The sequence below is a fragment of the Coregonus clupeaformis genome, chromosome 27 (genome assembly GCF_020615455.1).
Source record: "Coregonus clupeaformis isolate EN_2021a chromosome 27, ASM2061545v1, whole genome shotgun sequence".
Taxonomy (NCBI): domain Eukaryota; kingdom Metazoa; phylum Chordata; class Actinopteri; order Salmoniformes; family Salmonidae; genus Coregonus; species Coregonus clupeaformis.
In genome coordinates, this window is record NC_059218.1 from 15036962 (window position 1) to 15181140 (window position 144179).

At 43.9% G+C, this 144179-nt stretch overlaps 4 protein-coding genes and 1 pseudogene across 7 annotated transcripts; 3 read left to right on the plus strand and 2 right to left on the minus strand.

Annotated features, from left to right (window-relative positions):
* Positions 1–31417: 31417 nt before the first annotated feature.
* On the minus strand, positions 31418–40261 carry LOC121541128 (cytochrome c oxidase subunit 5B, mitochondrial). Its single transcript, XM_041850106.2, has 4 exons — positions 40126–40261; positions 39602–39672; positions 31707–31806; positions 31418–31534 (listed from the first exon to the last, which is right to left on the minus strand). Exons 1-4 carry the CDS (start codon positions 40220–40222, stop codon positions 31422–31424), a joined length of 381 nt encoding a protein of 126 aa, XP_041706040.1. The 5' UTR covers positions 40223–40261; the 3' UTR covers positions 31418–31421.
* Positions 40262–57507: 17246 nt separating this feature from the next.
* On the plus strand, positions 57508–73484 carry LOC121541546 (transcription factor 7-like 1-B). Of its 3 annotated transcripts, none has more exons than XM_041850620.2 (12): positions 57508–58452; positions 58594–58675; positions 59043–59206; positions 67323–67406; positions 69771–69888; positions 69991–70084; positions 70231–70317; positions 71079–71195; positions 71295–71460; positions 71600–71707; positions 71818–71905; positions 72033–73484. In XM_041850620.2, exons 1-12 carry the CDS (start codon positions 58267–58269, stop codon positions 72626–72628), a joined length of 1890 nt encoding a protein of 629 aa, XP_041706554.2. In that variant the 5' UTR covers positions 57508–58266; the 3' UTR covers positions 72629–73484. The 3 variants fall into 3 exon arrangements, with proteins under 3 accessions (XP_041706554.2, XP_041706555.2, XP_041706556.2); XM_041850621.2 differs by having other exon boundaries at positions 58597–58675; XM_041850622.2 differs by lacking the exon at positions 67323–67406.
* Positions 73485–74581: 1097 nt separating this feature from the next.
* Positions 74582–79781, minus strand: LOC121542190 (annotated as a pseudogene).
* Positions 79782–82288: 2507 nt separating this feature from the next.
* LOC121541547 (RNA/RNP complex-1-interacting phosphatase) lies at positions 82289–87883 on the plus strand. 2 transcript variants are annotated; one of them, XM_041850624.2, is made up of 10 exons: positions 82289–82446; positions 83390–83440; positions 83567–83642; positions 84219–84350; positions 84430–84553; positions 84650–84710; positions 84816–84862; positions 84942–85017; positions 85128–85262; positions 86710–87883. In XM_041850624.2, the coding sequence occupies exons 2-10, from the start codon at positions 83406–83408 to the stop codon at positions 87116–87118; spliced, it is 1095 nt and encodes a 364-aa protein (XP_041706558.1). In that variant the 5' UTR covers positions 82289–82446; positions 83390–83405; the 3' UTR covers positions 87119–87883. The 2 variants fall into 2 exon arrangements, with proteins under 2 accessions (XP_041706558.1, XP_041706557.1); XM_041850623.2 differs by lacking the exon at positions 82289–82446 and adding an exon at positions 82758–83136.
* Positions 87884–96023: 8140 nt separating this feature from the next.
* On the plus strand, positions 96024–114552 carry atp6v1b2 (ATPase H+ transporting V1 subunit B2). The gene is made up of 14 exons (XM_041850626.2): positions 96024–96209; positions 96535–96590; positions 96741–96839; positions 96964–97057; positions 101768–101845; positions 102008–102147; positions 102488–102589; positions 108294–108391; positions 110334–110457; positions 110677–110827; positions 112875–112957; positions 113149–113253; positions 113394–113523; positions 113636–114552. The coding sequence occupies exons 1-14, from the start codon at positions 96071–96073 to the stop codon at positions 113764–113766; spliced, it is 1530 nt and encodes a 509-aa protein (XP_041706560.1). The 5' UTR covers positions 96024–96070; the 3' UTR covers positions 113767–114552.
* The last annotated feature ends 29627 nt before the right edge of the window (positions 114553–144179 follow it).

Below are 144179 nucleotides of genomic sequence, written 5' to 3' on the forward strand. Positions count from 1 at the left end.
TTCTTCAATGGTGGGGAAGTCACTCTCCCCTCCATTGCCTGGGTGATCGCTTGTGCTTGGGGCATCTGCCATAATGGGTATCCTATCAAAAGCATTCCCCACCTCATCAGGCCCCATCTCCTGACACTCCGGATTCTCAGGAGGGAGTGCCTGCTGGCCTTCGATGTTGGTGCTAAGGCTCGTGCTTGCTTCTTCTTCTTCTTGGACTCCGCCTGGTGCCTCGACATCCTCAGCTTCCTCATGGCTCGCCGGTGGCAGGCCTGTTCCCTTCGAGACCCTGGTGCAGTGATTCAGATGGTACCACGTTGTACTTCCTTCCACCTGTATCGCCGTGGGCGTCGCTCGGATCACCGTGTATGGTCCTTCTCTCCTGGTCTCGTTCCACTTTCTGCGAAACACTCAGATGTAAACTTGGTCTCCTGGAATCACCGGTCCTGGCTCCTCTGATCCGGGTTCCGGTTCTCGCCTTTTTTCCTGGAGATAGATCACTTTATGTATAGCAGTTAGTTGTCTTACATATGCTTTAAGCTCCATCTCTAATTGCTCCAATGAGGGTCCTTTGTAGGGCCCTCTCAGAACTGGCACTGGCATGGGTCGACCCGTAAGCATTTCATGCAGGGTTAGGTGCGTATTTCTGTTAGTTTGCATGCGATAGCTCATTAAAGCTAGTGGCAGTGCATCCACTCAATTGAGCTTTGCACTGGTACAGATTTTATTCAGTTTAGCCTTGAGGGTTCCATTTATTCTCTCAACCATTCCTTGCGACTGCGGGTGATATACACACCCCAGTCTTTGCTTAATCTTTAACTGCTGTAGTACTTGTTTCACCGTTTTCTGAATAAATGCTGATCCATTGTCTGAACTGATTTCTGTCGGTATTCCAAATCTAGGTATTACTTCTCTGGTTAGAATGTGATTACTGTCCCTGATCCTAGGTCTACTGGTGGTACCGCCTCTACCCATCTGCTAAATATGTCTATGATCACTAGCATGTATCTTTTGCCATTCACTTTTTTTATCATATCTACATAGTCCATGACTAGGTGTCGAAATGGTCCCTCTGGGACTGGTATGTGACCTATGGGCGTAGTTATTCCTTTTCGTACATTGTTTTGTGCACACACCTCACATTTTGTTAATACCTCATCTACCATTGCCTGCAGATATGGTGACCAATATCCCTGTTTTTTTTATTTTCCTTTTCACTTCCCCCCTTGCGCAATGGTCAAAACCATGCACATCAGTTATCAGTAGATTGAGCAACATAGTGGGTGCTACTATGGTTCCTTCATGAGACCTCCATAATCCTGTCGCATCTTTGGTGGCCCCTCTTTGGTGCCACATTGTTTGTTCATAAGGTCCTGCCCTTTCCTGCATCCTAATTATGTCATCTGGTTGCGGTATAGATTCAATAATGACCATTGGTGCCGTTAACACTGGGATGGTGCATTTAGATTAGCATTTAGCTTCATCAGCCGCATTGTTTCCTTTGATTACAAGTCCATTTCCTTTCTTATGCGCCTGACACTTTATTATCTGCAATTTTGTGGGGTACATTAACGCCGTCATTAATTTTACAATCTGCTTGTGGTGTTGTATGGGTGTACCATCACTTTTCCTAAACCCTCGTTGTTTTCAGTCTGCCCCAAAGAAATGACATACCCCATGAGCATATGCTGAATCAGTTTAGATGTTAACTGTCTTTCTTTTTCCTAGGATACAGGGCGCGGTGAGTGCTTTTAGTTCGGCTAACTGGGCTGAGCATGGCTGTGGACAGTATTCTGCTATCACTTCTTTAAACTCCTTTCCTTGTTTGTGTACTACTGCATAGCCTGCATGATTTCCCATATGATCTTTATAACAGGACCCATCCACAAAATATTATTCTATGTACCCTTCCCCCACATTAAGCAACGGGGTTGACTCTAGGTCTGGTCTAAGTCTGGTAAACGTCAAGGAGTCTGCTACACAATCATGTGCCTGTCCCTCAAATACCAAAGTAATTCTCTCAGCCGGATTTACTGTACTGCATCGTTTAATGGAAACATCTGGAGTCATGTATTCTAAAGTTCTGGCATTGGTAAGAACAAACTTTCCTTTCTCTATCAGTTCCACTATTTTATGGTGTGTGTGTATTGTTACTGGATATCCCATGGTAATGGTGGATGCCTTGTCATATGCATATTGTAATGCAGCTAAGCCTTGATAGCAGGGTGGGATCCCTGGGCAACAGAGTCCAATTTAGTACTATAATACGCAATGGGCTGTTTTCATCTTCCACTGCATGTTTCTTGCATAAGTACCGCCGTTGCATACCTTTCACATCTGTTTGCCACATACAACAAGAATGGTTTTGTATAATCTGGGGCTGCTAGAGCCGGAGCAGATTGTATCTCTTTTTTCATTGTTTCAAATGCAATTAGGGCATCACTGTTCCATTCAAGTCTTGCTCTAAGGTCTAGCTGTCCTGCTTCTTTCATGATTTCTCGCAGAGGAGCTGTTTTAACCGTATACTCCTCTATCCAGTCTGAGCTGAATCCAGTCATCCCTAAGAACGTCATCATCTGAGCAACTGTTTGAGGAAGCAGCGCTTTGCTAATTCCTTCTAGTTGTCCTGGCGCTATTGCCTTTGTTCCATGCGCAATTGCTCGTCCTAGGTATTCAACTTGGGATTTGCAGTACTGAAGTTTTGTTTTTGACACCTTGTGTCCTCCTTCTGCCAATCGCTTTAAAACCTTCATAGAATCAGCATGGCATTGTTCCAAGGAGGGGGCACAGATCAACAGATCATCCACATACTGAATCAATGTTCCTTCAAGTATCAGATCTTCTAGGTCTGCTCTTAGCACCTGATTGAACACATGAGGAGAGTGCTTAAATCCCTGTGGAGTGCGGGTATATGTGTACTGTTTACCTTTGTATGTAAATGCAAACAAATGTCTACATTTTTCCGCCAGGGGCACACTAAAAAATGCTCCACATAGATCAATTACTGTAAAATACTTGGCTTCTGGGGGAACGTTGGTCAGTAGCGTGTGAGGGTTTGGAACTTCAGCAGGCCAGTCTTGTACTATGTCATTTATGGCCCTTAAATCATGGACTAGCCTCCACTTCTTCCCATCTGCTTTAAGAACCGGCAACAAAGGTGTGTTACAACAACTTTGTGTTTCTATCAGCACTCCTGCTTTTATCAGTCCCTCGATTGTCATGCTGATACCCTCCTCTGCTTCAGGTTTCATATGGTATTGAGCCTTCCAAGGGGGTTTGGCATCTGGTTTTCTCTTGACGCATACAGGACTTGCTGATTTTACCAATCCAACATCCGTATCATGTTGTGACCATACCTCATGTGGTATGTTTCTCTCCATTTCCTGTTTTTGCTGGTTCTCTGGTTCTGTTGCTTCCCCTAGCTGTATTAGCTGTTGGGCTGTAACTTCCACCTCCCTTGGGTCTCCAGTCATTACTGTGGTAGTTAATATCTTAATGAGAGCTTTATCATTTGAGAGATAAATCAGTGGGTTTTCTGTTTTGTTCCATTGACTTGTTTTTGCTCGCTTCATCATGGGGCCCAAATCCTTGGCCTCCATTCCCTTGTTTACTAGTAAAGGAATGTGTGGGGCAGCACCAGAAACATTATACCATTTTGCCACAAAGTCTGAGCCGTCCCTCTCTGTTACTGCTCCCTGTTTTCCTATGACTATGTACTGAGACATAATTGGTACTGATTTCCATTTTGTGTTTAACAACCATAGCTGTTCTAAAAGAACATCACGATAGGGATCGTATTGCATTGTGCAATGATATTCAGATTTTCCCCTATCTGCTTCTGGTATCTGAGCCTGAATAAACCTACCCCACTTCTTGACTGTCTTATCTACTTCTGTCTCAATGCCCCCTAACCAATATACATTTGCTGTACCCTGTGTCATTACCATTTGTAAGTTTAACCCTGCTTTATCTATAATTACCCCTTCAGAGGAACACCGAATTTGTATACCCATTTTGCATAGGGCATCTCTTCCTAATAAGTTGACAGGGGTGTGTTCTGATACGAGTATAGGGACGGTTGCGGATTTGTCATCCGCTGTCAGGCGAACTGGAGCTGTCATTGGAATTAACTGCATTTGTCCCGAGTATCCTACAGTTTTGGCGTATTTGCCAGAGATGGGGAGGTGAGAGGCATAATTTGAACTTATACAAGTGTAAGTGGCTCCAGTATCTATCATCATGGGTGTGCCTCTGTTTTCTATTTGAACCTGCAGCATAGGTTCTTGATCAGCTCGCGTAGTTAACACTGGAAACTGACCCTCCCCTGTAGGATTATCTGGGCACCCCTAGTACCCCTGATTAGGCCCTGCCCATGGGTTCACAGGACCTTGGAATTGTTTCTGATTTTGTTGCCAGCCGCCAGTTTGTTTCCAATTACTTTGGTTTCTGTTCCCCTGTTGTTGCCAGGGTTTGTGGGGCAGTTTTGTCTGGTATGCCCTGGCTGTTGGCATCCCCAGCAGATTCCAGGTGGCCCTTGTGGGCCCCGGTTTCCTCCTTTTTGATTGTTTTGCAGAGGTTTTTGTTGTCTATTGTTCCATTGCTGGGGTTGTTGTGCATACACATTCACTACTGGTGGTGTGGGTTGCACTTGAGCCTGTGGCGCGGGAAGCAGATGTGGCCCTCTGGAGGAGACTGCAGCCACCATTCCTCTCTCAGTCATAGGTGCTGTTACTGGAGCCTGGATTTTCTTCTTCCCTCTGTTTGTCAGTTCTTCCAGTTGGAGTTGAGTCAGCTTTCTCTGAATGTCTCTCCCCTGTTCTGTGAGTCTCTGTTCATCCTTTCTGTGTTTTTCTACTGCACGTATCACATGGTCACAGAATTATTTGTGTGACTTTGAGGTTAGTCCTACCACATCCTCCAGCCTGCTTTTCACTGGCTGGGGCATGACCTCTATCACTGATTTTCAGAACAGAGTTGTCATTAGTGGGTGCCCTTCTGGGTCTCGTTCTGTTTCCAGTCTTCATTGTTTCATCTGTTTGTGTAGATAGGCAGCTGGATTCTCCGTTTCCCCCAGTGTCCCCCCTTTTAGTGACTTGGGGTCAATTCTCGCCGGATATTCCAGTCTCAGTGCTCTCCAGACTTCAGGGCGATGTGAGTCAAAGTCCATCCCATCTCCTTGCGGGTCTGTCACTTCTCTCCTCAGGTCACTGTTCCCCAGTATATCCTCCATTTTTGCCTTTCCTACCACCCTTGCCAAAAGTGCCTTCAGATCCCCCACAGCCAGCAGTTTCCCCATGGTTTGTTCCTCAAAGGTCCTTATCCATTTTCCTGCCCCATCATGCAAATCTGGCAGACGGGCAACCAATCCTTCCAGGTCCAGTCCACTTTCTTTCTGTTTGTTTTCTCATCATCCTTTCTCAATATGTTTCTGGCTTCTTGTCTGTTCTTTAGCAGTCCTTCTCCCTCTATTTTAAACATGTTGAGTACTTCTTTTTCTCTTTCCCTTTTGGCCATCCTCTTCTTTCCTGTGTCTTTTGTTTTTATAGTTTTTATTAGTGTTTCCATTTCCCCACACACTGTGACGTCAAACGTTCCTCCTTCTGGCCATTTCGTGCCCATCTTCCTTGTGCGTTGTTCCCATTTTTTAGATGTTTCTATTATTTCTCCCTTGTGGAGAGGATACCTAGCACTCAGGATTTCTACTGTCGTTTTATTCATGTTTATGGCCTGTATTTTTGAACTCCCCAATGTCCGTCCCAAGTTCAACCCCTTTTTTATCTTATTATAATTTTAAATATTATATTTCTTTATTTATTTTTGATCTATTTTAATATTCGTCCTATTTTTGTTTCCTAAATCTGTTTTATATCGGTACTTGCTTTTCTCTTATTGTTGATCTGTTCGTGCCTTTGATTATTTTAACCAGAACTTATTTATCATAAAAGTGTGTTTGGTTATTTCTTATATCTCCTGATGTCCACTTTTCTCTCGTGTGGACCACCTCATGAATCACCCCCTTGCATATTTCTCCTATTCCCCATCCACTGAATATCTAGTTATCATAAATATATTTTCGGTTTTTCTCTTATCTTTCTTGATGTCCACTTTTCTTTTGTGTGGAACACCTCATGAATCTTTCCTGTGCTCGTGTTTTTCTTAACTTCAAACCACTTAACTGTATGTGTGTTTCTACCCCTAGTACTTGAATGGGCTTTCACACACCGTTCACTCTTCTATTTCTAGATCTACTTAAACTATTTTATATGTATTGCAACCCAAGGCTTTTTATCCCTTTGTCATGTAGCATGCATTTCGATTTTTCAAAAGCTCCCAGTTTCTGGTTTTCTAGTTCTTAAATTTGGAGAGACCTACTTGGTGTACTGCAGCTGAGGCCGGGCCCCGGAGCGAACCACACAAACTTTATACTATTAAATAAGAACTTTAGCTTACCTTTATTTAGTGGCCACTTTGTTTGTGTAGATCGTCCAAACCGTTCACAGCTGCAGGTGTCCACCGTCTCTGGTCCCTGTTTGTCACTCCTGGCCTAGCTCGCCATTTATGTGGTAGAAATATTTAACTCAAAAGTATCTCTAAAAAACTGGAGCTTGTGAATTCAGAATATACTTTATTTAAAGCGAAACAAAGCCGAGCTGGTCCATGGAGCAACTGCTTGCCCTGACCCGGAGCTCTCCTTTTATACAGACACAAATGCATAGTCATGCTTATACAACATACATAGTTACTCCATTATATGTACATGATTAACATCCTTCGGTGTCACATGTTGTTTTACTCACGAGGGCTATGTGCGCTTCTCTAAATGGGGCCTCTGTCACTTATCTCATTATATTGGTGGCGTGACTCAAGAAATTATATACATACGTACGTTAAAGAACAATCACACTGTATTGATTATACTATCCAGGCATGCATCTGGAGTACAAAGTATCAATCATGTTCATTCTGTTTTACCTTTATCCTTTCATAACACATTATAAAACATATCAATGAATACTTAAACATGGTTTAAACATGTCATGGCCATAACCCATTCTCTACCACATACATTTATGCCAATCTCAAAAAGCATCCTCCCAGGACCCTGAGCCGCTATGGTTTTTCCTTGTGACTATGTGCATGTGGCTATGTGTGTCAGGTCATAAGCACAAACAATCCAATCTCCAATCTCCACACAGCCACAACGAGAAGTTGTATCTCCATCACATGTCATTGACATACCCAGACCAGCTGCGGGGAGTTATTAGAAGCACAGCATTTGCACTAAAGAAATGTATCTGCTCTGTTTTAACCCTTTAATTGGTTCTTAATCCATAAGCATTTAAGGCATATAGGCGTTTCATTCTACAACATATGTACTGGAAAATCATCCATAGGTTCAAGTCTGGGCTTTGATTGGGCCACTCAAGGAAATTCAGAGACTTGTCCCGAAGCCACTCCTGCGTTGTCTTTGCTGTGTGCTTAGGGTCGTTGTCCTGTTGGAAGGTGAACCTTCGCCCCAGTCTGAGGTCCTGAGCGCTCTAGAGCAGGTTTTCATCAAGGATCTCTCTGTACATTGTTCATCTTTGCGTCGATCCTGACTAGTATCCCAGTTCCTGCCACTGAAAAACATCCCTACAGCATGATGCTGCCACCACCATGCTTCACCGTAGGGATGGTGCCAGGTTTCCTCCAGATGTAACGCTTGGCATCCAGGCCAAAGAGTAAAATCTTGGTTTCATCAGACCAGAGAATCTTGTTTCTCATGGTCTGAGAGTCTTTAGGCGCATTTTGGCAAACTCCAAGCGGGCTGTCGTGTCTTTTACTGAGGAGTGGCTTCCGTCTGGCCAATTTACCATAAAGGCCTGATTGGTCGAGTGCTGCAGAGATGGTTGTCCTTCTGGAAGGTTCTCCCATCTCCACAGAGGAACTCTGGAGCTCTGTCAGAGTGACCATCGCGTTCTCCACCGATTGCTCCGTTTGGCCGGGAGGCCAGCTCTAGGAAGAGTCTTGGTGGTACCAAACTTCTTCCATTAGATAATGATGGAGGCCAATGTGTTCCTGTGGACCTTCAATGCAGAATACATTTTTTGGTACCCTTCTCCAGATCTGTGCCTCGACACAATCCTGTCTCGGAGCTCTACCAACAATTCCTTCGACTTCAGGCTTGGTTTTTGCTCTGACATGCACTGTCAACTGTGGGACCTTATATAGACAGGTGTGTGCCTTTCCAAATCATGTCCAATCAATTGAATTTACCACAGGTGGACCAATCAAGTTGTAGAAATCTCAAGGATGTTCAATGGAAACAGGATGCACCTGAGCTCAATTTCGAGTCTTAAAGCAAAGGGTCTGAATACTTATGTAAATAAGGTATTTCAGTTGTATTTCATTTTTATAAATTTGCAAATATTTTAAAAAATACTGTTTTCGCTTTGTCATTATGGGGTATTGTGTGTAGATTGCTGAGGAAAATGTTTTATTTAATGCATTTTAGAATAAGGTAACCTGTAACTTAACAAGATGTGGAAAAAGTCAAAGGGTCTGAATACTTTCCGAAGGCACTGTATATATATATATATATATCACTACCAGTCAAAAGTTTGGACACACATACTCATTCAAAGGTTTTCTTTATTTTTACTATTTTTTACATTGTAGAATAATAGTGAAGATATCCAAACTATGAAAAAACACATATGGAAACCATTTAGTAACAAAAAAAGTGTTAAACTAATCAAAATATATTTTAAATAAATAGCCACCCTTTACCTTGATGACAACTTTGCACACTCTTGGCATTCTCTCATCCAGCTTCATGAGGTAGTCACCTGGAATGCATTTAAATTAACAGGTGTATTTCCTTCTTAATGCGATTGAGCAAATCAGTTGTGTTGTGACAAGGTAGGGGAGGTATACAGAAGATAGCCCTATTTGGTAAAATACCATGTCCATATTATGGCAAGAAAAGCTCAAATAAGCAAAGAGTAACGACAGTCCATCATTACTTTAAGAAATTAAGGTCAGTCAATCCGGAAAATTTCAAAAACGTTGAAAGTTTCTTCAAATGTAGTCGCAACAACCATCAAGCGCTATGATGAAACTGGCTCTCATGAGGACTGCAACAGGAAAGGAAGACCCAGAGTTACCTCTGCTGCAGAGGATAAGTTCATTAGATTTACAAGCCTCAGAAATTGCAGCCCAAATAAATGCTTCACAGAGTTCAAGTAACAGACACATCTCAACATCAACTTTTCAGAGGGGACTGTGTGAATCAGGGCTTCATGGTCGAATTGCTGCAAAGAAACCACTACTAAAGGACACCAATAAGAAGAAGAGACCTGCTTGGGCCAAGAAACACGAGCAATGGACATTAGACCGGTGTGATCACGCTCTCCATAGACCTTTAAACAGGTCAACATTCACAAGGCCGCAGGGCCAGACGGATTACCAGGACGTGTACTCCGAGCATGCGCTGACCAACTGGCAAGTGTCTTCACTGACATTTTCAACCTCTCCCTGTCTGAGTCTGTAATACCAACATGTTTCAAGCAGACCACCATAGTCCCTGTACCCAAGAACACTAAGTTTACCTGCCTAAATGACTACCGACCCGTCTGTTACTCTCACGTCTGTAGCCATGAAGTGCTTTGAAAGGCTGGTCATGGCTCACATCAACACCATCATCCAAGAAACCCTAGACCCACTCCAATTTGCATACCGCCCCAACAGATCCACAGATGATGCAATCTCTATTGCGCTCCACACTGCCCTTCACACCTTGACAAATGGAACACCTATGTGAGAATGCTATTCATCGACTACAGCTCAGTGTTCAACACCATAGTGCCCTCAAAGCTCATCACTAAGCTAAGGACCCTGGGACTAAACACCTCCCTCTGCAACTGGATCCTGGACTTCCTGACGGGCCGCCCCCAGGTTGTAAGGGTAGGTAACAACACATCCGCCATGCTGATCGTCAACACGGGGGCCCCTCAGGGGTGCGTGCTCAGTCCCCTCCTGTACTCCCTGTTCACTCATGACTGCATGGCCAGGCATGACTCCAACACCATCATTAAGTTTGCCGATGACACAAAAGTGGTACGCCTGATCACCAACAATGACGAGACAGCCTATAGAGAGGACGTCAGAGAACTGGCCGTGTGGTGCCAGGACAACAACCTCTCCCTCAACGTGATCAAGACAAAGGATATGATTGTGGACTACAGGAAAAAGAAGAGGACCGAGCACGCCCCCATTCTCATTGACGGGGCTGTAGGGGAGCAAGTCGAGTGCTTCAAGTTCCTTGGTGTCCATATTACCAACAAATTAACATGGTCCAAGCACACCAAGACAGTCGTGAAGAGGGCACAACAAAACCTATTCCCCCTTAGGAGACTGGAAAGATTTGGCATGGGTCCTCAGATCCTCAAAAGGTTCTACAGCTGCACCATGGAAAGCATCCTGACTGGTTGCATCACTGCCTGGTATGGCAACTGCTCGGCCTCCGACCACAAGGCACTCCAGAGGGTAGAGCGTACGGCCCAGTACATCACTGGGGCCAAGCTTCCTGCCATCCAGAACCTCTATACCAGGCAATGTCAGAGGAAGGCCCTAAAATGTGTCAAAGACTCCAGCCACCCTAGTCATAGACTGTTCTCTCTGCTACCACACGGCAAGCGGTACTGGAGCACCAAGTCTTGGTCCAAGAGACTTCTAAACAGCTTCTACCCCCAAGTCATAAGACTCCTGAATATCTAATCAAATGGCTACCCAGACTATTTGCATTGCCCCCCCTCCCCTTTTACGCTGCTGCTACTCTCTGTTTATAATCTATACATAGTCACTTTAATAACTCTACCTACATGTACATCTTACCTCAATTACCTCGACAACGTCCCTTGTGTAAGGGCTATTTTACCAAGAAGGAGAGTGATGGAGTGCTGCATCAGATGACCTGGCCTCCACAGTCCCCCTACCCAATTGAGATGGTTTGGTATGAGTCCGATGGCAGAGTGAAGAAAAAGCACCCAACAAGTGCTCAGCATATGTGGGAACTCCTTCAAGACTGTTAGAAAAGCATTCCAGGTGAAGCTGGTTCAGAGAATGCCAAGAGTATGCAAAGCTGTCATCAATGCAAAGGGTGGCTATTTGAAGAATCTCAAATATAAAATATATTTTGATTTGTTTAACGCTTTTTTGGTTACTACATGATTCCATATGTGTTATTTTCAGAGTTTTGATGCCTTCCCTATTATTCTACAATGTAAAAAATAGTAAAAATAAAGAAAAACCCTTGAATGAGTAGATGTGTCCAAACTTTTGACTTTTACTGTATATATATAAAAACGTTATTTCCATGAATGTAGGCTATCCGAATCCTACTTGCAGGCTATCCGATTCCTGCTATAAAGTAGTCTAAATGATCTATATTCAATGTAGGCTATCTGATTCCTACTGGCAGGGTATCAGATTCTTGCTTGTATACTGATCCAACATTATTTTTCACGTGATTGTAGGTAAACCGATCCCTACTATTGGAGACATCACTGTGTTCCCATTGACCAATATTAACCGGCCAGATTCATTATTAAAGGGAAATGGTTCTGCCTAATTGAACCCCAAAATGTTATGGATGAGGACGACGAGATAAAGCTTCATAATAAATAAATAAATCTAGAGCAAGTCTTTACATCTAGCTAAGGAGTTTTGTGCTTGAAGGATTTTTGTTCGGTTCAGTTTGATAACATTAGCTTGCTAACTGAGCCAGGCAGGCACGGTTGTGACTTTTCGTAGCAGGTTAGGAGAGTATTTTAGCTAACCCTTACCCTTTTCCTAACCTTAACCTGAGTATCCTAACCTGCCACGTTAATTATCCTAACCTGCCATCCAAGTCGTTCAAGATTGGCGTCGAAATTGGACGTCTATCCATGTCCTGGGGACGTTGGGAAATGCCTTCAAAACTGGCCACTAGGGGCAACAGTGAGAGCTATTACCATCAAGTAGGCTTGAGTTTTGCTAGGGCATTTTGGACAGGGGTGGTGAATGGGTGTTACCCATGACTCTGGATAAGAAGGTTGTGTGTTCGATTCCACCATTTTAATGTAGTCAACTGGGTGGGACTTCCAACTTTATTGGCTGATCCCTCCTGGAGACCCTGTTGGAGTCATGTCGAGTCAGGTCATCAGGAGGGATAAGCCAATCATGAAGAAAATGTACTACTTTCAAATGGAGATAGCCTCAATGGCGCTGCCCATGCTGTCACAGACACTATAATGGCACAGATACAAAGATGAGTCCTCTATATCTATGATCACCATTTAGCACAACATAGCTAGCTACTCCACCGACTCTTGACAGCTAACAGGCAGCTGCTTCATTCAAAAACGAATCCATTGTGATTTAATTAAAATGTTGCTACCTACACCAGTTATCTAGTTGTGGCCATCTGGTTAGTATCAACATGGGCTTACTACAATTTCTAGCTAGCTAGAAACATTAGCACAGCTTGCTTGTTAGCTTACATTAGCTAAAGCAGGCACAAAGTTTTTAAATGAAGCAAATCGGAGGTAAAACTGTACTATGTTCTACCGACGAAGGGGCGTAGACTTCGGATCCGAACTTCGGCTTGCCTCCAGAAAAAATTGTGTGTGCCCGAACAGCCGAAGTCCAAAACGAACAAAAACGTCACAAAATGTCTTCATAATTTATGTACAAACTCTACCGGACTGTTTCGGCTGGGAAGCATGCGGTGATTGGTCAACAGTAGGGATTCTTCATGAAAGTCTTTGTTGTCATTCAATGAGAGACTAATTGTTTTATTGCACATTGTTTTATTTAGAAATACTGTGCGACTAAGATCTCTTCGGCAAAAACATCAAAATAAATGATAGATTTCTTGAGTTATCTTAAATTAATTCTAACTATTGTGAGGAAGTCTATACTGGTTACAGTGTCTCAAAATGAACAAACAGCACTATTGTGATTAGGAGCAGGGACCTCTTCACCCAGGCAGGCTGTGTGTCTGCCATTGATCCATCAAGAGTGATCCTGGACCATTAGTGTCTCACATGCTCCATGGCTCTCCCAGTTCCAACACTCACTCCCCCCCATCCCACAGTGGGATGTGGAGGGTGCAACCATCACCAAATTCAACCTGTCCAGTATTCATGAAAATATTATCACAAGCAGCATTGAATGACTATTGCCCAGCTGGAGGTCACAGTTGCTAATAAGCACACTGGACTCTGCCTATACTCAATTCTGTGACACAGTAAAGCAGGAGATGCAGGACCAGATCACCCACAGGGACATTGTGATTAAGTCTGGCAGGTCTAATAAGAGAAGGTTAAAAATAATCCTGGTGGTCAGATGAGCTCACCTTACTCTGGATCAGCCTGTGCTCTGCAGAGGATGAATAGATAGCCTGCCCACCTGGCCCACTGAAGGTGCCAACTAAGGTCTCAATGAGGGATGTCAAGCGGCAGTTTGACCACTCAGCCGAGACTGCTAAACGGCACCACTGGCGGCAACAACGGGATAACCTTCAAGAGGTAGAGACATCTGGACCAAAGGCATTCTGGCAACATGTTAACCAACTTGGTGTGGCTAGTAAACGCCGCCAGTTAATCCCCTGGGAAGTCCTAGCCCAATGGAACCAATGATGTGTATAAACCCCGAATGACTGACAGGGGCCACTGTATTGAAGCCACCACACAGCCATCGTGTTACTCCTCAATTGTAAAACAAATATTTTGGAAGCTATAGAAAAGCATTTATTAATGTCTACACTTGTGTTTTACACATTTATTATATTAGACATCTTTTAAATTATATTATGTGAGCTAAACATAAAAATCCAAATGAAAAAATTTATAAACTTGCTAGCCAGCTAAAGACATGTAGTAAATCATTTTCCCATTTGTTTTCAGGTACTAAAGTGGGCACCTGATAGCGTTTCACTCCATTGCATTATATTGGCATGGCAGCAGAAAACAGTCCTTTCCGACTCGTTTGGAGGTAAGACATGTTAAATCTTTTACAACATCTGATGAAAAATGTAGGAAAATCAGCCAGCTGTGTTCTGTTCATTCTAGGCTTGCTTCCCAGCCAAGTTATTTGTGCATTCTGTTGATGAGTCTGTTTAGAAAGCTTACTTACTAACTACCAGTGTCTGTTTACCTAACGTTAGCTAACATTTTCTTGTCACATTCCCGTCCCCTATTGTGTCACACAATTGGGTTGTTCCCACCTTGATGAATAAAACCTATCCAAACCAAAAAAACTTGGATAGATGGCAGCATTTGCGCAAAACTGAAAGTGCAAACCACTGCATTTAACCACAGCAAGGTGACTGGGAATATGTTTGAGTACAAACAGTCTATTTATGCCCTCTGTAAGGCAATCAAACAGGCAAAACATCAGTACAGAGGCAAAGTGGAGTCGCAATTCAACGGCTCAGACACGAGACTCCAGACAATCACAAATTCTAAAGGGAAAACCAGCCACATCGTGGACACCGACGTTTTGCTCCCGAACAAGCTAAACCCATCCTTCGCCCGCTTCGAGGAAAACACAGTGCCGCCAACACGGGCCACCGCCACACCTGAGGATTGTGAGCTCTCGTTCTCCGTGGCCGACGTAAGACATTTAAGCGTGTTAACTTTGCAAGGTTGCCCGGCCGAGACGGCATCCCTAGCCGCGTCCTCAGAGCATGCGCAGACTGGCTGGCTGGAGTGTTTACGGACATATTACATTTCTCCCTATCCCAATCGGCTGTCCCCACTTGCTTCAAGATGTCCACCATTGTTCCTGTCCCCAAGAAAGTGAAGGTAACTGAACTAAATGACTATCGCCCCGTAGCACTCACTTCTGTCATCATGAAGTGCTTTGAGAGGCTAGTTAAGGATCATATCAACGTCACCTTACCCGACACCCTAGATCCACTGCAATTTGCATACCGCTCCAATAGATCCATGGATGACGCAATCGCCATCGCATTGCACACTGCCCTATCCCATCTGGACAAGAGGAATACCTATGTAAGAATGCTGTTCATTGAGTACAGCTCAGCCTTCAACACCATAGTAACCTCCAAGTTCATCATTAAGCTCGGGTCCCTGGGTCTGAATCCCGCCCTGTGCAACTGGGTCCTGGACTTTCTGACCTGCCGCCCACAGGTGGTGAAGGTAGGCAACAACACCTCCTCTACGCTGATCCTCAACACAGGGGCCCAACAAGTGTGTGTGCTCAGCCCCCTCCTGTACTCCCTGTTGACTGCATGGCCACGCATGTCTCCAACTCAATCATCAAGTTTGCAGACGACTCAACAGCGGTAGGCCTGATTACCAAAAAACGACAAGACAGCCTACAGGGAGGAGGTAAGGGCCCTAAGTGCCAGGAAAATAACCTCTCCCTCAACGTCAACAAAATGAAGGTGCTGATCGTGGACATCAGGAGACAGCAGAGGGAGCACGCCCCCATCGAGGGGGCTGCAGTGGAGAATGTGAAAAGCTTCTAGTTCCACAGCATACACATCACTGACAATCTGAAATGGTCCACCCACACAGACACTGGTGAAGAAGGCGCAACAGCGCCTCTTCAACCTCAGTAGGCTGAATAAATTCTTCTTGGCCCCTACGACCCTCACAAACTTTTACAGATGCACCATTGAGAGCATCCTGTTGGATTGTATCACCCCCTGATATGGCAACGGCACAGTCCGCAACCGCAGGGCTCTCCAGAGGGTTGTGTAGTCTACCCAACGCATCACCGGGGGCACACTGCCTGCCCTCCAGGACATCTACAACACCTGGTGTCACAGGACGGCCAAGAAGTTCATCAAGGACCTTTATCTGATCTTCCCTGTTTTCATTTTGCTCCACTTTTTGGTTTGCTCCCTGTTTATAAGTTTGGTGTGGGTTTTTCTTTTGTTTGCCTCTTCATGGGCGAATTTAGTGAGCACTCATGGTGGATGTCTTTTAGGTCCCAGTTGTTGTTGCTAGTCAACTTTCAGTGGACACCCCCATGAGTGTCTTTCAGAACCCTGCCCTGAACTTTAGTCACTGTCACTAGCCGTCTACCACCTGGTTACTCAACCCTGCACCTTAGAGGCTGCTGCCCTACAGTATGTACAGAGACATGGAACACTGGTCACTTTAATAATGGAACACTGGTCACTTTAATAATGGAACACTGGTCACTTTAATAATGGAACACTGGTCACTTTAATAATGGAACACTGGTCACTTTAATAATGGAACACTGGTCACTTTAATAATGTTTACATACTGTTTTACCCACTTCATACGTACACTATATATACAAAAGTATGTGGACACCCTTCAAATTAGTGGATTCGGCCATTTCAGCCACACCCGTTGCTGACAGGTGTATAAAATTGAGCACACAGCCATGCAATCGCCATAGACAAACATTGGCAGTAGAATGGCCTTACTGAAGAGCTCAGTGACTTTCAACGTGGCACCGACATAGGATGCCACCTTTCCAACAAGTCAGTTTGTCAAATTTCTGCCCCGCTAGAGCTGCCCCGGTCAACTGTAAGTGCTGTTATTGTCAAGTGTAAACGTCTAGGAGCAACAACAGCTTAGCAACAAAGTGGTAGGCTCACAGAACAGGACTGCCGAGTCCTGAAGCGCGTAGCCCGTAAAAATGGACTGTCCTCGGTTGCAACACACACTACCGAGTACAAAACTGCCTCTTGAAACGCCGACTGCGAACCAGGCCTAATCGCACAACATCAGTGCCAACCCTCACTAATGCTCTTGTGGCTGAATGGAAGCAAGTCCCCGCAGCAATGTTTCAACATCTAGTGGAAAGCCTGATATAGCAGCAAAGGTGGGACCAACTCCATATTAATGCCCATGATTTTGTAATGAGATGTTCGACGAGCATGTCTCCACATACATTTGGTCATGTAGTGTATATACTGTATTCTAGTCAAGGGCTATCCTATTTAACTATTGCTGTACATATACTATTCTATCCTACGTATTCTACAGATATACAGAGCATTCGGAAAGTTTTCAGGCCCCTTGACTTTTTCCACATTTTGTTACGTTACAGCCTTGTTCTAAAATTGATTTAAAAAAAATATATATCCCTCATCAATCTACACACAATACCCCATAATGACAAAGCAAAAACTGATTTTTAGAAATTTTAGCAAATGTATTAAAAATAAAAAACTGAAATATCATATTTACATAGGTATTCAGACCCTTTACTCAGTACTTTGTTGAAGCACCTTTGGCAGTGACTACAGCCTCAAGTCTTCTTGGGTATGACGCTACAAGCTTGGCACACCTGTATTTGGGGAATTTCTTCCATTCTTCTCTGCAGATCCTCTCAAGCTCTGTCAGGGTTGATGGGGAGCGTCACTGCACAGCTATTATCAGGTTTGTCCAGACATGTACGATCGGGTTCAAATCCGGCCTCTGGCTGGGCCACTCAAGGACATTCAGAGACTTGTCCCGAAGCCACTCCTGCGTTGTCTTGGCTGTGTGCTTAGGGTCATTGTCCTGTTTCGAAGGTGAACCTTCGCCCCCAGTCTGAGGTCCTGAGCGCTCTGTAGCAGGTTTTCATCAAGGATCTCTCTGTACTTTGCTCCGTTCATCTTTCCCTTAATCCTGACTAGTCTCCCAGTCCCTGCCGCTGAAAAACATCCCCACAGCATGATGCTGCCACCACCATTCTTCACCGTAGTGATGGTGCCAGGTTTCCTCCTGATGTGACGCTTGGCATTCAGGCCAAAGAGTTCAATCTTGGTTTCATCAGAGCAGAGAATCTTGTTTCTCATGGTCTGAAAGTACTTTAAGTGCCTTTTGCAAACTCCAAGCGGGCTATCATTTGCCTTTTACTGAGGAGTGGCTTCCGTCTGGCCACTCTACCATAAATGCCTGATTGGTGCAGTGCTGCAGAGATGGTTGTCCTTCTGGAAGTTTCTCCCATCTCCACAGAGGAACTCTGGAGCTCTGTCAGATTGACCATCGGGTTCTTGGTCACCTCCCTTACCAAGGCCCTTCTCCCCCGATTGCTCAGTTTGGCCAGCTCTAGGAAGAGTCTTGGTGGTTCCAAACTTCTTCCATTTAAGAATGATGGAGGCCACTGTGTTATTGGGGACCTTCAATGCTGCAGACATTTTTTGGTACCCTTCCCCAGATCTGTGCCTCGACACAATCCTGTGTCGGAGCTCTACAGACAATTCCTTTGACCTCATAGCTTGGTTTTTGCTCTGACATGCACTGTCCACTGTGGGACCTTATATAGACAGGTGTGTGCCTTTCCAAATCATGTCCAATCAATTATATTTACCAGGTGGACTCCAATCAAGTTGTAGAAACATCTCAAGGATGATCAATGGAAACAGGATGCACCTGAGTCTCATAGCAAAGGGTCTGAATACTTATGTAAATAAAATATGTTTTTTATTTTTAATAAATGTGCAAAAATGACAAAAAAACGTTTTTTGCTTTGTCATGATGGGGTATTGTGTAGCTTGATGATGATTTTATTTTATTTAATCCATTATAGAATAAGGCTGTAACGTAACAAAATATGGAAAAAGGGAAGAGGTCTGAATACTTTCCGAATGCACTGTGCTACATATTCTATCCATATACTGTCCATAATGTCTATTCATCCCATCATATCGATCTATATACACACACACATACACACACACACACACACACACACACACACACACACACACACACACACACACACTCCGGACTCCGACATTGCTCGTCCTAAAATGTCTATACTTCTTAATATACTATTGTTAGATTTTTACTGCACAGATGGAGCTAGGAACACAAATATTTCGCTGCACTCGCAATAACATCTGCTAAGTATGTGTATGCGACCAATACAATTTGATTTGATCTTAAATATAAATAGATTCACCCATGTTATTGATTATCATGCATTGTAATTTATGAAGACGTGAACAGACGTCTTCAATTTAGACCACAATTAGTTGAAATTAGGTGTTAGTAAAGGGCTGGAACAAAAACTTGTATGCTCCTGTCCTGTGTATAAAAACCTTGTGGCAGTGATGACAAAATTTGCACACATATACTGAACAAGCTTATGAATGTTGGTGTTCATCTCCTTGATATCCTTCACTTTATTCAAAATGACAAGTGTTGATGTCTCCACATGTTTCTGGTTTTGATGCTTGGCTATCTGCTGCCTGTTGTTCATCTGTCTAATCCCCTGCAATGAGAAAGAAAGGCATCAATATTACAACGCTGTGTTCATTTAATTGAATATATATTCCTGTTTGATTTGCATTTATATTGGACATGTTATCCTTTATCTCATGCCAGTATTTGTATCCAATGCATTTAGCTTACATTAGGATGAAGTATCCTAGTTAGACTGCATCATATCAACTTTCAATATTAGTTATCAACGAATGTAAAATCATGTTATCCTGAACATCAGTGTCATTTAATAATATGCACGGGTGTGATAGTCAAATCAAATCAAAATTGTATGTCACATGCGCTGAATACATTTCAATACCGTGAAATGCTTACTTACTCAACCAACAATGCAGTTCAAGAATTGTACTTAAGAAAATATTTACTAAATAAAAATAAAATAAAATAATTTAACACAATAAAATAATAATGAGGCTATATACAGGGGGTACCGGTACCGAGTCAATGTGCGGTGGTACAGGTTAGTAGAGGTAATTTGTACATGTAGGTAGGGGTAAAGTGACTATGCATAGATAATAAACAGCAGAGAGAACAGTCTATGACTAGGGTGACTGGAGACTTTGATAATTTTTTAGGCCTTCCGCCTAGTATATAGGTCCTGGATGGTGATGCAACCAGTCAGGATGCTCTCGATGGTGCAGCTGTATAACTTTTTGAGTATCTGGGGACCCATGCCAAATCTTTTCAGTCTCCTGAGGGGGAAAAGGTGTTGTTGTGCCCTCTTCACGACTGTCTTGGTGTGTTTGGACCATGATAGTTTGTTGGCTCCACTACAGCCCCGTCGATGTGAATGGGGGCGTGCTCGGCCCTCCTTTTCCTGTAGTCCACGATCAGCTCCTTTGTCTTGCTCACATTGAGGGAGAGGTTGTTGTCCTGGCACCACACTGCTAGGTCTCTGACCTCCTCCCTATAGGCTGTCTCATCGTTGTCAGTGATCAGGCCTACCACTGTTGTGTCATCAGCAAACTTAATGATGGTGTTGGAGTCGTGCTTGGCCACGCAGTCATGGGTGAACAGGGAGTACAGGAGGGGACTAAGCACGCACCCATGAGGGGCCCCCGTGTTGAGGATCAGCGTGGCAGATGTGTTGTTGCCTACCCTTACCACCTGGAGGTGGCCCGTCAGGAAGTCCAGGATCCAGTTGCAGAGGGAGGTGTTTAGTCCCTTAGCTTAGTTGTATGAATTAATCACAATCTAAGCCTACTCATAGAAAAAACATTAGCAGCTCTAATGCAATATTAGCTTCACAGTGAAACACCCCTATTCTGGCTATTAATCATTATTAAACAGTCAGTGAAATAGCTTATATAGCTATCTAAAAAAATTGTATCCTGTATCATGCATGCAAGCTTACCTGTCATGTCCACAACGGAGCTGCAGACCAAGCAAGATGCGAGAGGAGGACCCAATACCATAGGAATATTCGTATTATTTAATCACCTATTCTGTTCTCAATGTATATTAATGATCTAACTCTGGCCATCAAAGCTCTTGGAAAAGGTGTCTGTCTAAACAACAAACGAGTGTCTGTGCTTTTATATGCAGATTACATGTATTGACTTCCTGGTGGAGCTGCTCTGCTTGCAGCCCGACACCTGTGGTGCTGTATTATTGTTAGGTTGTTTTTGTGAGCTGTCAATGTCAAGAAGGAATAGCAAACTTTGCAAGACTTTTGTATTTGTTTGCAGATCTTCTTGCTTTTCACCTCATCATACCAAACTACGCCGGCTCGCGTGGGGAAACCAGGCATCTCTCACAAACAACCAGGCACCACTCACATACACCAGAGATGCGCTTCTGTCACTATGAGACTCTGGAGTGGCTGGATCATGCCTCCTCGTTGACCTGCCTGAGGAAGTTAAACGACTATGGCGACTGCGGAAGAGAGAGAAACGAGGGGGAATCAGACAGCGGCTCCGGCGAAGGAGCATCCCACCTCTACCATCTATGATCCTGTGCAACGCACATTCTCTGGATGAGGTCCAACTCAACACCAGAGCATGCTACGAGTACCGCGAGTTATGACATTTACTTAGACTTGGTTACATCAAGACATCCCTGACTCTCATTGAAATAGAGGGGTTTACTCATTTCCGCTTGGAAAGGAGTGATACGTCAGGGAAGAGCAGAGGGGGTGGTATCTGTGTGTACATCAACGGCAAGTGGTGTAGACAACATACAATTCGAGAGAGAATCTGCGATCCTGATGTTGAACTGCTACATTCGAGTCTCAGGCCGTTTTACCTACCCTGACTGTGACTGAATCTAACTGTGTCCACTAAGAACTACAACGCACCCAGAAGCCCCTATTTTCATTTTTGGAGACTTCAATCATTGCAAACTGGAAATGTCACTACCTGGGTATAAACAATGTGTTAAATGTGACACTAGAAATAACAGAATCCTTGACAAATGTTATAGAAATGTAAAAAACACATACAGAGTTAGATCCAAACCACCCCTGTCTAACTCTGATCACAACACTGTTCAGCTCATTCCAACCTACTGTACAGCAGTAAACCCCTTGTGAAATCTGTGAATGTGTGGACTGAGGACAACATAGAAGGGATATTTTTTGTGTACAAATTGGGACATTTGTCATGAGTTAGATATGCACATGTCAACACAGATTGTCACAGACAACATACATTTCTGTGTTGACTCTGTGATACTCAAAAAGCAAACAAAGGCATCCCCAAACAACAAACAGCACATCACAAAAGAGGTAAAGGACTGTATCAACCGCAAGAGGCAAGCATTAAAAAACAAATCAAATCTAATTTTATTGGCCACATGCGCCGAATACAACAGGTGCAGACATTACAGTGAAATGCTTACTTACAGCCCTTAACCAACAGTGCATTTATTTTTAAAAAGTAAAAATAAAACAACAACAAAAAGTGTTGAGAAAAAAAAGAGCAGAAGTAAAATAAAATAACAGTAGGGAGGCTATATATACAGGGGGGTACCGGTGCAGAGTCAATGTGCGGGGGCACCGGCTAGTTGAGGTAGTTGAAGTAATATGTACATGTGGGTAGAGTTAAAGTGACTATGCATAAATAATTAACAGAGTAGCAGCAGCGTAAAAGGATGGGGTGGGGGGGCAGTGCAAATAGTCCGGGTAGCCATTATTAGCTGTTCAGGAGTCTTATGGCTTGGGGGTAGAAGCTGTTGAGAAGTCTATGACTAGGGTGGCTGGAGTCTTTGACAATTTTGAGGGCCTTCCTCAGACAAGGACCAACAACTGTGCAAAAGGAGCTCAACCAAAATCTCAGCGAGACAAGGAAACAACACAAGGAATCAATTGAAAAACTGTTCCTTATTCCAAACTCCAAGAAAATCCTTGCACACACCAGATGAGCTGACCAAAGCCAATTAATTACATGTTTTTGTTATGCAAGATTTGATATGGCTTCTCTGTTGAGTGTGATAATGTGAGACTCCATTGTTATAAATGATTGTGTTCGTAGGTTGGAAATCAACCCTATAGTTGTCACTAGAGTCTTCAAGCACACCTGTATGAATAAGGCAGGAGGTGCTGATGGCATCTCTGCTTTTCTTCTAAAAACATGTGGAGATGAACTGACTCTGGCTTGGTGCCCCATCTTTCAGAGGTCTGTAGACTCCCACACTCCCCCTTCTCTGTGGGAAAAGGCCATTATCACGCCAGTCCCCAAAATAGACCTGTTGCCCTGACCCCCAGTGTTTTGAAAAGATCATGGTGTGCGAGCTCCATTCAGATGTGAACAGTGTTAGAGCCTTATCAATTTGCCTATAAGCAAAGTTGTGGGACTCATGATGCAATCAACACCATAGTGCATCTCATTGTTAAGCATCTGGAAAACCCCAATGTCTATGCTAGACTTATTTATTGATTTCAGTTCAGCATTCAATACAGCCACGTCCTACTCAGCCTGTTAAAGCAGATGGGTGTTAACCCTTATGCATAAGGTGGTACCACTCATTTCTGACTAGCCATACTCAGCAGGTTAGAGTTAACAGTACCCTCTCTGAGGTTAGAGACATTAGCACAGGGGCCCCACAGGGTTGTGTGAGTTCACCCATCTTATTCACACTGTACACAAATGAATGCACTATCAGTAATCCTGATAATTATATTGTCAAGTTTTCTGATACCACCATTTTTGGTCTGATGTATAAAGATGCTGAAACTACTGTGTACAGGTCAGAGATTCAAAGGCTTGTCAAGTGGTGTGATGAGCACCATCTCATCCTTAATGTAAAGAAAACGAAGGAGATGGTGTTTGACCCCAAGTACCTGGGTACTGAGCTGGAAGGTCCAAGTAGAGAGCGTGTGTTGCAGAGTCCAACAACGTCTCTATTTCCTACGCAGACTCAGGGTTTTTGGAGTTGACCAGAAAATAATGCTCCTGTTCTACAACGCAGCCATAGAGAGTATCCTGAGATATGGCATCAAAGTCTGGTTTGGTATTTGATCAGTCCAACTGAAATCCCAAATTACCCACCTGTTACAAACTGCCATGAAGGCAGACTATTTTTTAACAGACCGTTATCAGACAAGCACAGCAAATTATTTTAGATCCCTCCCAGTGTTGTAGTGACCACATATTGAGTGTTGATCTCGGACAGTGAGGACTCCTAATTTCTTCCCCAGACCAGCCAAGATAAAAACCTCATAATTTTCAGCTTCCTGTCAGCGCATAAAACCGCTTCACCAGGACAAATATATACACTCCTTTCTTGAAACAACATCTTAACATACGTATCTATTATAGACATGTTTGCGCAGTGGCGAACCAATAGGCCTTCAGTGTGTGAAAGGTACGTGATTCTGAAAGGACAGCAACCTTAATACCAGCGCACTCATGTAGGAGTGCACTTTTTGTAAAACACAAAAGGGCCAGTGGTGTAGTGGAGGGTATACGCAGGTATAAACTGCATATCCACTATTCTTTCAGTGGGCATTGCGTATACTCACTTCTTAATCCCTATTGATGCGTATCAAAATAGTGCAGTGGAGGTATACCATTTATCATTTATGTAGTACAATAGAGAAGTCATGCACAAAGTAGCCTACACAATCGCAAAGCACGTGAAATATATTCCCACATAGCCTAGTTTCAGCTGAACATCATCTGCAAGCAGAAAGAGTGTGCGGTGCTCAAACAGATTGATGTGGTTTAAGCATTGTTGTGGACTCCATATAAAAAGTTTAAAGTGGAACTGACAGCGTTTTAACTACTTTGCAGAAATGAAACAAACATAATATCAGTAAAAATAATCAAATTCCCAATTTATGCTACAAAACCAACTTCAGAGGTTTTAAAAATAGGTTATATGTGACTCAACATTCCATGACCTACACTAAGGCATTTTTGGCAGAATAGATGGATGCAGTTAATGATTAATATAATTCACAAATACATTTCTTGGTAGTCCAAAAAATATTGCTATCAGGTTGTAAATCACAGCTGGCCTAGTACATTGTTTGCTGCCTAATAGTTAGTCAAGTACACTCTAGATAACATGTAAACAGCCTAACCAGCTCTGCTACAGCGAATAAAATGGTCAGAGTGAGGTGTTCTCTCATTTGTGTCTTGAAGTAGCTAGCTAGCAAGCTAGCCAACTTTAGCCAGTTAGCTTGGGTGCTTGGTTAGGACAAGCAGGCATTGGCAGGCAAGCTGCAGAAGGACGAGGAGGCTACAATTCCCCATCGTTTATCAATGCAATTTTGACAGCCAACTAGCTGAAAAAGTTTGAGTGGGTGTTCCTACCTTCTTTCAATTTTAGCTGCTCTGGCTAGCATTAGTTGTTGATCTTGTTGACGTGCATAACTGTGGGAACGAGAGCCTACATTTTCATGGTTTTTTGATCAATAGGACTGTAAAGTTCCCAAATGTAAGAGGACTCCCATGGTGTTTACATATTTGCAGAAATCCATTCAGGTATTTTTTGTAGCTTTTGGCGAACGTGATCTAATGATCTAAAGTCACGCTGTTGCAACTGCCTGTAAACACACAGTCCAGTTCAAGGTGAATGATGGCAGGCCTGTGTGGCAAATGGCTTGTTTGTATAAAGGCCTACTGTAGCTCTGATTGGCTACAGCACACAGGTCTGTGTAGACTCCGGTCCTGGAAAAGACAGATGTTTTTATTCAGTTTTATTTACTGCAATGTCTATTAATTGCCCAGACGCACGGCCGCTTTCCCACTCTATATTATGATAGAATTTTCACAAATGCCTTCTTCTACAGTTCATTTGGAAAGTATTCAGACCACTTCCCTTTTCCCACATTGTTACATTACAGCCTTATTCTAAAATGGATTAAATTATTTTTTCACATCAATCTACACACAATACCCCATATTGACAAATTGAAAATAGGTTTTTAGAAATGTTTGCAAAATTATTAAAAATAAACTGAAATACCTTATTTACATAAGTATTCAGACCCTTTGCTATGAGACTCGAAATTGAGCTCAGGTGCATCCTGTTTCCATTGATCATCCTTGAGATGTTTCTACAACTTGATTGGAGTCCACCTGTGGTAAATTCAATTGATTGGACATGATTTGGAAAGACACACGAGGTCGAAGGAATTGTCCGTAGAGCTCCGAGACAGGATTGTGTCGAGGCACAGATCTGGGGAAGGGTACCAACACATTTCTGCAGCATTGAAGGTCCCCAAGAGTACAGTGGCCTCCATCATTCTTAAATGGAAGAAGTTTGGAACCACTAAGACTCTTCCTAGAGCTGGCATCCCGGCCAAACTGAGCAATCGGGGGAGAAGGGCCTTGGTCAGGGAGGTGACCAAGAACCTGATGGTCACTCTGACAGAGCTCCAGAGTTCCTCTGTGGAGATAGGAGAACCTTCCAGAAGGACATCCATCTCTGCAGCATTCCACAAATCAGGCCTTTATGGTAGGGTGGCCAGCTAGAAGCCACTCCTCAGTTAAAGGCACGACAGCCTGCTTGGAGTTTGCCAAAAGGCACCTCAGACCATGAAAAACAAGATTATCTGGTCTGATGAAACAAAGATTGAAATCTTCAGCCTCAATGCCAAGCGTCACGTCTGGAGGAAACATGGCACCATTCCTTTGTTGAAGCATGGTGATGGCAGCATCATCTTTTAGGGATGTTGTTTTTTGCGGCAGGGACTGGGAGACTAGTAAGGCTTGAGGAAAAGATGAACGAAGCAAAGTACAAAGAGATCCTTGATGAAAACCTGCACCAGAGCGCTCAGGACCTCAGACTGGGGCGAACGTTCACTATCCAACAGGACAATGAACCTACGCACATAGCCAAGACAACGCAGGAGTGGCTTCGGGACAAGTCTCAATGCCCTTGAGTTGCCAAGCCAGAGCCCGGACTTGAACCCAATCAAACATCTCTGGAGAGACCTGAAAATAGCTGTGCAGCGACGCTCCCCATCAAACCTGACAGAGCTTGAGAGGATCTGCAGAGAAGATTGGGAGAAACTCCCCAAATACAGGTGTGCCAAGCTTGTAGCGTCAAACCCAAGACTCGAGGCTGTAATCGCTGCCCAAGTGCTTCAACAAAGTACTGCGTAAAAGGAATAATTATGTAAATGTGATTTCTAAACCAGTTTTTGCTTTATCATTATGGAGTATTGTGTGTAGATTGAGGAATACAATTTTTTTTAGAATAAGGCTGTAAGGTAACAAAATGTGGAAAAAGGGGTCTGAATACTTTGAGAGGAACTATTGAAGGCGATATGGGCTGGAAAACTATATTGTATCACCAGTGGCGATGTATTTTATTTTAATTGGCAGAGACTTTCCAGCATGCCAAATGAACGTCTATGTAAACATGTATTTTAAATGGGCTTGCGATGTTTCTACTGCAAATAATTTTTATATACCACGTCAAACCCTTTAACTCCAACCATATGACTCAGCTCACTGATAGAGTATATCCTAGAAATGACAGTAATGTTTTTGAATGAGCACTTTTAGAGCGCAATGAACTAAAGTGGTAACTGATAAATTAACCTGAAAGTAACAAACTGCGCACCTACTGCCTATTTAAATGCACTTTGGGGATATAACCTTATGTACGTACTGTTTTATACCAGCAATATCGAAGCTCTTTTGCAAAATGCAGATGTGGAGTGGCCCATCTCGCTATAGAGTCTGGTTGATACACAAACACTCCCCTAGATTAACGTGTATGTACTTTTTGTAATGATGATTCCATTGAAACTGAAGCTCATGCCTTACTGTAAATGCCTGCGCCAAAGCCTGCCATCTTATCCTCCAATGGAGATGTTTATTTATAAGTGCCTAAATGTCCTTTTATCACTTTACTTTGTTAATTTTTTTGTTCATGCATTCATGTGTATAGATGTGTTCCTTCTGTATAAATCATTTCCCAGGTCACCCTGCTCAAGTCTGGCATTTCTCAGGCCTGTAGGACGTGACTGTCTTCTCTTCCTCCCCTCCCCACTCTTCCTCTCAACCTCTAAGTGAAAGAGTAAGAGCGGTAATGGGTAGAGGAGACTGCAATATAGGAGGACAAGGAATGATTCACAAATTCACAGGAAAAACACACAATGGGTAATTGGGCATCACCGTCCTTTACTTCCAGTAGCCATGGAAACACAACTTCATTGGCTACAAGGGATAATAGCCCTGGGCAAATCTCCACTGACAACCTAAACCTAGGCTATTCCCCCTCCACTTAGTAGTGCACTATATGGTTAACAGGGTGTCATTTAATGTAGTGCACACTGCGGGGGATATGGTGTCATTTTAGAGTTGTGCACTATAGGGAATAAGGAGTGGTCTGTAGCTCAGCTGGTAGAGCACGGCGCTTGCAACGCCAAGGTAGTGGGTTCGATCCCCGGGACCACCCATACACAAAAATGTATGCACGCATGACTGTAAGTCGCTTTGGATAAAAGCGTCTGCTAAATGGCATATTATATTATTATTATTATATTAAGGAGTAATTTGAGACAAGCGGTGTCTGTCAAAGAATCCTCATATTTCCCTGTCCCTCCATCTTGTGGGAAGACACGTCCGCATAAACATACTGCAGGCCTACTGTGAGAATGGAATAACACTAGTGTGACTAACTTAAAACTAAGGAACTCAGGCATTCTGATGTTCTGTCTGACACAGGATAAGTTGTGGAGTCACCTTGTGAGAGCATAACAGATTGAGATGTAGATGTGCTTCAAACAGCTGTTCCCCTCTTTCCAAACCAACCAGCTGAATGACTCACTCAAGATACTCAGAGGAATAACTAGGCGGAAGTAAAAAATAAAATTTTAAAAATGACGGCAATCTGCCAGTGCCTGTAGGAGTCAGTACGTTTCATAGAGTACGTTTCACTAATAAATATTAAACTGATTACGTCAGTAGGCCGAGTATGGCATTAGTCATGTAAACGCCTTACACTGCTTACCTTAAAATCACCACGTGGTCATAATCGAAGTAAGTATATGCCGATTAAAACCTGGTTTTCGGAGCAATCTTTTCAATTATTAGGACATGTAAACACCTTAAAATCGGCGTTTCAGCAGTGTATTTGATCTGCGCATGGAATAGCAGCGAGCCTCCCTCTTTAGCGCGAGTGAAGTGAGTTCAGAACCACATAAAGTATGCATCTTAGTACTTCACACATACAAACTGTATATGTCCGAACTCCGAATCAAATAGGCTTCCCAAAAATAACATGGTCGGTCTGGTACAACCTATATTTTGATTCAGGTAGCCTGATATCATGTGTCCATGTAAACATTAGGGAAATTGTTATTCTTGCAAAGCATGTGAACGTTTTTAAATCAAACTATTATATTAATCTGACTACCCACAATAATTGTATTGTGTGCATGTAACCGTACTCATTATATAGGATGAGTATGGAACATCTGCAGCGAAACACAGAACTGGGATAATCTGATGGTAAATGGCACCCTCTGCTGGTGACTGGCCACCAGTAGCAGAAGCAAGTCATATTGCGAAATCTGTGATACATATCCAGTACATAACACAAGCCACCATAAGGAAGACTGTCAGAAAAGGGGCCGGTTTCCCAGATCAAAGACGTCCAACATCACCACCACAATCTACACATCACCACTGAAAAAGCAAGATGAGTTAAAGAGTTTATTGGTTTGATAAGAGGGGTAACTGGACCAAGTGTAACATTGTACCGTACATACATCAACGTAAACTGCTGTTTGAATAGAATTGCTTGAAAAATAACATTGTGTCCCACACCGTAAAGCCTAGGCCTTTGGTAAGTTGAAAACAATAACTGGTACTGTCAGCACAGACTGACATTGAGGTTAGCAGGTTAGATAATTAAGTAGACGCTAGTATGAGATAAAGAATTGGACAGCAAAGAAATCGTAAAAGGAAACCAGAAAGTGCAGATGAGCAAAACATTCTAATTTAGAAACCCCAACAAGAGCATTGTGATTCCTGACATGTCTAAACCCACTTCATCCCATTCTAAAGAAGCTGGAATCTTTCAGAGTGAATGTAAAGTAATAGGTGTGTTTTGGTGGTGTGTGTATGTGTGTATGTATGTATGTATGTATGTATGTATGTATGTATGTATGTATGTATGTATGTATGTATGTATGTATGTATGTATGTATATGATAGATAGAGGGTGTGTGTTTGTGTGTATATTTATATATACACCGCACCAGTCAAAAGTTGACACCTACTCATTCCAGGGTTTCTTTATTTTTACTATTTTCTACATTGCAGAATAATAGTGAAGACATCAAAACTATGAAATAACACATATGGAATCATGTAGTAACCAAAAGTGTTAAACAAAGCAAAATATATTTTATATTTGAGATACTTCAAAGTAGCCACCCTTTGCCATGATGACAGTTTTGCACACTCTTGGCATTCTCTCAACCAGCTTCATGAGGTAGTCACCTGGAATGCATTTAAACTAACAGGTGTGCCTTGTTAAAAGTTAATTTACGTTTGAGCCAATCAGTTGTGTTATGACAAGGTAGGGGTGGTATAGAGAAGATAGCCCTATTTGGTAAAAGACCAAGTCCATATTATGGCAAGAATAGCTCAAATAAGCAAAGAGAAACGACAGTCCATCACTTTAAGAGATGAAGGTCATTCAAGCCGGAAAATTAAAGAACTTTGAAAGTTTCTTCAAGTGCAGTCGCAAAAACCATCAAGCGCTATGATGAAACTGGCTCTCATGAGGACCGCCACAGGAAAGGAAGACCCAGAGTTACCTCTGCTGCAGAGGATAAGTTCATTATAGAGTTAACTGCACCTCAGATTGCAGCCTACATAAATGCTTCACAGAGTTCAAGTAACATACACATCAACATCAACTGTTCAGAGACTGGTGAAAATCAGGCCTTCATGGTCGAATTGCTGCAAAGAAACCACTACTAAAAGGACACCAATAAGAAGAGACTTGCTTGGGCCAAGAAACACAAGCAACGGACATTAGACCGGTGGAAATCTGTCATTTGGTCTGTCTTTGTGAGACGCAGAGTAGGTGAACGGATTATCTCTGCATGCGTGGTTTACACCGTGAAGCATGTAGGAGGTGGTGTGATGTGTGGGGGTGCTTTGCTGGTGACACTGTCAGTGATTTATTTAGAATCAGCATGGCTACCACCACATTCTGCAGCAATACGCCATGCCATTTGGTTTACGCATAATGGGACTATGATTTGTTTTTCAACAGGACAATGACCCAAAACACACCTCCAGGCAGTGTAAGGGCTATTTGACCAAGAAGGAAAGTGATGGAGTGCTGCATCAGATGACCTGGCCTCCACGATCACCCGACCTCAACCCAATTGACATGGTTTAAGATGAGTTGGACAGTGGAGTGAAGGAAAAGCAGCCAAATGCTCAGCATATGTGGGAACTCCTTCAAGACTGTTGGAAAAGCATTCCTCATGAAGCTGGTTGAGAGAATGCCAAGAGTGTGCAAAGCAGTCATCAAGGCAAAGGGTGGCTACTTTGAAGAATCTAAAATATATTGATTTGTTTAACACTTTTGGTTACGACATGTTATTTCATAGTTTTGATGTCTTCACTATTATTCTACAATAAGAAAAGCCCTTGAATGAGTAGGTGTCCAAACTTTTGACTGGTACGGTACGGTGTGTATGTATGTATATATATATATATATATATATATATATATATATATATATATATATATATATATATTTTAGTGTGGCAGCTCATGGGGCACCAGTTTGTAGTGGGAGCCACAGGAGGGACAGCGCTGAGCCTCGCCCTGATGGAGCCAGAACCACACCACTGCTGTGTTATCCTCCTCACCTAGAGATGGAGAGAGAGAAGAGAGCGGGAGAGAGTGTTTGAAGGAGAGAGTTTAGATATGAGCAGAGATCACAACAATCAGACAGCCAAGACAAATCAGAGAAATATGGCTTCTGGCAACAGACAGCTCCCAGACAGCTGTTGCAAGACTAATATGAAGCAAGTCACGTACAGACACAGCCCACAATCCTCTTGGTGGTGATGGAGGGCACCAGATGAGGGTCGGCCTTGGAGCCAGCATACTCCTTGGGTTTCAGCATGCTGTAGGGGTCCTGGAAGGAATTCAAACAAGGCAGGTTCAATAATATACTTATATGGTATGAGAGTGAACTACAATACGGGCAAAGCCCTCTAAGAAACCTTGTAAGGATCCTAGCTAAGTTAGCCAAGTACCAGCAAATCACATGTTATTTGTCACATGCTTCGTAAACAAATCAAATAAATAAAAAATTGCCACATGCGCCGAATATAACAGGTGTAGACATTACAGTGAAATGCTTACTTACAAGCCCTTAACCAACAATGCAAAGTAAAAAAATAAAATAATAATTCAGCAAATAACTAAAGAGCAGCAGTAAAATAAAATAATATTAGGGAGGCTATATACAGGGGGGTACCGGTGCAGAGTCAATGTGCGGGGGCACCAGCTAGTCGAGGTAATATGTACATGTGGGTAGAGTTAAAGTGACTATGCATAAATAATAAACAGAGTAGCAGCAGAGTAAAAGAGGGGGGGGGCAGTGCAAATTGTCCGGGTAGCCATGATTAGCTGTTCAGGAGTCGTATGTCTTGGGGGTTGAAGCTGTTGAGAAGCCTTTTGGACCTAGACTTGGCACTCCGGTACCGCTTGCCGTAGAACAGTCTATGACTAGGGTGGCTGGAGTCTGACAATTTTGAGGGCCTTCCTCTGACACCGCCTGGTATTGAGGTCCTGGATGGCAGGAAGCTTGGCCCCAGTGATATACTGGGCCATACGCACTACCCTCTGTAGTGCCTTGCGGTCAGAGGCCGAGCAGTTGCCATACCATGCGGTGATGCAACCAGTCAGGATGCTCTCGATGGTGCAGCTGTATAACTTTTTGAGGATCTGAGGACCCATTCCAAATGTTTTCAGTCTCCTGAGGGGGAATAGGCTTTGTCGTGCCCTCTTCACGACTGTCTTGGTGTGTTTGGACCATGATAGTTCGTTGGTGATGTGGACACCAAGGAACTTGAAGCTCTCAACCTGTTCCACTACAGCCCCGTTGATGACATTGATCACATTGAGGGAGAGGTTGTTATCCTGGCACTACACCTATAGGCTGTCTCATCGTTGTCGGTGATCAGGCCTACCACTGTTGTGTCGTCGGCAAACGTAATGATGGTGTTGGAGTCGTGCCTGGCCATGCAGTCATGGGTGACCAGGGAGTACAGGAGGGGACTGAGCACGCACCCCTGAGGGGCCCCCGTGTTGAATATCAGAGTGGCGGATGTGTTGTTACCTACCCTTACCACCTGGGGGCGGTCCGTCAGGAAGTCCAGGATCCAGTTGCAGAGGGAGGTGTTTAGTCCCAGGATTCTTAGCTTAGTGATGAGCTTTGAGGGCACTAGGGTGTTGAACGCTGAGCTGTAGTCAATGAATAGCATTCTCACGTAGGTGTTCCTCTTGTCCAGGTGGGAAAGGGCCCTGTGAATGCTTAAAAGTCTTACTCACATCAGCTACGGAGAGCGTGATCACATAGTCATCCGGAACAGCTGGTGCTCTCATGCATGCTTTAGTGTTGCTTGCCTCGAAGCGAGCATAGAAGTGATTTAGCTCGTCTGGTAAGCTTGTGTCACTAGGCAGCTCGCGACTGTGCTTCCCTTTGTAGTCTGTAATAGTTTTCAAGCCCTGCCACATCCGACGAGCGTCAGAGCCGGTGTAGTACGAAACAGGTGTAGACTAACAGTGAAATGCTTAATTACAGGCTCTTGTCAATGCAGAGAGAAGAATAAGAGGAATGAATACACAATGAGTAACGATAACTTGGCTATATACACACAGGGTACCTGTACAGAGTCAATGTGCAGGGGTATGAGGTAATTGAGATAGATACACACTATATTTCACAAAAGTATGTGGACAGCCCTTCAAATTAGTGGATTTGGCCATTTCAGCCACATGTATAAAATAGAGCACACAGCCATGCAATCTCCATTGACAAACTTTGGCAGTAGAATGGCCTTACTGAAGAGCTCAGTGACTTTCAATATGGCACTGTCATAGTATGCCACTATTCAAACAGGTCAGTCGTCAAATTTCTGACCTGCTAGAGCTGTCCCGGTCAACTGTAAGTGCTGTTATTGTGGAAACGTCAAGGAGCAGTGGTAGCCCACACAAGCTTACAGAACGGGACTGCAGAGCGCTGAAGCGCGTAAAATTAGTCTGTCCTTGCTTGCGACACTCACTACAGAGTTCCAAAATACCTCTGGAAGCAACATCAGCACAAGAACTGTTTGTCGGGAGCCTCATGAAATGGCTTTCTATCACGCGTCACCATCTGGCAGTGATGTGTACACCGAGGAACTTGACGCTCTCAACCCGCTCCACTACAGCCCCGTCGATGTGAATGGGGGCGTGCTCAGTCCTCTTTTTTTTCCTGTAGTCCACGATCAGCTCCTTTGTCTTGTCTCTGACCACCTCCCTATAGGCCATCTCATCAGTGATTAGGCCTACCACCGGTGTGTCGGTGCAAACTTAGTGTTGAAGTCGTGCGCGGCCACGCAGTCATGGGTGAACAGGGAGTACAGGAGGGGACTAAGCACACACCTCTGAGGGGGCCCTGTGTTTAGGGTCAGCGTAGCAGATGTGCTGCCTACCCTCACCACCTGGGGGGTGGTCCGTCAGGATGTCCATGATCCAGTTGCAGAGGGAGGTGTTTAGTCCCAGGGTCCTTCGCTTAGTGATGAGTTTGGAGGGTGCTATGGTGTTGAACGGGGGGGTTTAAAAGGGCAATGTGCAATTGCTACATCCATTTTCTTACTTGTGTGTGATATATACTCATCGATTCTTGAATATAACAAATGCCTCATGAGCTTAGTTCAGCTGTCGTACCCCATCAGAACTCAAAATATAAGCTTTTACTCCAATGTTTGTTAACATTGTAAATGTAAACCAACACTAGGCCTATATAGCCTCAAAACGAATGTACACTGCTCAAAAAAATAAAGGGAACACTTAAACAACACAATGTCACTCCAAGTCAATCACACTTTTGTGAAATCAAACTGTCCACTTAGGAAGCAACACTGATTGACAATAAATGTCACATGCTGTTGTGCAAATGGAATAGACAACAGGTGGAAATTATAGGCAATTAGCAAGACACCCCCAATAAAGAAGTGGTTCTGCTGGTGGTGACCACAGACCACTTCTCATTTCCTATGCTTCCTGGCTGATGTTTTGGTCACTTTTGAATGCTGGCGGTGCTTTCACTCTAGTGGTAGCATGAGACGGAGTCTACAACCCACACAAGTGGCTCAGGTAGTGCAGCTCATCCAGGATGGCACATCAATGCGAGCTGTGGCAAGAAGGTTTGCTGTGTCTGTCAGCGTAGTGTCCAGAGCATGGAGGCGCTACCAGGAGACAGGCCAGTACATCAGGAGACGTGGAGGAGGCCAACAACCCAGCAGCAGGACCGCTACCTCCACCTTTGTGCAAGGAGGAGCAGGAGGAGCACTGCCAGAGCCCTGCAAAATGACCTCCAGCAGGCCACAAATGTGCATGCGTCTGCTCAAACGGTCAGAAACAGACTCCATGAGGATGGTATGAGGGCCCGACGTCCACAGGTGGGGGTTGTGCTTACAGCCCAACACCGTGCAGGACGTTTGGCATTTGCCAGAGAACACCAAGATTGGCAAATTCGCCACTGGCGCCCTGTGCTCTTCACAGATGAAAGCAGGTTCACACTGAGCACATGTGACAGACGTGACAGAGTCTGGAGACGCCGTGGAGAACGTTCTGCTGCCTGCAACATCCTCCAGCATGACCGGTTTGGCGGTGGGTCAGTCATGGTGTGGGGTGGCATTTCTTTGGGGGGCCGCACAGCCCTCCATGTGCTCGCCAGAGGTAGCCTGACTGCCATTAGGTACCGAGATGAGATCCTCAGACCCCTTGTGAGACCATATGCTGGTGCGGTTGGCCCTGGGTTCCTCCTAATGCAAGACAATGCTACACCTCATGTGGCTGGAGTGTGTCAGCAGTTCCTGCAAGAGGAAGGCATTGATGCTATGGACTGGCCCGCCCGTTCCCCAGACCTGAATCCAATTGAGCACATCTGGGACATCATGTCTCGCTCCATCCACCAACGCCACGTTGCACCACAGACTGTCCAGGAGTTGGCGGATGCTTTAGTCCAGGTCTGGGAGGAGATCCCTCAGGAGACCATCCACCACCTCATCAGGAGCATGCCCAGGCGTTGTAGGGAGGTCATACAGGCACATGGAGGCCACATACACTACTGAGCCTCATTTTGACTTGTTTTAAGGACATTACATCAAAGTTGGATAAGCCTGTAGTGTGGTTTTCCACTTTAATTTTGAGTGGGACTCCAAATCCAGAACTCCATGGGTTGATACATTTGATTTCCATTGATAACTTGTGTGATTTTGTTGTCAGCACATTCAACTATGTAAAGAAAAAAGTATTTAATAAGATTATTTCATTCATTCAGATCTAGGATGTGTTGTTATTTTAGTGTTCCCTTTATTTTTTTGAGCAGTGTATATATCTTGGATGGTCAGTCCTTGCATCCATTGCTCTATGAATTTGAGAGTGGTTTTATTTCTCCAGGCCCATCACTCAGCTTTTAACCAAAACAGAGGCAAGGAAACCGCTTTATTATTTCAACTGCTGATTGCTGCTTTAAGGTCTACGTCCCGTTTAAAAATGTGTGATGGCAGTGCAGCAATGGTAGCTTCCTCTGTGTTATCACTCTTTCATCCCTCCATCCCATTCATTTTTTCCCATAGAGATTTTACCCTGACAAACAACGTCAGTATACAACAAGTTATTGCTCACGTATACCCTTTAAATCAGATATCATTGGAAAGATTAGTCAGTTATCCATCAGACACATTTTCAGAATGGTCAGATCAACAGAACTTTGACCTCTAGAGTACATACCAGAATTACCTGTATAATTGTCTTTAAAAATGGAAACTCAAACATTTTAAACTTTGTTAGACAAGTGGTTCTGAAAAGTCATGAAATTACCATCCAAATAATAGTATTCATACCCCTGAACTTAATCCACATTGTTTTAAAGTGAAAACGTTAGAAATATTTGCAAATTTACTGAAAATGAAATACCGAAATCTCAGTGTTCACACCCGAGTCAATACTTTGTAGAAACACCTTTGACAGCGATAACAGCTGAGTCTTTCTGGCTAAGTCTCCAAGAGCTTCCACACTTCGATTGTGCAATATTTGCCCATTATTATTTTCAAAATTCTTCAATCTCTGCCAAATTAGTTGTTGATCATTGCTAGAAAAACAAATTCAGGTCTTGCCCCAGATTTTCAAGTAGATTTAAGGCAACTGGTAACTCGGACACTCAGGAACATTCACTGTCTTTGTAAACAACTCAAGTGTAGAGTTCGCCTTGTGTTTTAGGTTATTGTCCTGCTGAAAGATGAATTCATCTCCAAGTGTCTGGTGGAAAGCAGACAGCCAGGTTTCCCTCTAAGATTTTGCCTGTGCTTAGATCCATTCCATTAATTTTTTATCCTTAAAAACTCCCCAGTCCTTAACAATTACACGCACACCCATAACATGATGCAGCCACCACTATGCTTGAAAATATGGAGTGGTACTCAGTAATGTGTTGTATTGGATTTTCCCCAAACATAGCACTTTGTATTCAGGACAAAAGGTTTTGCTTTGCCACATTTCTTGCAGTATTACTTTAGTGACTTGTTGCAAAGAGGATGCATGTTTTGGAATAGTTGTATTCTATACAGGCTTCCTTCTATTCACTATCAATTGGATTAGTATTGTGGAGTAACTACAATGTTGTTGATCCATCCTCAGTTCTCCCATCACAGCCATTAAACTAACTGTTTTAAAGTCACCATTGGCCTCATGGCGAAATCCCTGAGCAGTTTCCTTCCTGTCCATCAACTGAGTTCGGAAGGACGCCTGTCTCTTTGTATTGACGGTGTATTGATACACCATCCAAAAGTGTAAAATATATATTTAATGTCTGCACATTTTTTATTTTATCTACCAATAGGTGCCCTTCTTTGCGAGGCATTGGAAAAACTCCCTTGTCTTTGTTGTTGAATCTGTGAATTCACTGCTCGACTGAGGGACCACATTGTATGTGTGGGGTACAGAGATGGGGTAGTCATTCAAAAATCAGGTTAAAACACCATTATTGCACAGTTAGTCCACGCAATTTGCACACACAAAAAACCATACAATTTTTACTTCTGAAGTTATTTAGGCTTACCATAACAAAAGGGTTTGAATACTTGACATTACAGCTTAATTCTTTTAATTAATTTCTAAAAAAAATATTTCAAATTCCATATTGAGGTATGTTGTGTGTGGATCAGTGACATTTACATTTTACATTTTTGTCATTTAGCAGACGCTCTTATCCAGAGCGACTTACAGGAGCAATTAGTGTTAAGTGCCTTGCTCAAGGGCACATCGACAGATTTTTCACCTAGTCGGCTCGGGGATTAGAACCAGCGACCTTTCGGTTACTGGCACAACGCTCTTAACCACTAAGCTACCTGCCGCCCCAAATTGTATCCATTTTAAAATTATGGCTGTAACAAAATGTGGAAAAGTCAAGGTGTGAATACTTTCTGAAGGCACTTGTATATCGGTAACTTTTGCCTCCCTAAAATCAGTATCAGTCGCAAAAATCACATCGGTCGGGTTTTACTAGTGTCACTGGGCAGCTCGCGGCTGGATTTCCCTTTGTAAATCGCTGATCGTTTGCAAGCCCTGCCTAGGGCTTTTACTGCAACCGTATTACCGCCACACCGGCGGTCATGAGTCATGATGGCAGTCATATTCCACGTGACCGTTTAGTCATGGTAATTAGGTTCTCCAAGCTCTAATGCTGCCGATGGTCATTAGCAGCCTACTAAACTTGCTAACTGTCTGGTGCTCAGCACTCTATTGTCCCTCTAGGCTGTGTTACAGCCGGGTGCAACTTTATTAAACAGCGTACAGTAAGTGTATCTTTTGTACTTTAGAGATTCTCTCACTGGAATGAAAATTAAGTCCAACGGTTTCCAAACCCGTATCGCGAGTGGGGATTATTAACGTTTCTAACCAGTGATATGATTCCATGTTTTTTTTTGTAGTTAGTTTGTGCAGGACATACAACCTGACTCCCCCACTCTCGTTCTATTGATTTCAACGCGATAGAGTGATTGATAAGTGTTGCGTTTCTCTTTCCGTTTTGGCGACACCCATATCAATATGCATCACTCCAAAATGTAGCTGGTTGTCTTCAGCAGGTTGTCCTCTAACAAATGCTGTAAACAATATTTCCAGTTTCTGTGTGGTTTTTGAGTTGTTAGTTTCAACAGCAAACACTAATTAATATGAGTGATTGTCAAAACATGTGTTTTGGTGCAAATGCAGTTTATAAGGTGCTCGTTAAAAAATTAAAATACAAGTAATATGATGACCAATGTAGCACATGTACGTTTAGGTTTTGAATATATCATGAACTGATTCTGCATATTAATTGATTTAAACTGAACTTTGTTTTTTGCATTGGTCTATTTATCAAAAGGTTGTTGTCAACGGGATGCAGCGACAGCGTCATTTTCAACATATTATGTTTTAGGAATGTACTTTTAAAGCTTAACATTAAGTAGAAAACTATTGGAAATTAATTAGGAAAAAACTGCTAATGAGTGTGTTTTTTGGGGGGGATGATCTACCAGAAATAAAATAAAAACGTGTTTGACTTACCCTGGCCTTGGGTTCTCGAGAGCTACATCAACGCTAGCGTTCTAACGTTAGCTAGGGCAAAACATCTGACGTTAAAGTATTATTTAAGAATATATATGTTGACGTACCGCGCCCTGTTGGGCAGCCTTCATAACGATCTTCTCCAGACCAGTGGCCTGCTCCTCGTCGGTGGGGATGCCTGAAAACATTTCATCATCAGTGTTTGCTAGCAAGTTTGGCTAACTAGCTAGTCAGGTAGCTAAGTGATTGGAATTAGCTAGCTAGCAAAATTAGCACTGGGCTACTTCCGCGCTAACCACACTCAATAATAAAGTCGACACTAAGCTAGAAGGCTAACGCACCATCTTTGGCTGAGGTCGCTATAAAGACATAATAGCTCAATATGGAAGAAAAAAAAAAGTATATCTACTCAGCTAGCTACTTCATGTGAACAAAAAACGGACGATATATTTAAAAACTATTTTTCTACAACGAATATTCTATGATAACCATCTAATGCTATACTGTTAGCTAGCTATGATAAATTGGATAGCTAGCCTTGCGCCATTGCCTGGCATTGTCTGTCCTTGGCAAGACATCAAATCTGTCTAATATGATGCTTCTGCCCAAAACCTCTACATTACCGACTCACCTCCAGTAGCCATGCCGCGGGTGAGAGTAGGGACCGGGGCGGCTCGGCACGTTGTAGCGGCCCTGAAGGACGAGCGGAGCAGTAACCTTCCAGCCATTTCTCCTTCTGGTCGAAAATACAACTGGCAGCACGTTGATGACGTTAAATATTTGACGTCTTCTTCTTCTTTGGGATTTGGTTGGCGGGTCGCATCCAACTTTTAGGTGCATACACCGCCACCTACTCTACTGGTGTGTGAGGCCATTCTCGGCCTACCTACATTATATTCTTAGGTACAACAATACAACATTGGGAAAAAGGAAAATTACCCTATTAGTCCCATTCCACAATTGAACTCTACCAAGTCCTACTCCAGACCAATGGTCTGAGGGGACATATCACTACCACTCAACATCCCCTGCAGCTGTTCTGTAGTAGATCTTCGCAATCCCAAGTACTTCTTTGCCGCTGCCACTACAACCTCTATTTTCTGTGACTTTCGATTAATCTCTGCAGTACAATTAACAACCATGGCTATAAATGCTAAAAAGCCCACCTTACTGAAGCACATATTATTCCCATTACTCTCTCTTGATCTCTGCCTACTCACAAGAATCCTCTCAGGATCTCTCACCCTATACTCACCTTCCACTAACACTTCACTGCTTCGGCATACAACACTTTCTGTACTACTCCAAACACTGGCAACCTTAATCTGCCTTTCTCTCACCGGACACCTCAGATCTCCAGCCCCATGGTCACCCCCACAACTTCCTCCACTGATACCGAACATTCCTTCGTCTCATGCCCTCCTGCACACATCTAGGCATCTCCCTCCTACACACTGCTGCAATATGCCTATAACCTTGACACCTAAAACACCATAATATTTTCGGAACATTAACTCTCACAGAATAACTGACACTTCCTACATTGACCTTATCTGGTAACAACTCTGCATCAAAGCTAAGCATGACATGTCTTCTCCTTTTCCCCACAGAATCTACGTCTCATTTACATTTTAGTCATTTAGCAGACGCTCTTATCCAGAGCGACTTACAGTTAGTGAGTGCATACATTTTTCATACTGGCCCCGTGGGAATCGAACCCACAACCCTGGCGTTGCAAACGCCATGCTCTACCAACTGAGCTACACGGGGCCCAAAGTTGTATTTTTTAGTGATCCAATTTACATTTTAGTCATTTAGCAGACGCACTTATCCAGAACGCCTTACAATTAGTGAGTGCATAAATTTTTCATACTGGTCTCATTAGGCGGCGGGCATCACAGACACAGAGAATCTTCCATTTCAACTGCACCTCAACACTTAATGCCACCCCCGTTATCACTCCTTTCAACAGTGCCCTTCTCCGGAGAGCAAAGCACGTCACAATTCTTGTCACTAATCTCGTAATCCGGAGTGCCCTCTCCCTCTGGGCAGGGGAAACACAATAAATCATCAGAAGTCCACTGAGTTACCTTCAACTCAACAGTCCCCAACCTCTCCTCCACTCAACCTGACACCAGATATGGATCAACCAAAGAGCAAGGATCCATTCTCTCTACAAATCTCACTCCCACTGGGCCAAAATCCTTATCATATCCTTGGGACGATGCCCGAACTCGACGATCCTCGCCGCAGGTACTTCACCCTAATTCTCAACAAGTTCCATCTCTGAACTACTGGTACACGCATCCCTGTTTTTGCACTTGACGCCCACCTTCCTCACCTCACTACTTCCCTCTGCACTCAATTTCTTCTCAGCAGTCATCACTGCACCTGCCACCACATTGAATTCATCCTCCTGTCCCATTTCCTCCTCAAGCTCTTCCAAAGGGTCTGTGCGATCCTCCAGTCCATATTCGCTAAAAAAATTTTTATTGTCCATCATATTCTCCTTCACCAGCTCTTTCAGGTCTGTGTAATCCCCCACTCCATGTTTATTCATAATATGCTCCACTTCCTTCCTCATTTCCTTTTCCGCCATCTTCCCCACCGTGGCCTTCGCCCAACACCCTGACCGCCTCTCCTCCATCTTTCCTGCTACCGGTGTCCAAGCCTCTGTTGTGGTGGGTCAGGGTCTGGGTTGACCTAGGTGACCGTTGCAGAGTGCTGACGCTTTCTTATTCTGTTTTAGGGTGGTCCGCAAAGACATTTTATAGGTGCACGCCGCCACCTAATGTATTGGCTGTGTATCAGCCTACTATTCTATAGTATAAATCTACTCCACTTTGTGAAAAAATTGCCCTACCATCTAACCCTACACCCATTAAAACCTCTGCATCAAAACTCAGTAGTACAGACAGTGCCTTCTCTGTTTCACCACGCTCTCCACCGGGTTTGCATCGCACCAAATGGCGGGCGTCACAGACACCGGGAATCTTCAACTTCTGTTGGCCCGCAACACTTAATACCACTCCAGTTATCACTCCTTTCAACGGCACCCTAATCTGGGGAGGAAAGCAAGTCACAGTTCTTGTCCCCAGTCGCATGGTGCGGAGCGCACACTCCCTCTGGACGGCAGAAACCCAAAGAAAATCTCACTCCCACTGGGCAAAAAAATATACAGTGCTCAAAAAAATAAAGGGAACACTTAAACAACACAATGTAACTCCAAGTCAATCACACTTCTGTGAAATCAAACTGTCCACTTAGGAAGCAACGCTGATTGACAATAAATGTCACATGCTGTTGTGCAAATGGAATAGACAATAGGTGGAATTATAGGCAATTAGCAAGACACCCCCAATAAAGAAGTGGTTCTGCAGGTGGTGACCACAGACCACTTCTCAGTTCCTATGCTTCCTGGCTGATGTTTTGGTCACTTTTGAATGCTGGCGGTGCTTTCACTCTAGTGGTAGCATGAGACGGAGTCTACAACCCACACAAGTGGCTCAGGTAGTGCAGCTCATCCAGGATGGCACATCAATGCGAGCTGTGGCAAGAAGGTTTGCTGTGTCTGTCAGCGTAGTGTCCAGAGCATGGAGGCGCTACCAGGAGACAGGCCAGTACATCAGGAGACGTGGAGGAGGCCGTAGGAGGGCAACAACCCAGCAGCAGGACCGCTACCTCCGCCTTTGTGCAAGGAGGAGCAGGAGGAGCACTGCCAGAGCCCTGCAAAATGACCTCCAGCAGGCCACAAATGTGCATGTGTCTGCTCAAACGGTCAGAAACAGACTCCATGAGGGTGGTATGAGGGCCCGACGTTCACAGGTGGGGGTTTATGCTTACAGCCCAACACCGTGCAGGACGTTTGGCATTTGCCAGAGAACACCAAGATTGGCAAATTCGCCACTGGCGCCCTGTGCTCTTCACAGATGAAAGCAGGTTCACATTGAGCACATGTGACAAACGTGACAGAGTCTGGAGATGCCGTGGAGAACGTTCTGCTGCCTGCAACATCCTCCAGCATGACCGGTTTGGTGGTGGGTCAGTCATGTTGTGGGGTGGCATTTCTTTGGGGGGCCGCACAGCCCTCCATGTGCTCGCCAGAGGTAGCCTGACTGCCATTAGGTACCGAGATGAGATCCTCAGACCCCTTGTGAGACCATATGCTGGTGCGGTTGGCCCTGGGTTCCTCCTAATGCAAGACAATGCTACACCTCATGTGGCTGGAGTGTGTCAGCAGTTCCTGCAAGAGGAAGGCATTGATGCTATGGACTGGCCCGCCCGTTCCCCAGACCTGAATCCAATTGAGCATATCTGGGACATCATGTCTCGCTCCATCCACCAACGCCAAGTTGCACCACAGACTGTCCAGGAGTAGGCGGATGCTTTAGTCCAGGTCTGGGAGGAGATCCCTCAGGAGACCATCCGCCACCTCATCAGGAGGATGCCCAGGCATAGTAGGGAGGTCATACAGGCACGTGGAGGCCACACACACTACTGAGCCTCATTTTGACTTGTTTTAAGGACATTACATCAAAGTTGGATCAGCCTGTAGTGTGGTTTTCCACTTTAATTTTGAGGGTGACTCCAAATCCAGACCTCCATGGGTTGATAAATTTGATTTCCATTGATCATTTTTGTGTGATTTTGTTGTCAGCACATTCAACTATGTAAAGAAAAAAGTATTTAATAAGATTATTTCATTCATTCAGATCTAGGATGTGTTGTTTAAGTGTTCCCTTTATTTTTTTGAGCAGTGTATTTATCACCATCGGGACAAGGCTCAAAGTCAGCGGTCTTTACCGCACCTGCCACCGCAGTTAATTCATCCTCACTCTCATGTTCAATTTCCTTCTATAGCACCACATACTCTTAACATGTTCCACTTTCTTCAATTTTTCCTGCCCGCCTTCTTACCGACCTATATGAGTTCCTTCGACTCCATCTCCAAATCCGACTACCATTAGGGCATAGGCCTACCCGCCATTTTGATCACCCGCCCGCTTTTGACGCTCGTCAAAGACAGTCTGTGCTCTTGTATAAAAAAATAGATGTGGTGCGTTCAAGGGGCCAGGGTTCCGGTTCCTTAATCCACACAAACTAAAACAAAATTTACTTAACAAGCTCCAACTCCCTCCCCAAGCTCCGGGGCCTGAGTGGGTGGTACTGCTCGTGCCAGTACCTCATGTAAATCCTTTGCCGAAAAATCCTTCAGTCCCAGGAACCACTCTGCCACATCCACAATAACGTCCATCCTTCTGGACCTCTTCTCCACCTTAGCTGTGCCATTGACCACCATTGCCATAAATAACTACTCAATATGATTTGCAGATGTCAGTCAGTCACAATTTACCCATGATGCATCATGGTTTTAATGCTCTCGAACAATGCCATGGATTCAAGACTCCGGCAAAGATTTGAATAACTGTTCCATCTGTGGCTCTGGTGTTTGACTGTACCTGAAAAGGTAGGCTATACATATACAGTACTTAATCATGCCAACTAATTAACTACTTCTGTTTACGCAAAACTACCAAGAAAACATTGCAGTGCATTCAGTATCCTACATAATGTCTAATGACAAAGATTGTGGTAGGCTACTTGGTGGTGCTTCCTCTGCTAATAATCATAACCTGTGTAGCTCAGTTGGTAGAGCATGGCGTTTGCAACGCCAGGGTTGTGGGTTCGATTCCCACGGGGGGCCAGTATGAAAATGTATGCACTCACTAACTGTAAGTCGCTCTGGATAAGAGCGTCTGCTAAATGACTAAAATGTAAATCAGATGAGCCCAAATAGACTTCCCCAAAATAATATAGGCTTCAAATGCTAGAAAAGATTAAGCAAATGTAAACAATTGGACATGCAACCATCTTTAATTGATTTAAAAGTTAATCAAAAGTCTGACAAGACAGATAGTAAAACAAAAAACATCCCCCTGATCGCATAGAAGACCATGAGTTAGAGCCTACTAGTCTGAGACCTGACTAAAACCAGACAAAGACTAATACACTGACATTAGCCCTGGTGTAATTAAGATACAGTAATCAAGTGAGTTACTTTCCCTGAAATAAGCCCTGCACGTACACTACCTGTCAAAAGTTTTAAAACACCTACTCATTCAAGGGTTTTTCTTTATTTTTACTATTTTCTACATTGTAGAATAATAGTGAAGACATCAAAACTATGAAATAACACATGGAATCATGTAGTAACCCAAAAAGTGTTAAACAAATCCAAATATATTTTATAATTGAGATTCTTCGAATATCCACCCTTTGCCTTGATGACAGCTTTGCACACTGTTGGCATTCTCTCAACAAGGCTTCACCTGGAATGCTTTTCCAACAGTCTTGAAGGAGTTCCCACATATGCTGGCTGCTTTTCCTTCACTCTGCGGTCCAACTCATCCCAAACCCAGTGGGCTGCCACCCGCTCACTCTCATTGTCTCCTTGCTGTTGGTGAGCAGTTCCCCCTCTGACTGTGTCCGATATCTGTCTTGCCTTCTTATTAAAACTGTGTACTAATCATACTACACTGAACAAAAATATAAAATGCAACATGTAAAGTATTGGTCCCATGTTTCATGAGCTGGAATAAAATATCCTAGGAAGGTTCCATACACACAAAAAGCTTATTTCTCTCAAATTGTGTTCACAAATTTGTTTGCATCCCTGTTAGTGAGCTTTTCTCCTTTGCCAAGATAATCCATCCACCTGACAGGTGTGGCATATCAAGAAGCTGATTAAACAGCATGATCATTACATAGGTGCCCCTTGAGCTGTGGACAGTAAAAGGCCACTAAAATGTACAGTTTTGTCACACAACGCCACAGATGTCTCAAGTTGAGGGAGCGTGCAGTTGGCATGCTGACTGCAGGAATGTCCACCAGAGCTGTTGCCAGAGAATGTAATGTTCATTTCTCGACCAAAAGCCACCTCCGTTGTTTTAGAGAATTTGGCAGTATGTCCAACGGCCGCACAACCGCAGACCAAATGTATGGCGTATTGTGGGCAAGCGGTTTGCTGAGGTCAACAATGTGAACAGAGTGCCCCATGGTGGTGATGGGGTTATGGTATTGGCAGGCATTAGATACGGACATATTGCATTTTATCGATGGCAATTTGAATGCACAGAGATACCGTGACGAGATCCTTAGGCCCATTGTTGTGCTATTCATCCACCACCATCACCTCATGATAATGCACGGCCACATGTCGCAAGGATCTGTACACAATTCCTGGAAGCTGAAAATGTCCCAGTTCTTTCATGGCCTGCATACTCAGACATGTCACTCATTGAGCATGTTTGAGAGGCTCTGGATCTACGTGTATGACAGCGTGTTCCAGTCCCGCCAATATCCAGCAACTTCGCACAGCCATTGAAGAGTGGGACAATATTCCACAGGCCACAATCAACAGCCTTATCAACTCTATGCGAAGGAGATGTGTCACACTGCATGAGGCAAATGGTGGTCACAGCAGATACTGACTGGTTTTCTGATCCACACCCCCACCTTATACAGTGAGGGAAAAAAGTATTTGATCCCCTGCTGATTTTGTACGTTTGCCCACTGACAAAGAAAGGTCAGTCTATAATTTTAATGGTAGGTTTATTTGAACAGTGAGAGAGAGAACAACAAAAAAAAATCAGAAAAACGCATGTCAAAAATGTTATAAATTGATTTGCATTTTAATGAGGGAAATAAGTATTTGACCCCTCTGCAAAACATGACTTAGTACTTGGTGGCAAAACCCTTGTTGGCAGTGGGCCAGTTCAGACGTTTCTTGTAGTTGGCCACCAGGTTTGCACACATCTCAGGAGGGATTTTGTCCCACTCCTCTTTGCAGATCTTCTCCAAGTCATTAAGGTTTCGAGGCTGACGTTTGGCAACTCGAACCTTCAGCTCCCTCCACAGATTTTCTATGGGATTAAGGTCTGGAGACTGGCTAGGCCACTCCAGGACCTTAATGTGCTTCTTCTTGAGCCACTCCTTTGTTGCCTTGGCCGTGTGTTTTGGGTCATTGTCATGCTGGAATACCCATCCATGACCCAATTTCAATGCCCTGGCTGAGGGAAGGAGGTTCTCACCCAATATTTGATGGTACGTGGCCCCGTCCATCGTCCCTTTGATGCGGTGAAGTTGTCCTGTCCCCAAAGCATAATGTTTCCACCTCCATGTTTGACGGTGGGGATGGTGTTCTTGGGGTCATAGGCAGCATTCCTCTTCCTCCAAACACGGCGAGTTGAGTTGATGCCAAAGAGCTCCATTTTGGTCTCATCTAACCACAACACTTTCACACAGTTCTCCTCTGAATCATTCAGATGTTCATTGGCAAACTTCAGACGGCCCTGTATATGTGCTTTCTTGAGCAGGGGGACCTTGCGGGCGCTGTAGGATTTCTGTCCTTCACGGCGTAGTGTGTTACCAATTGTTTTCTTGGTGACTATGGTCCCAGCTGCCTTGAGATCATTGACAAGATCCTCCTGTGTAGTTCTGGGCTGATTCCTCACCATTCTCATGATCATTGCAACTCCACGAGGTGAGATCTTGCATGGAGCCCCAGGCCGAGGGAGATTGACAGTTCTTTTGTGTTTCTTCCATTTGCGAATAATCGCACCAACTGTTGTCACCTTCTCACCAAGCTGCTTGGCGATGGTCTTGTAGCCCATTCCAGCCTTGTGTAGGTCTACAATCTTGTCCCTGACATCCTTGAAGAGCTCTTTGGTCTTGGCCATGGTGGAGAGTTTGGAATCTGATTGATTGATTGCTTCTGTGGACAGGTGTCTTTTATACAGGTAACAAACTGAGATTAGGAGCATTCCCTTTAAGAGTGTGCTCCTAATCTCAGCTCGTTACCTGTATAAAAGACACCTGGGAGCCAGAAATCTTTCTGATTGAGAGGGGGTCAAATACTTATTTCCCTCATTAAAATGCAAATCAATTTATAACATTTTGGACGTGTTTTTCTGGATTTTTTTGTTGTTATTCTGTCTCTCACTGTTCAAATAAACCTACCATTAAAATTATAGACTGATCATTTCTTTGTCAGTGGGCAAACGTACAAAATCAGCAGGGGATCAAATACTTTTTTCCCCTCACTGTACCTTGCATATCTGTATTCCCAGTCGTGAAATCCATAGATTAGGGCCTAATGAATTTAATTCAATTGACAGATTTCCTTATATGAACTTTAACTCAGTAAAATATTAGAAATTGTTGCGTTTAAATTTTTGTTCAGTATATTTAGAACGTACTGTTTTACTGAAATCAAATGCAGGAAGCAAACAAACAAACATACTTAGAATGCGTCATTAATGCACAATTGCCTTAATTCCCACCATTCGCTCATTTTGGTATAGCGCATCACCATATCTGATTCAGCTGTTGTCAAACAAACGGGTCTCGAAAAACAATTATCTTCCTCAATAGTATGTAGCGAATTCTACTAGATGAAAAGCTGAAAACATGGCATTTAAAGGGGCAATCAGCAGTTGCTACATAAATTAAGGATATGTACCTATTGATTCTTGAAGAATATAACTTATAAATGCCTCATGAGCTTAGTTCAGCCGTCGTACCCCATCAGATCCCAAAATATATGCTTGTTTTAAGCCAATGTTTGCAAACAAAGTAAATGTAAACAAATGCTTTAACCTCAAAACATGGTTAAAACTATAATTTTGATATCATGGATGGTCAGTCCTTGCATCTATTGCACAGCCCCATCCCTCAGCTTTTTACCGAAACAGGAGTGGAGAGAACACATTCTAAAAAATGTTTGTCCTACTATAAAACGTTCAATTTTCGCATATAAAAATGCCTACTATTTTTAAATTGTATTTGTCACATGCGCCGAATACAAAGGGTGTAGATTTTACCATGAAATGCTTGCTTACTTGTCCTTCCCAACAATGCAGTAAAAAAAAATTTGTAACACGAGGAATAAATACACAATGAAGCTATACATAGAGCACCAGATCAAGTGCAGGGGTACAAGGTATTTGAGGTAGATACTGTATGTACATAAAGGCAGGGTAAAGTGACAAGGCATCAGGATAGATAAGAGTAACATAAAGAACAGAGTAGCAGCAGCATATGAGTGTGAAAGTGTGTGTGTAATGTGTGTGTGTGCATATGTAGTGTATGGGAATGTGTGGGTTGTGTGTCAGTGTGTAAGTGATATAGTGTATATATAGTCTTGTGAGTGTGCATAGAGTCAGTGCAAGATAGGGAACAGTATATGGCTTGGGTGGCTGAAGTCTGGCAATTTTTCACCCCTTTCTCTGACACCACCTGATATAGAGGTCCTAGATGGCAGGGAGCTCTTCCCCAGTGATGTACTGGGCTGTCCGCACCACCCTCTGTAGCACTTTGTGGTCAATGCCGGTGTATTTGCCAAGTGGCGATACAGCCAGTAAAGATGCTCTCGATGGTGCAGCTGTAGAACTTTGAGGATCCGAGCACCCATGTCAAATCTTTTCAGCCTCCTGAGGGGGAAAAGGCGCTGTCGTGCCCTCATCACAACTGTGCGCACCATGTTAAGTCCTTAGTGATGTGGACGCCAAGGAACTTGAAGCTCTCGACCCGTTGATGTGAAAGTGCTTTCCCCTCTTCCCCTGTAATACATGATCAGCTCCTTGGTCTTACTGACATTGAGGGAGAGGCTGTTGTCCTGGCACCGCACTGCCAAGTCTGGCCTCCTCCCTAGAGGCCGTCTCATCGTCGATCAGGCCTACCACTGTCGTCAGGAAACTTAATGAGTAGGCCTAAGGGTATTTGGACATGGCTGCTCGCTTTCCTAAAACATTTTTGTCACTGGGGAAAACCAAGCCCCCCCCCCAAAAAAAATTATGCCATATTACAACCGGTGTTGTGATAATTGCATCGTTTGCTCTATAACCAAAAAATTGTTTCACCTTTATTTAACCAGGTAAACCAGTTGAGAACAAGTTCTCATTTACAACTGCGACCTGGCCAAGATAAAGCAAAGCAGTGCGATAAAAACAACAACACAGAGTTACATATGGGGTAAACAAAACAAAGTCAAAAATACAACAGAAAATATATATACAGTGTGTGGCATAGTAAATTATGGAGGTAAGGCAATAAATAGGCCATAGTGCAAAATAGTTACAATTTCGTATTAACACTGGAATGATAGATGTGCAAAAGATGATGTGCAAATAGAGATACTGGGGTGCAAATTAGCAAAATAAATAACAATATGGGGATGAGGTAGTTGGGTGGGCTAATTTCAGATGGGCTGTGTACAGGTGCAGTGATCGGTAAGCTGCTCTGACAACTGACGCCTAAAGTTAGCGAGGGAGATAAGAGTCTCCAGCTTCAGAAATTTTTGCAGTTCGTTCCAGTCATTGGCAGCAGAGAACTGGAAGCAATGGCGGCCAAAGGAGGTGTTGGCTTTGGGGATGACCAGTGAGATATACCTGCTGGAGCGCAGACTACGGGTGGGTGTTGCTATGGTGACCAGTGAGCTAAGATAAGACAGGGATTTGCCTAGCAGTGATTTATAGATGACCTGGAGCCAGTGGGTTTGGCGACGAATATGTAGTGAGGGCCAGCCAACAAGAGCGTACAGGTCACAATGGTGGGTAGTATATGGGGCTTTGGTGACAACACGGATGGCACTGTGATAGACTACATCCAATTTGCTGAGTAGAGTGTTGGAGGCTATTTTGTAAATGACATCGCCGAAGTCAAGGATCGGTAGGATAGTCAGTTTTACGAGGGCATGTTTGGCAGCATGAGGGAAGGAGGCTTTGTTACGAAATAGGAAGCCGATTCTAGATGTAACTTTGGATTGGAGATGCTTAATGTGAGTCTGGAAGGAGAGTTTACAGTCTAACCAGACACCTAGGTATTTGTAGTTGTCCACATACTCTAGGTCAGACCCTCCGAGAGTAGTGACTGTAGTCGGGTGGGCAGGTGCAAGCAGCGTTCGGTTGAAGAGCATGCATTTAGTTTTACAAGTGTTTAAGAGCAGTTGGAGGCTACGGAAGGAGTGTTGTATGGCGTTGAAGCTCGTTTGGAGGTTTGTTAACACAGTGTCCAATGAAGGGCCAGATGTATACAAAATGGTGTCGTCCGCATAGAGGTGGATCCGAGCGCCACCAGCAGCAAGAGCAACATCATTGGTATACACAGAGAATAGAGTCGGCCCGAGAATTGAACCCTTTGACACCCCCACAGAGACTGCCAGAGGTCCAGACAACAGGCCCTCCGATTTGACACATTGAACTCTATCTGAGAAGTTGTTGGTGAACCAAGCGAGGCAGTCATTTGAGAAACCAAGGCTATTTAGTCTGCCAATAAGAATGCGGTGGTTGACAGAGTCGAAAGCCTTGGCCAGGTCGATGAAGACGGCTGCGCAGTACTGTCTTTTATCGATCACGGTTATAATATCGTTTAGGACCTTGAGCGTGGCTGAGGTGCACACATGACCAGCTCGGAAACCGGATTGCATAGCGGAGAAGGTACGGTGGGATTCGAAATGGTTGGTGATCTGTTTGTTAACTTGGCTTTCAAATACTTTTGAAGGGCAGGGCAGGATGGATATAGGTCTGTAACAGTTTGAATCTAGAGTGTCACCCCCTTTGAAGAGGGGGATGACCGCGGCAGCTTTCCAATCTCTGGGGATCTCAGACGTTATGAAAGAGAGGTTGAACAGGCTAGTAATAGGGGTTGCGACAATTCCGGTGGCTAATTTTAGAAAGGTTCCAGATTGTCTAGCCCAGCTGATTTGTAGGGGTCCAGATTTTTCAGCTCTTTCAGAACATCAGCTGTCTGAATTTGTGTAAAGGAGAAGCGGGGGGGCATGGGCAAGTTGCAGCGGAGGGTGCAGAGCTGGTGGCCGGAGTAGTGGTAGCCAGGTGGAAAGCATGGCCAGCCGTAGCAAACTGCTTGTTGAAATTCTCGATTATTGTAGATTTATCGGTGGTGACAGTGTTTCCTAGCCTCAGTGCAGTGGGCAATTGGGAGGAGGTGCTCTTATTTTCCATGGACTTTATAGTGTCCCAAAACCTTTTGGAGTTAGTGCTACAGGATGCAAATTTCTGTTTGAAAAAACTAGCCTTTGCTTTCCTAACTGATTGTGTATATTGGTTCCTGACTTCCCTGAAAAGTTGCATATCGCGGGGGCTGTTCGATGCTAATGCAGTACGCCACAGGATGTTTTTGTGCTGGTCAAGGGCAGTCAAGTCTGAGGAGAACCAGGGGCTATATCTGTTCTTAGTTCTGAATTTTTTGAATGGGGCATGCTTATTTAAGATTGAGAGGAATGCACTTTTAAAGAACAACCAGGCATCCTCTACTGAACCTGTTAGTTCATAAGCCTTGAGACCGTGATATATAGGTCTAAGGCCGAGACAATAAGACAGCTGCAGAATAAATTCAACCTTTGTTTCATCACAAAACCAGAGAGCAACATCTGTCCGGTGGAGTCCACAAAGCATATTGCATGTAAAAAAAGTTACAGGACCTGAAGTTAACGTTTCCTACATTTTCGGACTACTAAACACTGGATAGTTACCGCAAGTCATTAAGAAAACAGGAGCTGCCTCCACTATTCCAGCCCCATTTGAACATAATCAATTCACCTATGATTAGTCTAATAGTGACAACTTAAAGATTCAAAAAACAATTTAGTTCAATCAACGTAAGCTAAATATCATGTGACTGTCCATGGTACAGATTTCTGTCTGTGTGTGTGTGGAACAAACAGGTTGACTCACCCTATGTAGTGTATTAGGATTATGTCTTTGTTAAATGTTTTTCATGAAGAAATGGAATGTTGTTTATGTTAGGTCAAAAGTAGCCAGTTGTGGGGTGACGCCCCAGGGGAGACTGGTGATTGGCCAGAAGAGGGAGCAACCCATCTGTTTGCATTGTTTATAAGTATATGCAGGACGAAGTAGAAGTCAGAGCAGCCATTAGAATTCGAGGACACTGCTCTCCAGACCCTGCAAGTCTGTAACTCATGCTGAAAGCTTGTGATATGAATAAATCTTATGATCCAGGTTCAGTATGAGCGGACTCCTTTGTTCATCAGCAATAATTGCCAGCATTTACTCGATACGACACCTACTTGTAAAGAAACGCCAATGCCATCCTCCTCTCATGTTGCCGAAACGGTCTATGACTGTCATACAGTACACGCTTTAAGTTGTCATCGTCCTAGGCTACCTGGCTAAAATCCTTTCTCACTCACCGAACTTCCTTTCATAGCAAACGGTTAGCCAGCTAGTTAACATTCGCTTACTACATATTGAACTTGCATCCTCTCAGGCCAGATGCACAATGTATGAATTTATGGTTGGATCAGAATTGCTGTTATAATCATTGGCCAGTGCAGCGAATTAAGTAAGTCCAAATTATAAATAAGGCCAATTTTAGCTAGCCAGCCACCAGAAAACACAACAATTCAAGTTCTTTCAATGACGTTTGGCTTTTGATGTGAAGCCAAATCGGCTTCTGTTGACACTTTTTTTGGTGAGCCAGGACATTTCACAGTTGAGCACACTCAGTTTAACTCAATGTTGATTGGCTATTATTGTATAAATGTTTTATTCAAGGGAGGCCAAATGCTCCCTGGCTTCCCTTGCATTCAATGCTATTGGCAGCAATAATGTCATACTCTGTTTGGCCAGACAGCATCAGATAGATGAACTACACACAGAAACAGAGGGGCACTGTTTTGCTTGCTCGGATGCTTTCTCCAGTGAGATACATTCAGCCTCTTCGAATTAATGGAAAATGATTAAAGTGTTTTGGCAGGTTGCCTATTTTGAATGCACTGGGTGAGGTAGGAGCTGATGCAGGTGTCCCAGTTAGAGGATAAGGAGAGAGACTTGAGGTTGCATTTTAGAGAGTCTATGCGCGGTTTATTTTCTTCTTTCAATCATAATCCATTCCATTTTATTTCAATACATATGCAAACATTCCTATACATATCCCCTGGTGGCAACAACTCAACATTCTACCGCTAATTATACAACATCGCTTCTTGAAATGTTCATCTATACACATGAAAAACTAAGTAAAATGTAGATAATATTTCGGGTTACTCACATTGTATACTGTGAAATACAGACAACAGAAATAATATGATAAATACAGGAGAGCTCTTCACAACTGCATGGGTTGTTTGGCACTGAACTGAAAGACAAAGGAACTCAGGTATTTAACAAGGGAAATAAGTTGCAGGTGTGCTCAGAGCACAGAGATGTATAGAGATCTCTAGTGCCCCAAAGCCTATATAGCATGGGCAGTGCCATTGAAGACTGATACGTAGCGATCTCTACACATTTATATGGCTCAGAGGCGCCTGCAATTAAAGGGACTGTTAAGAAATAAGTGCAATTAATGGGACCGCTAACTAAAAAGTGTTAGAAAAATGAGAGCCTTTTCTACACAGAGAGATGAAAGATACATTTTATTTTATTCTTGGTCAATTTTTTTGGGAAGCCTGGCTTCCTTTGGCATCCATGAATACACGCCATTGCCCTACAGCTGTCAGATTTAGCATGGTACATCCTTCCCCACTCTCAGCCTCCTCTTTTACACGTGCACATACATACAAACTCATGTGCACATAAGCACACACACACTAAACATACACTAGCTTCCTCAGGAACAAAAGAGGGATTTCCTTTTCACCAATACACACAGACAGACATAGAGACAAGCAAACACACTACACATATGCACACACACAGTACAGTACAGGACAGCAGAGCAGAGTACATTACAGTACAGTAAAGAAAATTATAATTCAGTACAGTAAAGTACAGTATAATGTATTGTATTGTACCTTACTTTACTCTAATGTACTCTACTGAATTAAACTATATTGTACTGTACTGTATTGTACTCTACTGTACTACACTACTGTATTCTACTACACTGAATAAAACTCTATTGTCGTGTTCTGTACCGTACCGTACTACTGTACTCTACTGTGCTCTACTGTGCTCTAATGTAATGAACTGTGCAGTACTGTATTGTGCTGTTCAAACTTGTGAAACATAGCCTGGACGTCTGTGATTCCTTCAGATTTGTTCTGGTCCAGAATAATACCTAGTATGCTTTGCAAGTGTTGACTACTTTGAACATCATTTCTGCCAGTTTTAAAGAGCGGCTGCACCTAAAAAGTAAAGTCTCAGTTTGACAATGGCCTATGTGGCATTGATATGAATCAGAAACATTTATTCTAGTGTCAAAATTGACTATAGAGTGTAAATAGGATAATGTTGGTCATAATGTCAGTCTGGTCCAAAACTGAGATTTGCGAGGTGATAGGAAAAAATGGTATGTCACGGAATTAAGGGTACTCTAATAGTTTTAATAATAATAATAATAATATGCCATTTAGCAGACGCTTTTATCCAAAGCGACTTACAGTCATGCGTGCATACATTTTTTTTTGTGTATGGGTGGTCCCGGGGATCGAACCCACTACCTTGGCGTTACAAGCGCCGTGCTCTACCAGCTGAGCTACAGAGGACCACAGAGCTACAGAGTTTTCCTTGGGTTGGGTTTATTTCAATCCTGTCCACGTGCCCACAGCTGGCATCACCCAAGTAATCATAAATCTGGAGCGCAGCTGCATGCAATCATAATGCCCATTGTCAATTTTGTTTGACATTCAATATCACTATGGGGCTGGTTAGGGGCCATCAGTAAATTGTACATGGGACAATATTGCTCTAAATTTCAAGGACTTAAAAACCTCAGACCAACTATAAATTGTAGAAATTAATATACAAATATTGAAAGCATTTATTGAGACAACTAAAAGATGTGCAACATGTAATTTATTGACAGTCCCTAACTAGCCCCAGAAATAGGTTATCCAATGTCAAACCAATTTTGCCACGGTCACAATTGCCGAAAGAAGTTGACTAGCCCTATCTAGCCTAGGCGACTTCAAGACACAAGACCTGATTAGACTGTTACAAGTTATCTAGAAGGCTGAGTTACTGTAACTGTGTACTGTTTTGGCCAAAAAACGAGACCAAATCAGGAAGTTCACCCCCCACCTGCCCCCCTTTAAAGCTTTTGAAAAAAGCTAACATAAGTACATGCGATAGATAGGATCAATAATAAATATTATATGTTGCAATCTTCAGTTGGCTCCTTTTTCCTATATTAAATGGATTTAAAACGCATTATTGTGATATAACACTTACTTCATTGCGATTGTATGTGCAGTAGAAATTTAGCCATAGAATCAATGACAAAAAATGTTGCGTTCAGAACCGAAAATGAACTTGATTTCAACGTCTGGAAAATACGTATTTCGACATCCGGAAAAGGGGTATTTTCAACTTCAGAAAAATACTTATTTTCAACTTTCATTCAGAACAGAAAATTAACCTGATTTCATTGTCCGGAAAATAAGTATTTTCAACGCCCGGGAAATACATATTTTCAACGTCAGGAAAATACGTATTTTCAACATCTGGAAAAAACATATTTTCACCTTTCATTCTGAACCTAAAATGAACCTAACTTCAATGACTGGAAAATATGCCTTTTAGATGTCTTTTCAACATCATTTTGCTTACTGGGTTGTCTCCTAAACTCATTGGTGGGTGGTGGGATTATGATCGGGATGGGTGCATGCGCATTATCATCATAGTACATTCTTCAGTTCACTACCATGAATATGCACATAGCCAATGTGAATCCAATCTAATTCAGTGTAGTGAAACAACAGTAAAACTGAGCGATATTCAGTGTGCAATCCAGACTAATGCAGACATGGCAAAGATATACCAAAAATGTACACGTATTGACAGAATTTTCCCACTGACTAAGATTTTTTTTCAGTTAAAGAAATAAACTGGGAAAGATCGGGTCCTACACGTGATTGATGGCTGGACTGGCATTTCTCTGCCCAAACATCTTCCCTCCTCCCGCTGTCTACTTTCCGCCCTCTTTCCCTCCTCCTTCCTTCCCCCCTCCCCCTTGTCTCATCACCCCCTCCCCCAGTCTCCCGGCGGCGGCCTAGCTCTTCCTTCCACTCCACTTCAGAAACACCAAGCGACTTTTCTTCTTTCCCACGCCAACACAGACACACAAAAACAGAACCTACACAGCCAGCAAGTAATTTCTTCTCGAACTCGCAAGAATTGCATTTTCTCATTTTTAACAATAATGGACGACGAAATAAGCAAGAAAGTAGGGCTGGTGAGCTGACTTCGCTTCGGACAGATTTTACTCGGGGGAGGCGAAACAGGATCAACTTTTGTGTGTGCGTGTTTCAGCAAACTTCGACGCACAACTTTTCATTGTTGTCGTTTTCCCTTTCAGTTGGAGGAGATACCTAACTATATATTATTTTACACCAGTATACAAATATTCGTGGATATAACTTGTTGGATTCGTCGGTGTGTTTTGTAGCTAGTTTTTCTATCCCAAAAGACGCAACAAGGAACGCGGGGAACAAGTCAAGTAATCAGCTACCTAAATAGCTACTGTAGTTAGCTTAGCTACTTTAGCTAACAAAATGAACAGTCGTTGAATGCTTATTTTTGCTGGGTTTGCCAGAACTATTCTCTTGTTTATGGGTAATATCGTTACTACCATTGGAAAGCGTGGAAAGAAAAATAATACCGTGTGCTAGCTAGGTAGCTAAGTGTTTTGAGAGGGTGTTTTTGGAACTGTGGATATTTTCCAAACGGAGTAAATGTTAGCTAGCTAGCTACAACAGCACTTCCACAGCAAGACAACACTGTTTTCGAAATCCAAGATGCCGCAGCTGGACGGAGGAGGGGGGGATGATTTGGGGGCCAACGACGAGTTGATTTCGTTTAAAGACGAGGGGGAACAGGAGGAAAAGACAGCCGAGAATGTGTCCTCTGAGCGGGACCTGGACGATGTCAAGTCCTCGCTGGTCAACGAGACAGAGAACAACAGCAGTTCGTCTGACTCCGAGGTAGCTAGTTTGTCTAGCTAGCTAACGTTAATGGGACGGAAGATTGAATCACTATATAAACTACTGCAGTACAGTACTAACCTTTGTCTTCTAACTACCAATCTACTGTGTTGTTTGACAAACAATGTGTGTGTTTGTCAGCAGGCAGACAATCACAGACGTCCCCAGCAGCACAGACCAGATTGGGAGAGCTATGTCAGGCAGAGAGAGTTCTTTGCAGAAGGTAACTAAAACTTTACAAAACTATAACTGTAGCTCTCCCTCCGATCCTTCATATGAGTGCCCCCTCTCTCCCCCACTTTATCTCTCTATCCCCTACGATTTCTCTTCTCCTAAATTGTCTTTCCATATCTCTTTCTACCTCCCAGTCTCCCTCTATCTCCCCATTCATTTAAATAAGCTTTGTTGAAATGAAGTCATTTTACACCCCTTACAAGAAACAACCAATACCCTCCTATCTCCCCCACCATCCCTTTCTCTCTCTCTCTCAATTCAATGAGCACTGTTGACCCCTGTCTATCCCCCAGCTCTGAGGAGGCAGTGGGTCAGCAGTTGCTAAAGTTAACTCTGTGTGTGTGTCTCTTTCCCAGCTCTGAGACAGCAACACGACAGTGGATTGTTCAAGGCATCTCCATATGCTGGCTATCCCTTACTGATGATCCCTGACCTGGGTAACCTAGCCAACCTGAGTCACCTGGGAAACCTTGGCAACCCCTACCTCTCTCCTGGAGCCCTCTCACCCGGGGCCAGGACGGTGAGTCAGTCACACATGCATAAACATGCATTACACACTCACACTATTATTTTTGCAAGGACGGCCGCTAGACTAACATAGCTTTCTGTGTGGTGTATGGTGAGGTGGTGTATGGTGAGGTGGTGTGTGTATCTATTGTGTGATGTCTGGTTGTGTGTGTTATAAGGGACAGTGAATGATGAGTTATGTGTGTGCGCTGACTCTGAGCAGTGTAATGCGTCTCCTTACGATTAATGGTGTGTTATGATAACACACTAGCGTTACGGCAGCAGGCCTCAACACCGCCCTGCTAAAACGCTGATGCAGGAATGTGTGCGAGTTTGAGAGAGACAAATGGATAGATGCTACAGTATTTCTGTCATCACCATCCATTTGGAACTGTTAGTTGTAGTTAACATTGTTTTTTGTTTGCTTTCTGTGTTTTGGGGCTGAGGCCCTATTTGGGTTTATCTACTCTAAATCCTTTCTGTTTGTGTGTAAGAAGACATTAAGCCTTAGATCAGAATGTTAGCGTTTTTACTCTGATGTGAAAAAGATTATCTTCGACACAACTGGCAGTAGTTGCTTTTTCCATGTATGTTTACCCCCGACTCGCAAACCCTGCCTGCCTCTACATTCCCCTCCCCATGTATTAATGAGCTATTGTTGTCATGAGGAGGAGGCGGAGAAGCTCAATGGACCTAATGCTCTCCACAGGAGATCATTACCACACACACAGTGGAGGTTGTGTTGACTTTAGTCAGCACCGTGGTTGATACTCCTTTCTCCTCCCCATTAGATGGTATGTGTGTGAGAGATGCCCGCCTCTCTGTCTGAGTGAAGATCTACATACTAATGTTAACTGTACAATAGCTGAATCATAGCAAACCACCATGTGTGCTGTGTCCAGCATCTACCCTCACCAAAATATGGACCAAAAACAGTAAGGGGGAAATCAGGTACACTCTAGACCAGGACTGGGTGTTACGTCTGTAGCGCTCCAGGATCAGGGCTTGATATTGGTGGAAACCCTGAGCCATGTAACCCCCCCCACAGATACTGTAACCCATAGTAACCCCCAGGGAGAGTTGCTCAGGACCCTTTCCTCTTTTAACACACGCACACTTTTGAGTTGGAGTTCGACGGGAGTGTTGGGGATGGTTCCAGAAGTGTGCCTCAGGTTGCTGATTTTACTCACTTAGTGAGCTTTCAGCACACACACTTGGTTGTCAGTCACCCCTAGGCATTAGTGAATTTGAGGAGGGGATGTGTGGAGAGATTACTGACACTGTTCTAACACGTCTCTCTACCTCTCTCACTCTCTCTTTGTGAATGGTGTGTGTGTAAAGGTTAGTGCTGTCGACAGCCTTCTCTCCTGGTATTTTAAGTCCAGTGAGACAATGTGGAGTAAACACGAGCCAGAGGGCCTCACACTTTACATAAACACACACTGCAACCTTTACACACACACACACACACACACACAAAGAGAGAGAGACAGACCTGAAGAGTGAACTCACATGGGACAATGAGGTCAGTTGCACAAAGTCTGCAAGGCTGACATGGAGTTGACTTTTGTGTTCCCAACAGACCTGGGCAGAAAATATGAGTTTTTATTATAGTAGTTTATTTTAAAATGCCACCTTAAAAAAAAAAACTTGAGATAGTTTGTATAGAATGTCAACTAAAAGGCAACAATTTTCTTTGATATTCAAATACAGGTCTCAGAAAACCCAATAATATTTGAAGGTATTAGAATATATGCACGTTATTTGAAAATAAATATTTATCTGATGGCTGGCAAATATTTGACGAAGAACCAAAAACTACAAAGGTTAGTTGAATTGGTCTAAATACAGTGAGGGAAAAAAGTATTTGATCCCCTGCTGATTTTGTACGTTTGCCCACTGACAAAGAAATGATCAGTCTAATTGTAATGGTAGGTTTATTTGAACAGTGAGAGACAGAATAACAACAAAAATCCAGAAAAACGCAGGTCAAAAATGTTATAAATTGATTTGCATTTTAATGAGGGAAATAAGTATTTGAGCCCCTCCCATTCAGAAAGATTTCAGATAATGAGCTGAGATTAGGAGCACACTCTTAAAGGGAGTGCTCCTAATCTCAGTTTGTTACCTGTATAAAAGACACCTGTCCACAGAAGCAATCAATCAGATTCCAAACACGCCACCTTGGCCAAGACCAAAGAGCTCAGTTGGTGCGATTATTTGCAAATGGAAGAAACACAAAAGAACTGTCAATCTCCCTCGGCCTGGGGCTCCATGCAAGATCTCACCTCGTGGAGTTGCAATGATCATGAGAACGGTGAGGAATCAGCCCAGAACTACACGTGACGATCTTGTCAATGATCTCAAGGCAGCTGGGAACATAGTCACCAAGAAAACACACTACGCCGTGAAGGACTGAAATCCTGCAGCGCCCGCAAGGTCCCCCTGCTCAAGAAAGCACATATACAGTCCCGTCTGAAGTTTGCCAATGAACATCTGAATGATTCAGAGGAGAACTGGGTGAAAGTGTTGTGGTCAGATGAGACCAAAATTGAGCTCTTTGGCATCAACTCAACTCGCCGTGTTTGGAGGAGGAGGAATGCTGCCTATGACCCCAAGAACACCATCCCCACTGTCAAACATGGAGGTGGAAACATTATGCTTTGGGGGTATTTTTCTGCTATGGGGACAGGACAACTTCACCGCATCAAAGGGACGATGGACGGGGCCATGTACCGTCAAATCTTGGGTGAGAACCTCCTTCCCTCAGCCAGGGCATTGAAAATGGGTCGTGAATGGGTTTTCCAGCATGACAATGACCCAAAACACATGGCCAAGGCAACAAAGGAGTGGCTCAAGAAGAAGCACATTAAGGTCCTGGAGTGGCCTAGCCAGTCAACTTGGTGGCCAACTACAAGAAACGTCTGACCTCTGTGATTGCCAACAAGGGTTTTGCCACCAAGTACATGTTTTGCAAATCAATTTATAACATCATGTGAATGCACCAATTTGTAAGTCGCTCTGGATAAGAGTGTCTGCTAAATGACGATAATGTAAATGTAAATAACAGTTTTGACATGCGTTTTTCTGTTGTTATTCTGTCTCTCACTGTTCAAATAAACCTACCATTAAAATTATAGACAGATCATGTCTTTGTCAGTGGGCAAACGTACAAAATCAGCAGGGGATCAAATACTTTTTTCCCTCACTGTATATGATCATAAGCACATGGTTTTGGAGGACTCTTGGATATGCATCTTAATATAACAATGAAAGGCCCAGTGCAGTCAAAAATGTGATCTTCCTGTTTTATACACTGCCTTCAGAAAGTATTCATGCCCCTGGACTTGTTTGAAAATGTTTTGTTACAAGCTAAAATTTAAAAAGGATAAAAATATATATCTCACCCATCTACACACAATATCCCATAATGACAAAGTGAAAACATATTTTCAGAAATGTTTGCACAAGTATTAAATGAAATACAGAAATATCTTATTTACAGTAGTGCCTTCGGAAAGTATTCAGACCCCTTCACCTTTCCCACATTTTGTTACAGCCTTATTCTAAAATGGATTTAAAAAATTTTTTACAAGCAATGACAAAGCGAAAACAGGGTTTAGAAATATTTGCAAATGTATTACAAATAAAATAACAAATACCTTATTTACATAAGTATTCAGAACCTTTGCTATGAGACTCGAAATTGAGCTCAGGTGCATCCTGTTTCCGTTGATCATCCTTGATGTTGCTACAACTTGATTGGAGTCCACCTGTGGTAAATTCAATTGATTGGACATGATTTGGAAAGGCACATACCTGTCTATATAAGGTCCCACAGTTGACAGTGCATGTCAGAGCAGAAACCAAGCCATGAGGTCGAATGAATTGTTTGTAGAGCCCCGAGACAGGATTGTGTCGAGGCAAAGATCTGGGGAGGGGTATCAAAAAAAATGCAGCTTTGAAGGTTCCCAACAACACAGTGGCCTCCCATCATTCTTAAATTGAAGAAGTTTGGAACCACCAAGACTCTTCCTGGAGCTGGCCAAACTGAGCAATCGGGGGAGAAGGGCCTTGGTCAGGGATGTGACCAAGAACCTGATGGTCACTGACAGAGCTCCAGAGTTCCTCTGTGGAGATGGGAGAACCTTCCAGAAGGACAACCATATCTGCAGCACTCCACCAATCAGGCCTTTATGGTAGAGTGGACAGACGGAAGCCACTCCTCAGTAAAAGGCACATGACAGCCCGCTTGGAGTCTGCCAAAAGGCACCTAAAGGACTCTCAGACCATGAGAAACAAGATTCTCTGGTCTGATGAAACCAAGATAGAACTCTTTGGCCTGAATGCCAAGCGTCACGTCTGGAGGAAATCTGGCACCGCTCATCACCTGGCATATACCGACCCTACAGTGAAGCATGTTGGTGGCAGCGTCATGCTGTGGGGGGATGTTTTTCAGCGGCAGGGACTGGGAGACTAGTCAGGATCAAGAGAAAGATTAATCAAGCAAAGTACAGAGAGATCCTTGATGAAATCCTGCTCCAGAGCACTCAGGACCTCAGACTGGGGCGAAGGTTCACCTTCCAACAGGAGAACAATCCTAAGCACACAGCCAAGACAACGCAGGACTGTCTTCGGGACAAGTCTGAATGAATGTCCTTGAGTGGCCCAGCCAGAGCCCGGACTTTAACCCAATCGAACATCTCTGGAGAGACCTGAAAATAGCTGTGCAGCGACGCTCCCTATCCAACCTGACAGAGCTTGAGAGGATCTGCAGTGAAGTATGGTAGAAACTCCCCAAATACATGTATTCCAAGCTTGTAGCATCATACCCAAGAAGACTCGAGGCTGTAATCACTGCCAAAGGTGCTTCAACAAAGTACTGAGTAAATGTGATATTTTTGCTAAATATTCTAACGACCTACTTTTGCTTTGTCATTGTGGGGTAAGGTGTGTAGATTGATGGGGGGGGGGGAAACAATGTAATACATTTCAGAATAAGGCTGTAACGTAACAAAATGTGGAAAAAGTAAAGGGGTCTGAATACTACATTCAATATCGTCTTGGTAATCAACTCCAGTAGATATTTGGCCTTGTGTTTTAGTTTTATTGTCCTGCTGAAAGGTGAATTTGTCTCCCAATGTCCTCTAGGATTTCGACTGCGCTTGGCTCTATTCCGTTTATTTTTTATCCTAAAAAACTTGCTGATAACAATCATACCCTTAACATGATGCAGCCACCACCATGCTTGAAAATTGTGTGTTGTGTTGTGTTGGATTTGCCAGAAATATTACACTGTGTTCAGGACCTAAAGTACATTTCTTTGCCACATTTTTTGCAGTTTTACTTTAGGGCCTTATTTCAAACAGGATGCATGTTTTGAAATATTTGTATTCTATACAGGCGTCCTTCTTTTCACTCTTTCATTTAGGTTAGTATTGTGGAGTAACTACAATGTTATTGATCCATCCTCAGTTTTTGCCAATCACAGCCATTAACTGTTTTAAAGTCACCATTGGCCTCTTGGTGAAATCCCTGAGCGGTTGCCTTCCTCTCTGGCAACTGGCAAATCAGACTGTTAAATAGTCTAGTCACCACTAGCCGGTACCCTGCCCTGAACTTTAGTCACTGTCACTAGTCAGCTACCACCCGGTTACTCTACCATGCACCTTAGAGGCTGCTGCCCTATATACACCGAACAAAAATATCAACGCAACATTCAACAATTTCAAAGATTTTACTGAATTACAGTTCATATAAGGAAATCAGTAAATTGAAATACATTAATTACACCCTAATCTATGGATTTCACATGACTGGGAATACAGATATGCATCTGTTGGTCACAGATACCTTTAAAACAAAAAGGAGGGGTGTGGATCAGAAAACCAGTCCGTATCTGCAGTGACCACCATTTGCCTCGTAGCGCAACATCTACTTCGCATAGAGTTGATCAGGCTGTTGATTGTGGCCTGTGGAATGTAGTCCTACTTCTCTTCAATTGCTGTGCGAATTTGCTAGATATTGACGGGAACTGGAACGCGCTGTCGTGCGTGTCGATCCAGAGCATCCCAAACATGCTCAATGGTTGACATGTCTGGTGAGTATGTGCCGTATGCCATCTGCCCGGTACAGTTGAAACCAGGATTAATCTGTGAAAAGCACTCTTCTCTCGCGTGTGCCAGTGGCCATCGAAGGTGAGCATTTGCCCACTGAAGTTGGACACGTCACCGAACTGCAATCAGGTCAAGACCCTGGTGAGGATGACGAGCATGGAGATGAGCTTCCCTAAGACTGTTTCTGACAGTTTGTGCAGAAGTTCTTCTGTTGTGCAAACCCACAGTTTCCGATTGCCTAATTCTCTAAAACGACAGAGGCGGCTTATGGTAGAGAAATTAACATTCAATTCTCTGGCAACAGCTCTGGTGGACATTGCTGCAGTCAGCATGCCCATTGCACACTCCCTCAACTTGAGGCATCTGTGACATTGTGTTGTGGGACAAAACTGCAAGTTTTAGTGGCCTTTGATTGTCCCCAGTACAAGGTGCGCCTGTGTAATGATCATGGTGGTTAATCAGCTTCTTGATATGCCACACCTGTCAGATGGATGGATTATCTTGGCAAAGGAGAAATGCTCACTAACAGGGATGTAAACATTTGTGCACAATTTGAGAGAAATAAGCTTTTTGTGCGTATGGAACATTCCTGTGAGCTTTTATTTCAGCTCATGAAACATGGGACCAACACTTTACATGTTGCGTTTTATATTTTTGTTCAGTTTAAGAACACAATGGTATGCTAATTTAAAATATAGTCATTATTAGCCTGGTTCTGTATGGAATGCAGTACATTATGGGACACAGGTCAAATTGGTGCGACCAAAGCAGTTGCTGGTGCCATCAACTGAAAACAGTTAGCACCAGTGCCATCAGTGGGAAAAAGTTTGTCTAGAGCCCTGCTGACATGGATGATTGACTGGGCCGGAAGTTTTCCAAAACCTCCCCGTGTCAGCGGGCAGTCCTGTATGTCGAACCCTGTGCTCACCTTTTCAGTTATGGTGAATAGCGTTCACAAACCAATCACTCTAAATTAAGTTGGGTGTGGGTGGAGGGAGGGAGGGGGGTGTTGGTGTGTGTGGTTTGTGTCTTTGTGTTTTGTAATAAGCAGTAAGTTTAGCCTCCAGCCATGCAGTAACATCATGATTGTACAGCTAACTACCGATTGTTCAGGGATAAAGAGAGGGAAAGGCAGAGTTGTGTAGGCTTCATCAGTATGGTATTTATAACAGCTGGTTTCAGTTAGAACTCACAGCCAGAACTTCCTGGGGCCTTGGGATGGGGGTATATATGTGTGTGGAGGCTGGAGTATGTTTGTGTGTGTGAGAGAGGGCGCAATGGAGAGAATGGAGGGCTGCTCAGACCCACTCTCCCTCCCTGTCTCACACAGACACACAGGGCCTACACTTTCTCTCCTTGTGCAGTGAACACACTCCCTGCACAGGCAAACACTTATGTTCTTGTGGTCCTCATTATTTGAGTTTTATTTGACCTGCCACACAATGGGACCCTTATTCATGACGTGCGTGTGCTCTAGGTTTGTTTTTTCCACAACTGAAAGTCAGCGACTCAGCATAGCATGTTGGTCTGCTGTGAACAGTATAACACATTCCCTGACGCTCTCGCTCTCACTTCCATTTTTAGCCCTGTATCTTATCCTTCCTTCCTTCCTGTCTCACCTCCTTTGAGTGGTGACTGACCACTGAGCTGTTGTGCTGTACTTTAAAGCACTGGTGTTTGTGTGTGTGCGCGCGCGCTGCTTTTCTCAACGAAAGTGCTTCCACACATAAACCCTCATGTAGAGACGTACAGCTGGAGTCTGACTGATACACTCACCAGATGTCTGTAGAAAGTAATCCGACCAGGACCCATGTGGAGAGTCATCGGAATTCACTTCTCGCCCTCTCACCTTTCACACTGTAACACACAGCCACACATCCTCCCAGCTGTACCCATTTCATGATATGTCGTGTTTGTCCATCTTTTTTTATTGCAAAAATCTATGAATCTATTTCAAATCTATTTAATCTATTAATTATATCTCTCCCTATTCCTCTCTGTCTCTCTCTCCAGTATCTACAGATGAAATGGCCCATGCTGGATGTTCCTGGAACCTCTGGTTTAAAAGACCCTCACTCCCCCTCCCCTGCTCACATGGTGGGTGTGTGTGTGTTAGGGCTGTGCCGTATACCGCGTTTGACTATATACCGGTATTGATGCACGGACCGGTTTGGGTTTTTACTTTACCTTCTATAACGGTTTTTCAGTGTTTGGTTTGTTAAATGTGATACGCTACTCCGCCGTGTGTAGCGTCCATTTTTATAGTGTACTCCGCTACTTGAGAGGTCTCTCTCCTCTCCCTTTCTCTCTCTCTCTTTCTCTCTCTCTGTCCATGCCACTTTCCACACAGACCAAGCCCCACCCCTGTCACTCAAGGAGCACGGAGTCGTTGCGTTCAGTTTGCATGGTCAATGCAGCACATGCAACAAGATGTTGATGACAACGATGCTGATTTCCACTTTGCTTAAAATAAATCTACAAGCGTTCTATAATTACACTTAGTTTGTATATCTTACTGTCTGCAAACAGCTACTTTGTGTTAGCATGTTGTGGATAAAATTTATTGTTTTTGCCTCTAATGCTAATCGCTAGTTAGATGGCTGGCTAGCTAACTAGCTAGCTAATAAATGTACTGAGTCAGAGCGAATGTAGCTAGCTAATACAGCCTTATACTAGTGATGGTGTGGGCCTAAATCAGCATGTTTCTTCTAAATCAAAGAGGAATAGGCGAAGCATGAATGTTAGCTACATGAAGTAGCTAAGATAACATTTTAATGTAACCAAAGGTTATAGGGTCCCCTAGGAAACACTGACCAACACTTTGGTTTCTACCCTGTCACAATAACTACTCCCTGGCTTTTTCATTCGTTGTCATGTCAAACACTGTATTCGAAGTGCCCGCTATTATATTCTAACTATAGAATTAGAATAATCAAATAAAATGGTATTTGTCACATGCTTCGTAAACAACAGGTCTGGACTAACAGTGAAATGCTTACTTACCATTCTATTTCCAGGATTCCAACAGTTCCCCCAAGTGTTTGATCTAAATTGCAAGTCAAATCTTAATTGCAATAGTTTGTTAAAAATCAGGCATAGGTTTTTTGCCCATATCGTGCAGCCCTATGTGGCAGTGAGGAAATGATCTCAAATGAGTGTAGGAAATGCAGAAATGGATGAAAATGCTGAAAATAATTTGTGGTTGATTGAACAGGATAAAACAATCAGAAGAGAGAGACTCATTGAAATCAAAATGTATTTGTTGCCACCTTATGGTCATGCACTACTCATAAATCAAATGTAGAACGTTTATTATTCAAAAACATCAAATACCATCACACCGTAAAAATATTGTGATATTATATTTTGGCCATATCGCCCAGCCGTTGTGTGTGCGTGCTTCACAATCTAGCAACCATGCAGTGACAATACCCATCCTGACTGCCATCTAAAAGGCCAACTGTTGCTCAAGCTAGCTTCTTGCTAAGTACCTGGTCTTTCTTACAACACTTACCCTGGTTTGTAACCCTGCTCTGCTAGTATAATCCATTTAGATTGTCTCCTAGAGTGCCCCCACATACACACAAAGCACTCAGGTGACCCGACTCCTGACCTCCCTCACCCTCTCCAGGCTCACACACACCCTCCTGACCTCCCTCAAACTCGCTGCAGACAGACATTGGAATGTTCAAGCTGAATAGTGTTAATCCGCACAGAGACACAGGACTTTCACACCTCCGGGTGGTGTGTGTGTCTCTAAGACAGAGCAAGAGACTGGTGGAGTGAGTGAGTGTGTATGAAATTAGCGGGATTGTATTCCAGTGAGTATGTGCCTGTGTGTGTGTTGGGTATCTGAGGATAGTCCTGCTCTGCCCTGGAGGACTTATCCCCCTGTCATTGATAGTCAGACTGAGAGGCCCTGCCCAGAAACAACCCTAGCCCCTAGGCTCATATGTAGATTTTAAGGCATTGTACAGTAGGGCTGGGAATTGCCAGGGACCTTGCGCTACCATATTATCACAATACTTAGGTGTCGATACGAAATGTATTGCGACTCTCACAATACTGATTTATTGCGATTCGATGTTCCAAACATATTGCTCACCGTACGTCTGCTGCAGAGGGACGAGAGTCATGATAAAACGAGTTTTAGTCAGTAATGGAAATAAAAGTGCTGAAAACTAATTGGCTTCCTATTTAAAAAGATGGAGAACATGCAAATAAGGCAAATAATATTGTGATATTGTCAAAACGTTACGATATATTGTCAAAAATAATATCCCGATATGTAACTATCTAATTTTTTAAATATTTGTATCCCTATTGTATAGCCTTAGCATGCGCAATGTCGTGACAATTCCACCTAGGGGAGAAACTGTGACACCTTGTGACCAGACAGTATAAACTCTCCTCTGTTCCAAATCTCTTACTCTCATCCCTCTCGCTCTCTCCTCTCTCTAGTCCAATAAGGTACCAGTGGTGCAGCACGGTCACCTGCCCCCCTTCTCTCCCCTCCTGTCCTACAGTCCTGACCCCTTCCCCCCACGAACACCACCTCCTCACCTCTCACCTGACACAGGTATGGAACCTCCTCATCCCTCTCGCTAGTCTATTTGTAACAATGGATATATATATATATATATGTTGCTCTTTCTCCACTGGCCCCCTCTACCCTCTCCAGGTCTTCCCCGCACTCCCCACCCAGCAGAACTCTCTCCCTACTACCCTCTCTCTCCTGGAGGGATGGGACACATGACACACCCTCTGGGCTGGCTGTGAGTCACACAAACACATACACACTCATTTACAATCTCATGATAAATGCAATGATGGTTTAGTTTATTTTGCTAACAATTTCTAGCACAGCATATGCTGTTGCAACACAAGTGACACTGTTTCCCCTCCCTCTCTTTGTCTCCAGGCCGGGCCAGTCTATGTACGGTATTCCAGCGGGGGGGTTTAGACCATCCTACCCTGCCGCTCTCGCCATGAACTCTTCTATGTCCAGGTACAGCTCACCTAATCACTCCCACACATCCACTTATCACTGCTCTGGAGACTACATACAATGGAGACTGGACTTATATCTGTAAAGCAGGGGTTCTCAAACTGTTTGGGGCCTCGACCCCTTTTCCTGCAATTCTACACAATTTGTCATGGGGCAGAGATTTATGGTGTTGCCGCATTAAAGCTAATATCCTAGAATTCTACACATTTGCCATAAGGCAGAGAGAAAATGTAGCCTTTTTTTAAAGCTTAAATTAAATACAAGTCGAGTACTGTGGATAATAATATAATATAATATGCCATTTAGCAGACGCTTTTATCCAAAGCGACTTACAGTCATGCGTGCATACATTTTTGTGTATGGGTGGTCCCGGGGATCGAACCCACTACCTTGGCGTTACAAGCGCCGTGCTCTACCAGCTGAGCTACAGAGGACCACCATATTGGATACCAATATCCCGCTGTGAGCCTCCCAGGTCCATGTTGCCCAGGGTTAAGAACATAAATTGTAGATTAATAAAATTGTATTGTATTGCACCCTCAACTTATTACATGGATCCCTTGGCCAAAATGTGTTTAATCGGTTGTTAGTCATATTCATTATAAAAAAAAGATATCATAAATAAATATATATTTTGAGATCTTGCCGCGGACCCCCGGCAGTACCTCCGTGGACCCACTTTGAGAACCTCTGCTGTAATAAATACAATGTCATTTTAACATGATATTCATGCCTTATTGACCTGTGTGTGTGATTGACAGCTTGGTGGCCAGTCGTTTCTCGCCCCACATGGTCCCGTCCCTGCAGACATCTGTCCCTCACCCTGCCATCGTTTCCATGGCGATCAAACAGGAACCAAGAGACAGCAACCATCACGGGTACGCATACACACACCTCTTTCTCACACACACACACACACATGAACACCTCTTGCTGACTCACTGACTCTCTGTCTGGTGTGTGTGTGGTGTGTGTAGGTGTGGTGTATCCATGGGGGACAGAGAGAAAGAGGAGGAGAAGAAGCCCCATGTGAAGAAGCCTCTGAATGCCTTTATGCTGTATATGAAGGAGCAGAGACCCAAGGTGGTGGCAGAGTGCACCCTGAAGGAGAGCGCTGCCATCAACCAGATACTGGGACGCAGGGTAAGTGGCAGCGAGTACTTGCACACTGTCATTCTTTTGGGGGATTATACAATGGGTGTGTTCATATTGAAAGCTGTTGTCGATGGCCTATGCTCCGGAAGGGAGTATGTGTTAACCCTGTGTGTGTATGCGTCTACAGTGGCACTCGCTGTCTCGTGAGGAGCAGTCAAAGTACTACGATATGGCCCGCAAAGAGAGACAGCTACACTCCCAACTCTACCCTGGATGGTCAGCTAGAGACAACTACGTAAGTACTATAGTAAATATTTAGTAGTGATTTGATTGGTTACTTTGAGAGTGAGTGGGATTGGTTGCTGTGAGATAAAGGGTGTGATGTGATTGGTTGTTTGTGTGCAGGGGAAGAGAAAGAAGAGGAAGAGAGATGGCAGGCCAGAGACTGCACCAGATGGACAAATAACACACACCCAGTCTGCTGCTCCAGAGGGTAAGTGACACATAACACCTCCAAGACCAGAGAATGATGAGAACATGAGAAGTGACCAAACTATATTTTTGGACATATCTGGAAACTAACAGCAAAGACTGATGTGTGTTTTATTTTGTCTCTCCAGAGCATTTCTCTCCACAGCCCAAGAAGTCGTGTGTGTCGTATGGAACTCAGGAGAGGCCCTGTGTGTCACACACACACCTGACACACACACACCTGTCCCAGGCTAGTCCCGCCTCCTCCCTGGACTCTCCATCCACGCCCACCACTGCTCTGGCCTCCCCTGCTGCTCCCGCACCCACACACACCGAACACACACACTCTCACTCTGAGCACACACATCCCGAGCAGGTCCAGCCCCTCTCCCTCACCACCAAACCCCCTCGCCCACACTCCTACAGGGACACACACGGTCAGACTTATACCCACATCCAATCTCACACACACCCACACTTGTTCACTCACACACACCTCCCCCTGCCCCCCACCCCTAAGACCACTTCATCTCAATCCTCCTCTTCCTCCCCCTCTTCCTCTCATCCCCCCTTTTCTCCCCACATGAGCTCATCCAGTAAACAGACTCCGCCGATCCTTACTGGACCAATCCCCTTCGCCTCTGGCTTAGCCCCTACCACCTCCATCCACCAATCGACGATGAGCTCCCATCACGCCATGCTCCAGTCCCAGCCTCTCTCCCTCGTCACCAGAAATAATCATTGAAACCCAAAGATGCTAACCACAGATCGAGGATAAAATGTTGCTATGCCCAGTCCTAACCTTTACACCATTACACTACCCCTAACCACAGATCTAGGATCAGATTTCCCTAAGCCCAGCCCTAACAATAAGCATTACACTACCCCTAACCACAGATCTAGGAACAGTCTATCCATATTCATGGGTGGGATGAAAAACTCTGACCCTGTATCAGTGGATAGGAGAGTACTCTCTACTCTGTGGGCAGGGGTGAACAACTCCTTGAGGGCTACATGATGAGCAGGTTTTAGCTCCAGCCCAGCAATACCACCCAATTTGAATAGTGATTTAAATGAAGATCATGATTAGTTGGCCAAATCATGTGCTAGTGCTGGGCTGGGAAAAAAGCCTGCAACACCCCACGGCCCCTGTTGCCTTAGGATTAGGATAAACTTTTTCCTACTCCTTTTTGCCTTTTTTATTTTTTTTATTTTTTGTTGTCTGTAAATAAACTTTTTTAACCTTTTTATAGATAGAACTGGTTTTATATTAGTATGAAAATGAAACAATTATTGGTCAATATTTGACCACACCTCTTTTTAACTTGTCTTTATGAAACTAAACATATTTTTAGTCAAATGGTATTGTAGAATATTACCTATTTTTGATTAATTTGTCCAATTTTCTACTTGTATAAAATACAAAAATGTAAAGGTAAATTTTTTCTAGAAAAATTGATTAAAGTAATAATTTTTGTATTGGTAGTAATGAGTGTAGATCTCAGTTCTCCCTCCCTCCCCTATTCTTTTATAAAGCCCCCCTCTCCCCTGTATGACTGAGTCTTTGTTGATAATAAACATCTACTTATTTCTGAAATGTATCTTTGTCCGTATCTGTGTGTTTCTGTTCCTGTGTGGTCTTTGCCTTTGGTAGGATAGTCTTTGACATGAACTCAAGGCAACTTCAATAGATCTCATCATTGAAGCTAGTCGTTTCTTAAAAACGTCATATAATGTTTGACCAGCACAAGTAACAAGATTTAGATATGGTCTTTGTCCAACAACACGTTTCCTCAACTCAACCTGTATTGCTACAATAAACAAACTACAAAGTGCAGTAACTGGGTGTGTTCCAGAAACACCAATATGTTGCAGAAAACTACAATACCTGGAGAGGAGTCATATCTCAGGAACTAATTAATATTATATAATCGTCTTACAATCTAGGCAGGGCTTAGCAGATCTGGATATGTGTGTGCTCGGACCAGCTTGGGTGTCCCTGTACCAGCCCTGGGTAAACCCAGAGCAGTAAACTGGTTATAGGTGTTTGGTGTCAGTTGTGTTGTGACATGTTTGCTCTATTAAACTCTGTTTAAGTTCAGTGTCTGATCTGCTGCCTGAAGGAACTCGGCTTAATGATTAAAGATGTAACTCTTATAGTCATGACCTCAATCTGTTTTACTGTAAATTAATCTTTAGAGTGAGAAGTGATAGAGCTCAGAAGCACAATTTTATCAGTAATGAATCAATTGTGTGGCATGGTTGGGGTCGATTCCATTTCAATGCGTCAACTCAGAAAGCAAACCAAATGTTCCTAATTGAAAAACATTGGAATTTTAGCAGAGCAACCTACAGGAGCAATTAGGGATAAGGGCACAGACAGATTTTTCACCTAGTTGGTTCAGCGATTCGAACCAGTGACCTTTCGGTTACGGCCCAACGCTCTTAACCACTAGGCTTCCTGCCGTCACAATGTACTTTCTGAATTGAAATGGAATTGACCCCAACCCTGGTATGTGGTAGGTATTTATGTGGTTGTTTATAACAGACAATTTCCTCAATTTAGTTTTTAGCACACTCAACTTACATGAAATGGTTTAAAATAAGAGCATAGCAGCAGAAGCTAAGCGATAGGTAGCCATTTTAATGAAAGAAACAAGACTCAAATAACGTGTAGTATACGTTTAATTATCTAGGATATTTTAAGACATCATTTTGTAGAGGAAAGGGGCAATGATAATCTACTCTATGGTGAAACCATCAACACCTCCCGATCTGTTCCTGTATCCACGTCTGATCATCACAATGTTATTTTTATTTTATGCACACGAACATGTAACAGAGTCGAAATTCCATCCCAATCCAGGCAAGAACTCGCAACCCTCTGACCAACAATACTCAAAGTCAACCGTACTAGCTGACAGAGCAAGAGTAAAGCCAGTCAATCTGTGAGAGACAGTTCTCTTTAGATCTAACAAAGGCTTTGGGTTTAGCTTATGATGGTTTGTGAGGTCTGTTGTACTCTGGGTCGACCAATGTTATGGCAGAAACCCCATTGGCCCCGCCCTCCTTCCCGGGCTCAGCAAATGGGAACATCTCTCTGGTCAGTCGTGATACCAAGCAAGGCATTTCCTTTCCCCCCCCAGCAGACAACCTTTGGCCTGGAAGCAGAAGGCCACATGGTGGGAAAGGCGTGTCATAAGGCGTGTCAGTTCCAGGGCAACACCCCCTTCCTCCTCCAATAGGATGCAAACGTCTGGAGGAAGACAGCCCCCAGAGGGTGTATGAACGCCCCGTAACCTGGTGCGGTGGCGTACATAACTGCCGTATCCATGGGGATGGACAGGTATTTAGACAAGGTGTCCTCAATGATGTCACTTCCTGCTAAATCCGTCTCCACTGTCACCCCATCATCCAGCTCACCCCCACGACACGCCTAGAGAGCAAGAGAGAGAGAGATGATTACTATTGATTATTATCATATCACTGACTGATTGAATGACTGACCTCATTGTTGTGGGTGTGGTGATGATGGTACTAACCTGGATGAAGAACATGAAAAACACCTTTATTTAACCAGGTAAGCCAGTTTGGTCTTTCCCTCCGTGTGTGTTGTTGAAGCAGGAGAAGATGTGGGACAGTCTAACCATCATTCCGTCCACCCCGAACACACAGCCCTCCTCCCCGTGAGGCGACAGCACCGCCAGGAAGCACTCCTTTACCGGCTGCTCGCTCTCTGCAATCAATCAATACATCAATCAATCAAATTGTATCCATTTATCCATTTTTTTGGTCAGAAATGCTTTACCGGCCTAGACCCACTAAGAGCAAGCAGCAGCACAGTGGCAAGTAAAAACTCCCTAAAAGGAAGAAACCTTGAGAGGACCAGACAATGGGTGCCCATCCCTCTCTGGCTGTGCCGGTTAGTAGAAGAAAGACTACTAGAAAATGATATCCCCTGCTGTGGCATGTGATGATGGTGCCACGTGATTCCTCAAAAGAGTCTGCTTCAACTAACAATTAGCTAACCCATCAGTCATCCTTCTGTCTGCAGGGCACAACACGGTGTGTGCATGTCTGCAGGTGTTTGCAGAGTAGTTATTAAATAGGTGTGTACGGGACTGTGTGTGTCATGCATCACTAGGACATTATGTCTCTCTCTCTCTGTGTGTGTATGTGTGTGTCATAGTTTCATCCTGTGTGCACGCTTTACATATTTCACATCTCCAGTGGTTTTTATTGTAAATATCAATGACTGACCGTATCTTTCCTCTGCCTCCCCCTCCCCAATATTTGTTTAACCTTTATTTTGACGGGGAAGACATACTGAGACCTACGTCTCTTTTCCAAATATGCCCTGTATAACACAATATAAAAATACACATTATACACAATATAGGACTGTTTTGCTAGAATATGTTCTGGGATTCATCCAATGGCTTTGAGGAGTATACCACGTCAGTCACCGGCTTCATCAATAAGTGCATTGATGATGTCGTCCCCACCATATGACCATATGTACAGTACATATCCCAACCAGAAGCCATGGATTACAAGCAACATCCGCACTGAGCTAAAGGCTAGAACTGCCACTTTCAAGGAGCGGGACACTAATCCGGACGCTGATAAGAAATCCTGCTCTGTCCTCCGACGAACCATCAAACAGGCAAAGCGTCAATACAGGACTAAGATTGAATCCTACTACACCGGCTCTGAATCTCTTCGGAAGTGGCAGGGCTTGCAAACTATTACGGATTATAAAGGGAAACCCAGCCACAAGCTGACCAGTGACGCAAGCCTACCAGACAAGCTACATCATTGGGGCCAAGCTTCCTGCCATCCAGGACCTCAATACCAGGCGGTGTCAGAGGAAGGCCCTCAAAAATGTCTGACTCCAGCCACCCTAGTCATAGACTGTTCTCTCTGCTACCTCAAGGCAAGCAGTACCGGAGCTCCAAGTCTAGGTCCAAAAGACTCCTTAACAGCTTCTACCCCCAAGCCGTTAGACTGCTAAACAGTTAAGAAAATGGCTACTTAGTAAAATCATTGAAATGATTTTATGTTGCATTTATATTTTTGTTCAGTATATGTATATACACATTAAAATACAAAAACACAGTCATGGTAAGCACAAATAAACATCACAAATCACCCAGAAAGACAGTTACATTCCTCCACAAATAAGTCCCCAATCAATACTTTAAATTACCGGAACGGCACCAGAACATCAAGATTAAATGTATTTAGAATTTTGTTCCAGCAATACGGTGCATTAAAACTAAAAGCAGATTTACCTAGCTTGGTGGAGACCCTAGGAACCTCAAGAGTTAACCAATCCTGTGAACGGGTTAGGCAACTCAGGTGTCTATATTTCAACAGCAAAGTTAGATAAGACGGAAGTTTATGAAGTAGGGCCTTGTAAACAAAAAGGGAGTCATGTAGAGATCTACAGGTCTTTAGCGAAGTCAAGCCAACCTTTTGATACAGGATACAGTGATGGGTATCAAAACTGTTGCCTGTAACAAAACGAAGGGCACTATGGTAGATGGCATCCAAAGGTTTAGAAGCAGTAGTAGCAGCTGCACTTTGATAAATAATATCACCATAGTCAAGAACCGATAAAAAGGGAGAAAGGCATGATCAGTTTCTGTAGAAAAAGCCAACTTTAAATCTTAGCTTCTTAACCAGCTCATCTATATGTTTTTTTAAACGTCAAATCCATATAAATCCAAATGCCTAAGTATTTATATGCGGGAACACTTTCAATCAGAGAACCATCTAATGAGTGAACATGTAATTCATCTGAAACATTCTTACGAGAATTTAAAAACAACATTTAGTCTTGCCCGTATTAAGCAAAAGTTTTAAATCAGCAAGGGATTCCTGCATAGCTATAAAATCTGACTGTAGTTTTGACACAGTCAGATCAACAGTCGGGGCAATAGCATACATAATAGTATAATCTGCATATAGATAACATTTACAATTTTTAACAGATTGACCAATGATGTTTATATAAATAGTGAAGAGAACAGGTCCCAAAATCGACCCCTGTGGTACACCTTTATGCACTTCAAGAAATTCAGACTTAACCGCATCAATGCAGTTCTGTCACTAGGATAATCATGAAACCATGAACAGGCATCAGAGCTCAGGCCTATCGAGGACAACTTAGTCAATAAAATAGCATGACCAACAGTATCAAAAGCTTTGACAAGATCATAAACAACTAAAGTGGTTGCTGTAACAGTGCTATGCCAGCCCTAAACCCTGATTGGTTTGCATTCAAAATACATTTCTCAGATTTAAAAAAAAGAGCAAAGTTGTACATTTACCAAGGATTCGAGAATCTTAGCTAGACAAGGAAGCTTTGAAATGGGGCGATAATTATTAAGATCACTACTATCCCCGCCCTTATTGAGTGGCAGCACAAGAGCTGATTTCCATACTTTTGGAATATTTCCTGATAACAATGTTAAATTAAATATGTGGTTTTTTTAGTCAACAATGATGGGCACTGCACACTTAAGCAGACCAGGATCCAATTGGTCAGCTCCTATAGATGTATTGTTGTATATTGCTAGAAAAGCATCCAGGAGTAATTTTTCTGTAAATAGCCTAAAAGAAAAGCATTGGATATCAGCATTCAGCCCAATATTGTGAATAGGCTTAGACGTTATTTAAAAGAGATTGCCCAAATAAAATGGTGATTAAATGCATCAATTATGCATTTCTTTTCGTAATGAGGCCAGAGTCTGAATTAATTTGTTGTGGCAGAGAGGGGGAAGTAGAACTATTTAGGGATTTGACAGTTTTCCTGAATTTAGCCGGGTTCCCATTACAATCTGAAAGAGCAGTTACATAATAATCAGATTTAGCCTTTCAGATTTTTTTTACACAATGATTCCTCAGTTGCTTAAAAGCTTGCCAGTCCGGGCCTAAGCCTGTGTTCCTGGCCTTGACCCAAGCCTCATCTCTTTTATGAATGACTTCTGATAATTCCGGAGTGTACCAGAAATTCGATCTACCTTTAACCCTTCATTTTTTTAAGAGAGCATGATTCTCCACAATAGTATTGAAGACATCTGCAAAGAGGCTCAAAACTAAATCAGGTTCAGGGATAGCTGAAATACAATCAAGCTCACTAAAATAAAGATTGTGTAAAAAAGCCTTTTCACTGAAGTTTTTTAAGTTCCTCTTTGTGATGACACAAGCCTTAGATTTTTGTATTCTCACATCTCTAAAACAAACAACTGGGCAATGGTCACTAATATCTTGGGGCGAAGACACCAGTAGAAACATATTTCTCTGGTGTATGCATTAAAATAAGATCAATCAGAGTTGACTTTGAAGGATCTTTAGGGTTGGGCTGTTTTCAGGAGACGAAAAGTTGACAATTTCTCTCAGAACCTGAGATCTTCATAGACTTTTATGACTTTTTGGATAAGAGAACATGATAAGTGTGTTTGTATGTGTGTGTGTGTGTGTGTGTGTGTGTGTGTGTATACGTTTTCAATAGTTTTGTTTGCTGGGCTGCAGTTGACTCCGTGACCATCCCATAATTGATAACATTATGTAGCAACTGATAAGTTTGATAACATTGATAAAACCAGGTTATAAAGTATTAATTATTGTTTTGGAGCTGATTTGTAGCAGGGGTGTGTGTATAAGATGCGTGTTACTTGTCTTGAAGAGCGTGTAAATCTCCTGACCGTTAAGGTCCATGTGTATGTCCACTCTGTAGTCCAGTCTGGCAGGGCACGGTGGAGTCTCTGGGTGTCTTTCTCTGCCCCCAGCCTCTGGCCCAGTGGTACCCCATGGCCAAAGTTTGACTCTGAGACTAGCATGGCCCGGTTGCACTCCTCATCGCCAACATTTGTTCGTCTCCACAGCGGCATGTCCAAATATATAGAGACCAACGGCCCAGTCAAGTTGTTGCAGTCTGGTTCCTCTCAAGATTTCTACCCATCCCTTGGGAGTGTGTCCGTGCTCCTGTCTTCTCTGCTTGCTCTCTGGGGGTTTATGTCCGAGTCTGTGACAAATGTACCACTATATTGTGCACAAAGCGGTACACAAGTCCAATGTGATAGAAAGAGTGTAGATCAGAGCACTGAATGAAGTGAGCTCTCTTCCCTCTTGGGGTAAGGTCCAACAGGTAAAACCCACCTGAATAGACCACCAGCAGGTAAATATCCACCTGAGCTGTGTGTCAGTCAGTGTAAAGCCTGAGAGTGTCTGGTTCATGTGTGTTTAGGTATTTTATACTGCAGCTGAGCACTGTTCCAACCGGCAGACAGGTAGGCTACTGGCTACAGCCACGCCCTCGACACTAACACACCTGGATGGCTGTAGGCAAAATGTCACGATCACATGCTGTTGCATCACAGTTCCTGGTATTACTTAACTGTTCTTTTCTATATGCTTTCCTCATTCCGTCTTACATTCCTCTACTATGGTCTTTCCTGTCTACTGGGAATGCCAGCTCAGTAAAACCTGTGCTAGCTCACCTCTGGACTTACCCACCTCTTACAATCAATCAATCAATCAATTTTATTTTATATAGCCCTTCGTACATCAGCTAATATCTCGAAGTGCTGTACAGAAACCCAGCCTAAAACCCCAAACAGCTAGTAATGCAGGTGTAGAAGCACGGTGGCTAGGAAAAACTCCCTAGAAAGGCCAAAACCTAGGAAGAAACCTAGAGAGGAACCAGGCTATGAGGGGTGGCCAGTCCTCTTCTGGCTGTGCCGGGTGGAGATTATAACAGAACCATACCAAGATGTTCAAAAATGTTCATAAGTGACAAGCATGGTCAAATAATAATCAGGAATAAATCTCAGTTGGCTTTTCATAGCCGATCATTAAGAGTTGAAAACAGCAGGTCTGGGACAGGTAGGGGTTCCATAACCGCAGGCAGAACAGTTGAAACTGGAATAGCAGCAAGGCCAGGCGGACTGGGGACAGCAAGGAGTCACCACGGCCGGTAGTCCCGACGTATGGTCCTAGGTCTCAGGTCTCTCAGTTGGCTTTTCATAGCCGATCATTAAGAGTTGAAAACAGCAGGTCTGGGACAGGTAGGGGTTTCGTAACCGCAGGCAGAACAGTTGAAACTGGAATAGCAGCAAGGCCAGGCGGACTGGGGACAGCAAGGTGTCAGCATGCCCGGTAGTCCTGACGTATGGTCCTAGGGCTCAGGTTCTCAGAGAGAAGAGAGAACGAGAGAATTAGAGAGAGCATACTTAAATTCACACAGGACACTGGATAAGACAGGAGAAGTACTCCAGGTATAACCAACTAACCCCAGCCCCCGACACATAAACTACTGCAGCATAAATACTGGAGGCTGAGACAGGAGCGGTCCGGAGACACTGTGGCCCCATCCGAAGAAACCCCCGGACAGGGCCAAACAGGAAGGATATAACCCCACCCACTCTGCCAAAGCACAGCCCCCGCACCACTAGAGGGATATCCTCAACCACCAACTTACAATCCTGAGACAAGGCCGAGTATAGCCCACAGAGGTCTCCACCACAGCCTATAACAACTGATTACCAGCTCATCTATCATTTTTACAAGGCTTGCTGGACAGACTGTCATCAGTAGCTTCACTTTCACAATGACTTGGACTCAAAGTCACATTATATGAATGGGGGTAAATGGTTCTGAGAAATCACATCACTGCATGGATTGACATTAAACCAAGGTCTGAAAGGCACATGCCCATCAGGCAGGTCAGGATTTTGGGGGGTTGCCCGAAGATTATGATCACTTGCCTGAACATTTAAAGTATCTGGTTTCACATACACACAGGGTAGGAACCACAAAGACCAGACTGCTGTAATTATTTTATTTTGACTTATTGTTAGGGATGGGTGTGAGTACTCAAGGTTTGTAGTCAATAACTAATGCGGCGTTCATGTGGGATACTCAGAAAGTACTACTTGTAAAGTGGGAGCAAAGAGTTGTGTGCATTCACGTGCTTTGAACTCCTTGAGAACGCTGATAAACTAAACCATAAACTAAAAGTACAACTATCATGCTTGCAAAAAAATTGTAGTGTTAAAAACCATATTAATATTGTTTTTCATAAATAATGTTTTGTTGTTGCATTTAAAATGCTGTTATGGAGGTAATTTCCTTAGTATGTGACGTCAGAGTTCAGCATGTAATAGAGGTTGGAGCCCAGAGATGATAAACGACTTTCCCACTACTAATTACCAGTTGGAGTGGCGTTCAAGTGAATTTCTCCAAGTCTTATTCTGGTATTTACGAGCTGTTATGAATGCCTCATAATAATCGCCACATGTGAAGTGAACATCTCTAGGAAAGTGAATTTAACACACCCCGGATGACTGACTGACTTAACAGACGCACACACCTGCCTGGAGCAGACAGTCACTGACACATACCACTAGTGATGGGAGGCCGAGGCTTTCTGAAGGCTTCGGTGCTTGCCGAAAAACGGTTAATTACTGGGAGGTTCACAATGCACATTAGTGAAATCTGCTGGTGATTATCAGTTGTTTTTCTCCACTATTTTCATCAATACTCCGTGGCGCAGTGGTAAGTCGTTGGCTTTAATAGCCTATAATCAGTTGGAATACCAGGTCTACATCATGCTTGCCTTCAAGTTTAATATTTTTCAAAAACGGAATCTATGGCTTTAATTAGGGTGCTTAAGACAGAAGCTTATACTAGACTAAATAAAACAAATTATTTGAACAACAGTGCAGAAAGTGTGGCTTCACATTGAACAATTTTCAAAATAGTCGGTGTTGGTGGGGTGGTTTGAAAGCTGTTTGTACTCGTTTTGCAACACACGGTTTGAAAAACCACGTGATCAAACGAAGCTTCGGACGTCATAAATGAAGTCGAAGTTAGCTGCTTAGCGATTTCGGCGACCGCCTCGAAGCTCCGGTTTCAAACGTATCATTACAGACCACTGACTGACAACCCGATGGTGCATTAGAAACAGACTGTGTCTATATTGGTCTAGCAATATCTGCTATGCTTGTATTCCGGTTTAAATTGGTTTTCCTCTCTTGCGATAACACATCCAAACCAGTAGGGGAAACCAGAGACATTCTGCCCGGGAGATACACTAGACTCTGCTTACGTCATCCACACGCGGCAGCAGAAACGTAGAATGCGATTTATGCTAAATTGTTTTCGGTTAAATACATTGACTTCTGTTTTCAGATCAAATGAAACACGATTTATGTTAACGGTTGAGAAGAGTTCGTATTTTACGGGGTGAGTAAGGAAATTGTTGACGACGTTACAGCAAAAATGTGCCTTGAGTTAATGTAGTTAGCTAGCGCTAGCTAATCTTCCGTGGACCGACCAGACAATTTTGATACCTTTCTCTAATACGTCTGGGTTGCCGATGTAACTCGCTAGCTAGCTAGCTGACGTAGCTAGTCTTTACTTTTGCTGCTAGTGGCTAATACACATTTTATTACAGATCATGTTGATTGTGTAAGTAACGTTAACTCTTACCCAAAAGTGAACCCAAGAAAAAGATGCCGCCTCACAAGAAAAACGGGATACCGGACAGGTAAATATGCACTATCTAAAGTGGTAACTATTTAATGCTAATGTTAGCCCAGAGCTGGACCTCAATTGGCAATGTGGACAGGGTTATAGTCTCTGTCATATTGATGTCCTGCGCTCTCTCCTACAGATGGGAAGACTACCAGGCCGTAGGGAAGATTATATCTGGGACGCGGTTCATCGCTTTTAAAGTCCCTCTGAAACCGGTAACAGTCAAGAGTTGTGTGTGTGTTAGCTAAGTCACTCAACTCCACGATGTACTTGATGTGAAATACTTGGTGCAGTTCAGTGACTTCGCTGTGTGTGTCCCAGATGTGATGTCTAGCACTGGGTAGTCTCGGAAACTCAGAACTAAAATCTAGCGTAATTGCGTAAAATCCTCAATTAATGTTATGTCCGTCTGTCCAAAAGAGATTAAGCACTGGGTTACCGCGTTGGTGTTAGTTGCTTCGCGGTTTTTAATAGGTATACTGGGATGTATTCATTATTCAGATTCCGTGGAAAACCGTCTTGTCTGTTGCTAATCGTTTTGCAACAGAAACCGTTTACTCTAGGACACAAACAGAGCAAACAAAACAGGGAGGGACCTACCTGAATTTGTCAAATAGAAAATCTCGTTTTCGTTGCAAAACGTTCTCCATTTGGAGTAAATGATTTCCGTTGCAAAACATTCTGCAACAGACTAAACGTTTTAGAACGGAGTCCGACAAATGAATACATCCCTGGTAGCTAGGAGCGTTAGTAGTTACTAGGCTAATAACTGTGGTGTGTGTGTGTTCCAGTCCCTGTGTCGTCATGTGGAACGTTCAGAGGCATTTGGTCCATGGGAGCTGATGCAGACTATGGAGAAAGACGGACAGGAGCTGGGACTGATCATAGACCTCACCTTTACTACACGCTACTACAAACCTGAGGTACACACACACACACATACATAATCACTGACTGTCTAGTGTAGTGCCTGAGGGGGTGTGTGTGTGTGTGTGTGTGTAGGACCTTCCAGACTCCGTGCTCTACCTGAAGATTTTCACGGCTGGTCATGAAGTTCCCAGCGATCCCACAATCCTTAGCTTCAAACGTGCTGTCCGCAGGTTCCTACGAGACAACACACACAACGGTCAGTCACACACACACATACACACCTTCACTGGTGGTTAGTGAAACGGATTGTCTGTGTCTTGTTAGTTACGTAGTTGTTATTTCTCTTTCAAAGATAAGCTGATCGGAGTACACTGTACTCATGGTCTCAACAGAACAGGCTACCTGGTCTGTAGGTAAGGCGCTTTTAGCAGATTTTGTGGAGTTTCTGGTAGATTCTACATGTGCTTACAGTATGTAACCTGGCTCTCTTTCTGTCTTTTTCATTCTCTCCTCTTCAGGTATCTGATAGATGTAGATGGGATGGATCCTAAAGAGGCTGTGGAGTGTGAGTACTGAACCTCCTTCAAAAATGGTGTGTGGACGCATGCATGTGTTTGTAATCTTTTCTCCCTGTGTGATTTCAGTGTTTAACTCTTCGCGGGGTCACTCCATAGAAAGAGGGAACTACCTGAAAGACCTACAGACTGGGCCAAAGAGAAGGTAATTTGTGTGTGTTTGTTGGTTGGTCGGTCTCTCAATCCATCTATCTCTATCGTTGTCGCTGTCCATCCATACTTTTATTCATCCATCCCTCCTCCCTCCCTCTGCAGTAACGATGGGATGGAGGAGTCGGAGCAGGAGCCAATCAGAGGCAGCTCTGGCAGTCAGCATAACATTCTCGACTATCCTGCCCACCGCGACAGACATTACGACAGGCATTATGACCACAACCAATCTCAATCTGTGTAAGCACCCTGACCTCTAACCCCTATATACATAATGCTATGTCTCTATATACAGTGCATTCTGAAAGTATTGGGACCCCTTGACTTTTCCCCCCAAAAAATGACGTTTCAGCCTTATTCTAAAATTGATTAAATATTTTTTTCCTCATCGATCTACACACAATACCCCATAATGACAAAGCGAAAACAGGTTTTTAGAAATGTTAGCAAAAAAAAAAACATACCTTATTTACATTTACAGACCCTTTGCAATGAGACTCGAAATTGAGCTCAGGTGCATCCTGTTTCCATTGATCATCCTTGAGATGTTTCAACAACTTGATTGGAGTCCACCTGTGGTAAATTCAATTGATGATTTGGAAAGGCACACACCTGTCTCTATAAGGTCCCACAGTTGACAGTGTATGCCAGAGCAAAAACAAAGCCATGAGGTCGAAGGAATTGTCCGTAGAGCTCCGAGACAGGATTGTGTCAAGGCACAGATCTGGGGAAGGGTACCAAAAAATTTCTGCAGCATTGAAGGTCCCGAAGAACACAGTGGCCATCATTCTTAAATGGAAGAAGTTTGGAACGACCAATACTCTTCCTAGAGCTGGCCGCCCGGCCAAACTCAGCAATCAGGGGAGAAGGGCCTTGGTCAGGGAGATGACCAAGAACCTGATGATCACTCTGACAGAGCTCCAGAGTTCCTCTGTGGAGATGGGAGAACCTTCCAGAAGGACAACCATCTCTGCAGCACTCCACCAATCAGGCCTTTTTACGGAAGCCACTCCTCAGTAAAAGGCACATGACAGCCCGCTTGGAGTTTCCCAAAAGGCACCTAAAGGACTCATGAAACCAAGGTTGAACTCTTTGGCCTAAATGCCAAGCGTCACGTCTGGAGGAAACCTGGCACCATCCCTACGGTGAAGCATGGTGGTGGCAGCATCATACTGTGGGGATGTTTTTCAGCGGCAGGGACTGGGAGACTAGTCAGGATCGAGGGAAAGATGAGCAAAGTACAGAAAGATCCTTGATGAAAACCTGCTCAGGACGGAAGGTGAACCTTCGCCCCAGTCTGACAACAGGACAACGTCTCTAAGCACACAGCCAAGACAACGCAGGAGTCAAGCTTGTAGCTTCATACCCAAGAAGACTCGAGGCTGCAATCGCTGCCAAAGGTGCTTCTACAAAGTACTGAGTAAAGGGTCTGAATACTTATGTAAATGTGATATTTTAGTTTGTAAGTTTTAATACATTTGCTAATATTTCTAAACCTGTTTTTGCTTTGTCGTTATGGGGAATTGTGTAGATTGATGAGGGGAAAAAAAACAATTTAATCAATTTTAGAATAAAGCTGTAACGTAACAAAGTGGAAAAGGTCAAGGGGTCTGAATACATTCCGAATGCGCTGTATATGTGTAATGTTGGTCTGAAGGTTCTGCGTTCTCTCTCGCTTTCTCTACAGGCCTCTCCACCAGAAGGGTATGAACCACCAGACTCACGGCCTCCCTCCTCCTCTGCCTCCGTATGGCATGTGGCCCCCCCACCCTAGCCTTCTCCCCCGTCCTCCTTACTTCAACAACTACCAATGGAGACCCCCCCAGCCACAGAACAACTGGAGGAGGCCCTACCCACCAGAGGAAGACAGGAGGAGAGGGGAGGACTGGAGGTCATCCCACTATCACGAGAGGACGAGAATTCGCTACCCCCCTGGCCCTTCCCCTTGCCCTGTTCTCCCCCGTTACTCCCCGAAAGGATGGACTAATGAGCCTGAGGGGTCTGCCTCCTCCCTCCCCTCTGAAGAGATAAGTGGCCCACAGAGGAAAGTCCGCCCACGACACAAACACACACGCAGCAAAGACAGGACTAAATAAAGATGAGAGGAAATTGGGGAGAGGAGAGAGGGGGTGTGCAGTTAGTTTTCTTTTTACTTTTTAAAATGAAAGGTGAAGCTTCCTGGTGTGTTTGACTGCTACAGTTCCATGGGGGCTGAATAGTTTGATTTGCTTTTAAAAACCGATTTTAGGTTTTAGTTGAGAGATGTGTTCTATTGAGACTGAGAGAAAGGCCTTAGTTCACTTACATAAAGTGCCTGACTGACTGTTTACTGACTGACTTACCTTGTCCCAAGGCTATTGCGCATATAAGCCTGGTACATCAACGATTCAAAGTTGGCCTTACTGAGTAAAGTATTTGTCTTTTTATTTTAGCAAATAACACGATTGCGAAAGGTGTGGCTCTGTGCTTGTGGTGTGCTAGCATATGGGGGAGGGTGTTATGAGAGATGATTGGTTTGTAGATAAAGCTGATTAAGTCAATGCCTATGCACCTCTAGTTTCTCCCGGTCTTTCTGTATTAGCTAACGAAGGCCAAGTTTGACGCGTTGATCTACCAGGCTATTCGCGCATTTGAGCGGAAGTGCCTGGGAACAAGATGACTGACTGACTATTGATTGACTGACTGTTGGCTGACTGACTGGTTTCACATAGACATGAGTTGTTAATGCCCTCTCTCAGTTCCATGTATGTATCATGTATGACAGGCAGGTCATGTATGTATGTATATATGACTGTCATTTATGTGCTTTTCTGCTCTGAGTGTTTTTGATCAAATGTAGTAAAGAACATTGGAAGCTGGAACAACATGGTCTGTCTCATGGTTGTATGGCCACTATGTCTTATAACAAACTACATGGTCTGTTCCAACTGTTCAAACTACAAGAATGAAACCATACTTTTTGAACTGCTGCAAAGACTTCGGTCTCCTGGTGAATTTAAGATTATATTAACCCTGAAAGTACCATCAGAGGTCAATTTCAAAACCTTTAAAAAATCCTTATGAAATTCTAGGACTTTGTCAAACAATTTACAGCGATGTCTGTGTTAATATGGAGGAATCAAAAATCTAACTTTTATATACTAATGGTGTGGCTAAAATTAAAAATGGTGACTCAATAGTGTACTTTGATAAAAGCACAAAATGTGGCACAGAGGTAGATGTTTGTACCCTGAAAAGATATAGATATGGAACCACTACAGATTTGGCGCCTGGGGGGCGTGGCAGCCACTAAACTGAAAATTAACTAAAACATTTAATTACTTATTTAGCTTCCAGTCTATAGGTAGGTTTCCACTGGCCCAGGTTTATTCGATAAAGGCAATGTCGCAAAAAAATAATAATTGCGATGTTTAATGGAAACGGCAGATATAGGACTTTCTAAAGATCGACAACATTTTTATCCATTCGACGGGTGGATTTTTCTTTTGTCAAACTTTATTGAGAGAAATTATGGAAATAGGGTTTTTCTAATGATTATTGCTGAATAATTCTTCAGGTACGTGGGGCACTTGTTGTCACTGAGTAACTAAAGCTCCACTCATTTAATTCTAAATGCCTACTGCTTGCAAAATACATTTTTTCAACTATATATTTGTTTTCTTTGCAGGACAAGGATTGTCCTGACTTTCAAGAATGCCTGAATTGCTTCGCCTTGCTTTTCTGGTTGGCTGGCAAGTTTCACCATCCAATTAGGCTATTTCAGATCTACAGGAGTGCAAGTTTCACCATGGCACGGACCGTGGTGATACGTTGGCACATGAGAATGATTAGAATATGTCAAATATTAGTCAATTATTGCATTCTATACATTATGGCTTTCGCAGGCTATAGGCCTACCTGAGACATGAAATGGATAAGTGGGAGGGCATACAGGCTGTCGCCAATCTATTAATGCGCAATTTGCCTAAATGGGTAATGGAAACACTTCAACCACTACATTTGTATTCGACATTAGGTTTGAGAACATTTTTCGGTGTGTGGCGTCATTACATCCAGCTGTTTTTATCGACACGATAGTACAAATTTAAACACACCACAGCAGGCAATTGTCACATAATTTCTATGCAAACTTTAATGTCGACAAAAAAATCACTGGACAAGTTAATGGAAACATAGCCAATGTCTCTATACCAAGTTGAGTCTCAGCTTTCAGATGCAATTGCCTCTTTGTTAAGCCCCGCTCCCCTTGCATACTGTTGCAACCTCGGATATCATTTTTTTCATAAAGCCCAATTCCCCCTTCTAACCACTCGCGAAATCCCATCACAATGATCTCAAACTGTGTTTTTAATACACAATTAAATTAAACACAGACTACACCTTGCTAATCAGGAAACTCTCGGGTATGTTGTGGTGGACTGTCATCACAATTGCTTCACGTGAACCTCGTAAAATGATCTTTGTAGTGTGGCTAGCCACTGAATGGCTCTGAATTCACTGTCAGCACAAAGTCAAAGCTACAACCGCTTTTGGAGCAAACTACTGCTCTCCAATCATATCCTGATGGGGGTTGTATTAGTAACGTGGCTAACAACCATTTTGAGAAAACAAGTTATATTAAGTGGCTGGCTAGCTAGCTAGCTAGCTAGCATTAGCAATGTTTGGTGGTCATTGAGACAGAATTAGCTTACCAGCTGAGCTAGCAAATAATGTAACAAAAGTATAATTTCAGATTAGAAAAATAATCCAACAGGTTCTGCATTTCAGGAATCACTGTAGAATAAGATGAGAAAAAATAAGAAACCCGTACACTGCTCCTGCAAGTATCACCGGTCTTCATTAAGCTCTATGCATCGGCCTCAAGGCCTTCGTCAGACCTTTTTTTTTCTCATTTTACTCAGCTGTTACCATGCACTTACAAAAAAGATAGCTCAGATGTGCGCGTGCCTTTTTAAATTAGTAATCACAGTAGCAAGTACACCTGGTTCATTGTTAAATTATTTTAGCCATTTAAACAATTTATTTTTGAAGAAAACTATTTTCTCCACTGCCCTCACTGTCTTTCATGCGTTTAAAATGTGGGCTTGACCGAGGTGTCAGACTCGACAACAGTTGCTATCCATTGGAGCTCTGCAATTGGTTGGCCAAAATTCTGGGGCTTAGCGAAGGGTCAATTGGAACACAGTTGATAGGCCATATTGCTCCAAAGTTAGAGCTACAGTGGCTTGCGAAAGTATTCACCCCCCCCCAAGGAATTGTTCCTATTTTGTTGCCTTACAACCTGGAATTAAAATGGATTTTTGGGGGGTTTGTATCATTTGATTTACACAACATGCCTACCACTTTGAAGATGCAAAATATTTTTTGTGTGTGAAACAAACAAGAAATAAGACAAAAAAACAGAATTTGAGCGTGCATAATTATTCCCCCCCCCCAAAGTCAATACTTTGTAGAGCCACCTTTTGCAGCAATTACAGCTGCAAAGTCTCTTGGTATGTCTCTATAAGCTTGGCACATCTAGCCACTGGGATTTTGCCCATTCTTCAATGCAAAACTGCTCCAGCTCCTTCAAGTTGGATGGGTACAGCAATCTTTAAGTCATACCACAGATTCTCAATTGGATTGAGGTCTGGGCTTTGACTAGGCCATTCCAAGACATTTAAATGTTTCCCCTTAAACCACTCAAGTGTTGCTTTAGCAGTATGCTTAGGGTCATTGTCCTGCTGGAAGGTGAACCTCCGTCCCAGTCTCAAATCTCTGGAAGACTGAAACAGGTTTCCCTCAAGAATTTCCCTGTATTTAGCGCCATCCATCATTCCTTCAATTCTGACCAGTTTCCCAGTCCCTGCCGATGGAAAACATCCCCACAATTTGTAAGTCGCTCTGGATAAGAGCGTCTGCTAAATGACGAAAATGTAAATGTAAATTATGCTGCCACCACCATGCTTCACTGTGGGGATGGTGTTCTCGGGGTGATGAGAGGTGTTGAGTTTGCGCCAGACATAGTGTTTTCCTTGATGGCCAAAAAGCTCAATTTTAGTCTAATCTGACCAGAGTACCTTCTTCCATATGTTTGGGGAGTCTCCCACATGGCTTTTGGCGAACACCAAACGTGTTTGCTTATTTTTTTCTTTAAGCAATGGCTTTTTTCTGGCCACTCTTCCATAAAGCCCAGCTCTGTTGAGTGTATGGCTTAAAGTGGTCCAATGGAAAGATACTCCAATCTCCGCTGTGGAGCTTTGCAGCTCCTTCAGGGTAATCTTTGGTCTCTTTGTTGCCTCTCTGATTAATGCCCTCCTTGCCTGGTCTGTGAGTTTTGGTGGGTGGCCCTCTCTTGGCAGGTTTGTTGTGGTGCCATATTCTTTCCATTCTTTTATAATGGATTTAATGGTGCTCCGTGTTCAAAGTTTCAGATATTGTTGTATAACCCAACCCTGATCTGTACTTCTCCACAACTTTGTCCCTGACCTGTTTGGAGAGCTCCTTGGTCTTCGTGGTGCCCCTTGCTTAGTGGTGTTGCAGACTCTGGGGCCTTTCAGAACAGGTGTGTGTGTGTGTATGTATGTGTATATACACTGCTCAAAAAAATAAAGGGAACACTTAAACAACACAATGTAACTCCAAGTCAATCACACTTCTGTGAAATCAAACTGTCCACTTAGGAAGCAACACTGAATGACAACACATTTCACATGCTGTTGTGCAAATGGCATAGACAACAGGTGGAAATTATAGGCAATTAGCAAGACATCCCCAATAAAGGACTGGTTTTGCAGGTGGTGACCACAGACCACTTCTCAGATCCTATGCTTCCTGGCTGATGTTTTGGTCACTTTTGAATGCTGGCAGTGCTTTCACTCTAGTGGTAGCATGAGACGGAGTGTACAACCCACACAAGTGGCTCAGGTAGTGCAGCTCATCCAGGATGGCACATCATTGCGAGCTGTGGCAAGAAGGTTTGCTGTGTCTGTCAGCGTAGTGTCCAGAGCATGGAGGCGATACCAGGAGACAGGCCAGTACATCAGGAGACGTGGAGGAGGCCGTAGGAGGGCAACAACCCAGCAGCAGGACTGCTACCTCCGCCTTTGTGCAAGGAGGAGCAGGAGGAGCACTGCCAGAGCCCTGCAAAATGACCTCCAGCAGGCCACAAATGTGCATGTGTCTGCTCAAACGGTCAGAAACAGACTCCATGAGGGTGGTATGAGGGCCCTATGTCCACAGGTGGGGGTTGTGCTTACAGCCCAACACCGTGCAGGATGTTTGGCATTTGCCAGAGAACACCAAGATTGGCAAATTCGCCACTGGCGCCCTGTGCTCTTCACAGATGAAAGCAGGTTCACACTGAGAACGTGACAGACGTGACAGAGTCTGGAGACGCCGTGGAGAACGTTCTGCTGCCTGCAACATCCTCCAGCATGACCGGTTTGGCGGTGGGTCAGTCATGGTGTGGGATGGCATTTCTTTGGGGGGCCGCACAGCCCTCCATGTGCTCGCCAGAGGTAGCCTAACTGCCATTAGGTACCGAGATGAGATCCTCAGACCCCTTGTGAGACCATATGCTGGTGCGGTTGGCCCTGGGTTCCTCCTAATGCAAGACAATGCTAGACCTCATGTGGCTGGAGTGTGTCAGCAGTTCCTGCAAGAGGAAGGCATTGATGCTATGGACTGGCCCGCCCGTTCCCCAGACCTGAATCCAATTGAGCACATCTGGGACATCATGTCTCTCTCCATCCACCAACGCCACGTTGCACCAGGTCTGGGAGGAGATCCCTCAGGAGACCATCCGCCACCTCATCAGGAGCATGCCCAGGCGATGTAGGGAGGTCATACAGGCACGTGGAGGCCACACACACTACTGAGCCTTATTTTGACTTGTTTTAAGGACATTACATCAAAGTTGGATCAGCCTGTAGTGTGGTTTTCCACTTTAATTTTGAGGGTGACTCCAAATCCAGACCTCCATGGGTTGATAAATTTGATTTCCATTGATAATTTTTGTGTGATTTTGTTGTCAGCACATTCAACTATGTAAATAAAAAAGTATTTAATAAGATTATTTCATTCATTCAGATCTAGGATGTGTTATTTTAGTGTTCCCTTTATTTTTTTGAGCAGTGTATATATACAGTGGGGAGAACAAGTATTTGATACACTGCCGATTTTGCAGGTTTTCCTACTTACAAAGCATGTAAAGGTCTGTAATTTTTATCATAGGTACACTTCAACTGTGAGAGACGGAATCTAAAACAAAAATCCAGAAAATCACATTGTATGATTTTTAAGTAATTAATTTGCATTTTATTGCATGACATAAGTATTTGATACATCAGAAAAGCAGAACTTAATATTTGGTACAGTCACCTGTGTTTGCAATTACAGAGATCATACGTTTCCTGTAGGTCTTGACCAGGTTTGCACACACTGCAGCAGGGATTTTGGCCCACTCCTCCATACAGACCTTCTCCAGATCCTTCAGGTTTCGGAGCTGTCGCTGGGCAATACGGACTTTCAGCTCCCTCCAAAGATGTTCTATTGGGATCAGGTCTGAAGACTGGCTAGGCCACTCCAGGACCTTGAGATGCTTCTTACGGAGCCACTCCTTAGTTGCCCTGGCTGTGTGTTTCGGGTCGTTGTCATGCTGGAAGTCCCAGCCACGACCCATCTTCAATGCTCTTACTAAGGGAAGGAGGTTGTTGGCCAAGATCTCGCGATACATGGCCCCATCCATCCTCCCCTCAATACGGTGCAGTCGTCCTGTCCCCTTTGCAGAAAAGCATCCCCAAAGAATGATGTTTCCACCTCCATGCTTCACTGTTGGATAGTGTTCTTGGGGTTGTACTCATCCTTCTTCTTCCTCCAAACACGGCGAGTGGAGTTTAGACCAAAAAGCTTTATTTTTGTCTCATCAGACCACATGACCTTCTCCCATTCCTCCTCTGGATCATCCAGATGGTCATTGGCAAACTTCAGACGGGCCTGGACATGCGCTGGCTTGAGCAGGGGGACCTTGCGTGCGCTGCAGGATTTTAATCCATGACGGCGTAGTGTGTTACTAATGGTTTTCTTTGAGCCTGTGGTTCCAGCTCTCTTCAGGTCATTGACCAGGTCCTGCCGTGTAGTTCTGGGCTGATCCCTCACCTTCCTCATGATCATTGATGCCCCTCGAGGTGAGATCTTGCATGGAGCCCCAGACCGAGGGTGATTGACCGTCATCTTGAACTTCTTCCATTTTCTAATAATTGCGCCAACAGTTGTTGCCTTCTCACCAAGCTGCTTGCCTATTGTCCTGTAGCCCATCCCAGCCTTGTGCAGGTCTACAATTTTATCCCTGATGTCCTTACACAGCTCTCTGGTCTTGGCCATTGTGGAGAGGTTGGAGTCTGTTTGATTGAGTGTGTGGACAGGTGTCTTTTATACAGGTAACGAGTTCAAACAGGTGCAGTTAATACAGGTAATGAGTGGAGAACAGGAGGGCTTCTTAAAGAAAAACTAACAGGTCTGTGAGAGCCGGAATTCTTACTGGTTGGTAGGTGATCAAATACTTATATCATGCAATAAAATGCAAATTATTTACTTAAAAATCATACAATGTGATTTTCTGGATTTTTGTTTTAGATTCTGTCTCTCACAGTTGAAGTGTACCTATGATAAAAAAAAATACAGACCTCTACATGCTTTGTAAGTAGGAAAACCTGCAAAATCGGCAGTGTATCAAATACTTGTTCTCCCCATTGTATGTATGTGTGTATGTATGTGTGTGTATATATATATATATATATATATATATATATATATATATATATATATATATATATATATATATATATATATATATATATATATACAAATGCATGCACCACTTTTCCGTTATTTATTTTTTAGAATGTTTTGAGAAGTTGTTTTTTTCATTTCACTTCACCAATATGGACTATTTTGTGTATGTCCATTCCATGAAATCCATATAAAAATCCCATTTAAATTACAGGTTGTAATGCAACAAAATAGGAAAAACGCCAAGGGGGATGAATACTTTTGCAAGGCACTGTAAATGTCTGATGGCACCTGCACCTATATCGCCCATATCTGCAGCCACCTTAGGTCGTACCAGTATGTCAGATTCAGTGGAGCCTGCTGAGGGGAGGACATCTCATATTAATGGCTGGAATGGCGCGAATGGAATGGCATCAAACCATGTGTTCAATGTATTTAATGCCTTTCCACTAATTCCGCTACAGTCATTACCACGAACCCTTCTCTCCAATTAAGGTGCCACCAACCTCCTGTGGTCATATTAGCTCAATTGCCAATGTCTCAGCCTCTGAGTATCACAGAAACAGAACAATTGAAATATAGCTGCTAGCAGCAATTAAAGGGGTTCACAGGATGACAGAAAGGACACAAGATCAGTTGCATAACAAAGCAAGCACTCTATCATATAGGAACTATATTCCTTTATGTGCAATCAGTGAAAGCATTACCATGTTTCTCTCTCAATACCAAAAGGATGACTCGTGAAGTTTAGTCTAGTGCTGTAGGTTGGTTATCTTTGAATGCAGCAGGTAATCATTCCTAAGTATTTCTTAATGTATTGAGTTTATATAATATATAGCCAAGTTAACATTATTCATTGTGTATTTATTCCTTGTGTTATTATTTTTCTATTATTTCTCTATTTCTCTCTCTGCATCGTCGGGGAGAGCCCGTAAATAAGCATTTCATTGTTTACAAAGCATGACAAATACAATTTGACTTTTTATTTGATTTGATCAAATTTCACTTTAAATGTGTGAAATATTTTAAATACTGTACATGTTTTGTCATACCAGTGGTATGCAGGTCTGATTTACCACGGCTGTCAGCCAATCAACATTCAGGGCTTGAACCACCCAGTTTATAATACTCGTTTTAGCCCAAATGTCACACCCCTTGAAATAATAAAACAAATCTTGGAATAATCAGCACCTTGGTCAGCTCCTCCGCGTAGCTACCTCGCATGCGCAGTTCTGCTGTCACGACTTGTCTGCTCCAACTCCAATCCAGAGGTAAACATGGCGTTGAAGGTATTGAAGGGGATGGTGAGCGGAGCTGTTAACGAGCTCTCCTCAGCCGTTACCGGCAACAAGACGGCTGCCTCCCGGGAGCACGTCCTGGCCGTTAAACGCGACTACATCTCCCAGCCGCGCCTGAGTGAGTTATTAGTTATCGTGCCCGGTAAACCGGAGAATAACGCAGGAACGGCGGTGCTAGCCAGACAGCCGATAGGAGATAACGTTGCGCAGTCTGCGGCAAGTGATGATGACTAGTAGTAGTATTCAGGGGCGTCGATTCCTATTGAAACTAATTTGTATCATATGTTTGCTGAGAAATATAAGTTTATCATATCCTAATGAATTAAAATAAATCGAATTTCACCATCACCCCCTCAAAATGTTTTGCAGCAGTTGCATGACTTGCAGGTTCTTACTACAACGGGTGTGGGTAGTGTGTGACTAACTATGTTCTCTGTCTGTAGCCTATAAGACAGTGTCTGGAGTCAACGGACCTCTCGTGATTCTGGACCAGGTGAAGGTGAGAGATCACAGATTAGTACATCTTCAAATCAACATGTTGTATTAAAACACAGCCAGTCTCTGACCAGCGGACATGTTATTCAGTTTCCCAGGTGTGATGTAATTATCCTCATGACCCTGTGTGTGTGTGTGTGTGTGTGTGAGACAGTTCCCCAGGTATGCAGAGATCGTCCACCTGACCCTGCCAGATGGAACCAAGAGGAGTGGCCAGGTGTTGGAGGTTACAGGTTCTAAAGCTGTGGTGCAGGTCAGTGTGTATGTGTTTGTGTGTGACTTGCCCATCATGTCTCAAAATCCTACAACGCAAGAGCCCTGTATTAACTGTCCTCTCGCATATGTGTGCATGTTTGTGGGTGTGTGAATGTGTGTAGGTGTTTGAGGGGACATCAGGTATTGATGCTAAGAAGACCAGCTGTGAGTTTACAGGAGACATCCTACGCACCCCTGTCTCTGAAGATATGCTGGGTATGGGACTTAGGGACTGTATGGTATTTATAATGAGGGATACCTGGAGAAAATTTGACCTCTGGATGGCCAACCCATCAGTAAAATATATTTTTACCCGACCTTCCCATAACGCTTAAAAAAAACAAGTGACCCTCCCCTATACCCAAAATAGTAATAAAAACAAAGTGGATAGCAGAGAACATGCCTATCATTTACACTCCCTCCTAGGACAGACCAGAGCCTTAGATGTGCAGTTTTAGGAACTGTTCTTAGTTTTGTAAGCATTACATGGCAACGTAGCCAGAAGGTTGTGGATTCACAGACCACCGCGGACAAGGGTAGGGGTGCAAATATCTCCATTATTATAAAAGCACTGCATGAATCTATCATCTTATCCTTTTATGAATGCATTTCATGCAATTCTATGTTATTTTACATGACTGGAGACAAGCAGAATCTGTTTTTTAATACCACAACAGAGCATGACAACGAATAAGCGCATGCTGCAGCAACAGACATTTTGATTTCTATACAGGCTATTGTTAAAAAAATAGGATAGTCTAAGTTTGGAACAGTGGTAAAGTTGTCTATCAACTGTAAAAATTGAGCGCAACAGAACCAATTACAACTGAAGTATTTGATCATCATCAATTAACTTTGTTTAGGGCCTCCCGTGTGTCGCAGCCAGCCGTGACCGGGAGACCCATGAGGCGGTGCACATTTGGCCAAGCGTCGTCCGAGTTAGGGGAGGGTTTGGCCGGCCGGGATGTCCTTGTCTCATTGCGCTCTAACAACTCCTTGTGGCATGCTGGGCGCATATGCATGCTGACTTCGGTTGCCAGTTGTAAGGTGTTTCCTCCGACACATTGGTGCGAGCAGTGTGTCAAGAAGCAGTGCGGCTTGGCAGGGTTGTGTTTCGGAGGAGGCATGGCTCTCGACCTTCGCCTCTCCCGAGTCCGTACGGCAGTTGCAGCGATGGGACAGGACTGTAACTACCAATTGGATATCACAAAAAGGGGTAAAAAGTGCAAAATAAAAAGTAATTTGTTTTTTAACACAGCAGCCGCAAATCATCAGGTAGGCACTTGCAACTTTTTTTCATTTGGGAAACTATAATTTTCTAATTCATTCTATTTTATTCCATGATAATGTTGTTCCAAAATAGATTTGTGTTGACTGTGATTAGGGCATGGGAATATAGGCTAAATTAACATGCATAGCTCACTGCATGATCCTCAAACCAAAGACTGGCCAAACTCGTCTTTCTAAAAGTGAATTCAAAGGCACTGTAGAATGACTTTATTGCCTAATAAGACATTTTTCATTTCATTATCATTTAATTCGAAGTAATTATTCAAAATTTCATTTTATACAGCCTAAATGTGAAATGTATAGTCATGTTGTTGAAGTGCTGTTGTTGATGTGTTGTTGTGCCTGTAGTGTGTAACAAATGCGTCACAATTTATTTCTTAAATGGCAGGTTATAGCCTTGAAATAATAATAATATAGCCTAAATAATACAGTTTTGTTCCTTTTTAGGCTACCTGGCTTGCTCCTGACTGATTTACAGTTAGTATGTTGTTTAATAGCCTGTTGAAATGTTGAAAGTCAATTGATAGTGACAGAATCACACATTAGTTCCGAAGAAAAGTCAATTGTTTTGTCTCCTCAGCTATAAAAGGTTGTAGTGCAGCCTCTGAATATCATAAAGTAAAACCAAAGATATTCCATATGCATTGGAGTCACGTCTTTCCCCATTATTTTACAGCTTGTTTCTAGCATAAAGCAAGCTTAGTTATAGATCGCTTTACATAATCAGGTCCATTTGAACATTTTTCAAAATCTTAAGCTAACAAGAGGTAATCCTATGCTTTTAGCCATTTTCTTTCACAAAAGCCACAATACCCTCACATACCCCCTCAATTCTAGCCCTGATTTTAACTTAACACACCAAGCCATTCAAGTTTCACAGACACTAGCTAGGTTTTCATCCAATTGGCGACAGATTTTCATGCGAATATTCTATACTGAACAAAAATATAAATGCAACATGTAACGTGTTGGTCCTATGTTTCATGAGCTGAAATAAAAGATCCCAGAAATTTTCCATACGCACAAAAAGCTTATTTCTCTCAAATTTGGTGCACAAATTTGTTTACATCCCTGTTAGTGAGCATTTCTCCTTTGCCAAGCTAATCCATCCACCTGACAGGTGTGGCATATCAAGAAGCTGATGAAACCGAATGATCATTACACAGGTGCACCTTGTGCTGGGGACAATCAAAGGCCACTCTAAAATGTGTAGGTTTGTCACACAACACAATGCCACAGATGTCTCAAGTTTTGAGGGAGCATGCAATTGGCATGCTGACTGCAGGAATGTCCAGCAGAGCTGTTGCCAAATAATTAAATGTTCATTTCTATACCATAAGCCGCCTCCAACATCGTTTTAGAGAATTTGGCAGTACATCCAACCTGCCTCACAACCGCAGACCACGTGTAACCACACCAGCCTTGGACCTCCACATCTGGCTTCTTCACTTGCGGGATCTTCTGAGACCACCCGCCCGGACAGCTGATGAAACTGTGGGTTTGCACAACTGAAGAATTTCTGCACAAACTGTCAGAAACCGTCTCAGGGAAGCTCATCTGCGTGCTCGTCGTCCTCACTATGGTCTTGACCTGACTGCAGTTCGGCGTCATATCCGACTTCAGTGTGCAAATGCTCACCTTCGATGGCCATTGGCTCGCTGGAGAAATGTGCTCTTCAGGGATGAATCCCGGTTTCAACTGTACCGGGCAGATGGCGTTGTGTGAGCGAGCGGTTTGCTGATGTCAACGTTGTGAACAGAGTGCCCCATGGTGGTGGTGGGGTTATGTTATGGGCAGGCATAAGCTACAGACAACGAACACAACTGCATTTTATCGATGGCAATTCAAATGCACAGAGATATCGTGACGAGATCCTGAGGCCCATTGTCGTGCCATTCATCCTCCGCCATCACCTCATGTTTCAGCATGATAATGCACAGCACCATGTCGCAAGGATCTGTACACAATTCCTGGAAGCTGAAAATGGCCTAGGTCTTCCATGGGCTGCATACTCACCAGACATGTCACCCATTAAGCATGTTTGGGATGTTCTGGATCGACATGTACGACAGTGTGTTCCAGTTCCCGACCATATATCCATATCCAGCAACTTCGCATAGCCATTGAAGAGGAGTGGGACAACATTCCACAGGCCACAATCAACAGCCTGATCAACTCTATGCGAAGGAGATGTGTTGCACTGCATGAGGCAAATGGTGGTCACACCAGATACTGACTGGTTTTCTGATCAACTCCCCTACCTTTTTTTAAGGTATCTGTGACCAACAGATGCATATCTGTATTCCTGGTCATGTGAAATCCATAGATAAGGGCCTAATGAATTTATTTCAATTGACAGATTTCCTCATATGATCTGTAACTGAGTAAAATCTTTGAAAATGTTGCATGTTGTGTTGCATAAAAGTGTCTCCACTTCCATTTCCCACATAATTCATTTTAATAGGCACAAAAAGATTCCACCATGTCGAACAAACAAATTATGTTGCGATCTCTTTTCTTCTCTCGCATAAAAACTGTGGATGGAAACATGGTTACTGAGATATTTAAAGAGTGCATGATGACTGAAGGAATTGGCTGACAAAATCTATGGATAGTAGACTATAACTTTGTCTGTCAAACAGGTAGGCTTACCTCTTATTCCTTGAATAGGAAGAAATAGGATCCAACACAAAGCCCCTCTTGTTGTTAGTAGCCTAAAATCGAATTAAAATGAATGAATTAGGCCTTCTGCAATCAGCCTACTTTCAGCATCCATTGCTTGTCCATCTCAACGACTGCCGCTTCATAGTAATGTACAATAAGTTATGTAAATTACTCGAATATGGCTTATTGTGAGGTCAATAACGCTAATAAATAGCTTCATTATGGGCAATGAGATATATTGTTTTTATTCATATCAATTATAGCAGTAGCAAGCTTACCTCCGGTCCTCCTTCTCATCTTCTCGTCTTTGCACTCTCTCTTTCAAACTGAACATTTTGGACAAATACAACATTATTTTCCGGAAGAAGCCTTTGACTCGCATCCTGAATTGCCACTGGTGCACAGCACAGCCATTGGTTAGGCAGCACAAAAGGGTTTACATCAGCAAGAGCACTGCAGGCCAGGGCTTATGATTGGGATAGCCTATCCACTGCAGTGTGTAATGCAGTGTAGCCTAGTTTTATATACACTTTTTATATACACTTTTTTTTACACCATCCCAGCAGCGCAAAAACTTGGGAAGGAAGTACATTTTCTTCGAAATATAACTATCCCCAGTGCTTCTCCGAGCATGCTCTTCGTAAATGGATCATTGATTGAGACCACACTAGGCACACTTGATATTGCACGCCCAGCAGAGAATCAGCTATGAGGGGCAGCATCGGGCACACATCGAGATATAATAAAATGACATGTAATCGATTACAAATTACATGACCCTCCCCTGGACTAAATAAAAAAATACTAAGCCCTCCCCCTGATTGAAATTGGGAAAAAAAGCATGACCCTCCCCATTTTCCTCCGGTTAACAATTGTGTACATTTTGACCTCACCCTCACTGTATTTTTTTGTTGTTGTATACACACATACAGTAACACATGTTAAGAACAGTCAATCTGAATCTGTTTGCAGGTCGCGTGTTTAATGGATCAGGCAAGCCCATCGACAAAGGCCCAACAGTGATGGCAGAAGACTACCTGGACATCATGGGTACACATCTAGAGTTATAGATTGAGAGATTAATATACAGATAGAGAGTGTTGTTTCTACCCTGAGGAGATGATAACGTATTTGTGTTTGTGTGGTGTGTGTGTGTGTGTGTGTGTGTTAACTTGTTTGTTTGTGTGTGGACGCGCACACATGTGTGTCCAGGCCAGCCTATCAACCCTCAGTGTCGTATCTACCCGGAGGAGATGATCCAGACAGGGATCTCTGCTATAGATGGCATGAACAGCATCGCTAGGGGGCAGAAAATACCCATCTTCTCTGCTGCAGGACTGCCACACAACGAGGTACGCACACACACACACACACTACCTCCGTTAACCCCCATCCTCAGCATTAAGAGCTGTTTGAATGGCCTGGCAATTTGTGTGAAGGTATTGAAGTAGCACATCCATAGGGTCTAGTGCTGATTAAATCCACTAATTAAATTGATTCATTAATTTGTATAATTTTCTTTTAATTAGTTCAGTTTGATTAAATGGGAAATGAGCTCGAAGGAAGGAAACAGTCGTTTTTTCATATCCTGCAACGTGTTTCTCTCTTTCGCCCCATCTCTTCCCCGCTGTCTCTCCTCTCTCTCTCTCTCTCTCTCTCTCTCTCTCTCTCTCTCTCTCTCTCTCTCTCTAGATAGCGGCTCAGATCTGTCGTCAGGCAGGCCTGGTGAGGAAGTCTAAAGATGTGATGGACTACAGTGATGACAACTTCGCTATTGTCTTCGCCGCAATGGGGGTGAGACACACGCACACACGCACATGGTTACACGCACACGTGGCCCCTTACAGGGCCAATCAGCAGTTGAAACAATAACAAAGTGGACACCCCACCTCTGTTTTGGTAAAAAGCTGAGGGATAGGCCTGGAGAAATGTATACACTCTCAAATAGACAGAGTAATGGATGCAAGTTCTCATTTACAACTGCGACCTGGCCAAGATAAAGCAAAGCAGTCTCCCTCAAACCATTAAAACTCATGGTACCCTTCGCCAGCTCATACAGTGAGGGGAAAAAAGTATTTGATCCCTTGCTGATTTTGTAAGTTTGCCCACTGACAAAGAAATGATCAGTCTATAATTTTAATGGTAGGTTTATTTGAACAGTGAGAGACAGAATAACAACAAAAAAATCCAGAAAGACGCATGTCAAAAATGTTATAAATTGATTTGCATTTTAATGAGGGAACTAAGTATTTGACCCCCTCTCAATCAGAAAGATTTCTGGCTCCCAGGTGTCTTTTATACAGGTAACGAGCTGAGATTAGGAGCACACTCTTAAAGGGAGTGCTCCTAATCTCAGTTTGTTACCTGTATAAAAGACACCTGTCCACAGAAGCAATCAATCAATCAGATTTCAAACTCTTTCACCATGGCCAATACCAAAGAGCTCTCCAAGGATGTCAGGGACAAGATTGTAGACCTACACAAGACTGGAATGGGCTACAAGACATTCGCCAAGCAGCTTGGTGAGAAGGTGACAACAGTTGGTGCGATTATTCGCAAATGGAAGAAACACAAAATAACTGTCAATCTCCCTCAGCCTGGGGCTCCGTGCAAGATCTCACCTCGTGGAGTTGATTATGAGAACGGTGAGGAATCAGCCCAGAACTACACGGGAGGATCTTGTCAATGATCTCAAGGCAGCTGGGACCATAGTCACCAAGAAAACAATTGGTAACACACTACGCCTTGAAGGACTGAAATCCTGCAGCGCCCGCAAGGTCCCCCTGCTCAAGAAAGCACATATACAGGCCCGTCTGAAGTTTGCCAGTGAACATCTGAATGATTCAGAGGAGAACTGGGTGAAAGTGTTATGGTCAGATGAGACCAAAATGGAGCTCTTTGGCATCAACTCAACTCGCCGTGTTTGGAGGAGGAGGAATGCTGCCTATGACCCCAAGAACACCATCCCCACCGTCAAACATGGATGCGGAAACATTATGCTTTGGGGGTGTTTTTCTGCTAAGGGGACAGGACAACTTCACCGCATCAAAGGGACGATGGACGGGGCCATGTACCGTCAAATCTTGGGTGAGAACCTCCTTCCCTCAGCCAGGGCATAGAAAATGGGTTGTGGATGGGTATTCCAAGCATGACAATGACCCAAAACACACGGCCAAGGCAACAAAGGAGTGGCTCAAGAAGAAGCACATTAAGGTCCTGGAGTGGCCTAGCCAGTCTCCAGACCTTAATCCCATAGAAAATCTGTGGAGGGAGCTGAAGGTTCGAGTTGCCAAACGTCAGGCTCGAAACCCTAATGACTTGGAGAAGATCTGCAAAGAGGGGTGGGACAAAATCCCTCCTGAGATATGTGCAAACCTGGTGGCCAACTACAAGAAATGTCTGACCTCTGTGATTGCCAACAAGGATTTTGCCACCAAGTACTAAGTCATGTTTTGCAGAGGGGTCAATACTTATTTCCCTCATTAAAATGCAAATCAATTTATAACATTTTTGACGTGTTTTTCTGGATATTTTTGTTGTTATTCTGTCTCTCACTGTTCAAATAAACGTACCATTAAAATTATAGACTGATCATGTCTTTGTCAGTGGGCAAACGTACAAAATCAGCAGGGGATCAGATACTTTTTTCCCTCACTGTATATACTGAACAAAAATATAAACGCAACATGTAAAGTGTTGGTCTGATGTTTCATGAGCTGAAGTAAAAGATCCCAGAAATTTTCCATACGCACAAAAAGCTTATTTCGCCCAGATTTGTGCCCAGATTTGTTTACATCCCAGTTTGTATGAAAATGTATGCACTGGATAAGAGCGTCTGCTAAATGACTAAAATGTCAAATGTTAGTGAGCATTTTATCCTTTGTCAAGATAGTCCATCCACCTGACAGGTGTGGCATATCAAGAAGCTGATTAAACAGAATGATCATTACACAGGTGCACCTTGTGCTGGGGACAATAAAAGGCCACTCTAAAATGTGTAGTTTTGTCACACAACACAATGCCACAGATGTCTCAAGTTTTGAGGGAGCAGGCAATTGGCATGCTGACTGCAGGAATGTCCACCAGAGCTGTTGCTAGAGAATTTAATGTTAATTTCTATACCATAAGCCGCCTCCAACGTCGTTTTAGAGAATTTGGCAGTACGTCCAACCGGCCTCACAACCGCAGACCACGTGTAACCACGCCAGCCTAGGACCTCCACATCCGGCTTCTTCGCCGGAGGGATTGTCTGAGGGAAAACTCATTTTGATTGGCTGAGCCTGATGTGCCATGCATCAAGCACACCCATCTCATTAGTGGTGGTGTCATAATGGTGCTTTCAGGACAACTGGGAACTCGGAATAAAACGAGGTCAAACCATGACGTCAGTGATCTTCAGGTTGGAAAGTCGGAGCTTTAGAAAGAGGCCCAAGTTCCCGACTTGGAATTCTGAGTTGGATGACCATTGAAAAATGAGTTGTCCCAGTCTGAGCTAGTTTTTTTTCGAAGTTCCCAGTTGTCTTGAACTCCCTGAAGTCGGAAGTCAGAGATTTCCAAGTTCCCAGTTGTTTTGAACACGGTATTAGAGACATTATGTCAGACTAATTTGCAATTTACCGTCATAGCCCCAATTAAAAAAGTAAACATTGTCTGTTAATTATATAATTTTTTCCACATCGTTGGGGTCACGAGAAATTTCACATATGAAAATGGGGTCGTGGAGGAAAAAAGTTTTGGAACCCCTGCTTTAAAGCTAGAATCCTTAGTTGCTACATCCATTTTTGGACATATAAATTAATGATATATAGCCATTGATTTTTTCACAAGCTTAGTTCAACTGTCGAACCCCATCAGAACCCAAAATATAAGCTTGTTATACTCCAATGTTTATAAACAAAGTCAATATAAACAAGCCTTGTATAACCTCAAAACATAATTTTAATATCATGGATGGTCAGTCCTTGCATACATAGCTCTCATTTTGAATGTGAGAGTGGTTACATTTCTCCAGGCCCATCCCTCAGCTTTATACCAAAACACAGGCGGGGTTGTAGGCTCGGCCCTAATGCAACTTTCTACAGTATCCAGAGGACTGACTATTGAATGTGTGATGGAATAATGCTATAGTATTCATGTTTGGTATCTATCTGAAACTTGTTCACTGAGGATAACTCTGGTGCTATCTATATGGATGTATGATCTCTGTTGTAACTTGTATCTGTACAGGATTAACTATAAATTACTCTATGCAAAGGAGTTTTATTGTCCTCTCAGGAATTCTGTCATATTTACTTTGGTCTCATCCCTCACACAAGCCTTTAGATGCTGTGACACCCTGTGGAGATTCGGCCTAAATTATCAGGTTACTGTAAACTTGGTATCGTTTGATTGGACAATGGTGGTTGGTTTTACACCTTCAGATGTTATAAATGAAATGAAGGTCTGTTGTTCTCTCTCTTATCCTGTATCCTGTCAATTGGAAGGTTCTATGATCAATTCCCATTTTCTAGTTCTCTGGCCTAGAAGGCATCTCTTTGTTCATGCTTTGTCTTGTATGTTAACCTGAGGATCTACACTACTGGTCAAACGTTTTAGAACACCTACTCATTCAAGGGTTTTTCTTTATTTTTTACTATTTTCTACATTGTGGGAACTCCTTCGAGACTGTTGGAAAAGCATTCCAGGTGAAGCTGGTTGAGAGAATGCCAAGAGTGTACAAAGCTGTCATCAAGGCAAAGGGTGGCTATTTGAAGAATCTCAAATATGAAATATATTAAGATTTGTTTAACACTTTTCTGGTTACTACATGATTCCATATGTGGTATTTCATAGTTTTGATGTCTTCACTATTATTCTACAATGTAGAAAATAGTAAAAATTAAGAAAAACCCTTGAATGAGTAGGTGTGTCCAAACTTTTGACTGGTAGTGTATATGCTTACAATGATGCTTTGTTAATGTCAGTATTGCCTTGTAACTTAAGTTTTATGCCTTGTATGTGAATCCATTTGTTTTGCAAAGTTATGAAATGATGCTTGCTTTGATATTCACTTCTCATGCTCATTCCTTGATCTCAGTTAGCTAAATGAATAATATTTGATTGCACGTGGTTTTATTATAATGTTAAATAGAGCCAGATAAAGATAACAATTTGAATAGGCTAATTGCATAGTCTTATTACGAGTCGCATGTGAGGTACACTATATATAGCTATTTCAGCCACACCAGTTGCTGACAGGTGTATAAAACCGAGCACACAGCTATGCAATCTCCATAGACAAACATTGGCAGTAGAATGGCCTTACTGGAGAGCTCAGTGACTTTCAAAGTGGCACCGTCATAGGATGCCACCTTTCCAACAAGTCAGTTCGTCAAATTTCTGCCATGCTAGAGCTTCCCCGGTCAACTGTAAGTGCTGTTATTGTGAAGTGGAAATGTCTAGGAGCAACAATGGCTCAGCCGCAAAGTGGTAGGCCACACAAGCTCATAGAACGGGACCGCTGAGTGCTGAAGCACGTACCGGGTAAAAATCGTCTGTCCTCGGTTGCGACATTCACCACCGAGTTCCAAACTGCCTCTGAAAGCAACATCAGCACAATAACTGTTCGTCGGGAGCTTCATGATATGGGTTTCCAGGGCCGAGCAGCCGCACACAAGCCTAAGATCACCATGCGCAATGCCAAGCGTCGGCTGGAGTGGTGTAAAGCTCGCCGCCATTGGACTCTGGAGCAGTGGAAATGCGTTTTCTGGAGTGATTAATCACGCTTCACCATCTGGCAGTCTGACGGACTTATCTGGGTTTGGTGGATGCCAGGAGAAAACTACCTGCCCCAATGCCTAGTGCAATTGTAAAGCTTGGTGGAGGAGGAATAATGGTCTGGGGCTGTTTTACATGGTTCGGGCTAGGCCCCTTAGTTCCAGGGAAGGGAAATATTAACACTACAGCATACAACAACATTTTAGATGATTCTGTGCTTCCAACTCTGTGGCAACAGTTTGGGGAAGGCCTTTCCTGTTTCAGCGGGACAATGCCCCCGTGCACAAAGCGAGGTCCATACAGAAATGGTTTGTTGTGATCGGTGTGGAAGAACTTGACTGGCCTGCACAGAACCCTGACCTCAACCCCATCGAACACCTTTGGGATAAATTGGAACACCGACTGCGAGCCAGGCCTAATCGCCCAACATCAGTGCCCGATCTCAGTAATGCTCTTGTGGCTGAATGGAAGCAAGTCCCAGCAGCAATGTTCCAAGATCTAGTTGAAAGCCTTCCCAGAAGAGTGGAGGCTGTTATAGCAGCAAAGTGGGGACCAACTCCATATTAATGCCCATGATTTTGGAATGAGATGTTTGACGAGCAGGTGTCCACATACTTTTGTTCATGTAGTGTATATATAATATACACATATCAAATATTACCCCACTACAGGGTGACCGCTTTGTTATTGTTTCAATGAAGGATTCCAGATTTAACCTTTGATCTCTAACCCTTGACCCCAGGTCAACATGGAGACAGCTCGGTTCTTCAAGTCAGACTTTGAGGAGAATGGTTCCATGGACAACGTCTGTCTGTTCCTCAACCTGGCCAATGATCCCACGTAGGTCACTTCTAACCTTTAAACTCTACCCTCATCTCACCTGCTCCTCAACCTGCCCAATTAACCTTCATTGCAGGGTTTTCGTTAGCCGGTAAATGCCTGTTTTTGGCCAATAAAAAAAATTAGTAGCTGATAAATAAAATTGTTGCCAGCCTAATTGACCGGGAGAAAAAACAATCCCATTGCAAAATAATGCTTTTTATTCATTGATGGAAATATCAGTTGATGTAAATACAGTTGACAGACATGCTTATTTGTTTATAGGTTAATTAGCTACATTTAGTGTATTTTCGTTAGTCATCATGTATCTTCTTTATCACACGTCACAGCATACAGAGCTTATTTTGAGCGGAAGAGCTGATGCTGCAACTCCTCAGCAAGTTGCTGCTGGAGTGAAACATGCTTTTATAAGCCCAGTCATTGTGCAACAATTCTAAATGCAATTGCGTTTTAATGGCCTCCCATTTGCCATTCAGTTCATAGGCAACAGTAGGCAGGGTATCCAACTAGCTCTCACAGTGTCACTTCAGAATTAGACGTTCATCCATGTTTCTCAAATGTCACATTTCTAAGTTGTTGCAAACGTAAAATGTTTAAGTGTTTAGGTTAAGTTTAGGCATTAACTCAGAATGGTTAAGGTAAGGTTTGGGATAGGCTTAAAACAAATAACTTTCTATCGCTGGATTTGAACTTGCCATCTTTGGAATCAGGGGCAGATGTTTACACCCATCCGCCATCCCCATCCACAATGACCTAGCCAAACTGAAACCTACTTGAAGGTAACAGTGCTCGCTTTTGCCCCTACGTCCTCAGACATAGATGAATGTCGAATACTGACTTGTATCATGGGTGACCTGGCTGGGGTATCAGCGCCTCAAGCACCACTTTGCCTTGCTTCGAAGTAGCCTAGGCAAAATCTGACCCTAGAAACGTGGAGGCAATTATTTTATAAATACTTCCTCATATGCCACTGAAACCAGCATTTCTTTCCTGCTCTTTTCACATCAACTTTCTTTCGTTGTCCAGATGCCAAAGGCACAATCCTAGTCATATTAGCAACCTTGTTGTTGCATCTTTATAGTCCCCCTCTTTCCAAGTGTCTAACAGAGATTTTCATCTCTGTCACATATGGAACCAATTGTATCAGGTGCAGGTAGCCTAGTGGTTAAGAGCATTGTGCCAGTAACGGAAAGGTCGCTGGTTCGAATCCCTGAGCCGTCCAGGTGAAAAATCTGTCGATGTGCCCTTGAGCAAGGCACTTAACACTAATTTATCCTATAAGTCGCTCTTGAAATGAGCGTCTGCTTAATGACTAAAATGTTTAGAATGGTGTTTTCCTGCTAATTGCATTTTGGCAAATGTTTGAAAATGATGTTTTATTGGCTGCTTCATTACAGGAGTTGCATGTTCTGTTAAAATGAACTACCATAATCGAAATGTGATTTCTGTCATTCTGAGCACTGTGGGTACCCCCTAATGCAGGGGACGGCAACAGGCGTTTTTGGTTAAAGAAAAAGACTGTATAATTACCAGGAATTCATCAAAAAATGTGTTACATTTTGTATTCCCACGAATAAAAAAATATACATATATAATCGTGTCTCAATGTAATCAAGGTATGAAATTATTGTTATTTTCAAATACAATTTATTTTTGGGCTAGTTGTGGTCAATTTGCAGTGCACACAAATTATCATAATTATGTTCCGGCCCCCCGACCATCTCTTCCAACAAAAATCGTCCCGCTGCTGAATCTAGTTGCCTACCCCTGCCCTAATTGGTTACTATGCATATGGGTCCGGTAAATGTCTCAAATGGCCGGTAAATAAAAATCTGCCTGGTCACATTGTCCTGCGCCACATTTTCCTAATGGAAACCCTGCTTCATTGGTGACCTCTCACCTCTTGCCTTTAACATCTTAGCCCCTCCCCCTCTCTCTGCAGTATAGAGCGTATCATCACGCCCCGCCTAGCTCTGACATCAGCAGAGTATCTGGCCTATCAGTGTGAGAAGCACGTCCTTGTCATCCTGACTGACATGAGCTCCTACGCAGAGGCGCTACGAGAGGTATAACACACATGCATGTGCGCACGCACACACGCACATAAATGCACACACACACACACACACACACACACACACACACACACACACACACACACACACACACACACACACACACACACTGAGGTGCTACGAGAGGTGAGACATCGCCACAGCAAACATAAACATTATTACACATTAAATCAATGATAACAACTAAATGTCATCCCCCCCACCTCTCAGGTCTCAGCGGCCAGAGAGGAGGTCCCAGGTCGTCGTGGTTTCCCAGGCTACATGTACACTGACCTGGCCACCATCTACGAGAGAGCTGGTCGGGTGGAGGGACGCAACGGCTCTATCACCCAGATCCCTATACTAACTATGCCCAATGATGGTATGTTTATCACCCAGATCCCTATACTAACTATGCCCAACGATGGTATGTTTATCACCCAGATCCCTATACTAACTATGCCCAACGATGGTATGTTTATCACCCAGATCCCTTTACTCACTATGGCCAACGATGGTATGTCGATCACCCAGATCCCTATAATTACTATGGCCAACGATGGTATGTCGATCACCCAGATCCCTATACTCACTATGGCCAACGATGGTACAGTGGCTTGCGAAAGTATTCACCCCCCTTAGCTTTTTCCTATTTTGTTGCCTTACAACCTGTAATTAAAATTGATTTTTTGGGGGTTTGTATCATTTGATTTACACAACATGCCTACCACTTTGAAGATGCAAAATATTTTTTTGTGTGAAAGAAATAAGACAAAAAAACAGAACTTGAGCGTGCATAACTATTCACCCCCCCAAAGTCAATACTTTGTAGAGCCACCTTTTGCAGCAATTACAGCTGCAAGTCTCTTGGGGTATGTCTCTATAAGCTTGGCAAATCTAGCCACTGGGATTTTTGCCCATTCTTCAAGGCAAAACTGCTCCAGCTCCTTCAAGATGGATGGGTTCCGCTGGTGTACAGCAATCTTTAAGTCATACCGCAGATTCTCAATTGGATTGAGGTCTGGGCTTTGACTAGGCCATTCCAAGACATTTAAATGTTTCCCCTTAAACCACTTGAGTGTTGCTTTAGCAGTATGCGTAGGGTCATTGTCCTGCTGGAAGGTGAACCTCTGTCCCAGTCTCAAATCTCTGGAAGACCGAAACAGGTTTCCCTCAAGAATTTCCCTGTATTTAGCGCCATCCATCATTCCTTCAATTCTGACCAGTTTCCCAGTCCCTGCCGATGAAAAACATCCCCATGCTTCACTGTGGGGATGGTGTTCTCGGTTTGAGAGGTGTTGGGTTTGCGCCAGACATAGCGTTTTCCTTGATTGCCAAAAAGCTCAATTTTAGTCTCATCTGACCAGAGTACCTTCTTCCATATGTTTGGGGAGTCTCCCACATGCCTTTTGGCGAACACCAAACGTGTTTGCTTATTTTTTTCTTAAAGCAATGGCTTTTTTCTGGCCACTCTTCCATAAAGCCCAGCACTGTGGAGTGTACGGCTTAAAGTGGTCCTATGGACAGATACTCCAATCTCTGCTGTGGAGCCTTGCAGCTCCTTCAGGGTTATCTTTGGTCTCTTTGTTGCCTCTGATTAATGCCGTCCTTGCCTGGTCTGTGAGTTTTGGTGGGCGGCCCTCTCTTGGCAGGTTTGTTGGTTTCATATTCTTTCCATTTTTTAATAATGGATTTAATGGTACTCCGTGGGATGTTCAAATTTTTGGATATTTTTTTATAACCCATCCCTGATCTGTACTTCTCCACAACTTTGTCCCTGACCTGTTTGGAGAGCTCCTTGGTCTTCATGGTGCCGCTTGCTTGGTGGTGCCCCTTGCTTAGTGGTGTTGCAGACTCTGGGGCCTTTCAGAACAGGTGTATATATACTGAGATCATGTGACAGATCATGTGACACTTAGATTGCACACAGGTGTACTTTATTTAACTAATTATGTGACTTCTGAAGGTAATTGGTTGCACCAGATCTTATTTAGGGGCTTAATAACAAAGGGGGTGAATACATATGCACGCACCTCTTTTCCGTTATTTATTTTTCGAGACGTTATTTTTTTCATTTCACTTCTACAATTTGGACTATTTTGTGTATGTCCATTACATGAAATCCAAATAAAAATCCATTTAAATTACAGGTTGTAATGCAACAAAATAGGAAAAACGCCAAGGGGGATGAATACCTTTGCAAGGCACTGTATGTCGATCACCCAGATCCCTATACTCACTATGGCCAACGATGGTATCTCAATCACCCAGATCCCTTTACCCAACGATGGTACTGTACGCACATGTATTGCTTACCTGACTGCTCAAATATGGACAGTCTTTTACTTTCTTCCTCTCTCTCAAGTGATGTTGTGATGTTCTGACACTCTCCCTCTTTACCTCTCTCTCTTGCTCTCTCTCTCTCTCAGACATCACTCACCCCATCCCTGATCTGACAGGGTACATCACTGAGGGACAGATCTACGTGGACAGACAGCTGCACAACAGACAAGTAACACCACAGAGACACACACAGCAATGTGGCTGTTACCTTCAAAAGCGCCTCTGGGCATTGGCAGGATTCTAGTGTCTGGCAAATCGATTCTCTCAAGTGTTGTTGTGATGTTCAGACTCTCTCCCTCTTTACCTCTCTCTCTCTCTCTCTCTCTCTCTCTCTCTCTCTCTCTCTCTCTCTCTCTCTAGATCTATCCTCCCATCAACGTTCTGCCATCGCTGTCTCGTCTGATGAAGTCAGCCATCGGAGAGGGGATGACACGCAAAGACCACTCTGATGTCTCCAACCAGCTGGTATACACGCGCACACACACACACACACACACACACACACACACACACACACACACACACACACACACACACACACACACACTGCTCAACAACGTTAGACACCTCTGCTAGAAAACATCTGTGATTGTGTGTGTGTGTAGTATGCGTGTTATGCTATAGGTAAGGACGTGCAGGCGATGAAGGCTGTGGTGGGAGAGGAGGCTCTGACGCCTGATGATCTTCTCTACCTGGAGTTTCTACAGAAGTTTGAGAAGAACTTCATCGCCCAGGGTACACTGGGGCATAGGGGGGGTGGACAGGGGGACTGTGTGTGTGTGCCTGCCTGCCTGTGTGCGTGTTTGAGTGTGTGCGTGAGTGTGTAATCTCTCTCTCTCTGTTCTAGGAGCCTATGAGAACAGGACTGTGTTTGAGACACTGGATATCGGCTGGCAGCTGATGAGAATCTTCCCCAAAGAGATGCTGAAGAGAATCCCTCAGAGCACCCTTGCAGAGTTCTACCCTCGCTTGAAGTAATGATGATAACATAGGGACGCATAGTCACACACACACACACACACACACACACACACACACACACACACACACACACACACACACACACACACACACACACACACACATATATATATACACACACACACACACACACACACAAGTCCAACCCTTCCCTCTTGCTCTGTCTCTTTGTAATGGTGTTGCTGTTGTAACATTGCCAGTAGCTTCTGTACTGTACGCATCATCATAGACTAGTACTGATACTGTCACACACAGAGACAACCCCTTACCCTAACAGATAAACCTGTATGAACCAGAGAAGTAGAAGATGTAGGTGATGGAGACAGTGGTTTCCACGCCAGAGAGGTTCTCTCTGACCAGTAGAGCGAAATAGCCTGTTAATAGGGCCTGGAATTTTCCCTGGTCAGTCACATGATCAGGAAAATCTCATGGCCCTAGCTGTTCGATGTAGAGGATAGATGGATGGATAGATGGATGGATGGATGGATGGATGGATGGACGGTGAATAGTCTGTTAGAAGTCAGATGGATGATATAATGTATTTTTAACAGGATATGTAGGTGTACTGTAGGTGTAGACCAGTGAATATGCAGTGATGATGCATGTGTATGAAAGATGAGATTAAGCCCAACAGCATATTTCACTGCATATATTGTTATGACCAATATGTTGCCTGTGTGTTGCTGCTAGTATGTTTTGCATAGATCGGTGCTGTTTCTGCGCCGAGTTAACCCAAAAGTTTCCTTAATTCATTGAACTAAAGCCAGAGACACAACACACAAACTGCCTATTGTTATTATTGACTGTTCACTGAGTGCACAAAACATTAGGAACACCTTCCAAATATTGAGTTGCACCCCATTTTGCCCTCAGAACAGCCTCAGTTCATCGGGGCATGGACTACAAGGTGTCAAAAGTGTTCCACAGGGATTGCTGGCCCGTATTGATTCCAATGCTTTCCACAGTTGTGTCAAGTTGTCTGGATGTCCTTTGGGTGGTGAACCATTCTTGATACACACAGGAAACTGTTGAGCGTGAAAAACCCAGCAGCATTGCAGTTCTTGAAACTCAAGGCTTGAAAATCATTATTTAACCTGTCTCCTCCCCTTCATCTACACTGATTAAAGTGAATTTAACAAGTGTCATCAATAAGGAATCATAGCTTTCACCTGGATTCACCTGGTCAGTCTGTCATGGAAAGAGCAGGTGTTCCTAATGTTTTGTACACTCAGTGTATATGTGGCATTTCTATATTTCTCTCTATATTTCTCTTATTGTAGCTGCTCTGTCAACACGCACACTGTGGTTTAGTGATGACAATGTATTGTTATTTATAGTGAAGACTTCTAAAGTAGATGGATATACTGTATTTATGTATGTGTTCATCTATATTTTTTGGTGTATATTTTGGTATGTGTTCTGTTTCGGTATTTATGGTTAGTGTAGTTTTGGTCTAAATGCATGCATGACTGCTCAGCTTTTTGGAGTGTGTCTGTGCAATAAAGGAATAAACGCTGCTCCTACTCTCTTCTGTGGTTCCTAGCTCTTTAAGGACGCTGCCACACAGATTCTTTGCATCCGGACATTATGGATTGAGCCAATGGTTTTTCAATGGATGTTATCCATTGATGGATGATGGACAACAGAGATGATTGTCGGACAGAAAACTCACAAATTGTCAGTTTTTATGCATGAAACTCGTCCGGAAAGAGTTCAACTTTTGACGGACAAAAAACAGACAATGATGAATGCGTCATGCCCTTCATGCGTCTTCATGCGTCTCTGTGTGGCCGTAGCCTTTCACATGCAATGCACACACACAGTTGCGGAGGCAGACAGTCCTCTGTGTGATAGCAGAGCCAAAGCAGATGCACCACAGTGTGGTGCTGTTGATCTGTGTAATAATGAATGTAATAAACCGCTCCCCTCTCTTAAACCAACTGTAGGCCTACACCTAATAGGTAGATTGTAAGTAATGACAGTTGCTCTCTACTGAACACGTGCTGAGAAACAAGTTGATTTTGTTCTTCAAACCCACTGAGTACAGACAGGATAGGGTTAAGGTTAGTGTTTAGGAAGGGAGCGAGGAGAGAAGGGGGAGCGAGAGAGGAGAGGAGATGTGTGTGCATGACATGCCCTGTAGGCAGAGTGTTCTACTGTGTCCTCATGCACACAGACAGTTTGTTCTTTCTCGACTAGACTCTCTTCTGTCCTTCAAACAGTCCCCCTCTCTCTCTCGCCCTCTCTCTCCTCCCTCCTATGCCAGACTCACACCTTCGCTAAATGCCTCTCTGTGGGGTGGAAATGGGCTGTATTCTCCCTGGTGAGGACAAGTGTGAATTTTTGTGTGTCTCTGTGAGTGCATGTGTACACATACGTGTGTGTGTAAGGGGTCAGTCGAGTCCTACCGGAAGCTGAATCACTGCATGTAAATCAGCCGAAGCAGAAGAAATACAAGCACACAGCTTGGCACAAGGGAAGGTCTCTGCGTTGGGTGGCATTTTTAGAGGGCATGTGTGTTTATCATTCCTCAAAGCCTCAGTGTGTCACACACTGTCACATATCATAGATCACACACACCTGTGTATGTGAGCAGTGTTATTATGCTGAGTGTCACATACTGTGAGTTTCTCCTCCATTCTGTCACTTGTATCTTTCTATTAATCAGCCGTATGTGTTTGTGTGTGTGTATCAATAAGTGTTTTGCAGGGTAAACAAACATATAGTTTCTCTTCTCCACACGCATGGAATTATTCATGAGCTGTCTGTATGCGATCACAGACAGATAACACACATAATTGAAGTAATGACGATAACATAAGGACGCATGCTGAAACACACACACACACACACACACACACACACCAATAAAATGGCCTGTATCCAGGCAACCGTGAGAGAGCAGTAGAGTGTGAATGGTAATAGTCAGAGGACTATTATTATGTATTTAATCGATATTTAATTGAGCCAACCTTAACCCTTTTCACAGTCTCTATGGGATTTATATTGTATTGAAGGGGACACACACAATGTGCTGCACAAGAATAGAGGAGAGAAGAGGAGGGCAGAGGAGAGGAAATGAGAGGAGACAAGGGCAGAGGAGAGTAGATGAAAGAGGGGAGGAGAGGACACGAAAGGAGAGGAGAGGAGAGGACAGGAGAGTAGGTGGAATAGGAGAGGGGAGGAGAGGACACGGAAGGAGAGGAGAGGAGAGGACAGGAGAGTAGGTGGAATAGGAGAGGGGAGGAGAGGACACGGAAGGAGAGGAGAGGAGAGGACAGGAGAGTAGGTGGAATAGGAGAGGGGAGGAGAGGACACGGAAGGAGAGGAGAGGAGAGGACAGGAGAGTAGATGGAATAGGAGAGGGGAGGAGAGGACACGAAAGGAGAGGACAGGAGGGTAGAGTAGATGAAAGAGGAGGGGGGAGAAGAGGAGAGAACACGAGAGGAGAGGCGAGAAGAGTGATGGTGTTTGTCTGGGATATCTGTGTGTAGCATTGTGTGTTTGTATGTGTGTGCATGTGTTAGTGTCTAAGCGGGGAATTCCGATCCTAGTTAAGAGTCTAAAACAATGACAATTGTTTTAGATCGATTTTACTTTTGGACCGGTGGAGACAAATGTGAAACCAGTCATATGGCAGCAAACTGAAGCGTAAAACATTTCCTGTAATTTTTACAGAAAATTGCTGGCAGCACAGTAGCCAGTAGGTTACTGTACATACAGTATACAGTAAATAAATGGCAGCACAGAAGCCAGTAAATTACTGTAGATGTACAGTCGTGGTCAAAAGTTTTGAGAATTACACAAATATTAATTTTCACAGTGTCTGCTGCCTCAGTTTTTATGATGGTAATTTGCATATACTCCAGAATGTTATGAAGAGTGATCAGATTAATTGCAAAGTCCCTTTTTGCCATGAATATTAACTTAATCCCCCAAAAACATTTCCACTGCATTTCAGCCCTGCCACAAAAGGACCAGCTGACATCATGTCAGTGATTCTCTCGTTAACATAGGTGAGAGTGTTGACGAGGACAAGGCTGGAGATCACTCTGTCATGCTGATTGAGTTAGAATAACAGACTGGAAGCTTTAAAAGGAGGGTGGTGCTTGAAATCATTGTTCTTCCTCTGTTAACCATGGTTACCTGCAAGGAAACACGTGCCGTCATCATTGCTTTGCACAAAAAGGGCTTCACAAGCAAGGATATTGCTGCTAGTAAGATTGCACCTAAATCAACCATTTATCAGATCATCAAGAACTTCAAGGAGAAAGGTTCAATTGTTGTGAAGAAGGCTTCAGGGCACCCAAGAAAGTCCAGCAAGCGCCAGGACGTCTCCTAAAGTTGATTCAGCTGCAGGATCGGGGCACCACCAGTGCAAAGCTTGCTCAGGAATGGCAGCAGGCAGGTGTGAGTGCATCTGCACGCACAGTGAGGCGAAGACTTTTGGAGGATGGCCTGGTGTCAAGAAGGGCAGCGAGGAAGCCACTTCTCTCCAGGAAAAACATCAGGGACAGACTGATATTCTGCAAAAGGTACAGGGCTTGGACTGCTGAGCACTTTTTTCTCTGATGAATCCCCTTTCCGATTGTTTGGGGCATCCGGAAAAAAGCTTGTCCAGAGAAGACAAGGTGAGCGCTACCATCAGTCCTGTGTCATGCCAACAGTAAAGCATCCTGAGACCATTCATGTGTGGGGTTGCTTCTCAGCCAAGGGAGTGGGCTCACTCACAATTTTGCCTAAGAACACAGCCATGAATAAAGAATGGTACCAACACATCCTCCGAGAGCAACTTCTCCCAACCATCCAAGAACAGTTTGGAGCACCTTGCCATGAGGCAAAAGTGATAACTAAGTGGCTCGGGAACAAAACATTGACAATGGAAACTCCCCAGACCTTAATCCCATTGAGAACTTGTGGTCAATCCTCAAGAGGCGGGTGGACAAACAAAAACCCACAAATTCTGACCAACTCCAAGCATTGATTATGCAAGAATGGGCTGCCATCAGTCAGGATGTGGCCCAGTAGTTAATTGACAGCATGCCAGGGCGGATTGCAAAGGTCTTGAAAAAGAAGGGTCAACACTGCAAATATTGACTCTTTGCATAAACTTAATGTAATTGTCAATAAAAGCCTTTGACACTTACGGAATGCTTGTAATTATACTTCAGTATACCATAGTAACATCTGACAAAAATATCTAAAAACACTGAAGCAGCTGTCACGCCAGGACCTTTTAGGCCTGTTGTTTCTTGTTGGTTTGGTCAGGCTGTACATTCTATGTTATTGTAGATCTATGTTGGCCGGGTGTGGTTCCCAATCAGAGGCCGCTGTCGATCGTTGTCTCTGATTGGGGATCATACTTAGGCAGCCATGTTGCCTACCTATGTTGTGGGATCTTGTTTCTGTGTGTTTGGCTTGTTTGATGTTAGCCTTTAGAACTTCACGTTACGTTGCTTTTGTTGTTTTGTTGGGTGTTTATTCAATAAACGAACATGTACACATACCACGCTGCACCTTGGTCCAATCCTGTACTCATCAGACGTGACAGCAGCAAACTTTGTGAAGACCAATACTTGTGTCATTCTCAAAACCTTTGACCACGACTGTACAGGACCTTTACTGTAACACTTTACAGGATATTACTGGAACACCTAACTACAGTAACATGCTGTATTTCTAGAATTTACAGCGCATTTGCAGATTAAAAATGCAGGTAGCTAGTGCCATCAATGGGCAGTATTTCTGTTACATGTATTTGATATATGTATTTCAATATGTTCAATACCTATTTTCTATTTCACAAGCCTAAACTACAATTCATGTAGCCTATTTTGTAACAGTTTAACTAGAATACATTTTTTTATACAAATATATACTTGCAAGTAGCCTGCTTAACTACATAATTCTCGGTAACGGTAACATAATCTTTTTACTTGCTATGACTGTGGTATATTCTTGTTTACCTTAGTTTAATACACTGACTATAAATCGCTCTGGATAAGAGCGTCTGCTAAATGACCAAAATGCAAGTGTAAATGTAAAAATGAACACTTGCAAAGCACACTGCTGGGTATTATTCTGATGACCTCCACCCCCAAACAAAGCCAAATTGGATCAAAATACAAATAGTTTGAGGTCAGAGCTCAATAGAATAATACCCAGCAGTGTACTTTGCAAACGTACATTTTTAACATTTACATTTTGGTCATTTTGCAGATGCTCTTGTCCACATATACAGTCATAGCAAGTAAAACCATTACTGGGAATGTTGTTGTAGTTAAGGATACATTGGTCTTCAACATTGTCACAATCCGGGCTAGAAACTCCGGTCTCAGATGTGAAGAGCTGGGGGTACTACCCCTTAGCCACAGAGGAGGTGTTGTAGAACCCAAATGAAACACCCAAGGCAATACTCCAGGCAAGTAGATTTAATGTTCCAAAACAGGAGGCAAAACAAAACAACTCCACGAGGGGAGAAAAACAAACTAAAGATAACTTTGAACAACTTACTAGGACAGACACGGTGGGACAAAGCAGGAGACACATAGTCAGGACGCAATAACCAAGTGAGAAACAAGGGGAAAACACACAGCTAAAATACACAAGGGGAAACAAGGCACAGGTGACCTGGATCAAGCTAATTAGGACACATGAGGAAGAACTAAGGCAGAGGGGGAACACAGATGACCTCTAGAGGCCCGGAGACAAACAGGAGGCAGGAAGCTGACACACACGAGGAAGAACTAAGGCAGAGGGGAACACAGATGACCTCTAGAGGCCCGGAGACAAACAGGAGGCAGGAAGCTGACAGGACCCCCTCCTCTAGGAACGACTCCTGACGTTCCTTCCAGAACACCCTGGCCCCAGGGTGCGAAAATCTCGGATCAAACCTGGGTCCAGGATGTCCCTGGCTGGAACCCAGGAGCGCTCCTCCGGCCCGTAGTCCTCCCAGTCCACCAGATACTGCAGAGAGTTCTGGACCCTCCGGGAGTCCAGTATCCGGCGGACTGTGTAGGCTGGCTGGCCGTCAATGATCCTGGGAGGTGGCGGGGGTCTGCGTGGGGGGCAAAGGGAGAAGACAAGACAGGTTTAAGGAGTGAAACATGGAAAGTGGGGTTAACTCTAAGGGAGCGAGGGAGAACCAAACGATACGACACAGGGTTAACCTTTCTAGCAATGCGGAAAGGCCCGATGTATCTCTGGGAAAGCTTCCTGGATTCGACCCGGAGGGGCAGGTTCTTAGTGGCCAACCAAACTCTCTGACCAGCTCGGAAACTAGGGGCCGTCCGGCGGTGGCGATTAGCCTGACTTTGGTATCTCTGGGAGGTCCGAAGGAGGGCACGCCTGGCCTTCTTCCAGGTCCGCCTACAGCGTTGGACAAAGCGCTGGGCCGAGGGAACACCAACTTGCGCCTCCTCCTCTGGAAACAATGGAGGGTTGTAACCGAACTGGCATTCGAAGGGGGACAATCCGGTGGCTGAGGACTGGAGGGTGTTGTGGGCATATTCAGCCCAAATGATATAGGTGGCCCAAGACGTGGGATTACTGGCCGCCATACACCGCAGGGTGGTCTCCAGATCCTGATTAATCCGTTCCGTTTGGCCATTAGACTCTGGATGGAACCCCCGACGATAGGCTGGCTGTGGCCCCAACAAGCCTGCAGAAGGCCCCCCAAAACCGGGACGAGAATTGGGGACCTCGGTCAGAGACCACGTCCAGGGGAATACCAAATATCCGGAAGACATGGTTCATGAGGAGCTCAGCAGTCTCCTTAGCCGAGGGCAGCTTGGGCAGGGGAATAAACCGGGCAGCCTTAGAGAACCGGTCTACCACCACTAGGATGACGGTGTTGCCCTGGGATAGAGGAAGTCCCGTAACAAAGTCCAGAGAAAGGTGTGACCATGGCCTTCGAGGAACAGGTAAGGGATGGAGCAGTCCCTGGGGTCGCTGGCGTGTCGACTTTCCCTGGTTGCACACAGGGCAGGCCTCAACATAGACCTGCACGTCCTTCTTGATGGACGGCCACCAAAACCGCCCGTCGGAGGAACTCCAGTGTGCGAGCACTGCCTGGATGGCATGTCAAGGGCGACTCATGACCCCACTGCAAGACGCGGCCCCGAACAGAGAGAGGAACGTACAGGCGACCGGCAGGACCACCGCCTGGATCGGGCTCCTGGACAAGAGCTTCTCGTACCCCTCTTTCTAGTTCCCACTGAAGAGGTGCGACGATCCTAGACCTCGGAATAATCGATGCCAAGGGCTTCTCTTGTAACTCGGGAGAATAGACTCGAGACAGAGCATCCGGCTTGACGTTCTTGGTGCCAGGTCGGTAAGTCAGGAGGAACTGGAATCGATTAAAGAAAAGGGACCATCGTGCTTGCCGAGGGTTCATCCGCTTAGCCTGTTGGAGATATTCCAGGTTCTTGTGGTCTGTGAGAACCTGGAAAGGGTGCTGAGCCCCCTCAAGCCAATGGCGCCACTCTTCCAATGCCAGTTTTACCGCAAGCAACTCTAGATCCCCCACGTGGTAGTTGCGCTCGGCCTCAGACAGGCGGCGAGACATGAAGGCACAAGGGTGTAATCTCCCATCCGCACCCCTCTGTGACAGGACGGCTCCCACCCCCACCTCTGAGGCGTCCACCTCCACCACGAAAGGTCTCTCTGGGTCAGGGGTCACCAGAATCGGAGCAGACGTGAAGCGGCGCTTGAGATCCTCGAAGGCCCCTGCTGCTTCCGGACCCCAGTGAATCTTGGTCCCTCCTCCCTTGGTAAGCGTCGTCAAGGGGGCTACCACCGAGCTGAAATTCTTAATGAACTTCCGATAGAAGTTAGAAAAGCCAATGAACCGTTGAACCTCCTTGACCGTGGCAGGTGTGGGCCAATCGTGGACCGCCTTGACCTTCTTGGGATCCATCTCTAGGTGCCCGGGAGTGACAATAAACCCGAGAAACTGAGTCTGAGAAACATGAAATTCACACTTCTCAGGCTTAACGTAGAGGTGATTGTCAAGGAGCCTCTGGAGAACCCTGCTAACATGCCCCTCATGCTCCTTCAGTGACCTCGAGAAGATGAGGATATCGTCCAGGTACACGAAGACGAACAGATTAAGCATATCCCGGAGAACATCATTAATCAGGGCTTGGAATACTGCGGGGGCATTGGTGAGCCCGAACGGCATCACCCGATATTCATAGTGCCCCGTGGGCGTGTTGAACGCCGTCTTCCATTCGTCTCCTTGCCGGATCCGCACGAGATGGTAAGCATTGCGGAGATCCAGCTTAGTAAAAATGGAAGCCCCTTGAAGCAGCTCAAAAGCAGTGGCCATGAGAGGAAGGGGGTATCGATTCCGAACCGTGATCTTGTTGAGTCCCCGGTAATCAATACAAGGCCTAAGACCCCCGTCTTTCTTTTCAACAAAAAGAAGCCCGCCCAGCCGGGAAGTAGAGGCATAGATGAGGCCGGCTGCCAAGGACTCCTTAATGTAGGTGTCCATAGCTGCGTGCTCGGGGAGGACAAGGAAAAGATCCGACCTCTAGGAGGGCAGCACCCAGGAGTAGATCAATGGCACAGTCATACGTGCGATGAGGCGGTAAGGAAGTAGCCCGGGCCTTGCTGAACACTGCCTTGAACCGATGGTAAACACTGGGGACTCGGGAGACGTCAACAGACTCTTGAAACTGGGTACTAGGGGCTGAGGGACTCTGAAGCATGCAGGTGAGTTGGCAGGCGGGACCCCAGCTTAGAATGGTGCCCGTAGGCCAGTCGATCTGGGGATTATGTCTGCATAGCCAAGGGTAACCCAGGATAATAGGATACTCGGGAGAGTCAATGAGATAGAAGGTCTCCTCCTGCTGGTGTTGAGAGATGATAAGTCGCAGGGACTGAGTCGCCTCGGTAACCTTTCCTGGTTCCAGAGGTCTGCCATCTAAGGCTGTAACTGCCTGGGGTTGAGGAAGTAGTTGGGTAGGGATCTTAAGTTCCTTAGCCAAGGTTACATCCAGGAAATCACCTGCGGCACCGGAATCGATCATAGCCTGGACCCGATGCTGGTGGCCCCCCCAGGACAGAGTGGCTGGAATAGCCAGGACAGCGTTAGTAGGAGGCGCTCTAACTCTCCCCATCACAGCCCTCCTGTAGCTGGGCGGGGACAGGCGTTTCCCGAAAGCTCGGGGCAAGTGGAGCGGAAGTGGCCGGCAACCCCGCAGTAGAGGCACCGACGTTCCCTCATGCGACGTTCCCTTTCGTTGGGAGAAAGCCTGGAACGGCCTAACTGCATGCTCTCCGGGAAATCCTGGAGCAGTTCAGGAGCCGGGGAAGCTCTGAATGACGGAGTCCAAACAGGAGAAACAGAGCTGCTCAGAGGAACTTGGGAATGAGACACCTGACGGCGAGCCGTTCTCCGCTCTCTTAGACGATTGTCCAGGCGGATGGCCAAGGCTATGAGGGACTCGAGATCACCAGCTGGTTCTCGGGTGGCTAACTCATCTTGAAGGGGGCTCAGACAACCCTCCCTGAAAGCAGACCCTCAGCGCTTCATCATTCCATCCGCTCCTTGCTGCTATGGTCCGGAAATCAATGGCAAAATCTGCCGTGCTTGGGGCCCCTGACGGAGAGACAGTAGGCGCTTGGAAGCCTCCCGCCCACTGACAGGATGATCGAACACCCGCTTGAACTCTTCTACAAATGCAGCGTGGGAGTCACAACAGGCCTCCTGGGACTGCCACACTGCAGAAGCCCAGGCGAGTGCCTTGTCTGAAAGAAGGGTAATGATGTAGGCAATCTTGGAACGGTCTGTGGGAAAACTTGAGGGTTGGAGCTCGAAGGTGAGGGAGCATTGGGTGAGGAAACCCTGGCAAGAGCTTGGATCCCCAGAAAAGGGCTTGGGAGGTGGTAGTCGGGGCTCCGCCAACCGAGACGACCTGTCGTCACTGGGGGGTGACCTGGGGAAGGGAGAGGACCAGGGAGGCGTTCAAAGAGCTGGCGGAGGGAACTCATCATTTCGGCCAGGAGTTGAGAATGACTAGCCATCAGCTCCTCTTGTCGGCTGAGAACGGCTTCATGGCGCTGGAAAGAAGCCTCATGTCGAGTGATCACCGCCAACAGGTCCGGGGAACTGAGTGTTTCTGGGTCCATGATTGACTTGGTTATTCTGTCACAATCCGGGCTAGAAACTCCGGTCTCAGATGTGAAGAGCTGGGGGTACTACCCCTTAGCCACAGAGGAGGTGTTGTAGAACCCAAATGAAACACCCAAGGCAATACTCCAGGCAAGTAGATTTAATGTTCCAAAACAGGAGGCAAAACAAAACAACTCCACGAGGGGAGAAAAACAAACTAAAGATAACTTTGAACAACTTACTAGGACAGACACGGTGGGACAAAGCAGGAGACACATAGTCAGGACGCAATAACCAAGTGAGAAACAAGGGGAAAACACACAGCTAAAATACACAAGGGGAAACAAGGCACAGGTGACCTGGATCAAGCTAATTAGGACACATGAGGAAGAACTAAGGCAGAGGGGAACACAGATGACCTCTAGAGGCCCGGAGACAAACAGGAGGCAGGAAGCTGACACACACGAGGAAGAACTAAGGCAGAGGGGAACACAGATGACCTCTAGAGGCCCGGAGACAAACAGGAGGCAGGAAGCTGACAAACATATCCTCTATTTGTAACAAGATACCTTTCGAATGTATCTTTGCCAATCTCTGGTTAGTGCAAATTATGTTATTGTAAAATGTACAGGAACTTGCTTCCTGTAAGTTACTGGAAAATGCAGAGCAATGACAATAATGTAAAACTAGCCCAATATACTGTAAGAAAGTAAATGCTACTATTCATGTTGGCATTTTACAGTAATTACATGGGATTAGTGCAAGCAGGTTGGCTGCTAGGTATTTGTGTATTACAGCATGTTTATGAATATTTGGTGTTTTATATCACTTGCACTTCTAGAGGCCTTAACAAAGGCTTCCAAACTGGCTGTGATTAAATCAAATCAAATTGTATTTGTCACATGTGCCGAATACAACAGGTGTAGACCTTACCATGAAGTGCTTACTTACAAGTCCTTAACCAACGATGCAGTTTTTAAGAAAATAAGTAAGTAAAAAAAGTAACATAATAAAATAACAATAAAGAGGCTATATACAGGGGGTACCTGTACCGAGTCAATGTGCAGGGGTACAGGTTAGTCAAGGTAATTGAGGTAATATGTACATGTAGGTAGGGGTAAAGTGACTATGCATAGATAATAAACAGCGAGTAGCAGCAGTATAAAAAAAGGGGGGTGTCAATGCAAATAATCCGGGTGGCCATTTGATAATTGTTCAGCAGTCTTATGGCTTGGGGGTAGAAGCTGTTAAGGAGCCTTTTGGACCTAGACTTGGCGCTCCGGCACCTCTTGCAATGCGGTAGCAGAAACAACAGTCTATGACTTGGGTGGCTGGAGTCTTTGACAATTTTTTGGGCCTTCTTTTGACACTGCCCAGTATAGAGATCCTGGATGGCAGGAAGATTGGCCACAGTGATGTACTGGGCCGTACGCACTACCCTCGGTAGCGCCTTTTGGACGTATGCCGAGCAGTTGATGGGGCAACTGTAGAAGTTTTTGAGGATCTGGGGACCCATGCCAAATATTTTCAGTCTCCTGAGGGGGAATAGGCATTGTCGTGCCCTCTTCACGACTCTCTTGGTGTGTTTGGACCATGATAGTTTGTTGGTGATGTAGACATCAAGAAACTTCACTACAGCCCCGTCGATGTGAATGGGGGTGTGTTCGGCCCTCCTTTTCCTGTAGTACACGATCAGCTCCTTTGTCTTGCTCACGTTGAGGGAGAGATTGTTGTCCTGGCACCACACTGCCAGGTCTCTGACCTCCTCCCTATAGGCTGTCTCATTGTTGTCTGTTATCAGGCCTACCACCGTTGTGTTGTCAGCAAACTTAATAATTGTGTTGGAGTCGTGCTTGGCCACGCAGTAATGGTTGAACAGGGATTACAGGAGGGGACTAAGCACGCACTCCTGAGGGGCCCCCGTGTTGATGATCAGCGTGGCAGATGCGTTGTTGCCTACCCGGCCCGTCAGGAAGTCCAGGATCCAGTTGCAGAGGGAGGTGTTTAGTCCCAGGGTCCTTAGCTTAGTGATGAGCTTTTTTCGACACTATGGTGTTGAACGCTGAGCTTTAGTCAATGAACAGCATTCTCACATAGGTGTTATTTTTGTCCAGGTGGGAAAGGGCAGTGTGGAGTGCAATTGAGGTTGCGTCATCTGTGGATCTGTTGGGGCAGTATGTAAATTAGGGTGGGTCTAGGGTTTCTGGGATGATGGTGTTGATGTGAGTCATGACCAGGCTTTAAAAGCACTTCATGGCTACAGACGTGAGTGCTACGGGGCGGTAGTCATTTAGGCAGGTTAACTTGGCATTCTTGGGCACAGGGACTATGATTGTCTGCTTGAAACATGTACAGTACCAGTCAAAAGTTTGGACACACCTACTCATTCAAGGGTTTTTCTTTATTTTTACTATTTTCTACATTGTAGAATAATAGTGAAGACATCAAAACTATAAAATAACACATATGGAATCATATAGTAACCAGAAAAGTGTTAAACAAATCAAAATATGTTATATTTTAGATTCTTCAAAGTAGCCACCCTTTGCCTTGATGACAGCTTTGCACGCTCTTGGCATTCTCTCAACCAGCTTCACCTGGAATGCTTTTCCAACAGTCTTGAAGGAGTTCCCACATGTGCTGAGCACTTGTTTGCTGCTTTCCCTTCACTCTGCGGTCCAACTCATCCCAAACTATCTCAACTGGGTTGAGGTCGGGTGATTGTGGAGGCCAGGTCATCTGATGCAGCACTCCATCACTCTCCTTCTTGGTCAAATATCCATGTCGTCTTCAGCCACGACTCAGTGAAACAAGATATTACAGTTTTAATGTCCCGTTGGTGTAGGATAGTCTCGAACGGAGCTCATCCAGTTTATTCTCCAGTGATTGCACGTTGGCCAATAGGACGGATGGTAGAGGCTGGTTACCTACTCGCCGACGAATTCTAACAAGGCACCCGAATCTGTGGCCCCTGTATCTCTGTCTCCTCTTCATGCGAACGACGGGGATTTGGGCCTGGTCCGGGAGCAGCAATACATCCTTCGTGTCAGATTCATTAAATAAACATTTAATCCAGTTCGAGTTGAGTATTCGCTGTTCTGATAAGAGACAATAGCAGAAACATTATGTACAAATAAGTTACAAACAATGCGTGAAGAAAACACAAAATAGCACAATTGGTTAGGAGCCCGTAAAACGGCAGCTCCTCCGGCACCATTAGGGAAAAACTGATCAAAAGGACATGGCTTAAGACCCACTGTCACTCTGATCTGTCCCCTATCTACATTAAATTATTAGGGCATTACTACAGTACCACATATCAGTTCAATTGGTACAGCATTCTCACTAATGGGTGTGACAAATATAGCCACTTACAAGGCATGCTTTGAAATATGTTAATGAGCCAGCGATTCTTTCCTCTCCCACAAAATGTTTCCACAATGCACCATAATGTACAGAATGCTGCAGTAAATATACAGCAAAAAAACACTTAATTATTATTTTGTATTTTAATAAAACCACAGCAATTTCTAACAGTGAATATTTAATTATATAGTACAGCATATCCTTTTAATATTTGGTGTTTTATATCACTAGCACTTTGTAGAGGCCTTAAATTAAAGCTTCTAAACTGGCAGTGATTACAGGGCGAAAACAGATCAAAAGGACATGGCTAAACACTTAACCATTAAAGGTTTGAGACTTGCTGTCACTCTGATCTGTCTTCTACATACATTTAATTGTTAAGGGACTACTACCACATATCACTTAAATTGGTACAGCACGCCTCAAAATGTGTTAATGAGCCACAACAACACCATGCACACACAAAAGGTTTTTGGCGCTCCAAAATTACAGTATGGTACTGTATTCATTTGGGGTGGTAGCCAGTAAATTACTGTTGATTTACAGGAAAAGGTTTTTAGATTCCAAAATATGGTATGGTACTGTATTCTGTGGGGTAGTACTGAATTACAGTAAATTACTGGCAGCACAGTGGCCAGTAAGTTACTGTAGATTTACAGGACAAATATAAAAAAAATACAGTATGGTACTGTATTCTGTGCTGCACAAGAATAGAGGAGAGAAGGGCGGAGGAGAGGAAATGAGAGGAGACGAGAGCAGAGTAGATGAAAGGGGAGGACATGAGAGGAGAGTAGATGAAATAGGAGAGGACACAAAATGAGAGAGGAGAGGAGAGGGGATTTTCAGGACAAATATAAAAACATATGGTATGGTACAGCATTCTCACTACTCGGCGCAACAAATATATCCTATTACAAGGCAAGCCTCAAAATATGTTAATGAGACAGAGATTATTTTGCCACCCTCAACATTTTCCCACAATGCACCATCATTCACAGTATGCTGCTGGAAATATACAGCAAAACATGTAAAACAGTACTTTACTGTAGAATTGTATTGTAAAATTACAGCAGTGTAGTGGAATGCCATTGAGCCCCCATAATGCATTGCGCTTTACAGTACTGTAATATAGTGTTACAGTAGCTAACTGTAAGAATTATTTTGTTGAAATGACGTGGAAACAATGTTGATTCAACCAGTTTTTGCCCAGTGGGTACTGCCAAACCTATCAATTTGATTTATGGTTTCTAGAATGTTTTAATTATATGCCCGGATTTCTCACTGTATTTTTTGCAATTTGTATCGTGTTAAATATTAGCCACTATCGGTAGCCACCGTCAGTTATACCTACATACATGTATTACTGTCACTGACTTTAATATTAGGTTCCTTACACTTAGCATCATTCCATTACATCGTTAGTTTACTTTTCTTTCCTCTGTCACGTTCATGTGGTTGTTCCTGAGGATTGCTAGCAATAGTGGATCGTATTACAAGTTGTGCAATCATTTGTAGCATGAATCATTATGGAACGCGGACCATACGTAGCAGTTTAAACCTGAAGCCTGGCACACGGTTCAAGATGACTGGACGTTGTCATCACAGTTCCATGAGTAGTGAGGATTATTTAGGTATATTTATAGTACTACTGTTCAACCCCTATTGTACACTTTTCTCAACTTCCAATATTTCATAGATTGAACAATTGAATATGGCAACTTTCAGAATGAATCAACCACTGTATTTTTGATTCACCAATATATTTTGTGCGTGTATGGGGGCCCCCTAGTGGCGTGGGGCCCTAAGCGACCACTTATGTCACTTATGCCTGTAGCCGGCCCTGACGCCATTTGATTACACACACAAACACACATACTATACAAGTAATGTATTATACGTCCTGATTCTTTCAATTATTTATTTAGGAGGCGCCGTCTTCTCCTTGGGGGCGTTACTGGTGGAGAAGTCCTTGTTAGGAGAGGAAACGACAAGAAATGAACAGATTGGAGAGGAAGGTTGCACATGTCCCTCACTGCATGACAATTAGGAGAGAGAGAGAGAGAGAGAGAGAGAGAGAGAGAGAGAGAGAGAGAGAGAGAGAGAGAGAGAGAGAGAGAGAGAGAGAGAGAGAGAGAGAGAGAGAGAGAGAGAGAGAGAGTTCTCTCCATCTGTTGACTCATCTGATGATTGGGTCTTTCCAGGATCGACCAATCAGAGGTGAGCATTTAAGTGATCTCCGCCCCCTTTGTGTGTGTGTTCTTCTGTGTTTGCTGACATGTAGCCACTACAGAGAGCTTGTGTTGCTGCTGCTTTATCTAATTAATCTAAAGAGAACAAGAGAGTTAAAGGGGAAATCCACAGTCGCTACATCCATTTTTTGACTTATAAATTAATGATATATACTCATTGATTCTTGAAGAAAATAAATTAGAAATGCTTCATGAGCTTAGTTCAACTGTTGTACCCCATCAAAACCCAAAATATATACGTTTTTCTTATTCCAATGTTTATAAACACTGTATAGCCTAAAAATATTCTTTAAACTATAATTTTGATATTTTGCATCAATCTCTCAGTTTATGAATGTAAAGGTAGACTCAGCGATATGACGTAGATGCAGAAAGTAAACAGTATAGTGGGTCAATTTCCGCAACAACTAAGAGCGTTGAAGTGTGAGGCTCAACTTCTCCGCTGTTTTGGTGCCCTGGCTACCATGCTGTAACAGCGGGAAGAGAACCCGTGCACATGCGCAGATACTGTGTGTGCCTTTGTGATAGCGAAGTCTTGCATCTCACTCATCTCAATATATGCAGTGCTGTTCGTGGCAAAGTCATTTCACTGAGTCTACCTTTAAGAGTGGTTACATTTGTCCAGGCCCATCCCTCAGCTTTTTAACAAAACGGAGGCTGGGTGTCCCCTTTGTTATTGTTTCAATTGCGGATTGCCCTTTTAAAGGAAAGATGAGTACAGAGCAGAGAAGTGCAAGAGGAGAAGAGAGAAGTATAAGTCTGTGCGTGTGTGTGCTGATGTCTTTCTTTGACTCTCATATTCTGCAGTTTTAACAGTGAACTCCTATCTGAGTTTTTGTGTCTGATAAATTAACAAGGCGAGAAATGGAGGTGGAAACGCCTTGATGTGCAAATATTGATATAATAACCATCATATCGAAGTACACGTGGAATCACGCGATGATATGGTGTGTACGACTCAGGAAACCATGCAGTTTATTAGACTACAGATTAAATAAATTATGAACTTCACAGGGTGGTAAAAGTGCACAGTGATGAGCTTGATGCTACTTTCCAATAAATATTGAGTCTTATTCTGGTGACATGATGATCAATGCTTGACTGCCGTTTGACAAATACAAATATTCTCGCGCTTATCCATAATAATCTCATCATGTAGACTAGACAACCAGCACAGCCTACCTACACTGTATCTGTAAGCTGTTGGCTAGAGCGCAGGTGCCAAGACCAGAGTAGGCACATCTGCTATTTAACACATGAAAATCTTTTGCCAATTGGATGGAAACCTAGATAATTAACTACAGTATCAGGTTTTCTGCACGAAACTATGAAGAATATTGGCCTGTTGGAAACTTCAATTCCCTAGTACATTGCACAGTTTGTGCTTTATTTGATTTATCTCTAGAGAAATTGTGCCTTGAGCTCACAGGAATTCAAATAATTTAACTGATGTAGGTAAAAAATTACTGAAATGCTGGTTAATTGCTCAGCACTAACAGATAGACATCTATTTTCTCCTTCAATCTCTCCTCTCATTCTCTCGATCTCTCTCTCTGGGAGAGTGAATTGAGGTGAAATTGGGTGACATTTAGAACTGCATCAGAAGTGAGCATCGCGCAACTGCATCAGAGTTGAGCATCACTCAGTTAGTCTACTGGAAATGGAAAATGTGTGTATGAGTCAGTAGCAATTAGTGTGTGTGTCTCTATTAGTGGTTATCTTATGTTCACTGAAGAGATGGGGGAGGGAGAAAGAGAGACAGAGAGAGAGAGTGAGAGGGAGAGGAGAGAGTGAGAGAGAGATAAAGAGAGAGACTGGGCTGAGCGGGAACTATGCTTCCGCAGAGGAAGGGGAGCCAGCAGGCCAGAGGTGGATGAACGCAATGCCCTCGTTTGGGTGTAGGGACTGATCAGAGCCCGAAGGTACAGAGGTGCCGTTCCCCTCGCTGCATCAGGAGATTGGAGGGAGAAGGATTGAGCAGAGGGAAGAGATGATAGGATGGAAGAGGAGAGAGTAGTGGGAGAGAGAGAGCGAAGGTTGCGGTGGCGCATTACCATCTGTGTAGGGGCAGAGTGAGTAGTGTGGGAGGAGAGCGAGAGAGAAAAGGAAACAAAGTAGTGGTCGGAGACATGGAGGGGAGTTGCAGTGAGATTAGTAGAGGAGCAGCATCTAGTGAAGATGAGGTCAAGCGTATTGCCTGCCTTGTGAGTAGGGGGGACGGTGAGAGGGTGAGGTCAAAAGAGGAGAGGAGTGGAAAGAAGGAGGCAGAGAGAAATGAGTCAAATGTGGACATAGGGAGGTTGAAATCCCCCAAAACTGTGAGGGGTGAGCCATCCTCAGGAAAGGAACTTATCAAGGCGTCAAGCTCATTGATGAACTCTCCAAGGGAACCTGGAGGGCGATAGATGACAAGGATATTAAGCTTAAATGGGCTAGTGACTGTGACAGCATGGAATTCAAATGAGGAGATAGACAGATGGGTTAGGGGAAAAATTGAGAATGTCCACTTGGGAGAGATGAGGATTCCTGTACCACCACCCCTCTGACCAGATGCTCTCGGGGTATGCGAGAACACATGGTCAGACGAGGAGAGAGCAGTAGGAGTAGCAGTGTTTTCAGTGGTAATCCATGTTTCCGTCAGCGCCAGGAAGTCGAGGGACTGGAGGTTGGCATAGGCTGGGATGAAGTCAGCTTTGTTGGCAGCAGAACAGCAGTTCCAGAGGCTGCCTGAGACCTGGAACTCCAGGTGTGGGGTGCGTGCAGGGACCACCAGGTTAGAGAGGCAGCAGCCACGCGGTGTGGTGCGTTTGTGTAGCCTGTGCAGAGAGGAGAGAACAGGGATAGGCAGAGGCATAGTTGACAGGCTGTAGCAAATGGCTACAAAAATGCAGAGGAGATCGGAATGAAATGAGCTAAGCATCTGGGAGAGGAGAGAGCAGGGCCTCCCTCACCAAAAACTTCTACCTCAGAAACTAAAATTGTTTCACTGAACCACCCGAACAAAAACTCTCCCAACTTCCACTTTAGAAATTAGAATTGTTGTAAACTACAGCAGACTGTTATCAGTAGCTGTAATTAAGTACAGCAGCTACCAACCACCTAACGTTAATGCCTCGGATGAGGTTAGAAAAACAGCTGAATGGTAGCAGCTAGCTGGCTCAATCACAGGTACTCTTAAGCATGAAATAACATTGGAAACAATTAACCACAGTTGCAAAAAGTTACCAGTAGCTACCCTCTAGCTAGCTAGCTTTGTTGGTCCAAGTAGTGGGTAGGCTAGCCTCGTGCTTCGCCGAGTCCGCCGAATACAGTCCTTACCTACAATAATTACCTACAATAACCTTCAATAACTACCTGAGTAAGCTACCTATAATACCAAACTACAGTACCTACCTACAATCTAAATACATGGTTTAAGCTTAACTCAACACCATATAAGAAGCCAAGCTTACCTTTCATAACGGAGCAATGATTAAACGTTGGGTAGCTAGCACAAATATATTGTATTTAGCTACCACAGTACAGCCAGCTGGTAGTGATGGCTGGCTAGCAATGGCTACTGTGTTGACTTTGTTTGAAAAACGGCGTCGCTCCGAGCGAATGTAGCTGGCTAAAAGGATATTGTTTTTAGTTGCAACCGTTGCTAATAGCAACTCGCCAGCTAATCCAGGAGGTGAGTTAGCTAGCTAGCTTCGTGCTACATCCGGCACCGCCGAATACAAAAGTAACCTACAATAACTACACAACAGCTACCCGCAACAGCCCACGATGCCTACCTATACTACTTAATAATATACAGCCCACGATGCCTACCTATAGTACCTGACTACAATCTAAATACATAGCTTAAGCCTTACTCGACAAAGCCCAAGCTATGTATAAAGCCAAACTGGCGGACTGCAATCAGTAGCCGAAATTAAGTACAGCAGCTACCGACCACCTAACGTTAATGATAATGAGGTTAGAAAAACAGCTGAAGGTGGCAGCTAGCTGGCTCAATTACAGGTACTCTTAAGCGTGAAATAACATTGGAAACAGCTGACCACAGTTGCAAAAAGTTTACCGGTAGCTACCCGCTAGCTAGCTAGCTTTGTTGGTCCAAGTAGTAGGTAGGCTAGCCTCGTGCTTCGCCGGGGTCCGCCGAATACGGTCCTTACCTACAATAATAACCTACAATAACTACCGGAGTAAGCTACCTATAATACCAAACTACAATACCTACCTACAATCTAAATACATGGTTTAAGCTTAACTCAACACCATATAAGAAGCCAAGCTCACCTCTCCTGCTAGAGAAAACACAACCTCTCCCGTCAGCGTCTGGAAAGGAGACTACATGTAGTTCAACTACTAATTTAACTACATTTTACAGTAGCTTGGTGGTAGTTGAACTAAATTCAAATATTGGTAGTGTTTTCAGTAGTTCCTTAAAGAGGTGGGGTTTCAAGTGTCTCCGGAAGGTGGTGAGTGACTCCGCTGTCCTGGCGTCGTGAGGGAGCTTGTTCCACCATTGGGGTGCCAGAGCAGCGAACAGTTTTGACTGGGCTGAGTGGGAACTGTGCTTCCGCAGAGGTAGGGGGGCCAGCAGGCCAGAGGTGGATGAATGCAATGCCCTTGTTTGGGTGTAGGGACTGATGAGAGCCTGAAGGTAAGGAGGTGCCGTTCCCCTCACAGCTCCGTAGGCAAGCACCATGGTCTTGTAGCAGATGCGAGCTTCAACTGGAAGCCAGTGGAGTGTGCGGAGGAGTGAGGTGACGTGAGAGTGAATGTGAAATGTCAGAATAATAGTAGAGAGACATTTATATCAGCTTTTGTTTCTTTCATCACATTCCCAGTGGGTCAGAAGTTTACATACACTCAATTAGTATTTGGTAGAATTGCCTTTAAATTAACTTGGGTCAAACGTTTCGGGTAGCATTCCACAAGCTTCCCACAATAAGTTGGGTGAATTTTGGCCCATTGCTCCTGACAGAGCTGGTGTAACTGAGTCAGGTTTGTAGGCCTCCTTGCTCGCACACGCTTTTTCAGTTCTGCCCACAAATGTTCTATAGGATTGAGGTCAGGGCTTTGTGATGGCCACTCCAATACCTTAATGCGGTTTTGGAGCAGTGGCATCTTCCTTGCTGAGCGGCTTTTCAGGTTATGTCGATATAGGACTCGTTTTACTGTGGATATAGATACTTTTGTAACTGTTTCCTCCAGCATCTTCACATGGTCCTTTGCTGTTGTTCTGGGATTGATTTGCACTTTTCGCACCAAAGTACGTTCATCTCTAGGAGACAGAACACGTCTCCTTCCTGAGCGGTATGACGGCTGCGTGGTCCCATGGTGTTTATACTTGCGTACTATTGTTTGTACAGATTAACGTGGTACCTTCAGGCGTTTGGAAATTGCTCCCAAGGATGAACCAGACTTGTGGAGGTCTACAATTTTTTTTCTGAGGTGTTGGCTGATTTATTTTGATTTTCTCATGATGTCAAGCAAAGAGGCACTGAGTTTGAAGGTAGGCCTTGAAATACATCCACAGGTACACCTCCAATTGACTCAAATTATGTCAATTAGCCTATCAGAAGCTTCTAAAGCCATGACATCAGTTTCTGGAATTTTCCAAGCTGTTTAAAGGCACAGTCAATTTAGTGTTTGTAAACTTCTGACCCACTGGAATTGTGATACAGTGAATCATAAGTGAATTATAATCTGTCTGTAAACAATTGTTGGAAAAATTACTTGTGTCATGCACAACTTGTGTCATAACCAACTTGCCAAAACGATAGTTTGTTAACAAGAAATGTGTGGAGTGTTTGAAAACGAGTTTTAATGACTCCAACCTAAGTGTATGTAAACTTCCGACTTCAACTGTATATATATACAGTACCAGTCAAAATATTTGACACAGTTACTCATTCCAGGGTTTTTCTTTAATTTGACTATTTTCTACATTGTAGAATAATAGTGAAGACATCAGAGCTATGAAATAACACATATGGAATCATGTAGTAACTAAAAAAGTGTTGAACAAATCAAAATATATTTTATATTTGAGATTCTTCAAATAGCCACCCTTTGCCTTGACGACAGCTTTGCACACTCTTGGCATTCTCCCAGCTTCATGAGGTAGTCCCCTGGAATGCATTTTTATAAACAGGTGTGCCTTGTTAAAAGTTAATTTGTGGAATTTATTAAATAAGAATTTGTTCTTAACTGACTTGCCTAGTTAAATAAAGGTAAATTAAAACAAATATTATGGCAAGAACAGCTCAAATAAACAAAGAGAAATGACAGTCCATCATTACTTTAAGACATGAAGGTCAATACGGACCATTTCAAGAACTTTGAAAGTTTATTCAAGTGCAGTTGCAAAAACCATCTAGCGCTATGATGAATCTGGCTCTCACGAGGACCGCCACAGGAATGGAAGACCCAGAGTTACCTCTGCTGCAGAGAATAAGTTACCAGCCTCAGAAATTGCAGCCCAAATAAATGCTTCACAGAGTTCAAGTAACAGACACATCTATAACATCAACTGTTCACAGGAGACTGTGCGAATCATGGTCGAATTGCTGCAAAGAAATCACTACTAAAGGACACCAATAATAAGAAGAGACTTGCTTGGGCCAAGAAACATGAGCAATGGACAGGAGACCGGTGGAAATGTGTCATTTAGTCTGGAATCCAAATTGGAGATTTTTGGTTCCAACCGCGGTGTGGGTGAACGGATGATCTCTGCATGTGTATTTCCCACCGTAAAGCATGGAGGAGGAGGTGTTATGGTGTGGGGGTGCTTTGCTGGTTACACTGTCTGTGATTTATTTATAATTCACTTAACCAGCATGGCTCCCACAGCATTCTGCAGCAATATGCCATTGCATTTGGTTTGGGCTTAGTGGGACCATCATTTGTTTTCAACAGGACAATGACCCAACACATTTCCAGGCTGTGTAAGGGCTATTTTACCAAGAAGGAGAGTGATTGTGTGCTGCATCAGATGACCTGGCCTCCAGAATCCCCCAACCTCAACCAAGTTGAGATGGTTTGGGATGAGTCAGACAGCAGAGTGAAGGAAAAGCAGCCAACACGTGCTCAGCATATGTGGGAAGTCCTTCAAGACTGTTTGAAAAGCATTCCAGGTGAAGCTGGTTGAGAGAATGCCAAGAGTGTGCAAAGCTGTCATCAAGGCAAAGGGTGGCTATTTGAAGAATCTCAAATATAAAATATATTTTGATTTGTTTAACACTTTACTACATGTTTCCATATGTGTTATTTCATAGTTTTGATGTCTTCACTATTATTCTACAACGTAGAAAATAGTAAAAATAAAGAAAAACCCTTGAATGAGTAGGTGTGTCCAAACATTTGACTGGTACTGTATATATATATATATATATATATATATATATATATATATATATATATATATATATATATATATATATATCAGTGGGGAGAACAAGTATTTGATACACTGACGATTTTGCAGGTTTTCCTACTTACAAAGCATGTAGAGGTCTGTAATTTTTATCATAGGTACACTTCAACTGTGAGAGACAGAATGTAAAACAAAAATCCAGAAAATCACATTGTATGATTTTTAAGTAATTCATTTGCGTTTTATTGCATGACATAAGTATTTGATCATCTACCAACCAGTAAGAATTCCGGCTCTCACAGACCTGTTAGTTTTTCTTTAAGAAGCCCTCCTGTTCTCCACTCATTACCTGTATTAACTGCACCTGTTTGAACTCGTTACCTGTATAAAAACACCTGTCCACACACTCAATCAAACAGACTCTAACCTCTCCACAATGGCAAAGACCAGAGAGCTGTGTAAGGACATCAGGGATACAATTGTAGACCTGCACAAGGCTGGGATGGGCTACAGGACAATAGGCAAGCAGCTTGGTGAGAAGGCAACAACTGTTGGTGCAATTATTAGAAAATGGAAGAAGTTCAAGACGACCCTCGGTCTGGGGTTCCATGCAAGATCTCACCTCGTGGGGCATCAATGATCATGAGGAAGGTGAGGGATCAGCCCAGAACTACACGGCAGGACCTGGTCAATGACCTGAAGAGAGCTGGGACCACAGTCTCAAAGAAAACCATTAGTAACACACTACGCCATCATGGATTAAAATCCTGCAGCACACGCAAGGTCCCCCTGCTCAAGCCAGTGCATGTCCAGGCCCGTCTGAAGTTTGCCAATGACCATCTGGATGATCCAGAGGAGGAATGGAAGAAGGTAATGTGGTCTGATGAGACAAAAATAGAGCTTTTTGGTCTAAACTCCACTCGCCGTGTTTGGAGGAAGAAGAAGGATGAGTACAACCCCAAGAACACCATCCCAACCGTGAAGCATGGAGGTGGAAACATAATTCTTTGGGGATGCTTTTCTGCAAAGGGGACAGGACGACTGCACCGTATTGAGGGGAGGATGGATGGGGCCATGTATCGCGAGATCTTAGCCAACAACCTCCTTCCCTCAGTAAGAGCATTGAAGATGGGTCGTGGCTGGGTCTTCCAGCATGACAACGACCCGAAACACACAGCCAGGGCAACTAAGGAGTGGCTCCGTAAGAAGCATCTCAAGGTCCTGGAGTGGCCTAGCCAGTCTCCAGACCTGAACCCAATAGAAAATCTTTGGAGGGAGCTGAAAGTCCGTATTGCCCAGCGACAGCCCCGAAACCTGATGGATGTGGAGAAGGTCTGTATGGAGGAGTGGGCCAAAATCCCTGCTGCAGTGTGTGCAAACCTGGTCAAGACCTACAGGAAACCTATGATCTCTGTAATTGCAAACAAAGGTTTCTGTACCAAATATTAAGTTCTGCTTTTCTGATGTATCAAATACTTATGTCATGCAATAAAATGCAAATGAATTACTTAAAAATCATACAATTTTATTTTCTGGATTTTAGAAATTCCGTCTCTCACAGTTGAAGTGTACCTATGATAACAATTACAGACCTCTACATGCTTTGTAAGTAGGAAAACCTGCAAAATCGGCAGTGTATCAAATACTTGTTCTCCCCACTCTATATATATATATATATATAAGAAACATTGATTTGAACTGACTGGTAAAGAAATGTAAACACATAAAGGTCCAACGCTGTCACGCCCTGACTCTAGGGACTTGTATTTGTTGAGTCAGGGTGTGTCTTTTCTGTGTTGGTTTGTCTATGTTAGTTTCTAGATCGTTTAGATCGATGTTGGCCAGGGTGGTTCCCAATCAGAGGCAGCTGTAGCTCGTTGTCTCTGTTTGGGGACCATACTTAGGTAGCCTGTTGGCACTAGTGGGGTGTGGGATCTTGTTCCGTGTGAGGTATGTTATTGGTCTACCTTGGACTTCACGTTTCGTTTGTTGTTTTGTCGTGTGTTTAGTCATTAATAAATATGAATGCATATCACGCTGCGCCTTGGTCCTTCTCGTCCGTAAACGATCGTGACAGAAGATCCCACCAATCCTGGATCAAGCAGCGTGACGAGGAGAGAGGATGGACTTGGGAGGAGATGAGCGAGAGTCTGGCAAGAGGGATGGAGGCCATGATCATGGGGGAGAGACAAGCCCCAAAAATGTTTAGGGGGGGGGCTCACGCCGTGGACGACGAGGCAGCAGGAGGCCGCGATAGAGCGGTTCAGCCGTTTTGCAGAGGAGGCCGCCAGATTAAGGGGGTCATTGGTTCAGAGGGAACAGAAGGAAAGTGTAGAGGCACGGCGAGAGGAGCTGGTTAGGCAGCAGAAGGAGCGGGGGTTAATGAAGGAACCCAGTCCCGCTCCTCGCACCAATCAAGTGGTGCGTGTCGCCAGTCCGGTCCAGCCCGTTCCTGATTCCCGCACTAAGCCAGTGGTGGGTGTTCCCAGTATGGTTCGGCACGTTCCTGCTCCTCGCATCAAGTCAGTGGTGCGCATCGCCAGCCCGGTCCGGCCTGTTCCTGTCCCTCGCACCAAGTCAGTGGTGCGCGTCGCCAGCCCGGCCCGGCTTGTTCCTTCCCCGTGCACCAAGCCAGTGGTGCGCGTCGCCAGCCCGGTCCGACCTGTTCCTGCTCCCCGCACTAAGCCAGTGGTGCATGTGTCCAGTCCGGCACGGCCCGTGCCTGTTCCACAGGTGCCTGGTCCGGCACCGGTCAGCTGCTCCACTCCGGAGCCAGAGCAGTCCGCTCCACCGGTGCCTGATCCAGTTCCGGTCAGCGGCTCCACCCCAGACCCAGACGTCAGCCCCTCTCCAGGTTCGGGGTCTCCCACACCAGGGTCCAGACAGGGCGTGGTACTTCGTGGGAGGAAGGAGAGAGGAAGCAGCGCGCCAAGGTCCAGACCAGACCAGGGGCGCAACGGGGAGGTGGAGAGTAAGTGGTGGTCACACCCGGAGCCGGATCCGCCTCCGAGGTGGAATGCCCACCCGGCCCCTACCCTGTTAGGTTTATGTGGCGCGGTCAGAGTCTGCACCTTTTGGGGGGTACTGTCACGCCCTGACTCTAGGGACTTGTATTTGTTGAGTCAGGGTGTGTCTTTTCTGTGTTGGGTTTGTCTATGTTAGTTTCTAGATCGTTTAGATCTATGTTGGCCAGGGTGGTTCCCAATCAGAGGCAGCTGTAGCTCGTTGTCTCTGATTGGGGACCATACTTAGGTAGCCTGTTGGCACTAGTGGGGTGTGGGATCTTGTTCCGTGTGAGGTATGTTATTGGTCTACCTTGGACTTCACGTTTCGTTTGTTGTTTTGTCGTGTGTTTAGTCATTAATAAATATGAATGCATATCACGCTGCGCCTTGGTCCTTCTCGTCCGTAAACGATCGTGACAAACACAGCTATTTTTATCTCAATATTAAATCATTTCCGTGTAATAGTTAAGTACCTTACTGTGACTGTTTTCAATAAAAAATAAAAAATAAATAACAAAAATAGCTTCTTAGCAGGGAGCAATTTCTCAAAAAAATATTTTGCTAGGGCTATCTGGGAGTGGTCTGAGTGGGGAGGGGGGAACTGAAAACAAGCTGTTAGTGACAGAGAGGTTTGGAACTCTCTTTCTTATTGGTCTATTAACCAATTTACTGCTAGGTGATGGTACTAGACAGGCAAAAATTCCATCCCACCAAAACAGGCTGAAATTTCAGGCATTTTTTTAAAAACAGCTCTTACACTAAAAGGGCATTATCATAATTTCACAGTATTATTCCAACCTCATATTGTTGAACTATAAACAAAACACAGGAAATTCACATTTTGACTGCACTGGGCCTTTAATAATTTGAAGCTGATGTTGACTCTCTGTCAATTTACCAATCAATTCAAGTGTACTGTTAACCAATGTTGCTGATTGGCCATATTACTCACCAGGGTCATGTTCAGTAGGCATGAAATGGCAAAAAAACGTTTAAAAACAGGGTGGTAATACCTGAACTTGACCAATAAGAACAGATATATTTTTATTCTGTGTTGCTCTGCTACAGTGTGTGTCATACTGAACCTGATCCTGGTTTCCCTCAGGTGTCTTTTCTGGAGTCTGCAGGTCCTAGTTCAAACCCACACACACACACACACACATTTACAAACACAATGTTTGGTGAGGAAAATAGATTTAAGCCTTTTATGACTGTCTGGAACATAAATTACCAGTGGAACAGTCCAGATCCTGTGTCACCTAGTCTGTGTGTGTCTGGTTATTTTAGATGGTTTGGACAGTTCATTCTTCCAGAGTGGATTCTGTTTGGACGACCCTCCTTCCTATCTGTCCTCAGGCTGACTCTCTATATCTGGATGAAGACCTTCAAGGACAGCAGAGAAGGACTGGTGAGTGTGTGTGCACAAAAATGCTGGGTTAAATACAACCCAATTTGAGTTATTTGGTAACCCAGCACTGGGTAAGTATTGGACAGAAAAAAGCTGAGTTATTTTGACAGCCAGTTGGGTTGCATGAATAACTAAACATGTTGGGTTGTTTGGATTACCCAAACATGGGTTAATTTATTAACCATCAGTTGGGTTTTTATTCAGTTTCATGCTGGGTCTTTTTTTATGCAGGTGTGGCCTATTAGGGCTGTGTTAAGTTTATACACTGCAAATCAAAAAAACAATTTTTGCACATCACATATTGAAATATCATATTATTTACAAATTGTAACAAAGCAGTAACTACACCAATATTGTGATGTGCATAGGCTCTTGAAGAACTCATACACTTGTGTAAGTCTCATTAAAACTACAGAAGTATCAGTGTTCAACCTTATCATGTGATATCAATACAACAGAAAATATTAACCGGAATGACATTTACTCTCACAGGTGGCCACGCCTCCAGTCTTCTCATCTGACCCACTAGGTCATATCTCAATAACCCAGCATCAATAACTCCGCATGAACAACCCAACCTGCTCTTTTTAAAGAAAACAACCCAACTAAGTAACCCAATGCCAGCAGTTGGGTCATCCAAACAACCCAGCATTTTTTTTGTGTGTGTGCGCTTGCTCTTGTGTCATGTGTATGCCTGTGTGGTCACAGAGACACACACACATGCATGTTCACGTGCACATACATGTCACACCTTGATCTGTTTCACCTGTCTTTGTGATTGTCTCCACCCCCCTCCAGGTGTCGCCCATCTTCCCCATTATCCCCAGTGTATTTATACCTGTGTTCTCTGTTTGGCTGTTGCCAGTTCTTTTGTTCGCCAAGCCTACCAGCGTTTTTCCCCTTGTTCCTGTCTTTTCTAAAGTTCCTGTTTTCCCGGTTTTGACCATTCTGCCTGCCCTGACCCTGAGCCTGCCTGCCGTCCTGTACCTTATCCCACCACACTGGATTACTGACCTCTGCCTGCCCTTGACCTGTCGTTTTGCCTGCCCCCTGTTCTAGTAATACACTTTTGTTATTTCGACACTGTCTGCATCTGGGTCTGCCCTAAAACATGATACATACTCACACTCAGCAGGTCTCACTCCGACAAGGAAAAGAGACAGTTTAAACACTCTAATCAGTGAAACTGTTTAACTTGTCTGAACTCTTTGCTGACTCTTATCATAGCCTTCTCTCTCTGTCTCTGTCTCTGTGTGTGTGGCTGGATTTATCCTGATGGTAATTAACCACGAGCTTCACACTGAAATTATTAGCTGAAGAGAAAGCGTCACAACACCAGTTATATCCTTCCTGTATACAACAGGAATGGTCACGACACCTGAGTGCAGCACCTGGTTCAGAGAGACACAGAGCAGGTAATAATGACTCATCTCCACATGTTATTGTCTTACCTCTTAACACAGTGCTGTTTATAGCTGCTGTGTGTGTGTTTGACCAAGCAAAAAACCTACAGCATTGTACACCTGCGTGTGTGTGTTCTATCTTTATCAAACTGCATATGATGTATCTCTAGGGTTGTCGTTGTATAATTATGGGCTGAGGCTGCTCGGAGATTCTACTCAGATAGACGAGAAAAAGAGAGAGAATGAGAGAGAGATCCCTTTCTCTTTGTTCTCTTCTCCCTCTCTGTGTGTGCCAGTGCAGTCAGAACTCCTTCAGCATCAGTGTTGTTCACCTTGCAGAGGTGGCTGTAGTTTTACTGCAACATCAACTTCAGTCAAACACATCATCAATGTTTCATCACCACTGAACTCTATTTATCCTCCCAGCCTCTCAGGGTGTGTGTTTGTGTGTGAGACAGAGCTGTCAAACATGCTTTGAAGAGCAACAAGCTCAT

Excerpts from the sequence above, each read along its gene's own strand:
- LOC121541128 (XM_041850106.2), bottom strand. The coding sequence starts at position 40,222 with ATGGCTGGAAGGTTACTGCTCCGCTCGTCCTTCAGGGCCGCTACAACG. Across the intron at positions 39,673-40,125 it reads CCGCGGCATGGCTACTGGAG|GCATCCCCACCGACGAGGAG; the intron begins GTGAGTCGGTAA and ends AAATGTTTTCAG. Across the intron at positions 31,535-31,706 it reads GAGGATTGTGGGCTGTGTCT|GTGAGGAGGATAACACAGCA; the intron begins GTACGTGACTTG and ends CTCCATCTCTAG.
- LOC121541546 (XM_041850620.2), top strand. The coding sequence starts at position 58,267 with ATGCCGCAGCTGGACGGAGGAGGGGGGGATGATTTGGGGGCCAACGAC. Across the intron at positions 69,889-69,990 it reads TCACCTCTCACCTGACACAG|GTCTTCCCCGCACTCCCCAC; the intron begins GTATGGAACCTC and ends TACCCTCTCCAG. Across the intron at positions 71,906-72,032 it reads CCAGTCTGCTGCTCCAGAGG|AGCATTTCTCTCCACAGCCC; the intron begins GTAAGTGACACA and ends TTGTCTCTCCAG.
- LOC121541547 (XM_041850623.2), top strand. The coding sequence starts at position 83,030 with ATGCGATTTATGCTAAATTGTTTTCGGTTAAATACATTGACTTCTGTT. Across the intron at positions 83,643-84,218 it reads TTAAAGTCCCTCTGAAACCG|TCCCTGTGTCGTCATGTGGA; the intron begins GTAACAGTCAAG and ends TGTGTGTTCCAG. Across the intron at positions 84,351-84,429 it reads CACGCTACTACAAACCTGAG|GACCTTCCAGACTCCGTGCT; the intron begins GTACACACACAC and ends GTGTGTGTGTAG.
- atp6v1b2 (XM_041850626.2), top strand. The coding sequence starts at position 96,071 with ATGGCGTTGAAGGTATTGAAGGGGATGGTGAGCGGAGCTGTTAACGAG. Across the intron at positions 96,210-96,534 it reads CATCTCCCAGCCGCGCCTGA|CCTATAAGACAGTGTCTGGA; the intron begins GTGAGTTATTAG and ends CTCTGTCTGTAG. Across the intron at positions 102,590-108,293 it reads TTGTCTTCGCCGCAATGGGG|GTCAACATGGAGACAGCTCG; the intron begins GTGAGACACACG and ends CCTTGACCCCAG.